Source organism: Drosophila eugracilis, unplaced genomic scaffold, assembly GCF_018153835.1.
Source record: "Drosophila eugracilis isolate 14026-0451.02 unplaced genomic scaffold, ASM1815383v1 contig_974, whole genome shotgun sequence".
Lineage (NCBI taxonomy): Eukaryota > Metazoa > Arthropoda > Insecta > Diptera > Drosophilidae > Drosophila > Drosophila eugracilis.
In genome coordinates this window covers 237,567-381,745 of record NW_024573893.1, presented here as the reverse complement: position 1 = coordinate 381,745, position 144,179 = coordinate 237,567, and the positions used below count along the sequence as shown (strand labels likewise).

At 40.7% G+C, this 144,179-nt stretch overlaps 8 protein-coding genes and 2 pseudogenes across 8 annotated transcripts; 4 read left to right on the top strand and 6 right to left on the bottom strand.

Moving 5' to 3' along the window:
* Positions 1-2,503: 2,503 nt before the first annotated feature.
* LOC108115071 (T-cell leukemia homeobox protein 3) lies at positions 2,504-15,414 on the bottom strand. The gene is made up of 4 exons (XM_017226320.2): positions 14,942-15,414; positions 12,739-13,154; positions 8,205-8,433; positions 2,504-3,285 (listed from the first exon to the last, which is right to left on the bottom strand). The coding sequence occupies exons 1-4, from the start codon at positions 15,112-15,114 to the stop codon at positions 3,084-3,086; spliced, it is 1,020 nt and encodes a 339-aa protein (XP_017081809.1). The 5' UTR covers positions 15,115-15,414; the 3' UTR covers positions 2,504-3,083.
* Positions 15,325-15,861, bottom strand: LOC108115072 (annotated as a pseudogene).
* Positions 15,862-27,796: 11,935 nt separating this feature from the next.
* Positions 27,797-32,804, bottom strand: LOC108115178. Its single transcript, XM_017226502.2, is given in 7 exon segments — positions 27,797-28,297; positions 28,354-28,565; positions 28,629-29,717; positions 29,719-30,378; positions 30,380-31,222; positions 31,397-32,608; positions 32,671-32,804. Coding segments are annotated over 7 exon segments (4,395 nt in total). The 5' UTR covers positions 32,746-32,804; the 3' UTR covers positions 27,797-27,993.
* A 39,189-nt stretch (positions 32,805-71,993) lies between these two features.
* On the top strand, positions 71,994-76,870 carry LOC108115085 (homeotic protein empty spiracles). The gene is given in 4 exon segments (XM_017226333.2): positions 71,994-73,087; positions 73,184-73,260; positions 73,262-73,298; positions 76,051-76,870. Coding segments are annotated over 4 exon segments (1,419 nt in total). The 5' UTR covers positions 71,994-72,213; the 3' UTR covers positions 76,482-76,870.
* Positions 76,871-84,926: 8,056 nt separating this feature from the next.
* LOC108115065 (homeobox protein Hox-C9) lies at positions 84,927-110,100 on the top strand. Its single transcript, XM_017226313.2, is given in 5 exon segments — positions 84,927-85,761; positions 109,018-109,196; positions 109,421-109,503; positions 109,556-109,763; positions 109,765-110,100. Coding segments are annotated over 5 exon segments (1,239 nt in total). The 5' UTR covers positions 84,927-85,049; the 3' UTR covers positions 109,822-110,100.
* A 1,119-nt stretch (positions 110,101-111,219) lies between these two features.
* Positions 111,220-112,146, top strand: LOC108115098 (annotated as a pseudogene).
* Positions 112,147-112,850: 704 nt separating this feature from the next.
* On the bottom strand, positions 112,851-115,228 carry LOC108115059 (nuclear cap-binding protein subunit 1). The gene is made up of 3 exons (XM_017226305.2): positions 113,820-115,228; positions 113,452-113,761; positions 112,851-113,384 (listed from the first exon to the last, which is right to left on the bottom strand). Exons 1-3 carry the CDS (start codon positions 115,226-115,228, stop codon positions 112,851-112,853), a joined length of 2,253 nt encoding a protein of 750 aa, XP_017081794.2.
* A 4,439-nt stretch (positions 115,229-119,667) lies between these two features.
* Positions 119,668-121,612, top strand: LOC108115073 (UDP-glycosyltransferase UGT5). Its single transcript, XM_017226321.2, has 4 exons — positions 119,668-119,704; positions 119,787-120,018; positions 120,072-120,737; positions 120,851-121,612. The coding sequence occupies exons 1-4, from the start codon at positions 119,702-119,704 to the stop codon at positions 121,522-121,524; spliced, it is 1,575 nt and encodes a 524-aa protein (XP_017081810.2). The 5' UTR covers positions 119,668-119,701; the 3' UTR covers positions 121,525-121,612.
* An 8,458-nt stretch (positions 121,613-130,070) lies between these two features.
* Positions 130,071-131,569, bottom strand: LOC108115070 (homeobox protein bagpipe). Its single transcript, XM_017226319.2, has 2 exons — positions 131,029-131,569; positions 130,071-130,910 (listed from the first exon to the last, which is right to left on the bottom strand). Exons 1-2 carry the CDS (start codon positions 131,471-131,473, stop codon positions 130,213-130,215), a joined length of 1,143 nt encoding a protein of 380 aa, XP_017081808.1. The 5' UTR covers positions 131,474-131,569; the 3' UTR covers positions 130,071-130,212.
* An 8,460-nt stretch (positions 131,570-140,029) lies between these two features.
* LOC108115076 (muscle-specific homeobox protein tinman) lies at positions 140,030-142,979 on the bottom strand. Its single transcript, XM_017226325.2, has 3 exons — positions 142,522-142,979; positions 140,802-141,430; positions 140,030-140,635 (listed from the first exon to the last, which is right to left on the bottom strand). Exons 1-3 carry the CDS (start codon positions 142,704-142,706, stop codon positions 140,172-140,174), a joined length of 1,278 nt encoding a protein of 425 aa, XP_017081814.1. The 5' UTR covers positions 142,707-142,979; the 3' UTR covers positions 140,030-140,171.
* Between the last annotated feature and the right edge of the window lie 1,200 nt (positions 142,980-144,179).

Here is a 144,179-nt window from a genome sequence, read left to right as displayed (position 1 = left end):
CAGTTGGCCGCCTTTGTTTGCCCACCAGAACAATGGCCGCCCTGTTTGTTTTTTTTTTATTTATTTATTTTGTTTTTTATAACCGCACTCATATTGCGGGGAAACAAGCTCGTACGTTAGGTGAAATTGTTTTCTTTATGACGTTTTTACGACTGGCTGTTCCGACAGGGGATCGCCATAATTAGAGAACCCCCGTAGCAGCCATATGCACATTCACTAATACAGAACACAGCCGTGTGTAGAGCGATAGCGACTCATATTTAATTTAAATGTCCCCCGATGCCCGCTAATTATTCGCTGTCAACTGTGCACAGTGCATCCGCATCAGGGCAGCTGAATAGCCCAACTGCCTGACTGACTGACAGCAAACTGTCCAACTTGTTGTCAACTCTTTTGTGGCCTTAGCCGAACTGATGAAAAACTAATTTGAAAAATGTGCTTAGCTTTGTGGCTCCGCTTGGCTCCAGCTTCAGCTTCAGTTCCAGTTCTAGTTCGAGATACAGATACATATCCAGGATCCATAATGTCTGCCAGCGACCGCCATCTGTATGCTTAAATCCTTTTCAATCTTGCCATAATCCAAATTGACACGTACATGTGCAGCTGCTGGACGTGGACGAAGAGTCCTGGCTCCGTCGATCCGTATCCGTAGTATCTGTATCCGTATCTGGCGCCTGTCTTGTTGACCAACCGCATTCTGTTCGGCCTGTTCGTTTGTATTTTTCATACTCGCATCCACTTTTTTGACTGACACACGCCCATTCGCCCCCTGGTCACTTCCAATTTGCCTTTTCTTTTTCGGTTTTTCGGGGGATTTCCGTTCGCAAGGCCGAAAACTTTGGCTGCACTTTGGCCAGTGTCCGGTTGTTATCCTCTTATCCGAGACTCGACCCCATTTCTGCCGTAGTCCCGAAGTCGTTTCATGTTGTATTACACTAAGTGGACACAAATAGATTGGTGTTTCTTCTCCGTCCAACTGCCTGTCCACAAGTTTGCTCAATAATCAATCAAACCTGGAACTTGAAAACCGATTTCGGGATCCCGGGGGCAGCAGCAACGGCAGCCAATTAGGGGCAACCCCACATGCAATGCCACATTCGTTGGGGGCAAGGATTCAAACGAATCGGGATGCCGTCCTCATTACATACAAAATTTGAACTTGCCGTTGGCCACAAAGAAATAAACCCCAGATTGTCCAATTAAACGCAATTTATGCGGATTTCCAAGTAGCCCAGTCTCTGCCCCATATTGAGACCACACACTTGAAGAAAATAAATATCTTAATTTAAACAGTACAGGTTTCGGGAAGCTATTACCTTTGTGTTTATAACTAGGCCACGATTGATTTTGGAGAAAGGCTTGATTAAATTACTAGGCAGAGAAATCGTTGTTTTGTAAGAAATTAATAATACTTTATATTTATAAATATATTAATAAGATATACTTAGAAGAGGGTTTGCTATATTTTCAATCTTTAAGCTCTAATATTTTTATTATCATGCCTTTAAGATACTTTAAGTTTTTCAGTTTAAGATAATCCTTTTTCCCAGTGCATCTTCATCCACAAGCCCGGCAGCGGCAAATGGCAAATTAAAAAGGTGTCTCTGCTGAAGCTCAAATAAACAGCATTTGATCGGCCGGCGTCTGCAACTTTGTTACGGGCGCCGTCTTTCAACTCCTTTGGTCCGAAAATCGTTTACTTCCGCACAGGCCAGGCCATCGACCACCGGCGGCCAACTTGTAGGATTGTAGGAGTCGTGGTCCGGTTGGATTAGGGACCGACCTCAGCGCTAATGTGACAGCGGCAACACTTTAGAGGCGGAAGGTCCAAAAGGATGATGGATCGGAGTATAGGGGCTACCTGTTCAGCGGCGCCTGTTTGTTTTGCTTTCAACGCAAAAAACACGTAATATATTTATAATGAACGGCCTCGGGATATTCGCTCGCTAATTGTTGTTAGTTTTTCGTGGGCTTGAGCATATGGCTGATTCTTTTCATAGGTATCCCAATCATTAGCACGTCGAAAGGTATCCGGTTAAGCCGCAGGTTCCTATCAAAATTGGTCTACACAATGCCCTGTCAATAAATATCCATAAATCATCTTCAATAGATTGTTTCTAGTAGTTAAGGGTTGGAACTCTAGCGTTTAACTACCGAACTCAACCGAAAAGGCTATAATTCCTCCCTTCACTTCTGATTTTGTTTGTTTTTGGGGGAGTTTTAATGTAATTTTCTATCCATTTGTTACCAAAACAAACAAACTATTGTTAAAAGAAATGAATTTGTTCTCTCAACAAGAAATGCTCACGCAATTTGTTGAAGTTTAGCTAATACTGAATATATCCTTTGTAAATCGTAATGAGATTTATTAAGGTCTCTAACTAGATGCCTCTATTGCCTAAATAATCCTCTAAAAAGTGAGTTTTTATTATAATTTCTTGACTTTAACCGCTTCCAATGTTTCACATTTTGGTATGATTTCCATAAAAAGATTTTCCTTATATTCTTTGATTCAATAATGTGTTTATTTTCATTGCTCATCTTGTTTACTTTGTCATAATCATACATGTATTTAGGGTTCATAATTTATAATACTAGGTAATGCCATTCGACTTAAGCCTAGAGACAGATGTTACAATTACAATACATTACAATCCGTATATAATTTTGTATATATATTTATATATTAAATATGCTATTACTAAACGTGGCTTCCAAGCTCACTGCGACGTTTTGAGATGCGGTTTGCTTCGGTTGAACTGTCGAACAATAACTAAGATTCTAAATGCACTAAAAGCTCTACGAAACACAAAACGGAAATTCGAGATTCTACACAAAACTTAAAGCGCTGGTCCAGGTGCATCCCCATCGTGGTATCGTCATCATCCCGGAATCGGTTAAGTAAGCGTCACTACAGAGTAAAGCTAGGTATTTACAGTGGGGCTTTGAGCCAACGCCCCCTTCTTCTCATATGTACAGTGCGAACTGTCCGTTCATCTCGAACTATGTACAAAGCGAAGTGTATCACAAATAAACCAGCTCCCGCCAAATTAGAGGGGCTCCGTCCACCGATGGCATGGCGATTAGCAGCCCGCCGCATGCGACGCCTCTGCCCATGGTTGTAGTCCATGCAGAGCTGCCAGGGGCGCCCCGTTCACACCCCCTTGCGAGCCCAAGGGCGCCGATGGAGGGGCGAATCCCTTGCTGATGGCTTCTGCCTGGAGGGAGAGCATCAGCCTATTCGCCGCCTGTCTCTCCGCCTCTCGCTCCTCGGCCGTCTGACGTCTGAAATTGGATTGGAAAATAGGAATATTGATTAGTAATTTGTTGAGTTTTAGTTTAAGGTATAAGGTATAAATTCCTAGTTGAGGAAAGGCTTTACTATACCTAATCAATATCTCAATATCTTAGTCTTCGTGCTCTCTTCTAAATATTTCTGTTTGCTATCCCTTGTCGTATAATCTTGGAAAGTTGCTCATTAGTTAGTTTATTATTTAATCATATATTGTCCATTTGCCTTTTAGAAACTAATATCCATTTAAAATACTCTCATTATATATAACATTATCAACGATTTTGGGTTTAGTATCGTTTGATTAATCGAAGAAGTCGTTCTTTAATCTATAGACTAGTATTATAATGTAAGATCTGTGCTGAGATTGCAGAAAGGCATCAAACTTATTTTAATTTCTTACCCAAATAGCACAAATTTTTAACAGAAAACTATATAATCTCATTGACCATAAGTTCTTAAATAAATTGGTAGAGTTGCAGCAAAAATGTCAGGGTCCAATCGATACCGATGATGACCGTGCACACACTTAACCTTATCTGCCAAATAGTATCGCTTAATGTACATATTCATTATGGAAAACCAATTTGCCGCAAACCAATTTCCGTCGCTCACAGTTGTCGAATTGGTCGAAGGGGGCGAAACAGGAGCTCATCAAGTCATTATGTGGGCGGCCTATTAAGACCATTTAAAACTAATCAAATCAAATATGCTGACTGCCGCACACAATGTACTCGTACACACAGCCATCGATTGTGCTTGTTTTTGTTGAAAATTAATTTCGTGCCGAGTTGGAGCTGCGTAAATTGCATTTTAAATGCTTTGCGCTTAAAAGGGATTTGGCCCCCACTCCCCCAGCTTGTGCCCTGCCAGATGATAAATAATTCAGGGCCAAATTGCACTGCAGATGCACCAACTCTGCCCCGCGTTTGCGCAGCATTTGTGCTCTAATTGTGGCCATGGTCCTGCCTGCACCACCATCGTAGAGCTACCCCCATTCCCCACTTCCTCTTCATTCACATCCACCCCCGCATAGCTAGGGGTTGTTTCTACGCCATCTTGAATATTTCATGAGCTAATGAAGTTCTTATGTTGCCGTCTAAAGAGAAGAGAAAAGGGAAGGGTTGCTCGAATTATAACCACAACTAGGCAAGGCCAACACACATTCCAGCCGTATATCATAATTATTGTTTAATATGCTTTCATTACGGGTTTCATCAGCATTGTCATCGTTCAAACTACGCTTTCATAACTTGCTAGTGAGCTTCATTAAAAATACATTAGCCTGGGTATTTAGTGCAAACTTTTGGGCCCACAAATGGGAATAACTAGCACATGTCTTTATGCCTCATTGGTGGTTAAGCCAAGGATGTACTGTAACTTAAATTGGTAGGCGATATTTACGGATATTCATTGATATATAATATATGGAGAGTTTCTATTAATTCAATTACTTAAATCAAGGCTTTCTACAGCAACTCCCCATTTACCAATTGCTGGCTTAACAATTCAATTGTCTGCTTGGCGGTGGAAGTGAGTTATTATGCAGCAGGCAGTTTGCTTTTACTTTTTCACCTTTTCGCCTTGAAGTTGGCTTTATCGGGGAACATTTTTAACAGCTACCGCATAAAAAATTCAACGAAAATTGATTAAAAACTCCAAAACGGCCAGGCAAACGAAAGTGGCGCTGTTTCGAGTTCCGAGTCTCGGATGTGTGTGTGTGCGGGTTTAATTCGCTCTTTTGGGGCCAAGACAGAGACACGATTGTAATTTATCTTCAGTCACGGAGCTGGGAAATGTAACAAACGCTTTACAAATGTTAAATGTTGGTCTCTTGGCGCCATCGCGTTGATGTGGAAAGTTTTTGTTGCCATCCGCGATAAGTAATGGCCAGGCATTAGCCTAAAATGTTTATTAAAGCCCGGCCCATAAATCTCCCAAGCTCCCCCGCGCCGAAGGCCCAAATTGTCGCCAACAGACAAAAAATGTGCTCGGCAGCTGCTGTTTAAGACCTTTCCGGCCATGTCCTGGTAATTAAAATCATTTCACACACTGCACGCAAACGACGTCGGCAAGTCGAGATAGAGCAGCATAGCAGCAGCCCCAAAAAGGTCCTGCGGTAATTATCCCTCAAGACATAACAATTTAGCCAGACCATCAATTGACTGGCCAAGGAGCTTTTCCCCTGGGGATCCCCAGGGAATTGGACCACCGCAAACTTGAAGATTCTCTCGCAGGACACGTGCCGAAAACAGGACCAAGCGGGATTCCAAGTTAATTTACAAATGGCTCTCGCCATTGTAATTAATTTTTTTTGATTTTTCGGCTCTGCCCGCAGAAACTTTGCTTTCAGTCAAATTGATTTTTGTTCTGCGGTCAAAGTTGTAGCTGTAGTTCCCTGGCATGTGTGTAAATTTTTAATCAGCCAGCTTTCAGCAGGAAAACTTCTGCATATGCTAGGCGGCAATTAATATTAAGTACTAGCTCTGCCAAGATTTCCTAAAAGAAAATATGTGAGTGAGGCGGTTTTTCGGGATGATGAACGAGCATGTAATTAAAAAGGGTTTAGCGGTAGCTTGATTTATGGCTCTAGGACTAATTGAATTATAGAGCAAGTAAGGAGAGGGAGAAAGAGCCAGACAGAAGTCAGAGTGTTCCAGTTGTTTTGGGGATTCAAAGGATACAGCGCCCGGAAGTGTGCTTCCATTTTTTGTTTCCCCATGGTTTCTGTATCTGTATGTATCTATCTGCTTTGTATCTGTATCTTCTCTGGCAGATTTTTTCTTTTTGTATTCTTTTTCCTAAACACATTGTCAGACAGTGACAGGCAACAAGAGTTCATTCATTTGGCCGCGCAATTTGTTATTCATTATTGATGCCAAGTTGTTGCTGTTCTTGTTGACTCGAACGAATCAGTCGATAGCACTCAATATACAGAGACAATGCTCGTAATGAGCCATTCGCCTTGTCTCAAACGAGTTGCTATTTATTAGGAATTGGGCAAGAAAGACAGCTATGCAATCTTTATACGTTGCCTAATGGGCACTAGGCACTAGGCACTAGGCACTTGGCACATAGCGCATACGCCACATTGGACAGGGCTAATTATTCAAATTACTGGAAAACTGGCAAATGCAGCGCAGTGTGCATTAAGGCAATTATGTGAGCACATTACACATACCCTGGATATTTACGAGTAGTGCCGCCTCGTAATCATGCTACGTATAATGTGCCATTGCCATTTCACTTAACCGCAAACGAGCCGTGGCCAAAGAAGCAGTTGCCATTGCCGTTGCCGTTAAAAAAATTGCGTTTTACATCATTAATTTTTACGAGCTGGAATAGGCCCAAAATGGCTGATAAGCCTGGTTAGGACTGGGCTCTAAAAATGCCGGCGCCTGTTAAGCGGCAATTAACGCGACTAAAGCGCCGTTCAGCCCTCTTTTCCTTCTACTTTTCCTTCCTGGGAAAGTGGGAAACTTTGTCCATTTAGCCGCCATTTGCCATCATCTTTATGACGGTCGGAATAATCGCATATGAATAGCCGCCAGACTATCCGAATTCATCCGCTCAAATTATTTCATATTCAAATACTGTTTGTTGGCAGTAATAAAATAGAAAACAATTAGCCGCACGCAATATCACGCATCAATGCTCGAGTAAATTGGTGACATTTCTTGTCTGACTAATTTTGGTTTCAAATAAACTATCATTTGCATGTTGAATGTGAGAACAATGTATCTACTTAATATGGGGGCTCATAAATCTGAAATACTTTTGGCATTTGACAGCTCAATTTTGTGTGTGCTAAGTTAGGAACCCAAGTAAAAGTTATATGGAAAACAATTTAATATAATGTTAATTATGGTTCTCAATTGATGGATAAATATGGACTTAAAAAATTGTTTTTAACTTAAAAGCAGTACTTAGCTAACACAATTTCTTATTAAAGTTTTCTATAAACTCTTTATAGAATTAATAAAATACTTAACTTCATTGCACTTATTTTAATGATAATATTCCATACAAGTTCTTTCAACACAAGAGCACTTTTAGTTTAGTTAAGTAAATTATAGCCCAATATAATATATCTATCTTTATGAGAGTCTAATCCATATATTTAGTTGGAAATTACAAACGCCATTAAAAAAGCCTTGCCAATTAGCTTGTTTAACAAGAGCGCTCTTTGTGGCTACAAAATGCAACTACCCCTCAGTTAGCCTCGTAAATATGCTCCCCCCTTTCCCTGGGGCTGAGTGTTGTTCATTTAATGTGCTCATGCATATTGTATGAGCCATTTACTCCCCGTTTATGCGCGTTGGGCTCTGATGCTCTGTAATCTAGTTGGGTTACATCAAGACAGGCATTAACTTGGTAACAACAAAGTTCTGGTATTGTTTTATGAGGGAGTTTTCCATGGAGAACAAGTTTTGGTGTATTAAGCTAGATTGACATATTATTCTTGTTGGCTATAAATATTAATATAATGATGCTATTTGGGAAACAACACCTCTTTTAGTAGTATTTAAAGACTTTTTAACATCTTCAACTGGGTAATTTTCATTCCTTTATCATATATATGAGTTATTTCCTCATAAAATTCAATTTTCATCAAAAATAATCCAAATCTTTCATTTTTAGAGCATTCCCCTTTCGGATATCTGCTCTCTAGCCTTCTTATTTTCGCTCTTTTTAACAAAAGCCTTTTGTGCATATTGTAGTTTAAACACGGCACGTAAAAAACACAGAGAAAAGCGGGGGGACATAGAAGAGGGTAAGTGTCAAGCTGTCAGCACTTCCAAGCCCTGAAAAATGGTAGCTGCGCTGCCACTGGGGTTGGGTATTGATTTTTTGCCTTCTAGCCCAGCGGTGGGCGAACAATGCATGGGGTAACTCTGGCGGTAACACTCACCTCCACTTGGTGCGTCGATTCTGGAACCACGTCTTCACCTGGGCATCGGTCATCTTCAGGCCACGGGCCAAGGCCGCCCGCTCCGCGGATGCCAGATACTTCTGCTTGTGGAACCGCTTCTCCAACTCGGCCACCTGGATGCGCGTGAAGGAGGTGCGTGGCTTTTTTCGCTTCGGCGGCGTGCGATTCTGGTAGGGATGTCCGATCCGTCGGGCAATGGGAAAGGCAGCTGTAATGAGAGGAATGTGTGAGTACTTAATAAGGCTTACTTAGGGGCAAGGCAATCGATTTTCCATTCTTTATACACCTGCGGCCAATGAAATAACTCAGGGTATGATGTTTAGAAAAAGTAATTACTAATCTCATAACTACTTTAGAAGAACTAAGACAACACTCTTCTTGTTCTTTGTTTAAAATATGAAAAGTTTCTGTAAACTTAAAACAAAATTCCCATATAAAAGCTGATAAGTTTTAAGTTATAGGAAATCTTTAAACATATTTATATCACATTTACTTAATATTTCAAAAACTATTACTGCGATCGCATCTCCGACTGTCTCCCCCTTCGTGCGGTGTGTGTCCTGGCGGGCAATTAGTAAACAATAAATTCCTAGATAACTGGTCATTTCCGAAAGCCGCTTCCGGAGTTGAGCGGCGGCACCTGTGCGCCTGCGAGTACTTAGCACTGCTGGCTACTCGATACCTGTTAGCCTGAGCTGTAGCTGTTACCTGGCTGCCTGCCTAAATGCCTAAATACGACCACTCCCGCTGTGAAATCAATTTGGAGGCCGCTGACTAGCTGCCTAGCTGCCTTGCTGCCTAATTGCCAAGGATTGAGGTTTCGGGCGGCGGTCTAGCAGGAGCCCTTATCGCCGCCTCTTGTAGACAAAGCACGCGACATCCATTCCATTTCCATTCGGGTTGAGGTTGAGTCATAAAGTCGCGCTCGTAGGACGCATAAGTGACCCAGTGTCCGGATCTCTGGTTTCTGAATTTCTGGATATGGGCGCGGAACGGTGGCTGAGCCTGTGCTGTGGCGCTGAACCTTTTAAAATTCCTGCCAGTCGCCGTTGTGTGTGCTTTGTTGTTTATTGGGTGCGATAAGGCGGGCACAGTGCGGCCCAGTCAGTGACAACAACACCACACCAGCGACAATTAGGAAACCGGCTTACAGACTGACTCCGCATCCGCAGATGAGGTCAAGTCAGCAGTCGGGGAGAAATTTTTTGGCCAGCAGTTGCTGAAAGTGATGGCCAATCACCTGCATCGCAGCCAAAACGAAACTTGAGCCAAAGGCAAGACAGACAAATTGATTGTTAAATTATTCAAAAATATTAACACACTTTAAGCAATGATCAAGTCAAAACCAAATTAATAATGTTTTATAAATAATCAAATTAGTCAACTGTCGTTTCAGTAAAAATACTTTGCTTTGTCTTTTCAAGCATTTGCAACGAAGACAAATGTTCAAGATAACAAAATTGCACTTTTTAATGAGGGCTGTCAATCAAATTAATGAAACAACATTATAGCTTCTACTCAAAATGATTAGGTGTACTTTGGTGAATAAATTAGGAACGCTTTTCATTTGAATGAGTTTCAAGTTTTATGTTTTTCATATCTAGAACACACCTAACTTAGTTACTAGAGCGTAAATGTTCTATGATTTGTAATGTAGAGTGGATTTCCCCCAATCCCATTACCCCCGAGAACTTTCTAAAGTATGAAAACCTTTCGAATGTGAATATAACTTATCGATTTCAGTCCCACCAACTCCCATTGAAATTGAGTTGTGTTTATGGTCGTTCAAGTTGGCGTTGGAAAATGGCGAGTGGCCTGTCAAAAGCCATCAAATGCCGGCGAATGTATGGTGGGTGTTAAGCTGACAAATCATGTTTCTTATTCCGACTTTTCTCGAGAACCCTTTCTCAGGCCAAAGGATAAACTTTCCCGCGTGCTTGGTATACATTTTGAAAAGGCTTTTGGTTCAAGGGTCGTGCGGGTTGCCGATCATTTGAATATTTCAGGCAATATCAATTTCAATAAAAAGCCATTTATCGCACCACATAAGCAGCAGCCTCGGGATTTTCCCCGAACCAAGATGTGTGTATCCTTTAAGGATATAAGGATGCCAGCTTAGAGGGAGGTTAAGTCGCATAAGCATAATTTTATAGCTTTACCAGCATTCCACCTCTACTTCCTGCTTATTTATGATGTTTTCTCACTGGCGCACATAAGTATCTTAAAGATACACATGACGGCGAGGGTGTATGTGTGTGCTTGCGGCCAAGAAGTCTCACCAGAAATACCTAAAATAATGCAAAAAGCTTTTAGCATGCATTATTAATGGCGGCCTGTGGCTCGGCCTGGTTTCCTCCCTCTCCGCTATTTTGGTTTGTTTCAGAAACTGCTACTCTTTGACCTTTGCTAGTGATTTGGATAAAAACTAGTCCCCCTCTACTTTCTCATAAAATATCAAAAATATTGTAAATTAAGAGTTAAATGTAACCAAATACTTTATAATAAGATTTATGATTTAACAGAACTAATTTGAAATTATAAGGCATTTGTTTAAAAAGGTTTTTCAAGCCCATAATCTTCTATATAGATCCTACCCTCCGCTCACTGCCAGCATTCGTGTGGGCAAGTGTCGTGACCAAAGCCCAACTCCCATTTGGATTATTATGGCCGTTATGAAACTGCATTAGGCTCTGCATGGCCGAAAAGTAATTGGCGCCTGCTGCGACGTTGTTTTCCGAAAAATAACGAAAATTAACATGCAATGGTTATTAATCATATGGCGCTAAGAGCCCTGGGAAGGGCGGGGAGCACTTTGCATGTGGAGAAGGGAAGGGATCGGATCGGATCGGATCCGAGCCCTGGACGCTCGTTTGTCTTGTTAATGAAAAAAGCCAAGGCGCCAGCTTATCAGCCACAAGGCAAGCGACACAATAAACACAACAAGACTCAGACGACAGAAGACAGAAGACGAAGATGTTGACAAAACGAAACGAAGCGACAGAAACTGGGATCACCCGGCGGCCTCATAAGTGTGCCTTTCCTCTCAGTTGGACTAGCCGAGTGGAACTGACTGATCCGATCCCATTCGGTCCGATCGGATGCCCCTCCTCCGCGGGGATATATACTCGTATATGTATATAAGTATGGATATGGATATGCAACCCTCGGATCGCTGGCATTCGACTGGCTAATTAAAAGCTGACCATGTCAGTTGGACTCAAATGTGAAGTGCGGTATGCGGCGATAAATAAGCCGGCGAAGACAGAAAACTCACTCGCTGAGCCCTGCGACCGCCCAATGCGTAATTAATTCCTTTTCGGGCTCAGCGCGAAATTAAAAAGTCATGTAAACCAGCTCATTAAAATAACTAAAAAGGCTAAAAAGAAACACACATGCTAACCAAAACCACTGGGCGGATGTTGGCCATAAAAGCCCATCAGATTGTCAGGCCAGCTACTAAGCAGCTTTTCCACATCACATGACCGAAAAAGACCCGAATATTATGAGTTATAGGACGAGGGATCGAAGGATCCCCATTCGATCCCCATTCAATCCCCATTCCGATGCCTCGGCTACCGAGGCGTAATAAAATCAACGCCGTCTCATTATTTCAAAGGGCTCGCGCTGTGCCCGTCGCTTGTAGCTACAAGTGAAGCTCATAATGTAAACAAATTAACAAAAAGGGAGCCAGAGGATCCAGCTGCACATGGAGATGCTGCTTCAGATGCCAACACAGATACAGATGCAGATCGAGGCGACCAGCGACCAGCGACAGATACAGATACAGATACAGATACAAATACATCTGCCCATGCGCATGCAAATAAGAGGGCGCATCTCATTCCTGCGTCGCTTCTGGGCGGTGGCTCAGCGTTAAGTTTTTAACTTAAGCTGCGATTGCGCATTTGAAGGCAAACATGTTTTTATACTTTAGCATCCTGAGCACTCGAGTGTGCGTTTACACTGCGGGAAAAGTAACACTCACTTTAATGTGGCACAGATTTAACTTTCCTAAAACTGCGTTCAGTTATATTTTCGAAAAAGTTCAATGATTGGAAAATAGTTGTTAGACAGTAAAAATATAAGACTATAAGCATATTTTATACCAATTTTGAAGTCTTTAGATATCTGATGCTATAACCTCATTATGAATGAATATAGTAAATATAATTATTAACCTAAGTTATCATTCACAAAGAAGAATAATTTCTCTATTTTTCCCTGCTTCCCAGCACACTTTCACTTTCATTCCCCTTGTTTAGATACAACTCTTCCGTTTTTTCCTCAGTGCATCAGTGTGTTGGCCAACAATGACATGCCGATAGGCTTGTTGCCTTAAAAGACTTCTCTGATCGCGTTTATTTGGGGAACAGTAGCAATTGCCACCGCGGGTCATTGGGGGATCGCTCCCCCTCAGAGATCTCGGCGAACATGGGCCACCGCGACATGGGGCCGCCGACTTGGTTTTACGTTACCCTGACTCCTTCACTTCAGTTCACTTCTTTTCACTCACCTGCCAGCCGATCCTTGACCGCCTGATGGGCCAACGCCGCATGATGCAATGGTGGCAGGGCCCAGGTTAGCGGCGTTCGCTGGGGCGGCACACGCAGCACATGACCGCCGGCGGCTGAGGGATAAAGATGCGGATACGAATAGAGGGCCGCGGCGCTTCCGTACGTTGAATTGGCGATGCTGGTGGCCAGCTTATAGGCGGCCAGGTCGTGATCTTCCTGCTGCAGTAGCTCCTTCTCCTCGCCCTTTTCGCCGCTGTTGTTGTTGTTGCTGCTGGAGCCGGGACTGCTGCTGATCAGGTGGTTGTTGTTGTTGTGGTGGTGGCTCGTCTCGAAGGGTTTGGATAGCAGGCGTGATATGCTGAAGGGCAGATTCTCGCTGGACGAGGAACGCGTCTGCTCCGACTGTAGGGATTCGCTGGATGAAAAGAAGAGAAGGCATAAGACATCAGAATCAGAATCGAAGGAAACGAAACCTTATAGAGGTGCGGGCTCATTAAAAAGTGTCGCCTGATAAGCGGAAAAGCCTGAGAACATTGACTATAATTAAGCCTGCTGCAGTATGGACCAGTCTCTTGAAGCCACTAACCAAAAGCCCACGCGAGCGGATAAGCCGCGGCGAACGCCGAACGACATGACATGCAGAACCCATGTGGCCAGCACTGCGTATACGCAATGCGGCTGGAAATTAAGTAATTATGCAAATGCTGACGGCCGTTAGAGGCATTTAATACGCGACCATAAATCATCGAATGCCATCAACTGACGCACAAAAAACAAGTCACGCACGGCATTTAATTTACAAATCCGAAAAAATAAAAACCCATTTGGAACAGGAATGGAATTGTATCGGAACAATAACCAAAATGCCATCAGGCAACTCACTCACACTTTCCAATATCAAAAGTTATGAGCATACACATATTTTTCTGTTGGCCAAAACTGGCGGCTAAGACTATCTGGTGCTCTACATTCGCTGGAACGCGATTTTTACGGCATTTTTATGACGATCTCTATTAAAATGTTAATCCGACAAACGATTTCGTCTTTGTCTGGCATTCAAGCCGAAGATCAAGCTCCAGATCGAGTCCCAAATGGACCCAAAAGTCTTATCACAACGCGTTTTTGGCGCCTTACTAATGTGCGTTTTATCGTCGACGTCCATTCGAAGCCCTTTCCCCATCCGTGGACTATGTAAATTCAGGGAGTTTCTTTGTGACTTTATGGGGCATTTTGGACTTGATTCTTTTGGTGGCTTTGTGGTCAATTCATTAGCGTTTAAGAGGTTTGTTCACACCGTTCTTCAATAAGCGAACAACAGCATCAATGGGAGCAGTTAGCACGGCCTGCTCGACATTCTGGCAGCTTGTTAGGCCCCTTTTGTCGGTGGAAAACGTTGCCTTTGTACGGCTGGACAATGGGTCTACGCATCCATCGCGTTTTAACGGCGTTAAGCCGAAGAAGTTGATTCGAAAAATAGGATTTGTGGGTATTGTCAGCGAAAAGGCCAAAGACTATAAAACAGTGGGAGTTGTGAACAAATAATAACAAATGTAAATAGCTTTTTTCTCTGCTTTAAGACTAGATTTGAGTTTTATGGAGGGAATAAAGAGAAATTCAAATCCCAGGTCGTGGAGATTTTCTAAGGCGATTGATACTTTTTATACCGTTTAAGTTAAAAGCTCTGTGTACCATTCAATATTTGTATATTTACAAAATAAATCGAACAAAATAAAACTTAACTAGCTATGACAAATTTAACAAATAATTAAACTGGATAAGTAGCCACGAAAATTGCTCCAATTGATCCGCTCTTTTTATCATTTCAGGTATTTTGGGAAACTTTCATAATAAATTGTTTCCGATCATTTATTTGTTGAGTGCAAAACAATATTAAAACCTATGGTAAAGCAATCGTAGCTCTATTAAAGTTCAGTAGGCTGAATGATTTAAAGAAGCAATTAAACCAAAAAATACTTTTAGAAAGTAAAGCTCTACCAAAAATACCTTTTCAGTAAGCTAATAGAGCATTACCTAAAACTCAAATGATCTGAAGACTATAGCTGCAGCCTCCTATTAATGATATTTTTGCCACCCTTAACTAGTTATATTCCAAATTTTGCCATTCCAAAGGTATTCCATAGTCACGGATACTTTCCCAGAAATGGTTTATCCATCCCAGACCCATTTAAATATTCCCCTCACCTCAAAGGAGTTTCAGACTCATCGTAGCAGCTGCCGCCGTCCATATCCACATCGGATCCGCTGCCACAAGACATCCGTGAATCTGAGTCCACGTCCACATGGATCTCCTGCTCCTCCACCTCGTCTCCGTGCTCGTTCTCGTGCTCGTGATCATCCTCCTCGTGGCTGGACATGATGACACTAAGTGGCGCCAATTTGGTACTCCCTCACTGCACTTTAATAACTTATTAGTGGCACTTTTATTTCAAATTGTTAAGTTTAGAATGTTTAAACCATAAAGCACACACACAAAATGTTTTATTAATTTCAGTTTAATTTCCGCTTTTAAGCACGACCCGTTGCGGGAAATTCCAGATGCGAACTGCGGGTTATGGATACACGGATTACGGACTACGGATTACGGATAGAGGATGGCAAATTGCGAGCTGGGAGCGGACGCGTGCTGGCGGGCGAAAACGCTTTTCATAAATGCAATCAAATTGTGCCGACGGTCGCTGCTCTGCTCTGCCCTCTGCCGACTTTGTGGACTCGGCCGTTTGTTGGTGGCTTTTGGGTGGTTGGAGTGAGCCGGAAACAAGTCAAACCAGTTGTCCGCCGCGACGCCGACGTCTCTGCCGACTTCCTTCCTATTTCGGTTAAAGAGCCAGTTTGCCACCTTGTTTGAACCTAACCTACCATAATACCAGCAACCTGCCTCTTCTGGTTGGTCCACCCTTGCGCATTCCGTCCCACTCTGATCGCACATGCGCCTCGTTGCCTCTCGCTCGTGGAAACAGGTTTCAATCTGCCTGCTTATGGGCAGCACTGGTCGGTAATTGTGGCCGGGGGCGTGGTCTCAGCGAACTGCCATTGGTCGGTGGCCAGAGTTTTCCCCCCTCACCATTTGAATCCCAACTTCCAGCTGGCATTTGCGACGACATTTTAAATGGAAAACGTTTTGCTTTTGGGGTTTTTTATTAGACGAGAGCATGAAGAGAATGTATTTTTATTTTGATTGTTTCTATTTTCGGGTTAGCCAAGCGTTTCCACTCTGCCATCTCACTCGCTCCATTACGAACGGCCATGGAAGTGCGAGCAAGCGAGCCAGCTAGAGGGAAAAAGAGATCGAAATCGCCTGCCGACTCTTTCCCGGAAAATGTGCAAATGTGGCAGATTAATAGCACAATTGGAAATAGCGTTCTGTCAGCTTGAGTTCACAAAGCAGCGGATTTCGCAGGGAGGGCCACTCTGGCTCCACTTCCTAATGTCCCCTACCTACTGACTACTCTACAGACTACAGACTACTGACTGCTGACTTCTGAGATCTTTATTAGCACCAAGTGTTCTACGCGCTATCGCTTGGCATTTGGCAGGCGGCGATTGCGATAAGGAGACTCGGGCTCAAACCACATGAATGCAATCCATTTGGCCGGGCCATGAGAATGCAAATTGCCCGGGATGCAGCGGTGGACGCAGCAGCAGCCGCTCTAACATTTTCCACAAGTTCACCCCACGGGTTAATTGACAGTTTTCCTTGGGCACGAGCCATGTTATTGCTTATTGCTGGCCGGGATCTCAGCCTCAGGTGTTGTTCCAGCTGGCCTGGCATCCAAATGCGAATGCCTGGGATGCGTGTGTGGGGCCAAAAGCGATTGCGTACTCATTCTTCATTAGCTGAGATACAGTCAAGATGCGGAATGTGCTATAAGCTAAACCTAAGATGAGGAAAGGTGCTCACTAAAGAAAGACTAGGTAGCTAGCAAAGACTGTCATAGGATTAGCCAACTCTGAAGTTTTACCTTTTAAAGAGATTAAATTACTTTTACAAAGTTTTCGTTGTGTCTGTAAATCGTATTTCTTTATATTTCCTCAGATCGAAATTATTCTCTACCAACATTTTTACATAGTTAGTAACCCGCTACAGACTTAAACTTTTTGTGGTATTTCAAAGATATTATTTCTACAATCAGTGATTATAGCAGATGGAATTTAACGCTCTTAACATTTCCTTAACATTTAAATCCAGAAAAAACAAAAGTTTATAAAGTTCAATATAATCTAACCTTTTATAAAATCCTTGTACTCATAGCTTAAGTAGCTTAACTTTAAGTCTGAGCAAATCAATTACTAAAATAAAAGTAAATTGCCCAAAAGCGGACCGCAATAACCCGCCGTTCACTTAGCATTTTAACCGAGTCCAATCCTAGGCATAACGGTTATAAATATTCATTTTTGCACTTAACTGGCCATGTTTCTGTGTCAGACACGAAAGAAATCATGGCCAAAAATGAAGAAAGGCAATTACTGCATATTCAATTGCCGAGGAACACACAAAAAACACACGCACAGTCAGCCCAGGGAGAAAAGGACTCTGGAAAAAGTCACGAGGCAAACTGCCATTTCTCCTCGTACCGCCATACAATGTCATTGTTGTTGTTGCTGTTGCTGCTGCTGCTGCTGCTGCTGGTAGGCCTTGTAGTCGGCTAATTGGATTTCATTTGAGCAACAACAACAACAACAGCAGCAGCAACGCAGAAAACAATTGCCATAATAAAAGCAACAACAGCGCCTCCATCCACGGCAATTGTAATGCAATTTTAATGCAAAACGAGAGGCGGCCAACATTTTTATTGCATTTTTACTTTTATTTCAGTTAATAGCAGCACAAAAACAACAAGGTAGTCGAGGCATTGGGGGTGGAGGAGATGGTGGTGGTGGTAGTTCTGAAACCAAGATGAGAATGGAGATGATGGTGGGCGGTGGCAGGGTGGTGGAAAATTAGTATGCAGCAGCGCACTGCAGTCGGATGGCAGACACAGCAGCAACAGCAGAGAAAACAGCAACAACCAGAACAGAACTTAACTTAAGTGTAGCTACAAAGGTGCACTGGGAGAAAAAGTTGAGAGTGTTGTTAGGGGAAAACTCTGCACATCAGTGGCTATATTTGAAATATAAGGTTTGCTTTTATATTTCTTTTATGTGTTTAGTTTTCTTACAATTTATTATTATACTTATACTTATTATACTATAATTTGTTTTTAAGTTAAACATATATCTGCTTTAAGTTTTCATTATTATACTGAAATGAAGAACCTTCCATCTTTAAACCTTATAGTATTTACAATTTGCTACAATTGCAGTTTCAGATTTATAAAAAGGCTTTGTTCCTTGCTTGAACATCAAACTCCTTTTAAATTAGGAATGATAAGAATGTACTGATGTTAGACGACATATCCAACCCCTATTATCTGTTGTCATTGCTGTCTTACTTAGCTATTGATATTTTAGCCAGGCAGAACCATTTGGGAATTAAAAGGTTACAGAGGTAAGGAAAACTATTTCAATTTGCCTTGGCTGTTTTCATTTTAATATGTACTTCTTAAAATGTTTAAATTCATTCCCAAAATTAAATCCACTGTAAAGTCTATTGGTTCTACACCAGAGTTATATACTCGTAAGTCCTATGTATAAATATGCTTTATGTTACTCGATTACTTAGCTTAATATGGATCCGGAACATGTTCTTAATAACTCTCTTTTCATTTCTAACAGTGTATGCACTGTAACTGGTGCAGCCTCAGTTTCAGTTGTTGCCAGGACTTGCCACTTGACTTTATTGGCAACTTCATGGAATATTCAGCAGCAAAGTTTTGCGCAAGTGCCTCCGAATAATACCGCCCCAGGAGCCGCTCCTGCTGCTGCTGTTCGAATTCCTGGCAGTGTTGCCAGCTTCATTTGGTATGCATTTTTATTTGGCTCATATACAAATGGCGGAGCATGGCGCGACTTCAGTTCGATGGCGGGGGGTTGGCGATGTGATCCACATTGGTGGGTTGACTGTGGAAGGCGGACGGGGCTGAGCAAGTGTCACTTAAAATGCCAATACTGATTATGGCCACCTCTGGCCCTCCCTTTCTGGCCTCGACCAGCTGTCTCACTTTCTCTCAGGACGGCGCAGCAAGGATTTTATGTGCGGTCAGGGCTTGGCTATTATTGGTGACAGTTTTACCTTTATGCGAATCCCTCTCAAATGCACACATGCCAGGGAATACTTGTGTGAATGCCGAAAATATCGCTAGACATGGTCAGAGATGAGCAAGAGCTACTGAATACCATATTTCTACTTTTATTTACTGTATAACAGAGTATTAAAATTGGATTCACCATAAGACTAAGATATTACAAATGTATATTTTGAAGAATATTCAATACTCTCAACAATTTTCAACCCTTTTAACACTTCTTACATTTCTAGAATAACAATAAACTCTCCTCGCCATCACTGTAACTACTTTCCCAGAATGTGAAGTTCATTTAAGTGATTTCCCTCAACACACACGGAGAGAGTGCTTCCCTCGGCGAAATCAAACTCAAGTTCCTTTCCTAGACCAAGGCCGTCGTGATGGCTCGATTCGACTGAATGCGTGTGTTTTTGTTTTAGCCAATTGGCCACACAATTTGCCAAGCGATAAATTAACGCATCAATAATTGATCAGACTTGTGGCCAAAAGTGTGTGTGTGTGCCTGGTGTAGATATTTTGGCCAATTTCGAGGCGAACGGAGAAAAAAGAACGGCGATTCACGTCTCAGTTAATTTGCCTCAAACTGGGGAACTGTGATTTCTTTCTTTGGATAGTTAAAAACTAAAATTTAAAAGTAGTTAAAATGAAATCTAAGGTTGCATTTAACTAAAGGAAATCCAGATTTTTACTTTTCTCAAACCTTTTTTTTTATCAAACAATACTAGCACGTACGTAGCAATTAAATTACTTTCACTTCCACAATCTGTTCATTCATTTCTAATAAGTTGGTTTTAATATCGTATGACCACTTATGTATAAAAAGGAAAAAAAACGCAAAGCCTTCAAGCTAACGAAACAAAGTTATGATTCCATAATAGAGTACTAAGCCAAATACTAAGCTATTTATTAAAAGTTAAATCAAATGTTATGTAAATACATCTTTACATTCTAATTTTTCCTTAATTTAAAAACTCACTTAAATTAACCCTGGCTATTAATGGAAAATCTCCATTTCCTGAATTTCCCCAAAGAAAACGACACGAGGGTTCTTAAGCAGACAACCATCTTACCTGGATATAACCATAAGGGTGCTTCTAATTAATTTCGCACCCACTCCCACGGCCTCGTTGGCCAAGAAGGAGCTACTGATTTTTATGCAACACACTGTGGCACTTATGTACGCTAATGTAACCATATACAAATGCCTGAGTTCATGTTTGTTGCATGTATATGGGCATTTTTAATAAGTAACTGATTTTTTCCACGCATTTCCTTAGCCGGCGCACTCGGCAAAGGACTTTCCCTCCATGTTCACCCCTGTGTTTCCCCCTTTTCACCCACTCCCGCCATCTCAGTATCCTGGCCAATTTGGTGGGTGCCGTTTTAGCTGTTTTATAAATTAAATATGCCCGCGCGCAATTCCAGTCGAGCAATTCGAGGCTTTGGGCCGCAAACGCAAATTTGGCACAATTTTCGGGGCCGGGTTAAATGGATTTTGTGCGGGGAAACTGCGGCAGAGGGGTTTTCGCTTTGGGGGAATTCTGATTGCGATTGTCTGAATGGGCGACACACCGTTAAGCAGTTCATTTGTACGCAATTTTCGTATGATTACGGACAATTTCCGCACTCTTCTCTGGGAGTGTGTGCGATTAGTCCCGAAATTTATGGATCACTCCTGCCTACTTTCCGCTGGGGGAGTCATGATTTTTATTGTTTCAAGTGGTCTTTTTGGTGTGAGATTGGAAATGCGGTGGGGGTTGGCTTTGCCAGAGGGTGTATGATATGTGGATCATAAATTCGACGAATGTGAGTCTGGTTCTATACCAAAAATTAATTAGTTAAGAGCAACAATGGTCGATATTAAGCCTCAGGTTTTTGTAGAAAAATATGTCCCAAAAAAATGAATGAGGGAAACACTTACTAGCAAAAGAAAACGTTGTAAGCCAGAAAAGATTTTTGAAATTTTTAATAATTTTAAAGACCAGACCTTGCTTTTCTCCCCCTTAACTCCTAAACATATTGGCCCATTGAACTAATTTTTATAACAGCTCTTTTAGCTTTATGCGAGTATTGAAGAAAATATTCAAGTTTTTACTATCTTTTTGCCACATAAAAATAATTAAACAAGACACGCTCATAAAAGCCGAACAAAACAACAACCCCACAAAGTCGAAGCTTTCGTTTAAGCCATTTTAGCTCGGGCCTCCATAAAATGACTAAACAAATGCCTCCGCCGACGACACAGATCTCGGACAGACATTAGATATTTTGAAAGCAAATTATAACATTTAAGTGGCATTAAAATGCGGATCGTAAAAGTGTCTTGGCATGCCATTCCTGACTTTGGTTTCCAATCGAAGTTTCTACAACCCGTTCGACTTCGATTTGCATATACAAATTGGCTAAATGCATTTTAATCGCTTCGATCGGGTTACAAATATTAAACCAACACCTCTCTCCAGTATATATTTGTATAATATATGGTTATCTCAACTACCCAAGTTAATTGCTTAATTTGTTGAGACAGACTGATCAGACTGCTCAGACCCTTAGAGCATTAGACGGGGAATTGAGAGTTTTTACGATTCCCGAACGACCTTTCTACCTGCCCTCGTGGACAGGCTACAGGGCATGAGTCATATTCGATCTTTCTGGGATGCAATTTGCTTATCGACACTCCGAAAACGACTCGAGAAATGCGTGTCTCCTGGCGGTGGCTTCAATAATTTTATTGGTATGGCCCACGTTGACGGCAACAGCGACGACGACGGCGACGTCGCTGCAATCAATTAGCATTGTGACCTGTTTCTCTACCGCTCCCACCTGCCTCCCAGCTCTCCTCGCCGCTTGCTGCTTACTCTCGCATTCTTATCACTTTGACGCGCTTGTTAATGAACGAGCTGGGGCTAAAATCGAAGTTACACTGGGAGAAAATATGTAAAAATGTCCTTTGGATATGTTATATAAGGAAAAAGTATAATAGCTAATACTAAATATTTTCCACCATTACATTTTAGATACTAATACTAATGAGGAATAAAGTGATAGAAATATTTTTGATTCTGTCGATGTATTTCAAGAAATAAAAGTAACTTTCTCTTATCAAACCTTATATAAAAGAGAATAATTCGAAAATGATTTATGAATAATAAAACTTTAAACTTTAAATTTGAAATGGTAGATAGAAGCTTATTATGCAATCTCAAGTATTAAATGTTTGCAAATTTATCCCCAAAAACAATAAAAAAGACGGTTAAATATATTAAAAACAATAAATTTTTTCTCTCAGTGCCCTATATTGAGCAACTTGAGGTCGAGATTCCCCTGGAGTGGCTTTCTGTTCCTCTCACCCCTCACCGATTCATATTTTGATGCATCGATCTGCTTGTGCTTTTGTTATGATTATTGTTATGGCGCCGTTTCTTAAAAGCTTTTTGCTTAAAACGCATTTTAAATGTTAATTAAAATGTGTTTATTTCTTCAAGCAAATCATTAACAAGTTTCTGGCCGAGGTGTTTAATATTTAATTTGGGAACTCAAGCCCAATACTCAGTCGCCTGGGACCGCGCTGAGAAATGAGACAATGTAAAATTATAAATGAGTTTGCAACTGACAATGAAACAAAAATCAAAAATCATTTTTCAAATGGCTATGCAAATTAGTGTTTTCCATTTATTTTTTCCAGCTTTTCTTTTTTCCTGTTCTCCGGGATATAACAAATGAAAAATTTCATCTTTGCTGGCCGTCTGTTCCCAAAACAATTAAAAATGGCAAAAAGGATGCCGGGATAGCCGAGGGATTGGGCTCGTTCATCATGTGAAATGCACTTCGGTGAAAATAGAAAAGCTCCGCCGGAAGCGGCTATGTCTGGAGAGAAAGCGGAAGGCGGAGAGAGAGGCCGTGAATCACAGTTCATTAATTTCAAATGGCCTCATGCCGGTGTCAGCCGGGAAGGAGGCTTCCCAGGCCTCGGTCCAGGTGTTTGGAAATGCATCCAGCGGTCTGGAGTTTGAGTCTGCAGCCAGAAAATCTCCTCGGCCAACTGACAAATGAAACTTGTTTGCTCCTCCGCCGAGTCCCAAAGCTCTGCCAAGTGGGAGTAACACGAACTGCGAGTGGGACTGCAGCTAATGGTGATAGAACCACCTTGGAGCTGTGCCAGCCTCTTGAATATTTCAAAATGGCCGCCCTGTCATTAGCCGAAGAATGATGAACATCGAATCGGAGGGTTCCCAAGTGGGTGTGGGAATGAGTTGGCCAGCGGAACTCCATTATGTGTCGAGTAACTGTATTTATTGTTGTTTTTAATATGGCGAGGTATAAATATCATTATAAAATGTTACTTCATAGATGATTTGGTATATTAATATTAACTAAAGGGACTAACTATTAATTTATATAACGTTTGCAAATTATTTGTACTTCTTAGACACTGTTTTAAAACCATTCAAGCCTCTCATTTTCAAAAAATAGTTACAATTACATTGAAAATTATTAAACATTTTATAAAAAATATTTCAATCGAGCTTACTGAAATCCATAAACCACCATTAGTTGCAATATAATCGTTCCACATCAACAACCGACTGACAAAGCTTCATGTATGTCTGTACAGGCGTAAGTTGTCATCGAACCCCTTCCATCAAAAATAGCCTCTTTCAGCCACCCCACTCTGCCATTTTGCGTGGCCAAGACACTCCGATTGGCCAGTTTCCATTACACCCACGCTCCATCCAAATCCGTTGTCACCGTCCTCCAATTGCCCACTTAATGGATCGCAAGCGCAGTTAATAACTCTCCAAGAGAAGGCAATAAAACTGTGCCAACTTGGTTGGTAACTCCAAATCGGATTCTCGAACCGAACACGGGGGCAATTAAAGACTCAACCGCAAAACCGTTGTTAATGACAGCCGGCGGGTGGGGGCTGCTGAGTCCTGTCCGGTCCATAGCTGACCACGTGTGACAAATTGACGCTTTTTAATTTCGCCTGCACCCACACCACACTTGGAACGAAAAGTGCCACACGGATCTGAGTTTCGAACTCGCAGCTCCGAGCCCCGGAGTCCCAAGTTTTTAGCTGATTGATGACATCGTTGCGGTTGTTCTTGTTATTCCGTGTGCTGGCGATGCCTTTAAAAAGGTGTTTTCATTTTGCATGCGAAAACAGCGACCTGATTAATTGCCTCACCCAATCGAGAGGGGTAAGAGGAGTCAACCTGTACAGTGACTTTGCACTGGGAAAAGCAATTCTTAACAGAAGAACGATCCTTGTTAAACTGAAACTGAACACTATCATAGGTCAATTTACAGATTTATTAATAATAATCTTCTTTTAGATACAACAAATTGCGGTAGGCTTACTGGATGGTCACTTTAAATATCGATATTATTTCGATAACCGATGTTAAGCTAAGATAAGATCGTTTGTAAGCAATTTGGTTGTATAAAAGTTAAATAAAAGAAACGTGCTATCATTCAAAAAACAACATTTTAAATAATAAACTTATAACATTTTTAGTAAAGGTTTTTTCATTACAAGTAAAAATACCTATTTTTCGCTCTGTAAATTTTATTTAACAAATGATGTGCATGTCTGGTTTGGCGATAAGTAGCCAGCGAAGGCAGTCGCGGAGCTCATAATAGAGTTGAAGTGGCGCTGGGACTGCGAGGCAACCAAATCAAAATGTTAATGACACTCTCAATACAGTTATCACGGCAAGGCTCCAGGAGGAGGATGAAGAGGAGGAGTTGGATGGAGATGGAGACCTGGCCACTTGACCGAGCCTTTTAACATTTTTGCCATACCCATCGCAGTCGTTGCTGTTAAGTTGTCATTTCCATTATGACCATGTCGCTTTAGCATTTAACAAATAGTTGAGACATTTACAAGCGGCGATAAGCGGGCATACAGATCGTATACGAATACGTATACGTTGCTGGACGGGATCGGTAACGGGCAGGGGCATAGGCATAGGCATGGGCACTCCAAATGCTCGACGATTTGTGTTAATGTATTTATGCCCGAGAGCTAATTGATGTCGCCTTTATATGGCGAGGCAGCAAAGTTTAGTATTCATTTGGCCAGCGTCTCCACTCTACGCCTGTCAGGCATTAATCAAAGACGGCGGCCATAAAGCCTCATAAATATATGTTACATCCAGTCGTGGCCCACACAAAGTCCAGTCCATAATTGCCTGGCGCTTTTGACAAGCAAACACGATAATATGACAAGAGCAGTCAACGGCGCATCAGAAAAGTTATCTGCTGGCCAGCGAAAGACACAAAGAACTTTGGACCGGATGTGGATGATGCGCTTGGTTGGCTATGGCCACGATTATTACGGAGCCTTCTCCGGCGCCCTCGGTCTCCGAGCAATTTGTGTGTGTTGACAAGCGACCAAGTGACCAAGCTCCGTGAATGAAAGCCAAGAAAAATTGTAAAACGATAAAGCCAGGCAACACACGGTCGTGAGTCAAACAAAGACAAAGAAACCTATCGAGAACATAAATATGCATATCGAAAATGGCTTAGACAATATCAATTTGTCAGGAGATATGATAGAGGTCTGGGAAGGGAGGGAAGCCGAGCTCGTTGGTGGGCGTTTCCATTGTGTTACCAAATAGCCAGCGGAGCAATTTGAAATCGATTTGTCATTGAAATGGAATTGAGCCAAATCAACCTTATGGCCTGCACAGAAACAAATTGATTCTGTTTTTTGGTAGATATTTTTGTAACTTAAAAGTTTTAAGTTAATTAAATCGGTGAAATAGTTCTTTAAAGTTCTTCTGTATTATGGAAAGCAAAAGAATATATTTAATTTCTGTTTGTAGTTTGTAATTTAAAAAAACAAGACAGGTATTTTCTCTAAGTGCAAGCTCTTCCTCTCCTCTTCATTATAAATCATTTGCAGTGATCATTTCCGTGAACCGACAGAGACCTTTTGAGGCAATGCCAATGGCAATCAGCGAAAACACTTCCGATGAGATCGGCTTCGATTGCAGACCATTTATTGCAGTTCTTAGGAGAGAGAAAGACTCGTCAGCAGCACGTCCGGCATACACCTTTGCGTAATTCCCGCAAAACGTTTTGTTTGAAATTGAAATTGGTTTTGTTTCGCAAGACAATTTAACCGCAAATCGAGTAAAACGATAGGCCCAGCCCCTTTTTGGGCCGATCGTTTATGACTGAGCTTCAGGGCCCAAAGTGAAACTCTGAGAACGGATTTGAGAGCGATTTAGCATACCCTACAAAAAGAACGAACTACAAAATTGGACACGGCGCATCAGGCAGGCACGTTTCGTATTAAGAAAATCGCCGGGGCCGTAAAGACTCCAGGGGATCGGGTTATATCCAGGTTGAACCTGCAATTGGCTTGGACTCGGCCATGATGGCTGTGATGGCTATGAAATGGCCAAGACTCGGACTGGCAATCGCATTCACAGCGAATCAATTTCAAATAGCCATCCATCGTTTTGATCATCAACAAGTCAACGTCATCATCATCGGGCCAGCGAATTGCTGATTGCCGCAAAATCATTTTTGCATTTCGACCGGCAACAAAAACTCTTTGAGCTGATGTTGATGAAAACGATTTTAAATTATTTTATTGCAATTGCAAAATTGTATTGCCCGACTGGTTTGCTTTCAGCTCCGTCTCCTGCCTCCATGGCAGACTGAGTTTGGCTTACGGCTGACGGCTTTCGGCTTACGGCTTATGGCCATGCCGCATGGCTATATCAATTTTTTGCGCTTTTTCTGTTTTATTGCTACTCCATTAAAATTGAATTGACTTTTTGTTGTTGCTGCTCGCCCATGTTGTTGCTTTTGCTGTTGTATCTGTGGAGCCTGTTATTGTTGAAAATATAATAATGGTTATTACGCTGAAACGATTGTGCGATTGTTGTTAAATTAAAAATTATTGATTATGCCGCATACAGCAATGCAAAAATGTTGGTAGAAAACGATTATCCCAAATTTGAATGTATAATTATGTATAGCTCTACTTATTATTTTATGGTTTTAATTTTTGTCTATGAAATGGTATTCAGAATACAAAATGCAGTCAAATTATTATCCGTTAATAAATAAGTAAAAATTGTTATGTAGGGCAACTTATTGTAGTTTAAAATAAAATGTTCCTCTAATTGGGCAAAAAGTGACAGAAAGTCCGTTAGAGACGCTCCAAGATGCTCCGCCCATTATGACATCACAATTCTAAGATTCATCTTAAAAAATATCTTTTTTTAAATCGCATCGAAAATGTATAACTTAATGAATTAAGAAAGCCAATAGTATATCGGCGGATAAATATTAAAAAAAACATCAACTGTTTAACATAAATTTATTATTTTCCATAAATTTTTGTTTTCAAAAAATCAATATATATTTATTAACGCATTTCCGGTTGAAAGAGTAAGAGGGAGAAAGTGCCATCTAGGGTTGACTATCTAAATACCCCTCCTAGATGGCGCTTAATAATAGTCCACTTCTCGTAAATCTTACACGTAATGTATTATACATATGTAGTTACAATGTCAGAAATGCCAATTGGTAAAGTTGTTAGGTTCGTGTATCGAATAAATCGAAGCAAGACGGCAGTTCCAGAAGTTTGCCAGTTTTGGGACAGTCTCATACGAAACATGGTAAAAGTTATGTGGTGGGAAATTGTAAAAAAGTAAAACTGCATGATCAACGAGAGAAAGGAAATTAAATTGTTAGGAGTGTTGAAATCGTTCTAAAATGATCGAACTGTAAAAAAGCTCGAATAATTAGGAACTTGAGGCACTCTAAAAAGCCAAGAAAATGTTCGCCGAATATTCCAATATTCTGAAATGCAGTATTTAAAGAATTAACGAGTCCTACGAATATTTTATTCACAAATATACATATATTTCCATCTGCTATCATAAATCAATTTGACTTCTAAAGATCTCTATCACATTTCGACATACAAATGTACACTTAATTAGTAACTTTAAATCAAACAAGATAAAATCGGAATAAATTTAACAAATTACAAAGGAATTAATACAATGGCATTGAGAAGTGACGCTACTCTTCATCGCTGGAAGTGCTTATGATCTGCAAACGTCTTCGTTTATTGGCAGGTTCTGGTATCAACTTGGCTAGCCGGCGCTGTTTCCGTCGCTCCTTTAGAATGCGTTCGGCTTTCTCAAGTGGACACTCGGAAACATCATGCCCCCTTTCAATCGTTGAACTTTCATCGTCAACAACAAAGGAACATTGCATGTACTGTGAGGAATCGTCCTCAAATGGTTGAGAGAATATGTGGGATTCGTCGCGATATACTCGAGGTGGCGGCATCTTAAATGCACCTGGCCTTTGAATGGGGCTCCTAAATAAAATATAATAGCAACTTAGTAGCTAATATAGTTAATGACTACTACATACTTCATTGCACGGAGGTAAATGGCATGTGTGTTTGTGTCGTTGTGGTCATCGTCATCGCTGGAAACTATCACAGAGTCCTTCAGATATGCACCAATAGTGGTTTCTCCTTCCTCTTCATGATCCGAACCGCTTTTATCTGCCTCATCCAAAATAAAGGAATTGAATTTACTCTGTTTTCGTCGGGGTCTCGGCGGAGGTGTGGGCGTATCAGGCTGGAAAATATATCAAAGTCTAAGCAATTTAATAAAACCTTAAACACTTTCTAAACTATTTACCATTTGAGTGTCGGCAATTAGGATGCAGTCACTCGTATCGAAGTCCACTTCGGTTTCTGGTATCTGCTGCTTCTCTTCGTCCTCCTCATCAGAGCTTATGACAATCTTGCGCTTTAAAGGACGACGTGGAATTGGCGAATCTTCTTCGTCCTTATGCAATGATATAGAGGTGTTTGTTGAAGTCAGACGATGCAGGTTTTCAGCAGCTTTGGCAAGACGCCCTCGACCTCGCATTCGATTCAAATATAGATAGAAGATACTCGGAGATTTGTCTTGAGTCATAGGATTTGTGCGGTTACGGCTTTCTGGCGAATTAAGGGTTACTGGATTTGAATTTGGAGGAGTTTTAGGCAAAGCCTTCGCTTCTGTCTTGGCTGCCAATTTTGAGGCCAGAGTTTTACCTTGTGGCTTCCAAGGTGACAATGAGTCACTGCCAAAGATATCTGGCGAAACAGTACGACAATTCTGTTCGGTTCGTGCTACGGACAGTTGGTTATTTTTGGTTTTTGCATTTGGTGACAACAACTGCTTCTTCTGTTGGCTCATTAGTTCTAATTCCTCTGACATTGGCTCTAGGAAATCCTTAAAATCATCCTGTGTTAGCTGATTAGTTAACTGAAGTTCCTCTGCCATCGGTTCAAGGAATTCATTGAAATCTACGGCCATTAGATCGAGATCATCCTGGCAAATATTTTCTTTTTTCGGACTTGCTACCGCCACTTCCTCTGACTCAGTATTCGTAATACTTTTTGATTCTTTTTCCTTTATCTCAGTATTCAGCTTGACTTCCTCGTCCATTGGCTCCAGAAAATCATCTAAGTCGATATCCAAATCATCTATAGTGGATTCTGCTTGCGTTTTCAAATCTGGAGTGGACCTAGCCTCCACCTTTGTCTCGTCCAAGTCCATTGGAAATATTTCACTTTCTTGTACAATAGAAATCTTATTAGCTTCCGGATTGGATTCTGGAATAGGCTCAGGGGTGGATATATCTAACGCTTCAGTCTTAAAAATTGATTCACTGGAGATCATTAATAAGTTCAACCGACCCAGGTTGTCACTCAAATCGCTGGCCTCTACCCGGGAGTTGGTAATCATCTTCCTTCTCCTCTTGCACAGGATCGAATTTGTGTCTGGTTTTGGGCTTCACCCTTATGGGCGTGGAGCTATGGGGCGCTGCATCTATCGCTGAAAAATTCAGTTGCTGGCTCAGGTACACGGACTCACTTTTCACCTCTTCCTCCCGTTCTTCAAACTCCTCCTCTGTCCAGGAAGCTTCAACATTACCAAGTTGCTCATTTACTGTGACTTCCAAATTTCGCAGTTCCAGTTTTTCAAGAAGTTCTTGCTTTAGCTCAAAATTATCAAAGTTTAGACCTTGCTCATCTAGACCCTCGAATATCTTATCACAGGTGGTAAGGAACTCTTTCTCCCTTTGCTTATCTATGGGATCCTTTAGATCTCTGAAGCTGAATTCTGCAAGATTATTTTCCTCCCGAAGGAGCTCTTCCAACTTTTCAGCTCCTTCGCAAATGTCGAGAAGAAGCTGATAATTATTTTTAGTACGCTGCTGTCGGCTATTAAGACGTTCATCGGCAATGTTCAACTCACGTTGGACCTGCATCTTTTCATGTATTTCCCTTATGAAATCCGTATTGCTCTTCAGCAAGTAGATCTTTAATGTTCTGGGTAACTGCTCATCCCGCAGATGACTTATAAGATCTTGGGTGTCCGCGGTCAATGCCTTCTTGTGACTGAATGATACGAGTAAGTTTTCGCAGGCGTTGAGCGTCTTCCTGGCTGTTAGTTATAGTTGCACTGGCTTGAGATTCTACTAAGAAATTCTTCAGATTAACACTGCGTCGCAGCACTTGCTGTTTGACCATTTGCTGGGATGCATCGCTCATTTGGTAGGGCCGCATTCCCTCAAGGATTCCCTGCTGACTCTCCGATGTGGTGCTTTCCTTGAAATATTTCCTGAGGCTGCCAGGCTTAACAACAGATTGCTTCAGTTTCTTGTTTTCCTTAGTCTTGGCAGATATCGAAGGCTTGGGTTTCTCCTCCGCAACAGGTTCCATGTGCTTCTCTTCGCACTTCGGTTGAAATTGTGAGGGCACCATTCGTGAACTATGTTGGTTTAGCGACAATTTGACGATCGATGAGTTCAATAGCTTTTTGTTAATCTGATCTTTGTTCGCCAGAACATCCCTAAGAACTTGTTGTTCTCGTCCTTCCGTAACCAGCATAACCACCTCCCCGTTCTTCTTTCTTCCAGTTCGCCCGATCCTTTGAACGAATCTCGTGGGATTAGAGCTGCAGATATCGAAGCATACTATCATCTCTACCTCGCCAACGTCTATGCCCTCCTCTCCGATCGACGTGGCCACCAATACATTGCTAACGCCTGATCGAAAGTCAGCCATGATCTGTATCTGCTGCTTCTGGGTAAGAGCACAGCTGGCTCCCACGGTGCTGCCCTGGCCAACAAAGCAGCGCGGTCGCAGTACCGGTCTGTGCTGAAGGAGTAGTCGGTGGATCAGCATGACGGACTCACGGTACTCGCAAAACACAATGGCGCGGGATTCGGAACTCGACTGTCAAAGATAAAAAAATTGCTTTGTTAGAATTTGATTATTGAATTTCTGCAAATTACATTTATCTAAACTAAACTAGTTGGTTCTTATCCAGAATCCTGTAATAGGTAAACCTCTTTTTTAAAGGGCATTTAAGATTTCAAGAAATCAACCAATACTTTTCTGTGCAGTTACCTTAAAGTGCTGCACCAACACCTCTCGCAACTTCTCATACTTGGCATGTCCAAAGTCCAGATTCGCGGGCAACGAAGGCACTTCTCCGTTCGTCATGGCATTTGTTGTGTAATCCAGTGGATTGGCACCCAGTCCCTGTCGCACTTCCTCCACCAAGTTCCTCAAATCACCATCTCTTGCTAGAACAAATTTCTCACGCCCGTCCTCGTCTGCATCAAAATTGTTGACAAAAACCCGCAGACCATGGCGCTCCATCAGTTCCAGCGAGTGATACATACTGATGCACATGGCAAAGTTTCCCATTATAATGCTGTGATCAGGATGTCGCTGCCCTTGCTTCGAGCGCTCAGTGAAGGATTTCTGTTCATAGAGCAAACTGTTTTTGCTCACGCTCCCCTTGTTGCCTCTAATAATTTCTGCTTCTATCAGCTGGCGTAGATAAGGTTCGATGATCTGCAGCAATCGTTCCCTCGGCTCCTTGATCCTTTCCTTCAGGGAGACTACTATAGTTCGAATGGTCCGTCTGTGTATGTAGGGCTGTACATCAATCGAGGTGTCCCAGCGAACCTGCAGATTCGAGATGTAAAGGTTTTGACACACTGTTGCCACATCCTCCATGGTTCTTCCCGGAGTGGCAGACAGAGCAAGCATTCGGAAGTTCCTGTTCCGCGCCATTTGACAGTCGGCCACTTGGGTGTACGCATAACGACCTTTGGCCCGGTGCGCCTCATCTACCACCATTAACTTTATGGACCCAAAGGGAAAGATGGGCACGCCATCCGCCTCCAGCATGTCGGAGTGCACCACCTGGGGCGTGGCAAAGAAGACGCGCTTGGTGGCCCATAGTTCAGCTCGTTTGGTTCTCGGAAGCTGGCCTGTAAGTTGCACAGTATCGGCCGAGGCGAATGGCATTATCTTCTGGGAGGCATGTATCTGCTGCGACACCAGAGGCCTGGTGGGTGCCATGAACACGATCTTTCCGTTGGGATACCACCTGTAGAAGTTGTACATCAGCACCGCCGCTATGAAGGTCTTTCCCAATCCTGTTGGAAGCACCACCAGGGTGTTTTTGAATAGCGCCGTCTGGACGATGTTTTGTTGATAGGATCTCAGGGGCAGATTGTTTGGGTAGATCCAGTTGTGCCCGGTGGCCATATCAAACCCTTCGCAGGCTTCATCTGACAGTGATTTTCCTTTCGATCTGTCATTCTCCTGAATATCACGGATAATAGAATCGATAAATTCCTATTTTATAGATTAATTCAAGTAAATACCTCGGTTTCCAGTTGTTCATGTTCTGCTAAAGCCGCCACCAGGTCATCATCATCATCTACCCAATCCACATCCATTATAAGACAAATCTTAAGATAACAAATCGGCGATCAACATTTTGTTTTGAACGATTTTGCGCACATAAATAATTTGTTGATAATGAATGGTTATTGTTTTTATTGCCGCCAATCGGTATCGGAAATGACAGATCGATAGGCTTTTGATAAGTGAGCAAGGCGGGAGAAAAAAGTATCGTTTAGATTTTAAAATTTATTTAAAAAAAAAAAATTTAAAAAAACATGTTATTTAAGAGTTAAATATTGAAAATCGAAGTAAATAAAATAGTCGATAAATTTCAGTTTTATTGAACTTATATGCTATAATTTTGTTTGCCCTAGCTTAAAATTATTTAATAGGTTCAGGGTCAAATCGATGTTTAACAATAAAACTCCCAAAACAATTTTTTATTTCTCAGAGCAAATATTTTGTCATTTAAATTAAAATGAATTTCCGTAAATTTTGGATAAATGTTTCATTTAAATCGAACTCTGAATCTGTTTTTCTGTTGTGCAGTGTTGCCAGACCACATGAATTAAATGTAAGGTACTGTGTTAAAACAGTGGCAGCGCTGGTCCAGATGGCGCCCCCTTTGCAACTGTAATAAAAATGTCATTGTTTGCCTAAATGTAAAATTTAAAATCATCTTTAAATTTAAGATGTTATTTTCATTATACAAAATATAAAATTGAAACGTTAAATTAATACGAAAATATGTAGTTTGTTTTATAGAGCTATATATTTTTAAAAATCAATGTCCCTGTTCTATAATGAGTTAAATTAACATCTTTAGAAAAGTTAGATCCTTGTTATTTAGATAAATATAACAAAACTCAGACCTCACAGTTTGCCCGGAAACGGATTTAAAGGAGCGTGGCCAACGTCAAGCCCCATTAAATGTCGCCAGTCCGTAATTGGGCGAGTACACTGCGTGTCTTTAGATTGCCCAAGAACTTTTTGCGATAATTCTGCCGTAGATGTTCTGATTGTCTTAAATTAGGCGCTTCCAACGAACGCTGATCCGTCCGTCCAAGTGTCTTGTATTTTGCCATTGAAAAGAGCTTGCGATGTGAAGGGAACAGAGAAGTTTGACAATATGAGTAATGTGTGTATTACGCCATTACTTGAAAAAAGTACAAAAGGTATTACGAAAGATTTGACAATAATATTTCCATTTTTTCATTTCAATATAATTTTAAAATAGATATAGATTGGTGTTGAGATTGGATGAATTAATATTTCACTGGAGGCATTCTCTGTGGTTAAGAAGTTTCGTGAATAGCTGCAACGCCATGGCAAACCCACCCTTGAACTTAGCTTTCGACCAATCCTTGCCCCGCTGGTGATAAGAGAAAATGATAATTAGCAGTCACACACACTGGGCCAAGTTTAATGGAAAAACGTACGTAAATAGTAGCAATCTCATTTAAAAATCTCCGACTAATGAGCGCTGACCGTGATTGGGGGGAAAACTGAGAGGAATTACCCCACACCCACGGAAAAGCGAAGAGCAAATGCACCAGGGAACTCTCCGAAATGTAATTATATCGCATTATTTGTCATTCCGAGCAAATGAATTGAAACAAATTTAGTGTGACAAATGAATTGTTCACTTACATGGGCGTACGTGTGTTTTCTGAAGGGTGAGAGGGGCGCTGTGGGCGGGGCACCCCGTGGTAGCCACCGTGAGTTGGGACAAAAATACACGGGCACACGGGTACACGGCACACATGAGACACACTCAATTTGCTGGCTCTCTAGTCAATTTCATTTCATTTGCATGAAGTTCTCCCTCAGTTAGGGCCTCTCTCTTTATATAGACAGTATATATATCTGGGTGTGCGTACGTACTATCTGTGGGATATCTGTGGACATTATGCCTTTTGCCTAATTCAGCTTTATGAGCCATGTCTAATTACCAAATGAATTGTGCAATTATTTATTTTTGTTTATTAATTGGCTGCCGCTCTAATGAGCCTAATGACCAGATATCTGAGAGTAGATACGTTCGTATATCCTATATATGCGTATGTGATGAGTCAGAGATTATTGCGATGGCCTGCCTTGCCCGTTTGCCCGACATGGCCAACATAAATGTCATGACTTATGTGGCTCTGATGCGATGCGGTTGCCATACCCTTTTCGACTTCTCGACTTATCTCTGACGACGCCAAGTCGCCAAGTTACGAGTATTTGCGGTTGGCAGCATAACGAGCACTTTCCATACAAAGTTGCCCAAGCGGAAGCAGTCACCATGGAAAACAAGGCCAGAAAGGGCGCAGACCCATTTATGCAAAGTGCTTTCGGTCGGAGATGGGGTGATATGAGGGCTCTTCGATGCGGCTAAAACAGTCACTAATAAAGTATATGACAAAAAACTTATTTAAATAATTATACTTTGACGTATTTAATGACATTTTACACTCATTAAAAATATTTGATCAAAGTAAATTATTATTTCAGGATCATTACTACTAAATTACGTTAATTAAATATATGTAATTTTTATACTGGGTATCATCGTCGTTCAGAGATTTTATTACGTCATGTTGTTATACAAAAAGTTTTAAAGTTTATGTAGATTACAAGTTAATATACATTTTATTTACAGTTCTTTATGTCAAATAAATTTCCTCCAGTGTCTCCCTACGATGCATTTTCTTTCTGCGGCTCTTGAAGGATGCATCTCCGGCTCATAAATGAGCAATGGCCCTGCGGCTTGTGCAACTCATTAGCACTTATTAAAACTAAGTGCTGGGGACCTCGGGCGGAAATGGGCCGGGATTTGCGGTGCCGGTTACGATGGGTTGGCGACAGCTGCGCCAGTTAGTAATCAACTTTTCAGCAATTGTCTGTCGCAGTTGCAGTTGCAGTTGCAATTGTAGTTGCAACACAAATTGGGGCTGCAGTGGCATTTCACCGGTTGCCAGGTCCCAGAACTCAGAACTCAGCGGCGCGTGTCGCCAACAGACAAACAAACAAATGAAGAAATAAATAAACAAAGGCAAATGCAGCTCAAAATGGCTGCCAATTATCTTGGCTGCCATATTTGTTTCCCCGGTTGTTGCCGGGCAATAAAACATTTCGTTTATTAGCCAAGCCACCACCCGAAGGTATTCTAAGTGGAAACTTGGCCACCACAGAAAGAAATATTAACGAAATGTAAAGATTAGCATTAAACATATATAGGTAATGTGTGATAGGCATAGACAAATATTGTCTTAATATTAATGTATCTAAATAACCTAAAATATATTTAAAAATGTACATTTTGTGGTTCTTATTTAGAAAATATCAATTTTTATGTTTTTCCAAAAAGTATCTATGTTTTTTGTAATGATCTTAGATAGTACATTAGCCAAGATTCTTAAAGTGGAAGAAGAATATAAATAACATGACCTGAGATTTCGTTCTTTAATTCTTCATTAATGTTTCTATTACCAGTCATTTTTCTCCGTGCACAGATTCAAAACTTTCATTAGCTGAAATTGCCAAAAATTGCTGGCAAACTTTTTGTTAGCTCGTGTCTGCGGGCAGTTTGTTGAATGTATTTGAACAGCACCTGCAGGATCAGATACACCGGAGGCCGCATTCATCAGGACACGCCCATGGCGAGCCACGAACACTTCACACTTTCACAGGACAGAACAAAAGGATGCGGCGATGTGAGTCAACGAAGTTAAATAACAAATTGGTCAACACAATTTCATTATAAAGGCAATAGCCATCTCCATCTCCGCGAGGAACCCATCAACCCTTCATCAGATTATAGGGCAGCTGCAGGCGCCGCTGCCCAGACGATGATCGAATCGATTAACCCTAACGCGACCAATCCTTTTGCATACGTGCCGCACCTGTTGTCATGGGTTAATCGGGCTGCTCTTCTAAGTGCTGACTGCCATGCGATCGGCTGGCTAAGGGATCGCCATCGCTTGATGGCTATCGACTCTAATGGCGTCCAGGGCATTAAATCGCCCGACAGCTTTAATGGCCCAAGAAAGGAAAGTCATTTGGCGTTATGTTTACCCTGGCAATTGGACACGGCCAACAGGATGTGCTTATGCGGGGAGAGCACGCATCCTCGATCCGGATCGCTGGTTGGTAGGTGTGAACTCCCAAAAACTGTGCCGTTGCATAATTATATGCAATTCGTACGCACTAAGGGTCCTTTGAGGTCCTTCCAAGAAGGTCAGGCTACCGAGTTACCTGCTGGGCTCGCTCTCCTTGACCAGAGCGATCAATGAATGGAAGCCGCCTATTTGTTCATATAAAGTGCGTGGGTGTGCCCGGGCTGGCAGCTGGCCAAAAAATACAAAAAATTAGGCCAAGTCGCACGAGTTACAAGTGCATTCATTGTCACTTTTCACATTAATTAAATGTTATATATTTTACGAAACTAATTTATGTAATTTTGAAGAGAAAAACTAAACAATTGTTTGATATTAGTTTATCATTTGAATATTAATAATTATTAATAAAATAAATTCCTTTTAGAGGCATTTTCCATTCTCCCTATTTATAATTTTATTTACAGATGGAAACTTTAGTAGAATTTATAAGATATATACAAGTTGGTTCCTTAAAAACGAGATTTAAAAACTTGTCAATTCTGATATTATAAGATCTTTTCGATTCATATTCTATCACAGTGTACATACATAAGAAAACTATAAAAAAAGAAAGAAGTGTATTATTTTAACAATTTATTATCTCTAAAATGTTCATAAAAATTTGAATAAAACCTGTAAATGTGCAAGCTAAGAAAATATATTAAAAATAATATTTTCCCATTAGGTACTAATTAGAAGCAAATTCATAGTGGCTTAATTATTAGAGGAAAGTAAATTTAAAACCACCAGAAGATAAAATTCAGAACGTTTTAAATCGCGCGCGTGCTCAAGTGCTACTAACTTGGCCATAACTTGCTTAATTAGCAGTCAATATCACGCACTTCATATCGTCCAATTAATTTAGCATATTACTACGGCTAACTATGAGTTACAATTTGCCGTGTGGCAATTACCTGGCTCGCAACATCGTTGCTCCGCAGTTGACGGCTTCGTTTGTTGCAGCAGCGCCAACTCCGTTGGAGCCGACATGCAAATCAGAAATCACCATATTGCATGTTGTCATACTCCCCCGAAGACCCTCCACCTTGGGTCGCAATGTCCTCCCTCCTAGTGAACCCCCCGATGCCTAATGATAGAGCTGACGGGCGGTGCAGTAAACGTCAAAACGTCAAGCGTCTATTAGCCTGATTTTTGCATGCGTCGGAGCTCCCGTCGTCTCCGTCTCCGCCTCTCGTCCTCCCTCCCTCTCTCTATCTACCAATGTGTTTTGGCCCTTTAGTTTACTAAATTGGCTGCGGGCTATACTGTTTTATAATCCTAGACACATATGCAAATAATAAAGCGCACTTGAAAAAATTACATTTACAAAAATCCAAAATTAGGTTTCTTTTTTTAGTAAATAATCCAAAGATATTATGATTAAATACTGCACTGATATAATTTAAAGTGGGATGTTAATGCACAAATCGTTACAAATTGAAAAGAATCGATTATGGTAATTACCAAATTCCCACAAATCCCCAATCTCTGCTCCAAAGATTTTCCCAGTGCATATTCCTTGCATGTTAGTAGCTATTTTAAATCGGCTAACAAAACCCTGATCGGTAACCCCTAATTCCTCCCCGTTATCCAGCGCCCAGCATCGACTTTGTTTGTTCGTTAACATTCTGGGCTTAAATGCCATAGTTGGGTGTTGCATGCAACGCGCTTACAATGTTGTCGTAGTTACAATATTTAGTAAATTTAGGCGTTTTTTCTGTTTTGTCAGGGTGTCTCCCGAATTCGTGTCATGTGCCCGTGCAATTTAGCGTTTAATGAGAAGGCGTTTGTTGGTCATTAAACTGCAGCCCCCTCGAATCGCCACCGCCATCGTCATCGCCATCGCCTTTGCTTTGGCCATAGCCAGCAGTCAGGCACGTAATTGTGACTTGGCTCTTTTTTGTTAAATTTTCGTATAGCTGCTTATTAATGCCGGTGCTCTAAGCAGCTCGTAAAGTCACTTGCGTGACACTTCAATGCTCCGGTTAGGCCACGATGTGCAAGCACTCGTAATTGCGGGTTAAGAGACGGACCTCCTTAGGAGCCTCACATTTTGGCTGCATTCAGCGCAAACAAGCCAGATCGATAAGTTCGCCTTGGCCATCAGAGTCATCATCGTTAGGGCCTGGTTGTCACAGCTAGTTGGAAAAAGAAACTCTTTTAGCGATTTAGAAAAAAAGTTTGTCTTGATTTTGAGGATTGAGGATTGTCTCGACTGAATATGATTAATATTCTGTTCAGAAACACTAAATTTTACAAGGGTTTCATAAACAAAACATTTTAAAACAAATTCATTGCAGTAAATATTAGTTTTAAAAAGTCCATTAATCACTCATTTACGTAATTTACGACCCATAAAATAGTTTGACTGATTTTAGCTAACGAAGAGGTTTTTTTAAGTTTTAGGAAACATAAATATTGCTCATTAGCTTCTAAAAATAAATTGGTAAAGGTGTCTTTGATATATTATTTGAATTAACTTTCAGAACATAAAAAACATATATTATAAAACATATTTTAGTTATTTATAGGCCTCTTGTTCGATTGTATAGACCACATTACCTACACTAGAACATCCCAACAGAACTCATATCCCAAAGCATTCATCCAAATAATTGCTATTCCCATAATATAGTCATTAAAACGAGAAATAATGGGATCTATTTACTAGATCAGGGATCCAAACACATATAGACAACGATTTCAAACGATTGCCATCAGTTGGCCAATGATTTTCTCTTAATTTCAGTTTATTTGGGGCTGAACATTGCTTTACAAAACGCGAAATGCGAGATGGTTGGCTAATGGCATTTTGAAAATCACATAAATAATAACCGCAATTAATTTTGATGCAAAATACCAAAGTGCCGAATGCAAGAGGCATGTGAAATGCAATTAATTCAAGAGCGCTAAAACCACAAAGGCCAGGCCAACACCCACACAACAACAGCAATGGCAACAAAGTGGTAACAATAATAAAAGATAAATATAATGACAGCGTTGACGCTGACGTTGCTGCGGCCATATTTGAAATTGTGCCAGCAAACGTTGCCGGTGGTTGGTGGTGGTGTTCCGACGATGTTGCAGTTGTATTCTCGAATTAATTATAGACTCGGCGAGTCACAAAAGTATCTCATTTTCCAAATTACACACGCTAAACAAAAAGCCCCAGCTCAGGTTCCATTCCCATTCCCATTCCCATTCCCATTTCCATTTCCAAACCCCCTCCCTGGTTTCAGTTCCAATTCCATTTTCATTTCCAATTCAGCCTCAACTGCCATTTAAGTTAAATATTTTGTCTGTTTGCTGCATTTAAATTGGCGCATTAGTTGGCTAAATGTATTTCTTGGCTTGCACTTAATGCGGCCGCAACTTGAACGAGACGAACGAACCACCATGACGGATGGCCGTCACTGGGAGAAAAGTTTTGAGTACTCTTAGGTAAGGTCAACTATGGTAAAAACTCATAAATATATCTATAAGAAAGATTTAGACTGCTGTTTCAAACTGGTTAAATTGGCTAATTCAGATTGGCCATGTTTTGACTGCCTTATCTTAATTGGGCCATAATGAACTGAATTAATTTGTATTATTTTACTTACTTTCCCCTTTTCGGGTTATTAATCGTTTATAGCTTCTAAAAGTTGTCCCAACAAGGTTAGGTTTGATAAAAATATAAACTATACTTAAGTCTGGAAGCTTAGCAGCAATATAATAACTTATCCTGAAGACTATTTTTGTCTCTTAACTAAATTTAGTCACTTATTTGTAAAATGTTTTAAATTCGAAGACATATTTCAGAGTCCCTACTATGTGAAACCAATTTTTGTTTAATAAGTAACGTAAACATTCGTAAATTAATTCTATTTTTAGTTTTAACAAATAAATACTTTTAAGATTCAGTATATGAATCCTAATCCTAATCCTATGAACCTAATTTTATCTTGTAAAATTGTTTGTTTTCTTCACTGGCTCAGTGTCACAATTGCATATTTTTCCCCCAGTGTACTGCTCTCCCACTGCAGGTCTTCCTGGCCTGGTCTGTAACTGTCGGCATGGGTATGCAGATGTAGTTGCCACGCCCTCTTGGGGCCATTTCGCCTGGTTGCCTGGTTATTTGTAATTCATAAGCTCGACGGCGGCTTTTTGATGTTTTCGCCCGTTTTGGCGCATGCATTTGTCATTTGGCGGCAAAAGTTTTCCTCCAATTACACGTTGCAACGATATAATAATGACATAATGTGTCAGGCCACGATATCCGCCGCGTCGTATGCAAATGCAAAATATTACCCAGAAACGCCACGAAACCCCAGCTCAGAGCACGAACACAAACATCACTCAAAAGTCCTGCCCCAGACCGGCAGTTCTCGGATTTCAGTTCCAGTTCGTAATCTCCCACTGCGGTGGAGCTGCACTGCAGATCCAGCAAGTTGGCCAAGTGCAAGTGGTAAATGGTAAACTGGAAACTGGACGCTTTGATTGGTCGGCCAGCTGGCCAGGCGGCCATTGCCATTGCTTTGGCTTAAAAGCACGCGGCCCGAAAGGCTTAGCTGGAAATTTGTTTATTGCCTCTTGCACCGGCCGCCATGTTTGGCAGCCCACTGTGATAAAATCTGGACAACTTAATGTGGCAGTAAAGCTGCAATAAAACGTTAAGATACACAAGCGAAAATCTTTAATAATAAAATAAGCGTTTTTGGTAAATAAATTGGTAAATTTGATTAGTTACTATATATTTTTATTTACCTTCATCGATTCTTAACGAAAGTCGCTTGGGAATGTCTTAATCTTACAAATCTAAGTATACGTATTATACTAAACACTTCAAGGCTGAAAAACTTAAGTGAGAGGGGAACAAAAAGTCAGCACTTCTATCTAAAACAAGTTCAGGTTAAGTACTATTATTCAGCCGAAGACCGGAACAAGCCAATAGATACCTATCTTCATCAAACAAATCATACGAGTTATGGTTTATTAGATCTATTCTGTAGTAAACAGATATCAAGGGTATTATTTGGTCTAAGCTACAACTTCCTTTATCACCGGAATGGCTAATTATAGACTCCAATCACATTTCTCCAAGTGTATCATTAGACCAACTACGAATGCCCGAGGCTCGATTCTAGACTTGATTGTCTTAATTGCATTTAGCTTCGTTCTGGAGCCATGTTAACGTAAAGCGAAACTAAATCAAAGTGCTAATTTGATCATGTGTATGACTACGTAAATGGGCCCTGGCCCTGTCATAATTATCAAGTGGGTTTGTCATGTGGCAGAGTCCAGTTTTGAACTTCCACATCCTAAAGCTTGTCGTAATGCTCGTGATCGTCTAGAAATTGGAGGGGAACTGAAAGTTGAGTCAGCTGCCTGATTTTAGGTGAAACGACCATTTTGTTGGGAAAGACAAACACGAAAATAAATCAATTAGATCGACTTTGTTTGGACTTGGCCATTCCATTGATTTGCTTTTGGTGTTACCCTAATGGCTGGCTGGCTAATTAGTCGGCGACTATTTCTGTGGCGACTGCGTAAATTAATTTGTTTAAAGTTTCACCAATTAGCACATTATGTTTATGATAATTTCGGCTTAGTATTTGCATTTGTATTAATAGTCGGCCAAAGGTATCGTCAAACCACACCGTATATGACTTTAATTCGCACTTTTCAAAAATATCACGTCGCCGTGGCCACAAAAAAGCCGCTAATCAGAATTAGTTAAAACCCACTTGAACCCATTTTAGCGTTGCGCAAATCACGCCCAAATCAGGCCCAGTCTCAGATCTTGAAAATATATATATATATATTTATTTATTATATATTGTATAGCAGACCGGGGCCTGAGATGGCATTCCTCAGAGACTCAATTAGAGGGCCCCCCAAAACAGCGAGTCACTTGTTTTTATGCTCTCATATGAGTTTCATTAGCAGCCCGGCCATAATCAAGCTAAACAATTAAGCCGAAACAATAGTCATACTTGAGCCATGGCAACAGACGGAACAAAAAGCCAGAGGAACAGTCTGTCAACGGCTGCCAATTAGCATTAATATTCATCAAACAATATTTGAGGTAACTAGAAATCATAACACACTGACTGGCGATATACTATTGGCGCCAACTGTACCCGTACAATGTGCTTGTCCCGGATTATTTATTTGAGTTTTATTCAAAATAATTGATGACTGCTTAATAAAACCCAACGTCTCGTATAATTCCTAAGAATTCGGCACTGGTGCGTGCAATGAGCAGACGGGGGCGTGACTTCCACAGGCTTTCTGCTTGGCTGGGGGCCTGGGAATCAGATTTGGATACGGATACGGGATCGGTAGGGTATAGCCCTGGATAGGAATCACCATCTCTGATCTGCTGCCAGCACTTAAAATTCATGAATAAATGTTCGCTTCTCCACTGCTGCTGCTTTGGGGTGCAATTTGTGACATCCGGCCCAGATATGGAAATGGATATGAGTATCCATATGGACGCGTCAGTTCCAAAAATGTGACTCTGCTAATTGGACTGTCAGTTTGGAGCTGCTTTTGTCTGCTTTTGTTTTTTTTTAACTGGCATAAATTTCACTTTGGTTAGCGTTGATCAAATATGGGAAGAAGCCGTTCGAGATGACTGGTGACTGTAGTGAATGAGAGGGAGGGGAATCTACCGAATTACACTGCCAGAAACTGGGAAGCAGCTAGAAGATTCCAGTTAGCCAGGGCTGTTAATTAGTGAGCACCAAGAACCTGTTTCGATTTAAGTGGGGAAGTGTTTGGGCTTGATAATTAATTATGTTAGTTGGTTAATGATAATTAAAGATTTAAAAATGTGACTAATTTAAGGGAACATCATCTAAGGTTCTCTGCAACAATCCCGTGATGAAAACATTGTTAGTAATAGCCAAAGAAAAGAACGAATTACTTTAAAAATAAGAACATTTAACCAATAATTTTCCCTGAATTTTATTGCCTGTCATAATTCAATTTTTCTTTCATCTCCCAAACTGCTTGAATAGTTTATAGTTTCCCTGAGCAGAATATGTAGTATGCATAGTATTCACATCCGAAAAAGCGCCTAACCCCACGCCTCAGTGCCGCGGCACAGTTGTTAATTAAGTGCCATTAACTGAAGGATATAAACGCAATTAGCGCCGAATGGATCTCAAGCAAATCGCCAGAGATACACCCCCTTGGTGAATAGTATATATATACAAATATCTGACAGATACTTTTGCATCCGAGATACTTGCACACCCCCGAAAAACACGGGCGGTGCTGTTGGTGATGTGGCATGGCCGCCGTTTTCCGAGTGCCGTCTGCTTAATTAGTCTGCAGCCCCAAGATGTCCCCCCAAAACCCCCTTAGGAGTCCCCATTCCTAGGGTCCCAACTCATTTAAGTCGCATTTAATAAAATCAAAATCCATTATGCGTAATTTTGATTAAAACATTGCCTTGCCGGGCTGCCAGAGGAGTGCTCATTAAATTGTCACGCATGTTGTGCGTTCATCCCGCCAGCCCGCAACTTGAGTCCTGCCGGAGATGGAGCAGAAGGAGGCGGGGGCGTGACCGCGGTGGCGGTGGCACTTTGAAGTGACACTTGCCTGACATGCCGGTTGACAGTTTGCATGGCGGCATGACACTCTTCACACGTTCCCTGATTTTTCATAATATTCCGACGCACCGAAAAAATCAACTCCCCCTTTCCTTTTTCCCGCCCGCCCGTTCTGATTGGTTTGTATTTTGCTGGCAACGTCACCTCAATCTATTTCCAACATCTGCCGGGGTGGCATTGAGGTGCCGTGAGCCGGGGGCAGGGCCTTCGCAAAAGCGATTTAATTTAATTTTTATTGTTGACATAAACGTAATTGTCAGACCATTTATCCGCATTAAGTGTTGTGATGCGTAAGGATAACAACAGCGCCCAGCAGCAACACCAACAATGACTATGACAATAATAAGAGCGGCAGCAGCAACAACAACAATGCCAACATGGCGCCGAAACAATCACAGTGGGGCCAGCTTATAAATTTCTGGGTAGAAAATGAAATCGTAGAGATATGTTCTGATATATGTTCATAGGTAAAAACTTTTGTAATCTTAAATTGAAAATAAATATAGGTCAAAGACAGTTTCATGCAATCACCATGGATCGAAATGTACTTTATTATTATTTTTCTCATTGCGGAATATATTATTTTAGGAGTTATTATAAGATCATTGGTTGTTACTCATTTGTTAGAAATGAATTTTGTTTAGTAGTAGTAGTATACAAATTATTTTTAAAACAATACCTTTTCTATTTCGTTGGCAATATAAAGTGTGAAAGTTCACTTAGGTGAAATCTGGTGAAAAATAGTTTAATATTTATTATAATTTTAGGAAAAATATTAAGACGTAAGACTTTTACATTCATTAAATTAACAAAACCTAACCATAGTATTTCAGTTTACTTGTTTTCATATGTTATGCTCTTACGTATTAGAAAGAATAATTAAATCTAAAAGGTAATTCCATCATGTTCCGGCATTTAAAAACTTTGTTTGCCTTAACCTGGTCAAATGTAACCCCCAAAAAACTTAAAAATAATTCTCCTAAAACACCCTTCAGACACCACTGTCTCGATTTGGGTTACGGGTAGCATCCCTTGATGGCAGCTCAACCACTGGACACGTTAACAGCGTGAACGTAAATATTTACAATTTCGCACACCGTAAAATGAGTTTAACTTTATCTGTCTTTGTGGTTGTTTACCAGATGCGGGATCCGAAAACATTTTCGTTTGCTATCGCTGGTTATTTATATGCAAGTCAGGTCCTGGTCGAACGTAATGGCGTCAGGAGCGATTCCCGGGGACCCATCATCACATCAATCGCCTGGCTGGTCACTAATGGAAAATCCAGTGACCAAACTGCCGAATGGCAGAAGAGCCAACCCCTTTATAGCTTGGACTGGTGGATGATTTAACATTCGGCAGTTAAAAAATGGCTTAAAGAGGCTTAAAGCAGCACTCACATATGCCCTAATATATTCGAGTTTATCGGGCATATTGATCGAATACAATCCAATCGAATCATTAAATTGGTTCATTTCGTTTTTGCCGCTGCTGACTTATTTGTTTTAATTTGCAATTTGCGGGCTGCCACATGCTGAGTCTTGAATTTCCGCTGGGAGCGGCACGTGGCTTTGTTTTCGATCCGGTGGAATGGGACTGACTCATGTTACACACATGGGGAGCTACATATTTGAGACCCTAAACGATTACCTCGCGTAATTGCTGGTATGCAAAGTTTCCTTGGCCTCTAATGATGATGTAATCGCATAGGCAACTCATTATGTAAAGATCATTTACTAGCGCCTTGCCGAAGTATATTAAAATCTAATTAAACGCAAATCGCTTTCGTTTGTCTAAGCACAGTACAATAGTTAGCCCTCAATGAAACCGCAAATAATGATTTTAATGAAGGGTCTTTTGGCTCTTTTGGGTAGGGGTATTGGGGTTCAATTTGGGGTGGCTTTAACATCTTACTTTACGGCCAGAATTTTCTTAGACAGAAATAGAAAACAGAAATGTAATAACCTTTTAAGAATACTTCGATGTATGTAATATAATCTTTTTATTAACAAAAATACCCACATTACATGCCGAAATTAGATTTGTTAAAATTATTAAAAAATAAATCATTTTTATTTGTGGCTTGAAACTTGATAGATAAAGAAAGTCTATGATATATCATTTAAATTATGCTATCATAACTCAAGCCTTAAAAGAAGATTGAATTAAAAATGTATCCTTTTTTAAGTACATTAAGCTCTCTAGGTTGATATTTAAAGTAAACAATTTTTCAAGCGCTCAAATTTGAAAAGCCCAATCTAACCTCTTGTAAGCCCCTCAGGCTGACCTGTAAAACAGCAAGTAAGCACTTAACTGAAACAAAATGGAAGCCAAATGAGGCCTGAACGTCGTTCTGTGTGGTCGCCCTTTATGCGTAGGGCGTTGCTGTAAGTTCGGCACAACGTGGCGTATAATTAATAAATTGTACACGCGCTGCGAACAAATGCTTTTCTCTATAAATCCATATTTCATTCCCTTCGGGTGCTGGCGTTAATTGCACAAATTCGTTTTTGAGCAGTCCATTGGTGGACTTTCTCAGGTCATCAGCCCACCAATTTGTTGGTTTTTGTTGGCTGTTTGGCTGTTTGGGGAGAGCGCGCGCGTCAAAAGCGGAAATTTGTTTATAATCGTTGTTGGCGTGTGGTAGGGCCAGAAGGAGAAAAAAACAAAAAACGAGAACGGCTATATTTAACCAAAGCCATATCAATTTCCTAAATGATTCCGTTACGAGCCCTAAGCGCACCAATCAAGCCCGAAACCAAATTGATACATTTCCCCCGTCGCAAGTCCATATTTCAATTTCTGGGGCTGGGTTCATTTTCTTCAACATCGGTTTGGGTTGTTGTTTTTTTGTGGGATGTGGAACTTACTTCTGGGTGTTCCATCGGCCATATGACATGCCACTTTCTTCGCTCCATTGTACGGCAGTGTTTTTAATTTGTGCGTTTCGTAATTTTCCCTGCCTTTCTTTAATAAATTTTTTATTGTTTGTTTGAGTGCCAGTGTCTGATGGCCATTGAGCACGCTTCGCTGGCATTGTAAAATGTATCTATTAGGCATTGTATCTATTAGCGGGCCCTTTCCATCTTCCTTTCTTTCCCATCTTGTCTATTTTCGGCTTCGGGCTTTGGGCAGCTAAGGAACACAGAAACCCTTTGTTACCCAGGCCATTGTTTTGATAAAGGATTTCATTGGTCTAATTGCCCGTGGCCGTTGCCGGGTAAATTGCCGCTCGAAAAAAACCGCAACGAAAATGCACGGCCGGGCCGGCATATGAGCGTCATTAGAAAATTGTTTTGCCAAATGGTTTTTAAATTGTTTATGCTCCTAATGCAGCCGCTTTCTATTTGGCCAACTGTTGTCTGCTAACCGCTCGGAATGAGTTAATCTTCGACTTGTGGTTCCGTCCCCAGCACAATTTTTTAGGCCAGTCGATCCAACAACTGTCGGATGGGATCTTACAATCGTGGTGTCTTTGATTGGCGTCAATTAAAAAGGGGCTGAAGTCCGGCAATTATCTATGTTTAGATCGACTGGTACCAGTTGAAGGATGTGCTAATCCGAAACGACGCGGCCGAACTTATCCAAAAGCCAGTCCAAAGCGTTCGTCATAGGCGCTAATCAATGGCTGCTTATATTCCGTTGAAATATCTGCCAACGGGTCATAAATATTTGTGAAATATGTTAAAAAGAAAGATCGCCCCTGAGCGGCTTTTCTTACTCATCAATCGGTCATAAAGACGGACTTTTCAGAAGTAATTCAATTAACTGAAAAAGCCGTCATTAAGGGCCTATAAAGTGCCCCCGAACCCACAGCGTTTATGCCCACTGTAAGTAGCCCGTTGGAGACCCCATAAAACCGCACAACAAAGTCACAGTCACACCTCAGGGCGGTGAGATAAATCAGATAGGGAGAATCCATCGTCTCCGCTAGAGATGGGTGCGTAATGGGACTTACTTGGGGGGTCTTCAAAACTTTTGGGAAAAACTTTGTTAGGTTTTAAGCCCTTGTTTAAAAATACTATTTTGTTCAAAACATATTCAATAGATGATAGAGTAGTCTTCTTTTCGATTCTACACATATTTAATAACTGTTTAAACTTAAATTCTTAATTTCTCACGCCCCCATTCCTATTTCGTATGTCTGCCTTTTTCGATCCAAGCTCACGGGCGGCCAATTTTAATTACCAAAATTATGACAAAGTTGTTTATGACATTTTAACGTGCGTTTTTGGGAACGCACTCTCCGAGGTAAAAATTTGACTGTAAATTTATTGATTTTTAAGAGTCTCTGACAGAGTTGGGGCAATTTATGCGCATGCAGATCCGCTTAGTCGTTGTGCCCATCAATAAACAGCATTTGGTGGCCATAAACGCGGAGCGGAAAACAAAAAGCGCTAAACTGTTGCGGCTGCCGTGGGTTTCGATTGGTTTTTTGGGTTTTTTCCCTCATTTTTGGCCTCCTCGGTGGTCGCCGAAGGCTTGTGGCCGGCGGCTACCGTTTTGTTTTGGTCAAGCACTAGGCTCCCAGCAATCGTAATTTTCATAATCTGAAGACGATTTCCCCCAAAACACCGAACAAGCGATTCAAAAACACACGAATTCATGATTCGGGAAACAAACGGAAAAAATCATGATCGAGAAGCGGCTACATAAAATCGATTTAATCCTTGCCAGCCAGCCGCGCACGCTCACCCAGATTAATTGCCCACAAGCAGATGAAGGATGGTTTGGGATGGGATGGGTATGCGATTGGGTAGGGAGCTAAGAACCGGGATGGATGAGAAATGGAGACCTACAGCAGCGCATCGAGGCATGCAGCACAGACACACACATGAGCGGCATGCTGAGGTATGCAAGCCTGGAGAATCCAATAAGGCCGAAATTATCAATTTATTTCACGCCTCGAAATCACAACAACCATCAAGGATCAGAGGCGGGGGCCGCAGGGCTGCGGGGCAAGAATGCTCAGCGGGTTCGGAAGGCACGGAGTTGGGCTTGGGTTTGGATTGGATTGGGCTGGAGATCGGCGATTGAAGGCAACGGCTTAATTACGGTTGGGGGTGTTGCCGACGTACTGTGTGGCGGTGGCGGCGACGGCGGCTGGCTGTGGGATCGGTAGGAAGTCGATGATGGTAATGAGTAATGCATATGGGAAAGGATTGGGCAGTTGGCTGAGTGGACCCCTAGGAGGTTCTCAAGATGGAGAAATCAAGTTGGCCAATCAGGGTTAAATGGTGCTGTAAGTGGACCTCTCCAAATACTATTTGGCTTAATATTTAAAAAATATTACTTATAAATGTCTTAAAAATGAAAACAAGCGTTTCTTTTAATGCTTAAAATAGTAAAATGAATCTAAGAGCTATTCATTTTGAAAATATAAAACAACCTCATAAGGTTTAGGAAGGGGTTTGCTGCTAACTCTTTATCCAATCTCTTTCCATTGATTACTTTACTGATTCACTCATCCATATATTTCCTAGACAACAGCTTAATGAAGACCTAGACAAATAAAAATAAATCCTAATTCCCCTACAATTCCCTTATATCAATTTTTCTGTACATTCATCCAATTCATCAATCCGGCCTAATGCTTTCCATCAATGACTTTGGAATGCTTTTTTGGCACAGTTCCCCTTTCAATTCACCGCAAAAGCGCAAGACAAACAATATGCCTGGTAGGTGTTAAGAAGGTGTTATCCTTTAGCGCCTTCGCTTTATCACTGACAAAGGCCCAGGATCGCCTCTTCCTTTTTACGGGAACATAATTGCAATTCGGGACCAGCAGATACAAAGGCGAATTTACAATGCCCGCAAGGATACAAAAACGGCAAGAACGAGGGCCTCCAGGGCCATTGTTGGCCGGGCCAAAGTGCCTCTTTGTGGCCCCATAATGAATGAATTCCATTAAAGATTTATGCCAGTTTGATGATGCCGCACAAGGATCGGCGAACAACGCCCCGACATTGGATCGGTGTGGTGTGGCGTGGTGTGGTGTGCGGTTGTCTTGATTGAAGGTTGATTTGTTGCATTTAGTGGCTTGGACTGGACTCTTAGGTACCTGGTACCTCTGGGGTCGGTTGTTTTGATGAGATTAGCACACGTGTTGAACACGCACGCCATTGTGGCACATTGTCCAACAAGCCGATCGCATTCGGTTCGATTCTATCCGATCCTGGGTGCGGTTTTAGTTAGCCCTACGGGGGCGTTTCGGCGGCAGCTTGAAAGGCCGTTAAATTTATTTTGACAAATGACATTTCAATCGCAGTTCTGTGCGCCCAGCATGTGGCCAGAGTTCCATTGCCATCGTATCGTAATTCAAAATTGAAACGGCGCAATTCATTTTGCCAAATCAAACAAATCGTAAAAGGCAAGCAGTGCGCGAAAAAAAGCAGCACCAAAACGTGATTGGAGCCACCTCAAGCTGACGCCAGCAGGTCGGCACTCCCCCATTCCCCGTCCTGATCCCCGCTGTATCCAACAATCTGCAGCCACCTTGTGGTCCGTTGGTTTATCAGTAGTGGCAGCTTTTCAGAGATTTTCTTGGATTTTTTTAACTAAACTCGAAATATTTTTATCTTTTAATATTTTTTGGAATTTATGTTTAGCATTACTTAATATAAAGTTAAAATACTAAATTATGAATATTAATTTTTTAGACATTCGAGCTACAGATCTTTTAACCAATTATCCTTGATCATAATAGCTAAGATTGTTAAGATCATATCCTTAAAGAAACTTAGAACAGCAAAGACTTTCTCAAAAGTATTTATTTTACTTTACTGTTCCAAGCCTTCTTTCAGGTACAATAAAGTAGTGGAAAGGTTTTCCTTTTTTTACTCTATTACCTAGCTATATTACAGCCCCAAAAAGAAGCCAGAAAAAAAGCTAACCTAACAACACTAATGTCCACCGCCGGCCTACCAAGCTGTGTGGCCACAAAGTGATTTGATCTTTGCACCAAAGTGGTAATCCGCATCTAATAATGTGAAGCGCTGCATTCGGCGCACGATCTCCACCAGGATGGAAACGGAGTGGCTTCGGGGCAGAGAAGAGACCTCCCAGTCTGGCGGATCCCAATCCCAGGCAAACGCCGTGTGCAGCCCGAAAGTTGATTGGAGTCAACGATGGAGTTATTTGTACGATTGCCATGGCCCCGGATCCCAGATCTCTGGACCCGCTCTCTGGTCTCTGGTCGCCGGTCTCGGGACTCTGGGCCATCTGCTATCTGCTGTTTTGTTGGCCGCGATCGATGCGCACGTTGATTGTGTGGCGCGAATAACAACAAATTATATGCGTTTCGCATAATTGAGAAATATTGAGACATTATGCCCAAAAGAAAGGCGAATGGGAGGAGGGGAGTACGAGGGGATGGAAGGTGTGGCAGCAATTACCCACGAATCTTGTCTTTGTTTCTAATTGCAACTGAAGCTGGAAATAAAGTTTGATGGTTCATCGCAATGCCAACTTTGTTCTTTGCTAAAGAAGAGGAAAATCGTTGGCTACACAGGAAAAAAATAAGATCTTAATAAATTTAATATCTTATTTCAAAATAATTTTTTAATATTTTGTTTATTTCTGTGTTTTCTTATAATTCCCAATCGCTTCTAACAGCTGTTATAAATTGTATCGGCGAAAACTAGATAGCTTTCCTATGTTATTTTAAGGATTTAAAATTTAATATAACTTTTTTAAGGTTGTTTGCCTTCCTCTTTCGAGAACCATTCTTATATACACATTATTTCTCCCAGTGTAAGAGCGAGAAAGCCGAAGAACGGTGATTTCGTTTCATAGATAAATCGCTTAAATTATGGCGCAGCAAGATCGACTCGGACTGAATGGCCCAGAGCGACCTACAGCAGCGATTGAACCGATCCAAAACGATATCGATGCCAACATCAATCAGCGAGTGAGTGAAAGAGAGTGAGTCAGGGGCAATGGAAGAGCATACTCCACATTATTGACTTTTTTCTCTCTTTCTTTCCTTATTTTTGCTTATAATGAAACTGAGAAAGTCTGTCATGCATATTTTACGTATATAAGCACGACAATGCCCGGCCATTTAGTGGAATTAAAAGCTGGGCCACACCCACAGCCATGGCCGCCCGCCCATGGAGAGAAGAGAGAGGAAGGGGGTGCTCCAAAAGCGAGAGATTGACAAATTGAAATGAATGTGTCCATTCACTTGGAAATGTTCATTAAGCGACACTCCCCCTTTTTGTAGGCAGAGGGGCGGGAGGCGGCATCATAAAACGGAGCAGGACACAGGAACATTATGACGCCTCACCTCAAATGACAGGCACATGATTGCCTAACTGGCAACTCGCACTTGACGAGAAACTCATCCACTCCCCGGACGATCCCAACCCCAGAGCCCCAGACCATCCTCTTGAAATTGAAAATTCCTCGTAGTCATCAAAGCCATGACGATGTGACATCGTGGCCAAGTTAATGCGATACCCTCTTCTTCCTGTGTGCTGGCATAAAAAGCGTGACGTATTTCCGCTTCCCATTTGCACCTGCATTCATTATCCTGCGGTGGTGGGCATGCGTAGCTAAACTTCAGCAGTTGTAAGTTTTTACGTCTTCTGCAGGGGGAGGAGGAGGAGCAGGAGGGTTGTCTGCCATATTACAAGGGCTGAATCCGGAATCTGGATTCTCGTCTCTAGACTTGGAGTACAAGTGCGCGTGGCCAATGCGATTTAATGCAGTCAAGTGACTTTATTTTTATTAGCACAACTTAATGAACCTGAAATTTTCAACATTTATTACCATGTACGGACATTTTTCTCCTTTACTGATTCGGTGAAATTAGAAAGTCAAGTGATTTATGAACGTGCCGTGACTAAAAATGAAGTATCGCACTGACAGGGAATTGGCTTGGATTAGACGGGCAGAGATTTAGCAAAAGGTCCTTGAGCTGTGCGGAAAATTGTTTACCATTTGAAAGTTTTTAAGTTTTTTTTGGGTATATTTATCAGGTTACCTTTAATTATTGGGAAATCATGTTATGTATTTATTTATTTATTTATTTATTGATCTAAGGCTAACAATTAGTTAAAACTAAGAGCTAAAATATGGCTAGGAGCAATAGCAGCTGAGGCCTTCAGATCGGCTAAAGTTGGAATATGGCTTGTATAGATTTAACCTATGTAAGTATATTAACAAAATATTACACGGTTTACTATTTACTTTATATTTAAGCTTGTTATGTATTCTATTTATCATGAAGAAGTTAAAAATTTGTAAGCTAGTCGTACAGGCTTGAGTACATCATTTGAAAAACTTAGATTTGGTTGAGGAACTTTAAAACTTATTCACAATATTACATTACGTAACGAAAGCAAGAAGTACTTACAGTTTATTCTTCATATAAAAAAAGTATTTAATTCCCTTCCAACCATCTTTAAGATCATATTAATGGCAATAGTTTACCTATCTTTCCACCCACAGACTAGCCTTTCCCATTAATTAAGCCCAACGACGCATAATATGGCAATGCAATCAGCAGACAAAATAGCGAGAAAGTTTAATTGCAGGCTTTTGGCTTGGAAAATGAGAGTAGTCCGTAATTATAGGCGAAGGAAGAGGGCAATGTCTTTGGCGGGACCAAAGGGTGAGGGTGAGGAGTGCATGACGCATGCGCGTAATTGCTGTGCACACGAAAATTGCAAGAGGCAAGAGCTGGAACGCAGTGCCCCTTTCCATGGGCTCCTATTCGCATGGCCAGCACTGTGGCTGGGCAAACAGCAATTGCATTCTCATTATAGAAAAGTTACACAGAGGAAAATATCGGAAAACTGATGTTTAGGGTATGAATTCATCCACAAAATATAATACTAATGGACGTGATTATAAAGAAAAAAAGGTTTTTAGAAGTGAAAAACTAGTCTGTTTAAGCACCTATTAGCTTGCTTAAGTAAAGTAGGAAATAATATAATTAAATTTATTTAAAATAATTATCGGAATTTCCTTGCTATAATATTTAAAGAATTTTCTGAAATAAAGTCATTAAAATTAGATTGAATTTATTTTGTGCAACAATTCGAGAATGATAATTCATAAGAAGTAATCACATAATTTTGAAAATTGAAAATGATAAGGATGCCAATTATTCTTGGATCTGTATTTTTCCCTGTGCAGGAGCAGCTCTTGGCTCTCAGTTGAGCTCAGATCCGGGACCCCATTAACGTCAGCCTCGCGTTAAAAATCGATAGATGGATTGGGCACCGGCAACTACCGACCGTCGTCGTCGTCGTCATCACTGTGGTCTCGGCGACTTCTCTGGAGATCGGCCTGGTGGACTTGGACTTGCCTTGGCCGCGGCGAAAGATCAAAGCTCGCGAAAAACCACCATCATCTTCTTAAAGGTGGTAATTATGCCTCACTTTGGACGTATATGGTCGCCTCGATGCGATGCGAGCCGAGATGCGTTCAGAACAGAGCTTTTAACGGTGAGGCGCGCGGGGTTCTTCAAGTTCTCCGAGTTCTCCTCGGGGTCCTCTCGTTGATAAAACTGGCCTTGTTGGGGATCTCGTTGTGCCGGTGAAAGCTTCGCAGCAAATTTATACGCACTTCCTCGGCAAAACATGGCCGCCGGCTGCAAACTCGTCGCACCGTAACCCAAAATTTGGCTTTAAGTAGCCCGATATCGGACTGGAATGAACTTAACTGAACTGAGCCGAACCGAACCCTTCATCATAACTCAGCTGTCAGCTGCATGTCACTTTTGTGGCTACCGATCGATGTCCGATCGACTCGGCAGCACTTTGAAATTGTAGACGCAATTAGTTTGAAATATTATTATCGACACGTACTCTTCTCCGCCAGAAGATCGGTATGAGATGTTAATGGGGTTCCGGAGGGGGGAAGTCTCTTGTGGTTGCTCTACAATTAGCCTTAATTGAGGAATTTCATTCGTGTTAAACTCTTTGACCGCATCTCTTTCTCTCCGGCAGACAGATTTCACCCAAAACCAAAACCAAAACCAGTAACCAGAACATAAGGCCCCCGAATCCAAGAAAACCCCGATCCATAAAAGCCGGAGGAGCGACTACTATATGCTCAATTGAAAAGCTGCTGACAAAAGCTGTCATTGATGATGTTGGCCGCAGCCCAGCCGCTATTTGAAAATCAAATTGCGCCATGAACTGGCGGCAATTAGTGGCCGAATCGAGCATCGCATATATAGACTCGGGTCTGTCAAACGGTAGTGGAACGTTACTTTTTCAATTATGAATAGAGAATGATTGTTTTGTGGGGAGACGGGTGATAAATGTGCCAATGCACTGTGAGAATAACCTCTAATTAAGGTTAAAAGCTGAATTATACATAAAAGGAATGAAAATCTAGAAAAGCTGCAAGTTTGAAAGCAAATAAGAACTGCCCATAATTTGCAGAAATTTTTAGACCAAAAGTTTCTTTTAATAACTTTTCATGTTCTTTAAATGACTAACTGCATAAATAATAAGTTTATTAATAGAAAAAACTTTAAAAAGTAAATAAAGTAGCCCTATTAAATGATCTAAAAAATAGGCTCTGTTCTTCATTTTGCCTTTCCTTTTTGTGATTCTATTAACTTATCAAGTTTAAGGCCTTATTTATGTTCAGTTTTCGTATATTTAATAATTTTACTATTGGTTACCTAATAATAGTTTTAAAGTATGCAAACACTTAATAGTTTATTTCCTTAAAGGTCAGCAAATTAATATTATTTTCCAAGAAAATAAAGACGAAACTTATTTTCCCACTGCAGCTCCGGATAATTTGAAAAGCCAAAAGGTCTTTTTCTATAGCCCCGCCATAAAGCTTAATGGATTACAATGTACTCATTCTCTGACGGTGTTAATTAATTTGTGACTGTCCGAGAGTCGGGCTAATTAATTAGACAATGGGCCTCGAATGGGGCCTCTCCACACGGCGAACTCGCTGATGGATTTGCTCGATCGGCTAAAAGCTGAAAGCTGAAAGCCAAATGCGCCATTATCGTTAATAATATGACATTATAAGTTGGGCTGAATTTATGTCTGGGCTACAGGTAATTTTTACCTTTACCAAATTATACCTTTGGACTCCACTCAGTGGTATTGATATTGAAATGAGGAAACGTCGACGAAATGTCACAATGACATTCGCCTCCCATGCGAACTCACTTCATTAATTTATTTATGAGTCCCGTCGACTGGCACATGGCAAGCAGCAAGCAGCAAAAAACAAACAACAAACAACAGAAAATTACACTGAAATTATAGCCACAATTATTTTAAAATTGAATTGCGTCCAATTACGAGCGAAATGAAATGCAGATGGCATCGAGATAGCCTTCTCATTCGCCATGATGGCCGCCACAATTTTGGGTTTTGGGATTTTGGGTTCGGAATGGCAACTGCAAGATGATGTGGAGGCGGTAGTGGGTACAACTACCCTAAAAAAGAAAAAAAAAGAGCAAAGACCGAAAGAAATCCAATTACGTGGATGCGAAGTGGTGGCTGGGCGGTGGCCGTGTCAGGACGTAAGTTATTATCCTGCAATTAATTTGGCTAAATGTTCGCGCTGCTCTCCTCTGTGTATCCACTTCTTCGTTTGCGCCGACTCTGTTTGGCCACTGCTGATTGGCTGTTTGCCTCAGTGACGTCACTGTTGCAAGTGGCATGTAAGACACGCCTGCAACACTTGGAAATCGAAGAGAAAGAGTGTGAGAGAGAGAGGGCGTCAGTAGAAAAAAGAGCAAGAACCTAAGGTTGCTGCTCACTTGCAACACGTTCGATGTTCGATGGTTGTGGGAGTTTGTTCTTAAGCAGGATTATCTCTATCTGATTTTGTAAATATTTATTGCACGCTCTGCCTTTGTATTAACTCAATTAGATATTGCTGCAAGGTGGTAATGTGTAAGATATAGGATTTATAGATATAACCTAAACCGCAAAAAAACAGTAAAATAAAGATCGGAAATTGGAAAAATAATAATACCAAAATTACCAAACAAATATTTCTTCTTTATAAATATTTTTTTGATAAAATAAAAGCTCTATTTCATAGTTTATATCTCTTATCTAATCTTGAAAGTATTTAAATCTAATGGTTGGAACAAAAAGAGCATATTTATTTTAAGAAACAACAACTTAAATTCTTGAAATATTTTTAAGTGTTTTTTAATGTTTTAATGTAAAAATATATATCTGTTTTTTAACCAGTTAGGAAGCTATACTAATATTAAAATATATCTCCAAAAAGCTGTAATAATGTGGACTTTATAATAACTTTACCTCACATCATGACTTAAAATTCATTAGATATTATTTTTAAATTAATTCATTTCTTTCAAAGTTAGTAATACCATATTATTCCTACAAAACAGATCCCCTTTGTCGTCCTAATTTCTACAACTTAATTAAAGATAATCCAAATGAAGTCTAAGGTTATTTTCCTCAAATTCCCGAAAGGCCTTCTAGTCCAACCTTTCACAGTTTCCCCAGGGGCCAAAAGACCAAATGAATTTGGACAATGGCCTAATTGGAAATCAAAGCCTGGCAGTCATTTAGTTATCTGAAATAGTAGCTGGCCAAGGTAGCGCCCACTTGAAGGCCCTCCAAACCGATTCGAATTGAGGCGAGTGGATCGAGTGGATCGCCACACGCATTTTCGGGAACTCACATTAAGCAAATTAATTTCTCCGATTGGTCGCCCATCACGCTTATCGAAAATGGCCGAAAGTGGAAACCTTTTAGGCCAGAGCTTCTTCTTGGGTGGCAAATTAAAATTCGATTTTTCAAAACATCAAACTCTGATGCACAAATTGAATGCCAGGCCACTTAATTCGATTTAGTTTAATTTACTTTTTCTTCTCGCCCAATGTTCTTTTTGTTATTTCATCGATTTGTTGATGTTACAAATGGTAAAATCCTGGATCAGGATTTCAGGTGTGAAGCTCCTTTGTCTGAAGAAGCGTAGCAAATGTCCTGGACAAAGGGATATGGAATTGGCACAGGTTTGCCGGCAGGTCTGGGGTCCTTACGTGGATTTCAGTGCAGGGAAAACTCATTACGGAGCGTGTGATAATCCACAGCTCGGCACAAAGGACTCGCATTAGACACACGTAGTTAGCGCAAGGACCTGAGTCCTTCTTCATCCTCGGCGTTGGTGGCTAATGGACTGCAGGGCCAAGCACTTTAGTTTTGGTCAATGCCTTTCACACCTACGATCCTGCGAGGAGCGTGGATAATCGTAAACGAGAGAGAGAGAGCGAGGAACATCGAGTTCCTTTCGATCCTTTATCTTTGATCAGTGCCGACTCACACAGGTGCCGCTTATCCCGCTTAGAGCCCGGCCACAATTAGGCATTAATACGCCGGAGAGAGATTTATAATTGTGTTAAAATCCCGCACTCAGATTTCATGAGAACGGTATCGATATCGATCGGATCCCAAGCCCATTTCCATTTTCATTCCCAATCCCAATCCGTGGGCGTTGCTATATTTGCTGTTAAAATTTTAGGCTAATTTACACATTTCCCAGCAACAATCGCCGAGCGGAGCGAAAAATGTGGCGTCACTGTGTTAATTGCTGCCCTTGCCCAGTCATTGCACCCAGATCTATCTGCTCCATCTGCCTCCTCCGGAATCACGCCCCAAAAATCAATCTCCATTAGCCAGGAACCCCAAAAGTAGCAGGCCATCCTGATCCTAAACGAAATAAAATCATTCAACTGCTTTCAACGCGGAAGCAATAAAATCTCAAATTACTTTTCGTTTACATCCTGTGCGGGATTTTCCCACTCTGTACTCTATCTCTCCAAAATGTTAAATGTTAATGACGGCAATTAATTTCCCAACACCCTCACAACCAAGCCAAGGGGAGACTCTCGGTCAAAGATAAACAAATCGGAAAACATATTTTTATTGTCGCCTCGCAAAAATGCCGCTGGGTGCCATTAATTACCGAAATCCCCCCGATAGAAACTGTGGCGAATTCTTATCCCTTTTCAATTTCGGCCAACTTTTCCCCGTATATATCAGTCTGGGTAGTCTGTGCTACGTCCACATAGAAGTGTCGTCGTGATTTATTGCCCGGGCCGTAATAAATTTCTTCACTCCAGGTGATAACACATAAATCAATCCATTAGTTTTTGCCCACTCGCATGTATCATCGACTTCTTCGATCTGTTGACTTCTGTCTGCGGACTTTTGTTTATTCACGGGGTTACTTGAGGGTGGCTTTTCGCCTTCTTTGGGCGGGGGCTTTCCTAGATTCGTTGCGCAGCTTTTTGGCTTTGACTCAAAGGGGAGGGAGGGAGTGACAATAAATTATTGGCATGATTAGTCTGAATTTGGCCCAAATGCGGAAACAGCGGGTTCCCACACATAGCTGAATGAAATAATGTCTAAACTTTCCCAAGATTTGCCAAATACCATTCCCAGGGCGAAAATTGAAAAGAAAACCCAGAGAGACCGAGAAAGAGATTAGCCAACATCGAGGTGACAAAGTGATGGGGCACAACCGTGTGGAACGCCCGAAGGTATGCTGCAATTTAGGGGCCACTCAACTCGGCACAACCACAACACAGGTGGCAATGTGGCCATTATGGCTAATGGGCAAAAGGCCCGCCGGCCAAATGAGTTAAGCCAACAAGAACAACCAAAGAGCGATGCGTTAAAGTAAGCCATAAAAAAGACAAAGCCGTCATTTTTCTAATGAACCAGCAGAGAAGCGCGTTGGATGCGGGATGCTGTATGCTGGATGCTGGATGCTGGATACTGGATACTGGCCAGCATAAACGACTTTGGCCAATCACGCAGCCGCGCCGAACTTCAAAGTCAGGCAGAAGATATGAGCCGCTTAACGCATCCAATGGATACCGTGCGAGCGAGAGGTCTTGGCCAGCTTTGATAAATGGCCAGACAGGCGTACAAAGTGGAGAATAACGAGCGAAAACAGGCCGAGACGTAAGGTAACGAGCTTGGAAGTGTGTGTATATATGTATGTATCTGAGAGAGTGTGTATCTTGTAGATTGTATGTATCTATGTATCGGTGGCTTAATCACATTGCCTGGCCATTGGCCAGTCGGCGGCATAAGATCAAAGATTAAAGCTGCGGCTTTGGCTGTTAGAAGCGGCTAGCTTGGTGGTCGCTCTGGGCTTTCTGTCCTCCAGTCCACCTCCAGTCTCCCAGTGCTCCTCGGCTAGAATAATTGGCAGGTAGCCGTGCGGCGGCATCCGACCAAATGACATGCCAATGCCAATGCCACTGCCAATGCCAATGCCACCAACAAACAAATAAAAGCCAGCAAAAAGCCCTCTTCCTGCGGCAGAGGCACAAGCACCACCACCACCGAATGTGATATTTTCACATTCCCATGACATTCTGCAAGATCGCTCAGCAAAACGCCAGCGGAAGTGGCAAAATGAGTGGCGTTTCAAGACGCCGCCACGATTTGGGTGGATCGCCTATATGTTTCGCTGGCGAAATGCGAAACAAAAGTGACATGCAAAACTCTGTCAAATTAAAGTCAGTCATTCGGGGCATTGGCTCCGATTCCGTGGACCCCCAAGTGTCATTAGCATAACTGTCAAAATCCTCCAGAAGAGGGGCCACATCAAAGGCGTCTGTTGCCCCGACACGCATCGCTGCCAACCAGACAAATATCAGCTAAATAAATTCGCGGTAAACATTAAAAAAAGAGGCGATCAGTTGTGGCTTAAGTGAGGGAGGAGTATGGGAAAAATAAGGGCTCTTCTATATGGATTATACCAGTCTTTGATATTAGGAAAGACAATGATAGTTTATAAAGTTTCAACGAAATTAAGGATTGATAGAAACGAGCTTTCGTATGCCTCTTAAGTATGTAACCCAGCAAGTCCCAGAACTAAGCTAACAACTAAGGAAATCCTTTAATTGATGATATTTTTTTTACAAAAGAGGAACTAAGAAACCCGATTCCCATTTCCCATCCTGCACTTCCTGACTTAAAAAGCAGCCGCCGCCTAGTGGCAAAAATAAGTAACATCCTGAAGGCTGACGGACGAGCAAGTGCCACCAAGGAAGCGTGTAGAATTCGATGGCAATTACAGTACAACACAATGTTGCACAATCAAAACACACTTGCAACGCCCTCGAGAGGCCTAAAACAACAAATAAAGCAATCAAAGGCGATCCAAAGAAGCGGACACATGTTCTTTCCCACAGCGGAAACCTTTCTCCATCGGCATTACGTCAGAGGGACGCGAAAGAACAACAAATTGTGGGATATTTATAAACGTCAAAATAGGCAAAAGTCAAGATCCCTTGAGATATTTTATGGCCACAAAAAATAAGAAGTCTTCCCACCGCCATGGAGCTCCTTGGCCAGAGTCCGGGGAATCATATTTGGGACTGGGCACTTGTCAAAGGCGTGTGAATAGAATCGTCAAACAGGAGAGATGGGATAGAGATGTGCCGGAGGAGAGCTCTCAGCAGAATCAAAGGGATTCACCCACGGATTGGGTATCGTAAAAACGCCGACGATTTCACACTCACCTCTTGGGGGCGTAATAAAAATTAAACGGTAGCTAGTTAGGAGGCATTCCTGGATCCGTATTGTTATGTTTGCATTGATTTCGGGGCGGCATCGTTCTCTATCCGTTTTATGTGCCATATTTTCATTAACAAACCGGAGTTTTCGTAGAAACACTATGGCCACTGCGTCGACGGCACTTTTGAAGCCAATTCTGACCTGGGCCTAGGCCTTCCCAGAAAGCGGATTGTCCCGCGTACCGGGTGCCCTGTTCTTCGTTCCCAGTTTCCAAGGCTTCTGCTAATTAAAGCACACAAAAATGTTAATTTGTGAATTTGTTCCGGGGCAGGCGTTGATGGGAATCAATCGCAATGCCACACACAAGCGCAAAAAGCTGCCACATCACGATCTCGATCATCGATTGTCCATTTGGAAGTATTGCCCAGATTATCGATAAGAACTGGCCCCTTGATTGATGGCTCTCGGATACGCAGCTGCTGTGGTAGAAACTGTGCCACACAGCACGACGATCATGCTGGTTGTACGCTGTTTTAGGGCCAGCAAATAAATTACAAGCTAATCACCAAAAATTAATCGCAAAAGCCACAGCTTGGCTGTAAATTAAAATGTTTACGCGGATAAATTATTGCGTTGATGGCAATGAATATTCATGACGCGCTGGCAAGCGGCATTCGAAATTAAATAAAAATAAATTAAGGCATCTTGCCTCTCACTAATCAAATTAATTAATTATTTACCTTTGAAAGACACCGAAACGCGGCCATAATAAATTCAACAAAAAGCCATAGAAATTAGTGGCATCAGAAGATTGCCTGACCATATGGAACTAATCATAGTTTATTAGCCCGGCCAAATCGACATCAAATTTGCATTAGCTGCTGCTGCTACTGACAACAAATAAATTTGCAATGAAATAACATAAATAAGTCATAAACTATATGTTGATTGAGAAAATTAAGCCATTTCGTTAGAGTACAGTGAAGGCAGATGGGGATTGATAATAAGTTATGGAAGAGATTATTGTCGTTTATTAGTTAGATATTAGAATTAAGACTTAATGATAAGAAAAACAAATATTGAATTGATGCAAATACATCCATATACTTTAAAATGTCTTAAAATCTTACAATTTTTTAACCTACAAGATAAATTTTGTCTATATACCAAATGAATTTTGTAGTCTTTCAAGATATCTGCTTCGATTAATACCTTGTAATATCATTAAATAAATCTTTTTGGTCGCTTATATAAAGTTTATTTATTAAAGATAAATATTTTTTGTTATTTAAATTTCATATTAAACATTTTCCTTCATAGCTAATCCTCCCTATACCAAACCCACACGCTAACCCAATGCCAAAAAATGTATTTTCACTCATATTTAATTGCCTGAAATAAGCGAATGGCACTAAATAAAAACGAAGATGAGATTTATGCTGCAATTTGCGTAAAATTATGTTAATTGCTGCAGGGTGGTTGCAAAGGGGGGTGGCTTTTCGACTGACAGACGGTGCAGTGGTGCGATAATGCGGTGGCGCAACTGCTTGCTGCCACAGCGGCAATGCCACTTCAGGTTTTTTCAGATTTTCATGCACTTGAGCGCGAAAATATCATTGATTTAAATTAATGGACATGTCAGGCAATTAATAAATGCAAAAAGCATGGAAACGGCGGCGGTCTAGGCGAAAATGTATTCAGCTGAGTTTTCTGAACATAAGTCTGGGTAGTCTGGCGTGTTTTCCCCTGGGGGAAGACAACGAAACAGTGCTATGAGCTGAGAAAACTGAAAATGTAAATGGGGGATAATTTGAGGAAAAGCGGAAAGGCTGGAAGTGGAAACGGTGTAAAAACTGTAAGTTTAAAGATTTAAACAAGCTATTAAAGAATCCTAAGAATGATTTATAATATTTTATATACTAAAAAAAAAGATTTAACTTCTGTCTTAAAGAAAGTTGATGCCATTTTAGGTTGTTAAATGGTTTAACTATGTAAAGTTGCTTAACAATTATTGAAATAAACATTCTTTTGATTAGATTCACCATTATTATTCAAATCATTACTGCAATTTCTTCAATAATCTTCGTAATTAAGTAATAAACATGTTTAAGTGGTTCAGTCGTATCTTTTCTGATGCGGAACTGCATTTTTGGACCGATCTATTATTTGTTAATTCATCAGAACTCCCCATTCTCATAAAGTCCTTTCGACACAGTGCCAATCAAAACCATGCAGAGTCCTTAATTTGGCAAAATCTCATAGGAAAAACTTACCCCGAGTGAAGTACTCACAGATTTAATAGAGTCATAAATATGAACTGCAAATTTCCATCGCCCAGCTGCATTTGCTGGCGATTTCACGCTGGCAATCAGTTTGCCTTTTGCCTTTCCCTGGCACATTGTCTCCTTAATATTTATTGAGTCCTTCCCGCAGAGCCCTCGAGGCTCTAATGAGTTTTCAATTAAGTGTGACACCGGCATTGTCTGTGCCGTGAATCGGGATGAGGATGTAGCCACCCTGTACGGCCCTTAATATCACGTATACGCCGCATTCGTCATGGCAGGGTGTTTCTCCCAACCCTTTAGTAGGCCTCTTCCACTCGAGTGGGATTTAATTTGTTTGCATTAAAATCACATAAATCCAAGTACAGCTCCCCAAAAAAAAGTGTCCACTCATCTCGCATGCGCCAAGTGGCAATGCCCAAAGAGGCAGCTTTAAAAAGAGAACCCTTTTCCGGTGGTAGATGCCAGATTCGTTAGTCAGCAGCCCTTTTCCAGTGTCGCGGCACTCGCCATTTTCACACTCATGCAGCTAATGAGCAATAGAATTAAATGAAAATGCCACAAGAGGAAAAGCCAACAAGAAAAGGCTGCGACAGCGACAGCGACAGAGACGGCGACGAGGCGGCCAAGAAATCGATTTGGTCAATTTGTTATTGTTGCACTCGCCTTCTGCTGGTTGCTTTGCACTCTTCTTAAGACTACACTGAGAGAAAGTCGAAAGGAATTATGTTGTAAAGGAACTTGTTGAGTAAAAATCTTTTTAAATTGAATATATTTTGAGAATAAGAGCTAAAAGTCCTTAAAACCAGAAACATCTTAACATCTTTATAACAATAAATATTTTTACCTATTTGTTAATTTTTACTCATGTTAAAAAAAATTCTAAAGTTGCTTTAGCTCCCCTTTCTCTCAGTGCATCTTGCCACAACCTTTTTGCCAGCCAAGAACGAAGCGCGCAAATCTGGAGTCGCCGCAGCTTTAGCGGCTAACTTGAAACGCGCCGGCATCCTTTGATCAGTTCATATTATAAAATACTATGGTCACGCCTTAAAGGCATTAAACGAGATGGCGCTCTGCTCCACACACACACTCTCACTCACTCACGTGTACGTATACAGTTGCGGATGCACCCATACAGATGGCCAGGAAGCTGCACAGAGTGGAGCAATAGATTCCCGCTTGCAAGTTCTTTGTTGCCGGTGCAACTTCTTCTTCTTCATCTCCTCTTCTTGGCCAGAACCAGAACCAACTCATCGTGATGAGGCCGAAACCTGAAGCGAGTTCAGATCGGTGGAGGGATTGGGAGGAATCGGAATCGCTGCTTCCACATATGGGTTAGCAAAAAGCCAAAAAAAAAAAACAGAGAAGAGGGGAAGAATATAAAGAAAAACCCTTCCTCGCTTCCTGCCAACGTCTCCCGATTGAGTTTGTGGCTCGAAGCCGATCTCCGGGGCAGCATCGCAAATGCAACGTCATCTCAAGAGGCGCACGGCAATCAAGAAATGTGGTCTTGGCCAGGTCTTAATGCTCTCGGGGCGTTCTGGACCACCAAACGAGCGAGTGCAGCTCAGAGGTGTTTGAAATGCGCTTTTTAACTGCAATGTAGTTGATTTGATATTCATACGTGCGCTGGCCATGGCCCTTACCCTGTCCCTGGCCCTGTACATGGCCCTCTCCCTGTCCCTGGCTCTTTCCGCGTCTTGGCTTTCGGTGTAATTGTGCCGGTCTGTCGGCCTTTTTAGCAACAATGCCAGTTAAATTAGGTAGTAAGTCAAAAGGGAATACCCTTTCTGTAGGGCATAGTGGTTGTCTGAATATTTATTACGGTTTTATATTGTTTATTAATGAGCTTTTATTAACAAGTTCCGTAATGTTAAACTTAATAATTAATTTTTTGGGTATTCTAAAATTGTATCATATTTACGACTATTATCGACTAAATATATTCGAAACATATTTCACTTTAACTTATATCTTATTACTAACTTATTTTTATTTCGAAATTATTTCTATATTGCATTAAGTTCTAGCTGAGAACTTTAGAAAATGAGTTCTTATATCATCACGAATATTGGTTTTTCCGTATTTCTAATCCTGTAAGGAAAGCGTTAAAACTATTTCACTTGAATGTTTAAAAAATGTACTTTTTAGTATAAAGGTTATCTATAGGTTCTCTATATATTTTTTTAAGAATTTTAAAATACTCTTATAACTAGAACTAAGCTGAAATATTAAGATTTGTGATTTTATTTAAAGTTAAGTTAATAAGACAATAACCTTAACTTTTAAGTACCTTAAAAATTTGAAATACCCTAAAGGAAAGTAAAAAGGAAAACCATCTTCAATGGTCAGCTGTGGCCATATAATTACTTCTTTTTTGTATGCAAATGTTGATTGCATTTGGCCCCCAAAAGGAGAAGAAACAGCGTAAAAAATAAAATAAAACATTGTTTCCTCTTGTCAGGCAGTCAGTCGGTAGGGGTGAGTCAGTTCCAGGCCCTGGATGTCGTTCGTTGTATGCGAGAGCTACTGTAATTTCCACTCGCATTAATTATGTTAAACACAAGTCTCAATATTTAAACAAGCGATCCCCCGAAAAAAGTGCAGTCCAAATGAACCACTGAACCGTTTGTTTGAGCACGGCCAACGCAAAAGTCAAAGACAAAGAGGCCGCCACCGCTGATGCCACCTTTTTCTTCTTTGGTTTTATTTTCTTTGGCTTCTTGTGGACCAGTCGGTAGCATCCACAGTATCCACTGCCGCATCGACAGCCTCATCAAAGCCGCCGCAGCTGGGGCAGCGCTGTAATTATCACACGTCGGTCAAAATCAACGCTGGCCACGCGCACTCTCTCGTCCAAGTCTATTAACTCAATTAAGAGGCCATCGCACAAATATTTGTGTGCGGCATTCAGTCGAAAAAGTATCCAAACAGTGTTCTCTATCGCATGTAAATACCAGAATTCCCCCAAGCCCTTACCACATCTACGTGGAGGTGCAAAGGAGATCCAATATTGACTTAGCATCGCTCGATGCGTATACGCCGTGTGGCACGTCGCTGGCTTGGGAATTTTGAAGGGCGGCAGAGCAAAAGAAAGAAAAGTATTTTGATTTAGGAATCTAAAGGAATTATTTTGAGTTATAATGTATATATTTTGTGTACTTAAAGTCTTTAAGGAAAAATACTTTAACTAAGACAATACACTTTCTAATCAAAGTTAAATTAAGGTAAGGTTTTAAATCCATTTTCTATGTGTCTAACATGTTTTGTCATTAAAAATGAAGTTAGAAAATAAGATTACTCTTACCAAAATCGTCCAAAATGAATTTACTTAGTTAACTATTCATATAAACTTAGGCTTAGGCCAGACCCTATCTGGTAATCTTAAGGACTAATATTTAGACATAAAATGTATATTTCTAAAGGTGACTAAGTAGAAACCACTTAATATTAATAAAATGCATTCTGTTAAGCTTGAAATGTAGTAGTATTTTTTCCAGTGTGTACCTGCTGGCCCGGATCGAACTGCTCTGCTGCGGATCATAGCCAGGCAAAGAAAAAGAGGCAACAGATTGAGACGAAAGCACAAGCCCCGAAAATAGAAACCAAGATGAAAAAGTTAAACATTTCAATTTGAGCATCGCTTTAATTAGCATGCGCTTGTTCATTGTTTTCCGTTTTTGTGCTTTCCATCGAGCGTTTGATTTGTGTCTCGCATTTGCTTTTTGGTTTTGGCTTTTAGCTGTTAGCTCTTAGCTCTCAGCTCTTAGCCATCCCCTCTTGATTAGCGTGCCCAACGGAGGCTGCCCAAGTTGGCCCAAAAGCGGTGTCTCTTGGCCTGGTCTTTGACTTTAAGTCCAAGTCTTTGTGGGTGGCCCCCTAAACGGCTTACTTCGCTCTGCTACTTTTTCCTCTGGGCCACCTTTTGTTCGGCCAGGGCTTTCTTGGCCATGGCGATGATTACTGTGAAATTGGCAATGTTTAATGGTCGCTACAGCTCAAGTGTCTTTTGTGTCTAACTACTTTTCTCTTTGATGAGTTTTCTTTTCTACCGTTTTTCCACTCTTTTTGCTTTATTTCGGTGCAAAACGGAGGACTTTCTCTTTGATTCTCGAGTCAAAGGCGGACATTTCTTGGAACTAAACAATAAACTAATGACCACAACTTGGCTAATCAAGATTTAAGCTAGAAATATGGCCAGTTGGTAGCTTATTTTGGTGGAAACTATGAGTTGTGGGAATATTTGTAGAATTTTTAGCCAAGCTTCAAGCTCTAAAATACCAATAACTTTTCATGTAATACCAGTAAAGAAACCACATTTATTTGCACTTAAACTAATTGGAAATAATGACTTACCAGCCGAGTCAAGCGTTAATCCAGCATAGCTAACTCCCAAGCATTTTCAATATTTTTGGGTCAATCGAACACACCCAAAGTCGAGCGCTCACAGTAAAGGCGGCTTAAATGCATAATTATTGTCTAGCCATCGGTAGTAATATAATTTTCGACATGCTACCAAACAGCCAGTCGATTCCAATCTATTATTTTGTTTTTGTATCTGCCGCACAGGCGCAACATCAAGTGGGAGTGACAGGCATGTGTCAATGCTGCGTGGGTCGCTGGTTGGCTGGAGATCGGAACCGAAAGTGACTCCGTGGCATATGCAAATCGCTGGAGGCTCAGGGCAAATACAAAAAAATTTACAAAAATAAATATGTTTATGGAAGCTGTGACTTCGGGCTGTGGCTGCCGTTGAAAGCTTGCTAATTGACAATTACAGACAAGTCGTTGTTATGGTAGTTGGTGGGCTTATGGCAAGGGAGGTAATACGATGTCCATACTATACATAAATTTAGTAAAGGGACTTCAAAAACTTCAAATGTTATTGTTAAACGTGACTTTCTCAAAGTATTTGGTTAGGGAGTTTATTCTTAATGGTTTTTCCATATCCAGCTTACGACTTTCAAAGGTATCAAATGGAATCCGGCAAAGAAAACCAAACTGAAAACTCCAAAACATTCAAAGATTCACTTTAAATCATATAGATATTTTTTAAATAAAAGAATTATTTTAGGCATATAAAATAGGGCAAAAGTTTTTCAAAATCTAGTTGTACACGTTCTGATATTGTTCATTTCATTACCCTAAATTACGAGATACATAAAACTAACTAATGCCATTCATTCTACATAAACCTCCAATCATTCCATATTTCCCACTTGAGTACCAACTCAAGCTTAATCAGTTGCCGAGGTAACACTTATGAGCCATTATCTATCTGATCATAGACAACGACAATCTAAATTATAGAAAATCTATCGTTTCCGGGCGAAGTAAGTGACTCAGCTGCACCGGCTGCTTTGTCCACCATTATCCGGCAGCTGCCGTCGAACCGATAAATCAAAGAAATCGTCGCCCCGCATTTGAATTTGAATATTAATGAACCCTTTCCCGGCACTTTCACCGCAGGAGTTTATCAGCGTGTGAATGAAGCCACACACACTGATGGAAACTCAAAGAGGGAGCAAGGGAGGAGCAAGCACAGGTGTAAATTGTCTTTCCCCGCGCAGGATTCAACGACTCAAGGACCTTGAATAATTAACACGGCGGCTTTCCCACGCAGTTCCTCTGTGCGTCTGTATCTAATAGATACACTAATAGCCGCCGAGAACAAAGGGGAAATGGGCAGAAGAAATTAGAATTATAAAAAATACAGAAGCGCTAAACGCGGGGAATCAAACGCGCCGCTCGCGGCGAGACTCAATCACAAACCGAATGCTCAAATATTTGTGTGATTAGTCCTTATCAACAGCCGGTCTCTCCCGCCGGGAGCCTCAGGTAGGAGATTCTAGCTCGGAAAAGGGTCCCGGATAAGGTCGGAGAACCATGGACCCACTGCGGCTAAAGTCGAGCGTTGAGCCTGCGGTGGTCGCCGGCGATTCCTTTCTCGTTTAGCATCCTGCTGCGACGGCAATTGGCTTCGATTTTCGATTCTTCGTTAATAGACCCCTGGCCCTTTGTCTTCAGACGCCTTGACGCCTTTGTGCTGCCGGCACTTCTGCCGCTTTCTGCTACTATTTATTTCCTCCTTTGTTCTCCCCTGTTTGTTGCAGCAATTCACATTTGTTTCAATTAAAAGGATTTGGAGTTGTTTGTTGGGCCCGTAGGTGTCAGCGTTTGCCTTCAACTTGGCTAAGACGTGTGGACAATTGCAAATTGGCTGGCATTACAGTTCGACTCAACTGTGGAGCGGCAGGAATTAAACACTTGCAGTTTAAAGTGCTCTAAAAGTTCAGCCTTTTTTCAAATCCATATTCATGATTTAAGGAAACAAACTAAACAGAAGAATAAATTTAGGTGTTAAGATGATAAAAACAATTTCAAAGATTCCAAAATAAAACTAAATTAACAAATTTTGTAGCATATAACGTTACTAGTGATAAATTATGGACATTTTTACATTATATTTCAAAATGAATCTGTGTCAGACAAAAAGCTAATCACCCAATAAACCTTCCAAGTCCTTTTTAAAATCGGATTTCTTAATATATATTTGTATGATCGTTAAAAAATATGTTTAAAACTAGCGTTAAACTTGACCTCTCTTAACAACTTTAATACGTATCAGGCAGTGTGAGTGACTAGAGTTTACAGTTTTTTAAAGTTAATAAAAGGTAAGAAATCCAAAGATAGACTTCAGCTATCCGAGAAATATCAATATTCATTTCAGAAATCTATACAAGTACACTATTTTCCAATAGGAAAAGCCGTCGGGACTAACAACCTAGAGTTCTTTGCCAAAAAATAGACAAGGCAAAGTAATTATATTATTCAGACACCAAATAAAACGAATGGCAGTGAAATAAGTAATCCAAGCAATTAGTTTCAATTAAACAAAAGGGGCTCCTAACCAATATCCGCTAAAAATAGAGAACATTCCCTTCCATTCAACAGAAACTGGCCCCATTTCCATTCTCAGACTCGAAATAATTTCCAAATGTCTTCAAATTTATGCGCATTTTTATTTCCCGCACTGTTTCCTATCTTTTTGTGTTTTTTTTACTCTTTTTTGTTTTCCTCCAAATTAATTGTTCGTTTTTCTTACAGCAAATTAATTGCAAACGCTTGACAATTAAACGCGGGCTGCCTTCGGGGGTCATCGTCATTAATGCTAACTGTGCGGGGGGTTAAGAAACTAAACGAACTATGTATATAGGTGCAGGGGGTGGCGGGAGTGCTGAGGGGGGTTTTTCAGGCCCCTCTGTCGCTGCCTGCGTTGCCGTCGACGCAATTTGGAGTTGTGAAAACTTTGCAGCGACTAAAATACTAAATACAGTCTCGTTACAATCTGAGGAGTTTCCATCTCGCTCGCGCTCTCTGGCCGCCGTCTCTTTCGCACACCAGTCGCATGATGAACGCCATAATTACCGTTACGTATACGCCACCATTGCTATTTTTTGTTGCTGTAGCCGATTGGTGCTGAGTGCCGAGAAGAGTGAGATGGCAAGCACAACAGGCTGTCTCACTCTCACGCAGAACGGGTTTTTTCCTCTCTCTCGCGGGAAGAGAGCACAGTTATGATTTGATTGAGAGAGCGAGAGCGAACGATACGCAGCCAGAGGGCGCGAAAGAGATGGGCGAGGAGAGTGAGAGAGCGAGAGGAGGCGGCAGAGAGCAGTGGCAGCAAAAGAACTGAAGAAATATCGACGTGTCTAGTTAGCAAACCAATCTTCAATCTAGTTTCGAACAGTTGACTGCGAAGCGTCGAGTTGAGAGGTCCTACGCCATTGGATCAGCGTCGTCGTGTCGAAGCATTAGTGTTCACTAATCAGAAGAAGAAAAATAACAAGATTCAAATAGAAGGCTAGTTCAGTAACCACTTGCCAAGTGAAGTGATAAGGCCGTCTTACAAATAAAAAATAAACAGTTCAGTGCTCCTTGAACCAAGCGAAACTCCCGAGAAAACCCCAAGTGTTGTAGCAAACCTAAATGCTCTGCCCTCCAACCATGCGTCCGGCCAGTCCCGCCGAATCCGAAATCTCCGTGGGTGGTGCGCCCAGTCCGCTGCCCACACAGCACCATCAGCACCCGCACTCGCATCCGCTGCAGCATCCGCGGGCCAGCACCATCGATCTGTTGCAGCAGCAACAGCTGCTGATGCAGCACCACGCCGCAGCGGCCGCAGCAGCCGCAGCAGCTGCTGCAGCAGCCTCCGGACTTAGCCGGAGTGCCGTCGGCAATCTGCCGGAGGACTATTTCCAGCCACTGAAGCGCCTACGCATGTCTTCGTCCTCCTCGGAACCACGTGATCACACGCCCAGTCCGCCGGCAGCAACGGTTCCGGAGCCTCAAACTAACCAGACCACTAAGTCGGCCATCGAAGGCGTCAAGAGCTTCTCCATTGCGGATATCTTGGGTCACTCCGAGAAGCAGCGGGAGGAGTCCGTTTCACCGCCTCCAAATTCCAATTTGTTGGCACCACCGGCCACCCGGCCCATTGCCTCTTCCGGTGGATTACTGCAGCCCCGGACGGAACCACTGGATGTCCACCCGGCTGCCGCTGCTGCCATGCTCTTGCCCGGCGGACAGATTGTCCGGCCATGGGACCACCTTCTGGGTCCGGCCATGCCCGTCCGCCCCTTCATTCCCTCCGCCCTGCTGCACTACGAGCAGCGTTTGGCCCTGGACTATCACCGCCAGCTGCAGGAGCACTTCAACGCCCAGGCCCAACTACTGCGCCACATGGGTATGGACATCATTCCTTCTGAGAGCGGCTCCGACCGCTCCAGTTCGGCAGCCAGCGATTGCTGTTCGCCTGAGATCGCCAGGGACTCGGCAGCTGCTGCTGCCGCCTCCGCTGCCAGTGTCCGCCGCAGCCACAGTCCACAGACGTCGGCTCAGGCTGGAACTAGTGGATCTAACAATGCGTCCAGTCCATCACAAGGAGCTGCCGGAGCAGGAGGAGCAGCCAGTAGTGCCAGCAATGCGGCCGCCGTTGCCAAGGCCAAGGCCAATGGTACTCCTCTGGATGCACTCTTTCCAGATGACAACCAAGGACTTTGACGAGTCACAAGGTAAGCATCTTAGATAGGGATGTGAAATATGACTCAAAGTTGAAAGGTTATGTTGAGTTTGAGGTCATTAAGTTTAATATAACTATTCTTTTTTTGGGTAATCAAAGTTAGAATCAATTTGAAGACATCATCTCATTCCATTTTAAATTTACCAAAATTTGACTTATTATTAGATTTGTTTTGAAGATATTTTCAAATATATATTTTCTGATCACTAACGATCAATATTGATTTGGCCCCACTGTTCTTCGATTGATAAATGTCTCAATTTCCGTAATGAATTTACCCGATTTCTTAATTAGAATAAAAGCTTCTAATTTGTTATCGTTTGGAAATTGGGAATTGGAAACGCAGAAGCTGAATATTTAGCTTATTATGATGTTTGCCATTTATCAATCAGCAAATTCGAATTTCGTTTAATTGAAATAAATGGTCTCGTTCCCCCGCAACTCCTCTTCCCCCATTTGAGATCTTTTGTTATGTAAATTCCTTAACCGATTCGATGTTTTCGGGGACTTTAATTAATTGGCAGCATGCGCCAGTGGCAGACAGCAACAAATGGAACAAGCTAACGATAGCAAGCAATTCACTTTCAAAGCAAAAATAACTTCAACATGGATATTTAGTATATATATGGATTAGGGTTAGCAGTTCAAAGCGATACTCATCCGAGGGCATTTGGTGGGCGTTTTAGTACTAGCGAACACCGCACTCCACCCTCAACTAAATAGTGATTTCATGGCAATTAATGGTTAATAGTCGCGCACTGTCCACATTAGTATATATATTTGTGAAGTCGTGTCGATTCTGCAGCGATTAGCAACAATTAGCCAGCCAGGCTAGTGCATTACCTAATCGAGTTTTGTTGCTGCGGCTCCTCGGAGCTCGGCGCTCGGCGGGGGAACAATTAACATGCCGTTTCCATTTGTTGCTACTCAAAACTAATGGTCGACCAACTCTAGCCCCGACTATATAGTGGCTATAGCTTCAGTCGTAAACATGTTTTAAAATACACTGAACGGGCGATTAGCGACGACACTCGGCCGTTGTATAATGCCCATATCGGCCGTCGAGTATTAAGTTGACAAAATATTACTGTTTATCATGGATTGTATAACCCATGGACGAAATATTTACGACAGATCTTCGGAGGCGTCGTTCGTCGTTTGTCTATCAGCGGCAGCCGTTCAGCAGGCGAGGAAGATAGGCAGCTGCGAGGATATGGGTCTCTCTTAATTTATGACAAGTGCCCATTAATATCACTCGCACTATGATGGTTTCGATGTTTTCGAATTGGAAAACATGCTATATATGAACTTATTCTTGCGGTTGTATTAACTGGTTTTTCTCTGTAAAACAAATGCCAGACGTTGTGTCGCCTTGGCTTGCCTGATCCTAATTGCAATTCCCAGTACTCGCGCCAAATTGAAACATAAAATCCCCCAGTGGCCAACTGTTGCTCTGCAGATTCCTCGAAAATCGATCAGGTTTCCCTGCTGGCATTTCCCAAACATATTGTACACGAAAGTCTGACAAATGCGACCAAAACAAAACTCCCCCTAACTTAGAGGCATATTTATGCCCTGTAAGTGGACACCTGAGAGGGTAAAAGGATACCCAAGTGGCCTGCTTTCCCGATTCCCTTTCTCCAGAGATAAGTCATGGAAATTACTTAATGAGGCAACGATAAAAACCCAGAGAAAGGCTAGGAGTAGAGAAAGGGAGGCGTGCAGTCAAGTGCCTAATGGGTTTTGGGTTACAAAACGTGCTCGAGATAACAAATGACCAAATTATGCATTTTGAATATATATACTCGGATATATATGTAAAACGGGTATACCCACACCCATACCCTATAGACTTTGTTTGCATTCGGTTGGAGGGCATTTAATTAGTTTTTAATGTCGATCTAGTTTGTTTGACAAGCAATCGGAATGGGTGTGAAGCCATCGGCTGGCCAAACCGGTTAACCAATATTCAATAAATAAATATTTATGCTGATGATCGGCGACAACGGATCGAAGATCACTGATCACCGCAGATCTCCTTCAATCGCTTTGATTGGCACCGCAGCTGGGACTTTTTCCCGCACCAGGAAACGTTATGCAAGCTCAATCAGAGCTTTAAGTACGGGTCAGTGGCTCATTAATCAAGCCATGTACCACTTAAAACTGATTTGTAGGTGTCAATAATTATTATAAATCACACTACAAACGAGACAAATGAGCAGTTGGCTTGCATAAGCCGCCAAGCCTGAGAAAACTCGGCTTTCGTCATTAGACCCACAAAGCCAATGAACGCCCACAATTCGCGCAATCAATCAACTCGAAATTATACACTTCAAGTCGCGAGCTGAAATCTCAAAGATCTCAGATCTCAGAATCGCAACTGCAATTGCGCTTGCAATCGCATTCATAAAATGTATCAATCACGGCATTTAAATCAACACGCGCCCAGTTTGGCTCAGCATTTAAAACCAAAGGCGAAGTCGCTCGTTAGTAACCGGTTCGCCAAATGCCATGCATCTTAGAATCAGAATTCCCCTTAGAACTGGCCAGACTTGGGGCAACTAACTCTAATTAATATCAGTTATTTGAGGAAATTATATTAGCAAAAATTTAAGAACATATATTAAGTTACTTCTAAGCTAAAAACCTACCATTAAACACCAAAGAAGGAAATTAAAGACACATTTATAAATCAAAAGTTAAACATTGTAACTAACCCATCTCTATTTCTTTTCCACTTTTAGATAAATCCCACTTGGACATCTTTTCGAACCGACCGCAGCCCAAGAAGAAGCGCAAATCTCGCACCGCCTTCACCAACCACCAGATCTTCGAGCTGGAGAAGCGTTTCCTCTACCAGAAGTACCTGTCGCCAGCGGATCGGGATGAGATCGCCGCCTCTTTGGGCTTGTCCAATGCCCAGGTGATCACCTGGTTCCAGAACCGCCGTGCCAAGCAGAAGCGTGACATCGAGGAACTGAAGAAGGACTTCGATAGCGTCAAGGTCTTCTCTGCCCACAAATCCTTCCTGGAGAACGTCAACGACCTCAGTATCCTGAAGAAGAAGCCCATGCATGAGGCTGATATGGTGGGATTGGCTGCTGCCGCTGCCGCTGCTGGAATGGTGGTGCCGGTGCCAGGATCCGTGCCAATGGGAGGAGCTCCGCCCAAATGAGGGCGTGGCCAGGTGCGCACCGAACCGCCAAGGCAACCTGATGATTGGTACAGAAAGTGAGCAACGAGGAGTCGAGTATTTTGTTTAATTTTGTGTCGAGTGCCGGGGAAGTTGGGCAGTTGATTTTCACCCAACGGACATCCCCAAGGTATTCGAAGGCCCAAGGAAGTGCCAGGACATCCTTAACAGCTTCCGAGGCCATAAAGCAGAGGGCAAAGGCAACACTCACAGCCAAGCCTTAAGATGGAGCATAACCAGCCAGGACCAAGGCCTTTTACATAGGCCAAAACAAGCCAGAAACAAGCCAGAACAATCATAACCGTAACCGGATGTGGACATATGGAACCAGCCAGAACCAAGATTCGGCGTTACAGCCAGGATCACATCGATTATATTCAACGCAATCGGCTCTTTTTAGAGCCACCAAGCAGATTCGCAAAGAGATTTTTAGATTTTCTTAACTTGAAGGTTCTAAAACAACGGTTTTGGTTACCAAAATTTTAAATAATGTTGATAGAGTTTTTAGTATTTTATATGCTACACTTTGAAATTTTAAAGGCTCTTAAACTTTAGCTTGAAATCAGATTACTAAAACCAAAACGAGGATGTAGAGTTTTCCATCTTGATCTTCTTCATTTTTTTTTCTATTTTCTTAACATTTTAAAGAAACTTTTCTTTTACAAAACATTTTTCTGAATTATCCCCATAAAATGATCAAGGTTTTATTACCTTTTCTTAATGCTTTTCAAATTACAGAAAACCCGTATTAACAAAGTTTAAAATACAGAACTCCCGTCTCGTATTCCCCAACCAATTAGCGTTAAAAAGCGAAATCTGTTTCACTCCAATTAATAATTTGAGGCGAACAAAGGGAGATACAAAAGACCGCAAATTGTTGTCAATAAATTTAAGCATATTTAAGCAAACAATGCTTCTTCCAGTTGGCCCGAGTCGGTGAGTTCAATTCGAATTTGTGTATCTGGAAGCCCGTTCTAATTTGAATATTCTTCTGGCTCTGACTCTGCCTCGGCCTCTACCCGATCGATCTTAATGATGTTGATACGTATTTTGTTGAGGCCTCGCTGAGTGGTCGCTGAGAGACTTAAAATAAAAGAAATCTTTTTTAATTTTTATTAATGATTATTTACAACCGTTATTCATAAATTCAAACTAATTAATTATTAATTTAATCACTTGCCACGACCAAAAACGAGTTGCCAGCCAAAAAAAAAACTTTTAAGTGTGCAAAGCCGAGCGATGATGTGACTGGTCGTTTGCAGATTTGTGCACGGCGCCAATTTGCATACGAAACTTAATCGAAATTATTTCGATATTTATTAATTTTCGTTGCGATCATTTTCATAAATTTCCAACTGGAAGCCGACTGCTCTCTGGCTACCGTTTGCGGCAAAGTTCAAAGGTGGCCCATCATCGCCAGCGGCGCACACACATTTTTCAAACCCAAGCTGGACGAAGCTGAGATGCTGTGAAGCCGAGAAGATGACCTGCGAGCACTCCGCGGCTGAAGTGCTCCATCAATCTCGGTCTCGATTTGGTTATTCTCTCTCAAGCGAACCCAACGAACTTGGCCAGAAGCCGATCGTTTGTTAATCATTTGAATAATCAAGCTATCAATTCCGCTGCTAATGATGTTCGATACCAATCCGATGCGACCCAGCCAACTGGTCCATCGAAAACCCACTCCATGGTGTCTCACAGTTCGTAAACTAGACGGGAAAAGCCTCGTGCATATGGATGAGATGCAGATCGTCGCTCCATATCCGAAACTCTAAGAAAACCAATTTATTTTCATTTCCAAACGTGTGACAATGCAACGCATGCGCCGCGATAAAGAAACTTTTAGTGGCACCGCAAAGCTTCTGATTACTGGCTTTTGGGGCGTTATTAATGCGCTTGGAAAGTGGCACGGCGAAAGTATCAACGAAGCACAGCATTTAATTGAAATTGAGTTGTAGTTCAAATTACTGTAGTGGCCATTACCGGTGGCATTTGTTTTATTAGCTGAGAAAAGATTTGCCGGGCAAATCGAGGTGCCTGGGCTCTAATTATGGGAAAATCTCTCTCCGGCCACTTCCGTGGAAAAACAAACAGAAATGCGTAAATGTCGAAACCCATTAATCGAATCAACTAAAAATGACTAATGAACCTACCGCACACACTAAGTGGAAGTGCCTTCATGAGCCTTTCAGCCCGGTTTAATGAGCCCAGATGTGAGTAAAATCGCTGTTAGCCATGATTACAACGTTGAGTAAGTTGGGAAATCGTTAGCCTGTTAATAGAATTAATAGTCGAGGAGAGATCATTATATCATTGCGGAAAGGGTAGATTTGTTGGGAGACTACTAGAAACATTAAGTTTTAAATTTTTAATATGTTTATACTTAGATATAGGTTTAAGAAATAAACTTGTTGCTTTGTCAAAGAAAGTCCCTTCTTATTCTTGTTTATTTAAACAAATTTGAGTAGAATATACTATAAATTCCTGATTAGATCTTGAAACGGAACTAATAAAACCATCAAAGCAGGTATAAGAACTTTATGTACTACAGAATCCTGCCAAAAACTGTTTTGGGGACCCCATCCTTCTTTCTTGGCTGCCCTGTCCGATCCTTGACTAAACGCGTTGTCTTCCCTGCTCAGCCATATTGTCAGCAATTACTCAACGTTTCCCCCTTGTCAGGTGATCAAGTGCCGGCACACACAGAAACACTCACAAGGGCCAACCCGAAGAGCGACCTACATCAAGTGCCAGTCTGGGCTGCATCTGCATCTGCATCTCGGAGAAGAAGTCGGACTTCCAGTTTAACTGGCGCCGCGTTGCCAAAAGATGAAAAGTTACCCTCGCGGCGGTTACAAACGACTTCGAGTGCTGATTATGATAAATGTAAACAATTCAGCTTGGCACACAAATGCAATCAAAGGACTGCAATTACAACTAAGTTGTGAGAGAGCGGGCCCAGAACCAGTTTGGAGAAACCCAACAGACGAGCATCGAGGAACCCCCAAGAGGCCAACTCCAAGTGCAAGTCCAACATCCGCATCTCTCTTCCTGCCCAGTGTGTGTGTGTGTGCGAGTATCTATGTGCCGCTTGTTGGGCATGTGTGCGTGTGCGATAGAGATATAAAAGCTAAATTGGTAACTCATACTTAATTTGTTGGCGGCACCTTTGAACACGCTTCCAATTAGCTTACAGCCGACACCTCGGGCCGGCGACTTGGCCACGTTTTGGGCCACAGGATAATGCCGCATGGGGCATGGAAATGATGCAGCACAAAAAGAAAAGAGGTCGGGGGGATACCAAAAAAAAACAACTGAGTACCAACTGATGGCAATTTGTTTCTGCTTTCTGAGTTTCTGATTTCTGTTTTAGTTTCTGGATTCATTCATCCCGGCATCTTGATCATGACGCGGCATATTCCGATCAAAGAATCAAGAAAAAAAAAATAAGGAAAAACCCACAATATACTAAACAATATTTTCCGATTCATGAATGAAATTTTATGATTCGTTGCGATCCTACAAAGCGTTAATGAAGTTGTAAATTGAGAAAAGCAACATTAGCATTTGCCCCAAACCAGATGAAAGGCCGTTGAAAACGAACATTTACTTTGTTCATGGCTTAAAGGGTTTTAATAAGAAGTAAATTATGTGTGTTGAAGGCAAAGTTACCCAACTACAATTATCACTAATTGAGATAGAAATCGAACAGTATTGATAGAATATTCCCCTTCAAATGATATTCTGATGGAAATTATTCTATTGTAAGTGTTAAGGCATAACTTTGCATGTGATTATCTTTGTCCTCTGATTTTCAACTTTATACTTCAATTATTAATCAAGTAAAATAGTATACAGGACTCTTTGGAATAATGTTTCTATATCAAAAATCATTCTCTCTTTAGATCACCTAAAAAGCTTATAAAAGTCTTACACTCGCACCCAAACCAGCTTTGGTGATCCCCCCAATCTGGTAGCGACTAATTTATATCACGATAAGATCACACGATCAGCGCCGCCATCTCCAATCACAGTCCCATCTTGGATCGGTCGGTCTCCCATCACAATCAGCCACTTAGCCCATCTCTCGCAGGGAACACACACGAAGGCGCCTCCAGCAGCAGCAGCAGAGGTTCTTAGGTGTCCGTCAACGGAGCTTGGAATTCGCCGGACACGTTCGGCGGACCAAGATCGATGCTGAGGGGTCCACTTAATTCGTTTGATGGCAATGAGGTGACGCCAGCTGTACCGCTATACAACGTTGATAAGGCGGCGGACAGATATATTTTGGGAAATCAAAAGATTCACAGCTCCTACATGCCGTGAGAGAAGTGTTAATGGATGTCACTTTAGTTTGATCCCCACCTCCTCCCCGCCAACAGCACTTTCATAGCCCCCTTTTTTTTTGCTTCGATCTACCTTTGGCTGACATTAAGCTTCATCAGACATTCAACCCGATGCTGAATTAGCATACAAATTACACACAGGCACTAGCACTCAGAAATGCTCTTCGGTATTCGGTATTCGAGTTTGGATTTTGGGGTTTTCGGATTTTTCGGTTTTTTCTGACCACAACAAAAAGCCGACTAATTTCGCCCCAAACGCTTCCAAGTGGCAAACGGCTACCGATTTTATTATTGATAATGTTTTGATTTATCACAAAGATATACAAATTGCCACTGCCCCAAAGTTCGGTTGAGGTCCATTCTGTATGCTGCCGCAGGGCGCGGCACTTTTGTATTTTGTGTATCTTGTGGATAAACGCTGGGGTATTTCATTCGAGACCATAATTTGTATGCGGTAGCTCGAAAGTCGCTTGTTGGTGTCATTTCGTGTTAAGTTCCATTGTTGGTGCACTGGGAGAAAATGTATAGGGATATGTATAGCGAATTTAAAGAGTTGGGTGTGCTTAGATATTTCAAACATGATTAAACTATCTTTGAATTCAATAAATGTGCACTTAATATAGTACATAGAAGCTTAGGGCTTTGTAATATGACTAAAAATAGGACTCAATTTTGGACTTTCATCAGCACTAAGATCTGTAAACTTTATATTTTGAATATTTGTATATCAAGACTAATATATCTTCAAGACTAATGGTCTTATACCATCTGTTTTTTCCTAATATTTTCCCTATTTCACAAATCAATTTAACAAAAATCAAAGCCATAACTAAAATAATTAAAAAGTCCATTTCCTCAAATATATCATTAAAATTATTAAAATTATATAAGCAATTAAGATATTAAAATACATATAAATTATTAAATTTATTTATGCCTCATATTTTCCCCCTGTGTGGTCCTTGTGGCTTCTCCGGACTACTTAACTTAAGCGATCTCCAGAGCTGGTCTTAATAGACGGATCCGATCCGCATTGACAAATGTTGTTCGTCGCGTTCAGTAAATTGTTTTCGACATTTTCGTGTCGCATTTGTGGTCGAAATCTGCATAATGAGTTGGCAAAACGCTGACAGCTGTCCCAAGTGTCGAAGATTACTCGATGATAAGGCGAGGATCGCTTTGGCCATAAGCGCATTCGTCACAGATTTCCTTCGGTTTCGGGGCGCAGCTGAAAGGTTGAGGTTGAAGTTGAGGATAGCTGTGAGCTGTGGCCATAATTGGCATGCAGTTTTTTGGGAGCGTTGATTGTTGATTGTTGACAACTGGCTGGCACAACTTCATCATCGTCAGCAGCAGGAAGGCAACTGGAACTCGAGCGGTTGAGCTGGAACTCTGGTGAGGATCGGTTCGGCAAAACAAAAGGCGACATTAATGCATTGCCAGCAGCCACACTCGTAGTCGTCGCCGAAGGGGCGTGACGAATTTGGACACAACGGCGATGACTTTATTACCAAGTGACTCCTGCTCCCTGCTCTGGCATCCCTGATCACCCCTCTGACATACCCGCGCACCCCCTGGCATTATGACAATATGACAATCTACACAAATACGAGGACCGTGTGGAAGAGATCTCTCCGGGGATTTGGGCTTGCCAGATGCGACAATAAACACTTTAGCTATTTATGAGGTTTTAATGAACACGGCTACGCCATCTTTGGCCGACTAATGAAAGGATATATACAGTCGATATGCATTTGGCTTATGAATTTGCAGAATTAGAGGCGTGTCGGATCGTTTGAGGGCCTATGAGTGCCAGTTTCGAGTGCCAGTTTCTAGGGGCGATGGCTAATTGTGATTGACAGGGCGTGTCGCTTCTATTGAGGCGCCCAATTAAGAGTCGTTTTATAATTGATTTTGAATACGAACGAAAACGATAGCGAATGCCTCACAGGGGAGGCCAATTTCCAATTTACAAGCCCAGGCGAAAGGAAAGGAAACTCTGGTCCGTCAAGTCAAGTCAGTCAAGTGCAGGCATTAATCAAACAACGCGGCCATCTTGCAACCAAAATAGCGGCAAGGGGGCAAGGGCTCTTATGCAAATGCCGACAACGACTGCAACAGCGTCATAAAAAGCGAAATAAACGGGGGTTAAAGGAGCCTACACCGAAACTGGAACACCCTTTCTGGGGTACTGCGATAAACTGGATTGCAAACTGGATTCGGTTAAAGGTATAATTATAACTTACTTACTTCTTTATAAACTGGTAATCGGCGGTAATACTTAGTTTGCTTACAATTTGGGTACTTTTTTTATTATTATGCAGTTAAAATGTAATTTTACTCCCAGAGAAATATTTATTAATGTGGAAAACAGTTTAAATGAATAAGTGGTTGATAAATATTACTAAATTCCCGGTAGTAAATATAAACTTAAAAATAATATAAATAAACGTACCTCAATCTTCCATTTTTGGGCAATCTTATACTCTAAAAGACTTTAAAAACAATCAATTATCCCCATTTTTTGTTTATAAGAAAAAGAGTGTGAGATAAAGTAGAACTCATTATCGATTACGACTAGGCAGTTACATCATTTCACTTAGCCAACTCTCCAGTCACATTCCCACCGGCAAAGGGCGCAATGCAGTTAAATAGACATTTGCATGCAAAATGCAAGAAAAAGCAAGAAATAAAAAGAAAACCAGGACAAACAGCGGAGCGAAATTGAATAAAAAACTGACACTGACAAACAAACGAAGCGCGGCGCATACAGGGCGCATACGTGATACAACCAAAGCAGACCAAAGTTGCAATCAATTTGGAAATGCATCGAGTTGGGTTTAGGGGAGTGGGAAACGATGGAAATGGCAAGACAAACGAATGTGTGCCAACTGAATGCACTAAGAGAAAATGTGTGAAAGAAATAATAATAAAATTTTATATTTCTAAATTAATATGATGGACGATTTCCCTTTCTTTCGTACAGTTATCTTACATCATGACCATTATTATAATAAAAACAGGTTAAAACATGACACAAAAATATTCGATTTGAAGTTACAAAAAGGTTCATTAATATAAATACCATTTTTAGTAATAAATTTAACTTTAAGGATATTCATTTACGTTCATGTTATGTTAATTTAAAATATAGTAAAATAATGAGATTAGCTTATAGTTATGGAATTTGATTAGTTATGGAATATCTACACATTTATTATTGCTGATTCTTGTTAACTAATATTTAAAATACTAATACTTTGTATTATTCATTTAGTGAAGCCATTAAGAAAACCTATAAGTTGAAAACTAATTGCCCCAGCATCTTCTAAATGAAATATTTTTCTTATTTTTAAAATCTATGCCTGCTTTAGTTAGTGAACATTATCTAAATTTAAACCTTTTAAGCTTTAAAAGAGTTAACCTCTTAATGAAGAAACTATATTTTTCCCTGTGCATTTGAGGTCTCGAAACACGGATTCAAAGGGGCTTGCTTTTTCAGCGGAAAATAGATGAGGAGCCGAAGCCAACGGTACAACGAGACATCATTATTGATGACAATTGAGTGGGCCAAAAGAGAGCTGCGAAAAAGCGGGAGAGCCAACAATTACGATAATTAACGCAGTCAGCCGCCTGGAAAGTGGAGAGAAAGAGTAGGAAGACCCTAAGGAGGGAGACAGAGAAAGGCGCAACGGGGAAGAAAAGAGAGCGCATGTCAAATTGTACAAATTGATGACGTTCGCATGTTGACAGCGACTTTTCAAGGGGGTTAAAGGGGCTTGAAATGATGTTGGCCAAACTGCCATTGGTCCATTGGCTGGCTCTCTCTCACTCTATGTCTCTCTCTTTCCTACTGCCCCGCCCCCTTTGGCCAGAGCGAGGCGGCACTTCCAATTAGACAAGCTGCGCAGCTGCGCGAGTCCGTGACGTCATGGGTGCCAACCAGTTTCGAAGAGCCCCAAAAACCAGTTGAGAGCATTCTGTTGGCCAAAAGAGAGAGAGAGCCAAAGAGAGAGCAGGAGAGAGAAGCGAACAGTATTAGCAACAAATTCCACGAGCCATTTTCGTTGTTGGTGTTTGTGTTGCACGTTGTGCCGACGTTTCTCGTGTGACAGCCGCGCGTTTTTGCCGACGCGTTTTAATCGTTTACGCTTAACCTATAGCCAGGATGTGCTAAGTGGCTGAGAACAAAATCCACCTGAAGATGCCGCAAAGAACACCCAGTCCCGCCAACTCCGAGATTTCGGTGGGCTCACCCAGTCCGCCGCCCATGAGATCCGTGAATATGAAGCGTTTGCGGCTGTTGAGGAGTCCTGTTAGCCTGGAAAATGAACGGCAAAAGTCATCACCTGTAAGGATCAAGAGCTTTTCTATAGCCGATATCCTGGGAAAAGGAAAAGACGAAGATGGTCGTGAGGAGAAGAAGCCAGAAAGGAATACAGTTCCTAATGTTTTGCCTGGAGTTCCTGCTCCTCTGATGCTAATCAACGAAAGATTACAAATGCCTCTCGTGCAGACTTGTCCCCCGCCAGCTGCACTGCATCCTTTTCTGTCGCCCGCTTTACTACATAGTTATGAGCAGCGCTTGGCCTGGGACTATCAGCGCCAGCTGCAGGAGCACTTTCAAGCCCAGGCGCATCTCCTCCGCCACATGACCTTGAATCCCGCGATCATCGCCTCCGAGGACGGCAGTTCAGAACGTTCCCAGCGATCCAGTAGTAGCAATGGCAGCACCGACTGCTGCAGTCCCAGACAGGTGGAAAAACTGGAAAAACTAACCACCACCCAAGAGGTTGGCGATGAAGCTCAGAAGAAGACGCCGGAGGAGCAGGCAACGGGGGCAGGAAAATCAAATGGAGACACTCCTCTAGATGCCCTCTTTCAGCTGTCTACCAAGAACTTTGACGAAGAACAAGGTGAGTACAGGGGTATTGCCGTAACTTTGTTTTTTAATTCTTAATGAACTTCAACTTTATGTGACTTACTTTTTGTTAAACTACACCAAAAATATACAACATTAATCTTCTGATTGAAAGAAACGATTTCTGGCAGTGTAATATATATCTTCCCTCTGAACTTGCCCAACAAAAGCCACTAGCTTTTGTAATCTTTTGATTCACTTACTCAACGCTCACCAGCACGACTTCACTTCACATTTTGCTCTGCTCACACAACCGCAATCAAATTACATTTTAATATAAACTGATTTCCCAACGAGACCCATCATAACCATTAGCCCGGCCAGCGATTGATCAATTGTTGTCATTACGCCTTGATGAGATTCTGCTTAAGGCGTAAAAACAGTAGTGAGGTCAGTCTGGTCGGCTGGCGAGGTGGCTAAATCAATTTCAGGCCGGCTGGCTGCTCTCGCTCGGCATCGCTTTTGATGGCAATTGCCTTTCCCAGACCCAGACCCAGACCCAGACTCAGCCAATACCCCAAGTCCGATGATATGATGGAGCTCCATAGCTCGGATTCAGACTTTATAGTCAGCCTGATGGCTCTGGCGCATGCGTATCGTTCGGCATAATTTGCTTAGCGGCGTTGATTTCTCGTTAAGTCGCAGACGCAAACCGATTCATCCCACACTCGAAACAAAAACGCAATCCGCTTGAATTAGAGGGAGAAGCTACTTAAGAGTTAAGTTTATGGTTATAAATATTTTACCTATATTTTTCTCTAAAAACTAAAGAAAAAGGAAACTTTAACTTTGCTCGACATATTACGATGTCTTTATTTTGAATATCCACAATTTTAAGACACAAAATAAAGAGGGAAATAAAAATCAAGTTGTATTAAGTTGTTATAGAAAAGGGAAAGCAGTACTAGTCTACATTTTTTTCAAGTGCACCAGCCGGCAATCCATCAGCGAACCCATGGTCTGCGCTTTGTTCATCAGCTACTGAAATTGAATTTACGCGGCGCACGTACAGCAGGCAATTGGTTCGTGCTCCACTCCGGATTGCCGTATTGCTGGATTGCAACATTGCCACAGAGCAGCAGAGCCATCTAATCAGCATCAGCTGATTTGATCGGTTGATCGGTTGATCAACTGCTACTGGCATTGAGTGCCGCCCGAGATGATTATGATTATCGCTGAGCTGCACTTAAGCGCCGCAGTTTTGCGAAAATTGTATTACATTTTCCCAAGACAGCATCCGGTGTTGTAGAGAGCAGAGAGAGGAGTTAAGGGGATTCACATGGACCCTTCCTGCTGGGCAATTTTCCTGACTGATCAAAAGCCATAACCGGCCAGTTAAGGGGGAAGAGATCTGAGGCACTTCCGCCTGGTAATTAGGAGCAGCGACAACTCCCATTGCAACACCATCGTACGTAGCTCCACTTTAGCCCATGCTCACCGCTCATGACGATTGCCAAGCTGATAAACCAAAGAGCCAGGCCATGAGGTATATACAAAATAATTACAATGAAAATGGCTGAAAAGTTGCAGCTATTTGAACAATGAACCTGTCGTTAGGTCTCGTCAATTAGGAGTACTAGGGCTTTGTCATCACCGAAATATAGTTACCCTTTTGATAAATTTTAAATTATGAAGATGAGGGTATATCAGGTAAATTAGCTTTCAATAAGTTAATGATAAGTGTAAGTCTAAGAACTTACTTGACTTGAGCTATAAATATTCCTTCTCTTTAGGGTTTTAAAATAGTTACTTCAATTTACTTTCTATCTTCTGAAGTTGCCCTTCCTATACAGATTTATTATTCATCCTAAACTAAAGACTTTTTGGATTTACCTTAAAATGCATTTATTCGTCTTTCCCACGTATTAAAAACGTGTTAAAGTTAATAAAGCGTTAATTAGCTATTCTTAAAATTAAATACCATAAATTTTAAGCACATAAAAGAAAAACGTTCTCAAGAAGAGATATAAAAGTGACTCACAACTCCCCATTTTACAGGGTATACCCCTAGCATTAGTGGCCGAACAAAGGGGAGGTGACTTGGTCACAAAGAAAGCCCTGTCGAGGGGTGATCAGCACGGGCTGTCGTTGGCTGCCGTTGAAATGCTGTTGGCTGGCTTGATGAAACGCCAAGACAATTGGCACAGACAGCCGCATTATTGAACGCACAAACGGCACAGCACTGAGCGGCGGATGCATCCCTAATTACAATTTAATTACTAAAACTTTTCCCACTTGACAAAAGGCGGCGGCAATGGCAGTTGTAGAGGCGCAGAAGACCAAACGACCGAAGACAGCGACCCAGCCGAGCATGAACCACAAAACGCACCGCAACCAGATACATTTACAGACCCCCTGAGATAGCCATACAAACTGAAACAAACTCAAATAAACTCAGACAAAACTCAGAATGATGATGGCACTTCGGGTTGACAGTTGATTTGACAGATAGCAGTGTAAACATTTTACAACATGCGGGCCGAAAAGGTCGCGGGGCGGAGCAAAGTAATAATGAAATTGCTCAGGGTGTGAGGTTTTTATTTTTGTTGTGCTGCTGCCCAAAGAGTCAAACCTAATTAGTTCAACTAGACGTATACTTAATTTTGAATGGGAGCAAAGTCGAAAAATGTAAATAAGTGGCGGATTGAGCATAAATTATAGTTATAATTGGAAATCGGCACAGGTCGTGTGCTAACTACCAAGCAAATGGATCCCAGCTAGCTGTTAGAAGGTAATTTTCAGTCACGTCAAATCAAACGATCCATAACCGGTCCAAAAAATATATATATATATATCCAATCATGGGTTGGGGTAATAGCATTTTCAGATTCTACATGGCGTGCCTTGGCTTATAACGCCCTCTATATAGGTATTATATATTATCAGCTGTTCTAGATAGATTCCCATCTTTCGCATTAGTGGCCACTTGCCCTGTAATTGCTGTTCAAATATTTGCCTCGAGATCGTCGTGTATAGTATTATTAAAATCTAGTCCGCTGATAAAACAAATGGAAGTGCTGCGTGCATCGAAGCCCATAAACAATTTAGCACACAGCCATTTGGATAATAACAAATGTTCGGTGTTAATTTATTGTTATATAAAGGAAGATTTTATATTGGTTTATTATAAACTAAACATCCATCGCGTATAAACACTTCAAACTAAAAACTTACAATTGCAATTTCATTCATTTTAAATGCTTCCCCAGAAACCCATTCAATAGCCTAAAACCTCTGGCAAAAGTCAACAAGCTGCGAGTTCAGACTACACATAAATCAAGCAAACAAAAAGAAATCCCGCCAAAGTCTAGAATATAAATTCATTTCAAATGATTAATAGCTGCACAGCGTTTTCAGCAAAATGTTCGTTAATGACATTAAAACACAGCCAGTGAGTAGTATATAGTATATTCACACATACTATATCTGTTTATTATTATTAAATGCTATAAGGCGAGAGACGACTCGTTTGCCTCAATAAAATCGAGAAAAATGACTGCGGGCGCAAAACTGTTCTAACGTCGCATAAAATATGCATGAAATATTGCAAAAATGCCTTCGGGTGGCCGAAAACAAGTTGACAAGTTGGCCGGCGCTCGGCATAAATTCTCTAATTAACGGTTGCGCCTCAAAAATCTTTTTATTCAAGAAATTATAATTCGCCAGTAGTAAAAGTGGCAGAGAAATATGAGTTTGCGTGCTGGATAACCATAAAGTATTAGCATTAATACCAGCTAGCCAGCAGCTAGACTTGCGTGGCGGGCTTTAAAAAAGTATATATGGTTAACTGGCTGATTTGCTTTCACTAACCTAAGGCCCTCAGGGATGGACACCTAGTCAGCAAGAAGCCGTGGTATTCCACATTATACCATACTAAGCGGTACCACTCGGGTGGTCCATCATCATCATGGGTCACCCCTCAAGCAAATTGCATACCTCGCTTGGTCCGGTTAGAGTCAAAGTCAGAGAAGTCGGGAGAAGGAACAGCAAGTGACGTCTGGCCAGGAGATATATCTGTGTAGCTAAAAGATACAAAGATACTCAGATACACCACTACCACTACAGATACTCAGATACCGAAGAGGTGTGCGAAAGCAACGCACTGAAGGTGTTACCTGCACGCTTTTGATGAGCACTAATTGAGCTCAAGTTGCATTTTTCTCCTCTGACCATTCCATTACCCGCGATCGGGCGGAAAGGGGTCCATCTCGGCGTCAAGATCAAAGCCGGCAGGCCGATCATAAAGACAAGCGAAAATCAAGCATCGACAGTTGCACAAGAGCCAGCAAATGAGAGAATTAGCCAAGCGACTTTTTAACTGGCAGAATGGAGCGATAGAGGTGAGAACGAGAACGAGAACGAGATCGAGAGTTGGCCAGGATAAGGAGCGGTACATTTCGGTAATAACTCTATCAGAGCCATATGGGAGGCCAAGGACCAACTGTTGCCAAATGCTAAAAGGGTTGCCTACAGGGAGAGAAATCAGGGAAAAGAAAGATGAAAATTAGAAAAACAAGTACAATAGTTTATTCATACTAAGCATGTTACCTAGTAGTATAAAAATATATTAATCATCTTTATAAACATTTATATTTGAAAACTTCTTAATAATATTTGGTAATTTATGTTTCATAAAATACCCTTTGCATATCTTATAAACTTTTCTATATATTTCCTTAAGAAATTCGCGAAATTTCCCATCTAAACCCCATTTTCACATATGCTATAATTTCAGTATTAATTTATTAATATACATCTAATTATTAACATCATTTAATATATAAATATATACTATATAATTTTACCTATAATTTCTCTCCGTGTAACAAATGAACCCTGAAAAGGGGCTGGAATGCGGCATTCAAGTCAGGACCTTGTCAAAGTTCTTAAAAACGCATTCACATTCGCGTTCCCACTGCGATTCGCATTCGCATTTTCGCGTTTTTGCCAAACATTAATCACTGGCCCGAGTGAAGAGCTGGGACCGCCCGAGCTGTGAATTTTCGGCATGTGTCGAACATCAAAAGCCCGCGCCACGCATAAAAAGCCATTTAAAAACGCATTTTCTGCCTGGCACATGGCCCCAAGGGGCAAATACTCCCCACTGACCCCGCGGAACCAACAACAACCGACTGCATTTGGCCAACAGTCCAGCAGTCCATGGTCTTGGCCAGGAAATGCAGAGCGCGAGATTGATGCGTTCACGGACAGCCCAACGAACTACTGCAGCAGGAATAATGGTATTCGAGGTGGGCTTTAAGAAGGCTCAGAGGGGAAAACGCATTTCCTTGCGGCTTTTCCAGCTGCACACTGCTTTAGTATGTGGGTCAATTGGCGCCTGGTCTGGCGAAACCAGTTTTCCATCCTAGGTGTTGGCCATTGTGCAGATCTAAGAAGACACTTAAAGAAAATATTGCTTAGGGAAAAGGGAAATTGTGTTTAAGCATCAGGGATTTATACTATTGAAAGTCAAATTCCCTAATATCAAGAAAACTACAAATATTTCACACCCTAAGATGATAATTTAACTGCATTAATTTAATTTTTTCCGATTATTTATTATGGTTTTTCCAAGTGAACTGTGGGTCTGGGGGACGCGGGAGTCTCTATGATAATCGTGAAAATGCACGGCGACAAATCATATTTATATGGCCGAGTCTTTGATGATAAATGTTGAAAAGCCAGCATAAATTAAAGCATTGAAATCATTAGCAGCGATGCCGAACAAACGAGAATATTTTCGAGGATAAGGCAGGGGGATCGGAGTTCCAAGGGGAGGATCTAGCCAAGCGGATGGGGAAATTATTCACAGCTACGGATCGGGCGACATTAATGCGAGGGAAATGCCCAGTTGCAGATGCCCAGGGTGGAACTCCACTTCCTCCCCAAGAATTCCGATCTCAGTTCCAGCCTGCAAGGTGTCTGCTCTTCTCGTCTTTTTTTTTTTTGACCATTCGCTGCGCCGACAGGTGCAGACGAATCATCCCGCTGCCATTCCGTCCATCTAGATGTCTGCACTTCAGTTTTGATGAGCCCCGAGTATCGTTTGATACATTGTAATATAACAGGATTCGTCAAGGCTAGCAGTCATAGGATCATCAAAGAACGTTTAAAAAGTGTAGCGTAGCGGATTTTTAATGTATATCGATAAAAAATATTACGTTTAAGTGCAAGCAATCTTGATGGGATGGTGCATAGGGGTGAAAATGTGTTATGAATATTTAAGGGTCCTTTTTAGAAAATGAAATTAAAGGTTAGGAATATCTAAAAGACCTTTAGTTAAATATGTTTAAAACTTTTATTAGTACTATTCTTTTTCGTAGCTCTTAACATATTAACATATCCATAAAAGTAAATACTTTTCCACTGAAAGGAAAATTGAATTAACAGGTTGGTCCGTTAAGAAACTTCAAAGTTAAATTTAAAATTTCCTCAAACAAATCTCAAAAATGTATTCATTTTTAAATTTGTCTATAGATAAATTGCTCTCTAAATGCATTCGTTTATCATCACCACGAATTCTCAATAATTCCAATAAAATCGGATGCATAAAATCATTTCCTTTCCGACGATTGACTTTCTCTAATTAGTGTATTAAGTCATTTTCACGCCTCCTCATTCCCCTTCCGCTGCCCGGCAAACACTTCCCCCGCCCGCATTGTCAGTACATCAAAGAACATATTCAGCCCTTCGCTGGAACATATTCGAAACTTCACCCAAAACAACAGAGACGAAGGGCATAACAAATTTCGGACCGAAAAGGAAAACTCAGTGATTTGGAAAAACAAGCAGAAGCAGAAGTAGCTTCTATGTGGATGTTGTTGTTGATGTTGGAGTTGCTATTTACACGCAACACGACTGAGAACCAACCACCAACAATCACCGCAATAAAGCAGCTCGCGAACGACAAACTTCACGCTAAAATCGAAGGAAGCTGTGAAAAATGTTTTCTTCCCCCGAATCGGTATACGCTATATATACATATAGTACTATGTGCTACTGTTGGCAATGTCAACAAAGCATTTAACACCTTCATCGAAACAACAACCCCAATGTGCTGGTGGGTATTTGTGTAATCGTTTATTAAAGTGTGAAGAAAATGAATTTGACTATCCGAGATGTTTGCCGCTGTTTCTATGGCAAATGACTTGCAATCGTTGACAAGATTAATTAATCCCCCTTGTACAGCTGCGGGGGGAAATCGGGGAGGAAAACGAAAATGTTCGCCTTAATTGATTTTCTTTAGCATGGCATTTCGTTTTCGTTTTCGATTTCATTTGTATTTTTGTTTTGCAGTGCAGAATTGTTATGACACGTCTCGTTATGCCAACGAAAGGCGTTGTATTTCTTGGGTTTTGGTTATTTGCAGATGAGTGTGGTACACGGTGAAAAATATTGTCATTTCATTCAATCATTAATCCAGTTCTTCTAATAATAATATTTTAAAGGAATTCATTTTAATTGATTGAATTATTTATATTGAAATTTTCACCCAATGTATGATTTAAGAAGCTTTTGATCTTGAAAACTTATAATTCCCAACAGGTTTCATGGGAAATACCTATTTTCCCCTTTCAGCTGAGAAAGAATCATCGTTTCAATTCGTAAAACATTATTGAAACTTCTAATAAACCTCATTATTTTTATATTTCATATATAAGTTTAACTTAATTTCTCTCCGTGTACCTACATGCTTAGTTGCCGTGGCTGTTTCATGTCCGCCGACATTGCAACGCCCCCCTTCCCCTTTCGGGCTTTAACTTTAACTCCAGCTCGTGTATGCACTTTTGACAAGTAATTTAATAAAGCCAGCGACATGACGCGTTGTTGTTGCCAAAAGGTGTTGCAGTTGCTGCTTAAACATGCATACATAAGCCACGTTAAGAGTGAAGGGGAAGGAACCACCGCCGTTGGCTCGAGTGCCAGTGCCAGTGCCAGTCAGTTAGTCACTCAGTCGAAGAGCCAAAGCCGAGAACTGAGCCAACCTTTAGTTTATTTTCGTTGCTGTTTGATTGCAGCTTGTAATCACAATTAAAGTGTTAAACATAAATGCCAGGGGCCAATGGGCAACTAACGAATGTAAAAGAGACACTCAATGAACAACAACAACAAAAACAACAACAAAATGAAGAAAAAGGAGGCGCACAAGGGTTGCTCATTTTGCTTATTGCCAAAGTGGCTAAAAGTCTGGGGATCGGCCGACGGTTTTCTGGGCTTGGGAGTTTATCATTTCACGGACATGTCTACGGGCTGACAGCTTTGGAATTTCGGCAGTTTTTCGATTAATTAATTGACTGCCAGCCACCAGACAGCCAACCAGCCAGCCAGCCATCTAGCCATCCAGCCAGTCAAGTTCAAATGCATTTAAATGCTAAGTTTAATTTGTCATAACAGCGGAGCGGGTGAGCAGAACTAATCGAATGGGGGTTGCCCTCAATGGTTTTGTTTTTCTAAATACATAAACTGTTTTGACTTCAAATGGTGCTGACTACTTAAACTAGAAACTGGAGGATTAGTACACAGAACAAAATTTTACTTAACTTAAGTAATTCAAGGTTCAGGCATAGAAATTAGCCAACTGTTTACATCACTCAAAGTTAATACAATGTTTATCGAACTTAAAACTAATACAGAATAGTAGTTAATAAGGCCAATTTACTTTCTAACCCCTACTCTTCCAGTATATAATCATTTACAATGCAAAACTGGCCGTAATGAAGCGCTTAGACCACAGATCGCGTTGGGCCAACACCTTTACAAATTACTAGTCAGCATTTAAATGGCCATAAAGTTTTATGACACGGCGTCTACCAAATAATCAACTGGCGATCAAACAAAACGGGCTCATTAAGATGCCAGCCGGAGATCTGTGCCAGTTACAGTTCCAGTCTCAGTTCGTGGCCCACAGAAACCCAGAACCACGTCCATCAAAGATCGGGCCAGTTAATTGATTTTAATGTGCCAATATCCAATATCCTGACTGGGTCGTCGGACACAAAACATGTGCTGGCGATATGGATCGCCACTTTTCATTAATCGGTTTGGTGTTAATTTATGGCGTATCTTTATGGCCCAGACTCCAGAATCCAATCCAATTGCTTCCGTCTTCTGTCGGCCATCATTGGGAAAACACACACCCGGCAGACGTCACTTCAGAATGCACTTGAATCTCTTTCCAGCTCCCAGTTCTCGCTAATTACGGCAATTAAAAACCACTAAATGTAAGAAAGAAACAAAATTTTCTTTGGCCGATACGCTTCGTCGTCGTCGTCGCCGTCAAGTGTCTTTTTACCCCAAACCCAGTCCAGCCATCCAGTTGAGTTCAAGTGGGTCGGATTCCCGAGTCCCTGTTCCCGATTCCAGTAATGAAAATTGCATCTTAATAAAGCATAATTACCAGCTCCCAAATGGAAGGCCCGAGTGTTTTGTCAAGTAGGAGAGAGCAGCCGTCGGCGGTATCCTTTGGTGTCCAGGATATTAGTCAGATATTGCCGCTGATTAGCCGATTAGCCAAGTGCAGGATAGCATGAGGTATACATGCCCCTCCATTAGCAGTCCCAGTTGCATTACATTATTGAACATGAGCTACAGCAACAGCAACAACAACTGCAAGTCATAAACAATTTCAATTGCCGTTGCACATTCGCAACACTCAATTAACGCTTTTCAACAAAGGCCCAGCCAGCCACACTACTACAGTATGCACAGCTCTATACAATGTACAGCAGGCAGGCACAATAACAATAATAATAATGCATTCATCACTTTATGACGGCACCACATACTCGTACAAACTTGGCCTAGACAATAGTGTCAACCATAAAGAGATTGCAAAGCCCCAGCCGAGAGCGGCGTATCTATTAAATTATGCTTAACTATGTGCTTTTGTTGGCCCAGTCAGCGGTTGTTGTAGATGTTGTTAAGGCCACTTAAGACTGTGGAAGGCAGAAGGCTAAAGAGCAGCAGCGCGTTAACAAAGGAGCTCTTCATTCGATTGCCTCTTCTTCAGCATTAACTACTACCTTTTAGCCCTAAGAAAGTCTTCTTAAAATAAAAACACTTCAACTATCGATGTCACTAACAAGATTGGTAACCCAATTCGTGGTCGCCGTTCCCTTTCAATTTGGCCAAAAATAAACGGCCCACGTAACAAGTTTTGTCAGACACAAAAGCACCAATTATATGTGCGAGTGTATCGAATCGACTTGTGCGAGCTCTGATGTGAAATACGTAGGAAATAACACGAATTTTTCATAAATTCTCCTTTGGCAAGAAAGCGTGGGACTCACGCGCTCACTGAAAATCCAAAAGCAGAAAACATTCCCGGAATAAACTACACCGCAGAAAATATCTTGGTAAAATCTAATAGGTTGAGATTTTAGCCGACAATGTTTGATTGAATTTACCAAACAGTATCAATAGTTAGAGTTTTTCTTTACACTACTTATTATGAGTGGTGTCTTAGAAAAAATAAAGCCAAGAAGTGACAGTACGAAAAGGTCTTCTTTAGCTTTAAACGGTTTTATTTTAAAAACGAAAACAGTGGTTTACTAACTTAAGACAAAACTTTATGGCAAGATGTTCCTATCCATAATGATATATTTTATCTTTAATAATCTTAAAACGGATTGTATTATTTAAGATAAAAAAATAAACTTTAAAGAATGTTTAACTAAAATTAAGGTTACAAATTTGAGAATAACCCACCATAAACTTTATAAATTTTCTATGTATTAAATAATTTTATAAGCCAACATTTTTTTATTTTCAAGAATCAAATTTAACGTAGGAACTACAAATTTTTTATACTCGTATGTATCCTTTATTAAATAATATATATTTTTAAGTAATGTTTTTTATATTAATACCTATAAAAGCTAAAGTTTGGTTTTCAATAATGTCTGAAAGTTTTCTTAACCCTTAGATTATCTTGCCACTGAACCAGCCTAAACATAAGTATATCTTAATGACCTTCCTGGCATCCGCTGGTTAAAACTAGACCCATTTGGCCAAGAGAGACGCCATCAAAGCCTGTTCTCATCCTACTCGGATACCAAATTAACTGCATTTTTATGTCACTTCGATTGACAATGACCGCTGTATTTCCCCCGGGCAAATACGCACATTTGTAAACGCCAACGAAACCGTCATTGAGCCATAATTTCTAGCCGCGTTTTCTTAGCCGCAATACGCTGCGTATACGTAATGGCCGCTTAAGCGACTGCAACTGCAACTTCGCCTGCGGCTGCCGCTGGTGCTGAGCCAAGGCATAAACTGTTGAATTTATGCACATTTGGCCGATTCGAGGAGCTGAGAGCCAAGTTGGCTGCCAACGGGGCGTAGATTTAATTAAATAAATTCCAAGAGCGACGCATTCAACTTCGTTGCATTTTTTCTTCTTATTATTTTTTCTTTTTGCATATTTGTGCGTAAATTTGTATTATAACTGTGCTGCTGTGTGCGTGGATGTGCGCGTCAACTGTAATTAAATAAATCTTGGCATTGTTTTCAGTGCCGTTAACGCAGCAAACCATAAATGGGACAGCCTAACTCGCAGCTGCAGACTACAAACTCGCCTTTGGAGATTTCATAATGGCCTTAATATACGATAGACTCCCAGTTAAAATCAGCATAAAATAAATAATAAAACAATTTTCTAATGCTTAGTTCACAGTCAAAGTGAAAGCTTTTGCATAATGTTTTCTTGAGGAAATGTTTTTACAGCATTTAAAAGTATTTTCTCAACTCTTCCTTAAAATTAATTAATTTTAAACAAGAAAAATATCTTGTTTTAGCACATTAATATGAAAACTAATTTATAAGTTATCCTAGGGATAGGTAAAATACATGCTGTATTCAGTGTTTTTGTTACTTAATAAATAAATACACCTTTCCTTAGCCGGCAAAACTGAGAAGAAAAGTTAGTTTCCCCTCTCACAGTGTAGACAATGATGTGTACAAAAAAATACAGAGTATTTGCACAATATTCATTGTTAATTTATTTAGCTTGTCATCCGGCGAGCCTTGCAATTACGAAGGCAAAATGTGTGCCACGCCCACTGCAGCCCGAATGTCGGGTCTACTCCTATATATAAAAGGCACGCACTCGGTAGGGAATCGGGCATATTTCAGGCATATATCAACGGCTTAACAATTGGCTCAGACTTGTCGTCAGGTGGCCATTGCCGTTAAGCCTCAACCGCTCGCTCTCTCTCTCTCCCCCGCTTGTCGTCCTGCCAATTTCCATTTTCAATCCCGTTCTTGACGCCTTGCGTGTGCCCCACCCCGCCGCCCACTTCCTCACGCATTCTGATACTTTAATTTATGGTCTCGCTCGCAGTTTATTTGTCATGCCAACATGCTGTCGCCGTAATTATACACATAACCGTAACTAGTTTTTCTCATTTTTTTTTCCATTTTTTGGTGCAACATGCAAAACACATTTTTTACGGCCCTCGTAACACGAACGCACATCAAAAGCGCCATGCAAATGGTCGCTTGTTATGGCTAATGGCTCGGATCGGTCATAAAGAGAACTCGTTCTACAGGCCAGTCAATAGAGGATCCGAAAACGGTTATCGGATGCCAAGATCTGGCTATTTGAGCTCGAATTAATATTGACCAGGCTGGGTAATTAGTATACTTCTCACTTCATAGGAATGTCTTTATTTTCGTGGTTTCAAGTTGGATGATTTTTGACCAGAATTATGGTATTTAAAAGTTAATCCTTAGAAAAAATCCAGAAATTCAATTTGTAAACGGCAAACTTTTTGTGTGGGTAAAAATCATCATTGCAATTTATCAGAATTTTTTAGTGATCTTTTTATTTCTTTTTACAGTAAAATTTAGACTTGGATTTCAAGATTCAGTGAAATCTTCGAGTAAAACTAACTAGTACTGATTTCTTTGATAAAATTTTCAGGATATCGAATTCTGACAAAAAATTGCAACACTCTTTGGAGATCTTGTGGCTCTAACCTGGTCAAAACCAGACCCACAACTGATCGAATGAGGGTTTTGTGCAGCTAACCGAAACCACCTTTATATAACTTCCTAACCAATTTTTGAATTAAAGAAATGTCTATAGCGCTTGGAAAGACTGCAGAATTAATGATTTTATATATCCTGTATAACACGTTAACATTAAGACCACTTTTTCTGAAACTACCTACCACCATCAAAGCCAAACTCTATTTAAAGTCAAATAGCTTTTGGTGCCTCTCAGCTGGTAGCCAAGTGACATTTTTCCACCTTCTTAAAAGCAACGGCAGTCGGCAGTGAACTTTCATTTTATGGGGACCACTAAAAACAAAACCTACGAGCCCGGCCCACTGCTCCTGCTTAAAGCCGCTTATCTGGCCGGCTATATCGATAAACATAAATTAGCCGATATTGTCGTTGTCGCCCCAAACTGGCGACTACAAGCTGAAAACTGCCAACTGCCAACTGCCAACTGCAAGCGGGCCAACGCCTTTATTTTTTTTCTTCTCTTTTTGTGCTGTTGTTGTTGTCGAAAACGGGCAGTCAACATGCAGGCGCACATAAAAATTCACCATAATGATAACGATAATGATAACGATGCGCAGCGGTTTGTTGTTTTACAAGAAAATTATGTATTATTAGCGCGCAGGCGCACACTGCGATGAGAGATGCACTTGTTAGTCGTCCTGCTGTGCGATCGCCGTGTTATAAAGATGCCTGCTTTATCACTGGAGGTTTCGGGATCGGCGGGATCGAAGATCAAGGAGATCAGGAGTAGGTATAGGTAGGCTAGGTACATATGATTCCTTGGCAAAATTAACTTGTTCCTGAGTTGCGAGTTCTGCTCGTGCCGCAATCTGTGGACCAGGCTCATGGATATTAAACGGAAATTTATCATAAATTCCAATACCTTACTACTAATGGGCGTTGATTAGCTAATTTGCTGCGCTCGTTTCATTTCCCCAGCCATGCCCGGCCAAGTCATTTCAAATACTTAATGCTCGTTGGCTGCTTTTCGTCGTCATTGCCGTTCGATCAAAAACCGTCCGCAGCATGTTTGCCAAGTTAGCACTGAGGGAAATGTTTACCTTTTCATACCTAATAGGAATTAATCAAATCACTTCGAAAATATTATATAGTATATTATAAAATAATAGAATATTTTTAATTTAAAATAAGAAGAAATCAGACATTTTTAGAAACTTTTGAAATTTTCCCTAAAATGGGTGGAACTCTTTCTTTCAGTGTAAAAATGACTATTAAAAAGGTAGTTTCCTCAGCCACCATTCATAGATCACTAAAATCTTCCATTAAACAAATCTGGCTATAATTCCCAAGTCGTTATTTTCACAGTTGACTGATTACTTCCTTTAAGCCAAAGGGACTTCGATTCACAAGTTCATATTTTTGTATTAATCAATTATTTTCTTTTAATCTGACTCGAAGGCATTCTTTCTTTAATTAAATTGTGTTAAATAAGAAGAAGAATATTTTAATCAAAAACCCACTAGAATTCCCCAAGTGTATTGGCTTATCAGTCTCCTGTTGGCCGTATCAACCGGCGGCTTGTTTGCTTTGATCTCCGCTTAGGAGCTACAAAATCATTGCTCGCAACGATATAATGAATGAAATCGAATCGGAGCCAAATACCGAGCTAAAAACAAATTAAATGCCGTTTTGGCTTTGTGCGTTAACAGAGTCTGGTTAGGCAACCGACGGATTAGCATAGCGTGTTCTTACTGTATCATTTTTTGGCACGCATGTGCACCGGCACTAGTCCCTCTCTCTCTCTAACCCCATACGCTCTCCCTTTCTCTCTTTATGGAGGGGAGAGGGAAACCAACAATGAGAAGATTAATTTATGTTATTAAGTCGGCACCGCCGTCTTTGATCTTCGCTTCTGCGAGGTGTAAGGTAGGCAAGTCAATGGCGGTGGCAATGCCGGCACCTGAAGAAACCCAAGACCCCCGCCCAGAAACCCAGAACCAAAGAACCACAAAGCCACGGACAATCGATGGGCATCGGGATCGGATCCAGGCCCAGATCGAGATCTACACGATCCGATCCGATCCATCGATCGATCGCACGACCCTGTTGGTCCCAAGTTGAGGAAGTCATTCGGAGATTCTGGTTCCGTCTCCTAACTCTCTTTCTTTTCTCTCTCTCTTCGATGCCTGCGCATCATTACATTAATTTGTAATTTATGACAGCTTGTCATAATATCAACGATATTGGGCTTGAAATCCTTAATTTGGTAGTGCACTGAGAATAATTTAATTGTTATTTTAAAAGGTGTTTAGAAAAGTAATTGGCTGCTAATCCAATTTATTATAAAAAGTAAAAGTTAGGTAAAAAATCGCTGAACTAGGCTTAAGATAAGAAATCTATTTATTATGACTTTCTTGTTTGCTATTTGCTATCAGTTATCCATTTCTCTCAGTGCATAAGTTATTCACATTTAATCAAATTTAAAATTGATTCCCAACCTATGCTTTCTTGTTGGTGTCCGCTCATTAATAAGACCCTCGATGGATTTTCTTCTTGTTTGCCGCCGCTTCGGTTTCGCTGAGTTGTCAAAACTATCGTACAATGTCTTTGGGGCAAGTTTAGCGGCTCAGCGATCACGATGGTATGGTTATGGTTATGGTGATCATCATCAGCAGCGTGGAGCAGCTGGGGATGGGTATCCATTCATCTAGTGGCTGCTTGGGGCATTGTTGGCTTTACATGCCGTTGTCAACGCTTATTGTTGTGCCACCAATAGAGCGGCGGCACCTTTGATCCGTCGGCCAGTTCAAAGCCCCCAACGAACTTCTAACTCAATTAGTGTGTAGTTTTTTAAACGGTTTTGATTACAGCGCATATTTCTTGGCATCCCTCTTCTCGAACAACATAGACTACATGCTACTTATAAAGACATTAAGCCAGCGAGCCCATGCTCTCTGGCCCACATTCAAGTCGTGTGTGCTGAGGAGGATGGTCCAGAAGTCGGAGTTGGGGAAGGTCACTCAATCAGGGCGCAGGATCCCATCCAACCGCCGCCTTCCTTTGATCGCATTTTAATGATGATGACCATTGTTAGCTGATGTTAGCGATTGCAAGCCCAGATTTTCACTTAACATCCAGCCGCCAAATGCCGCCGCCGCCCCAGATCGGGAGGGCTTAAAGGGCATGCAAACATAAAAATGATGTAGTAGGATGCATGATGGAAAGGGGAGAGGTGTCAGGGGTGGCTGTTCTGCGTCCAAATTGCAATGCTACGTAATTTTTATTGTCTCGCACCGACCAACCGAAGCTCACACAGTGGTATAAAATCCGTTACGGTTAGTCATAAAGTTTATATTTTAGGAACTTGAAGGATTATTAGATTACTATTGGAGATCATGAATGCAGGAGAGGCTGATTCAATATTTTGAAATCTAATTAAGTTTATGATAAAACACCGAGCCATATTAAGCAGAATAGATGAAAAATATATATTTTCGTAAAGTTAATATCAATTTTAGTTTAGAATAAAAGTATCCTCATAACTGGTAGGTTTCTCTTTAGTTTTATTTTTTATAGCCTTAAAGTTCAACTTAATAAACTTATAGATTTGTATATAGTTTAATTAATTAATAATAATATTAGTATTAATACAACTTAACGAACTTTCTACTTGCACATTCAAAGTAATTTTTAAGCCTAAACCTGCCTGATCTTAATTAACTCATTACTCTTAATGCTTCTACAAACTCTGGAAAATAAAATCCACCATAACTCCCATGGGACATAACTTTTTAACACTATCTCTTAAAAGTATTGGTTTATATCGACGTATTTATGGTTTTGACCCACTGTCTACTACAACTGCAACCCACTGCGCCTCGGGAGGCGTCGAAACATGGTTCTTGCAGACAACACCGTCGTCTACCGCCTGGGATCCATCGACTGGCTCCGTATCCCCTCCATCTCCAACTCCATCTCCATCTCCAGCTTCGTCCCCTTCCCGCTGATCTCGATTCCCAGTCTGCAGCTTCGTGTTCGACCGACTCTCGACTCTTACACTGACTGACTTCATTGCTCTTTACGTTACGTTAAGTTTAAGTATACGTTTGCCCACTGCCCGAGCGCCATCTCGTTTAATCTGCCTTTTAGAGGGCGTGGCCATAGTATTTTATATGTGCTGATCAAAGAGAGCCGACACTTTGTCCCGGAGCCGACGCGTTGCGCTCCCCTTCCCCTCCGCCACGCTCCTTCCCAAAACTTTTGCGTAGCGCATGCGCAACGGTCCGATCGTGAATCATGTAGCCGTTGCTAAGGATGGGGATCGGGATTGGGATGGATGGTTGGCTGGATGGCTGGATGGATGGGTGTCCAGAGGAGGCGAATCGGTGTGTGGCCATGGATGGCATTCTGTGGGACTCCAATCGTCTGGGCTTTACGTATTCATTATTGAATTAAGGATGACCACGTTTTCGGCGCTTTGTTTCGCTGCGTCGGAGTTGCAATTGATTTGCCATCCATTAAAATCAATCAAAATATAAAGTCGAGGGTCGACCGAAGAGTTCACTGGCAATTACAAGTGAAAGTTGTTAGATCTTTAGTGGCCTGTAATTGATTTAATTAGCAGTATTAGCTACTTCATAGCTTCATAACGATAAAGAATTTTTACTGATTTATTCTTTCCTTCCAACTTTTTCATCTTTTATCATATTTTTTTATGATACCAACTTAATTTTGAAGCCCTGTAAAGTGAGTGAACATCGTGCGCAAACGGTTTGTTGGTTTACCAGTTTATGTTTACGTTTATATTGAAGTGCAAGTCCCGGGGGTTCGTTGAAAAGAAAGTGGCCGAAACTCCGATCGTTCGATACATGTATAAAGAAATTAACCCTCGAAAAAGTCTGATTACTGCCCCCAGGTACCGTTGACATGTTCTTCCACTCCGCAAATTGCCGGTGCACTCGGAAATTATTGGCCATGTTAATGTTTACAAGATGTAATATCGCAATCAAAATAGCTGCGGGCCAACATGAACATGAAATCTTTACGCTGGGCCCATACGCTTTGCCTTAATGAACGAAAATTTCAATTTAAGTGAAGGGGCAGTAGGGGAAAACCCCAGAGAAAGTCCTTTATGCTCAAAGGTAATCAGTAATTTCAAATAGCCTGAAGATCTTCGGATTTTATGGGGGGGCGACCTCTCTATAAGTATAACATTTTTAGGGAGTTTTAAGTTACTGAAAAATGTATTTAAATCATTTTTTCAACTTCAAACACATAGAAATTATATCGAAGAGCAAAAACCATATAAAAAATAGTATTTAATTTAATATTGGTTTCTTTTTGGTTGATTTTTAAGAGCGCCACCGCTCAAGATTGACATTTCCAAAAACATCCTAAGCTTAAACTTTTAAATATATTATGAAATATTATCTGAGAGGGATGGCTATCTTATCTGTTTGATCTTCTTGATGCCACTTAGACTTAAATCCCTTCTAGCAGACCCATCAGCACCTCTCCCAAAACGTCCATTTTGGACTTAAAATAACTCCGGTTACCTGAAAAAAAAATCCAGTCAGTTCCAAGTTCTCAGGGGCGGTACAAATGACAACAAAATACAAAAAGTTATTGGACGCATTACGATGGTGTAAACAAGCGGCCAACAATGACAGTTTTCGAGTTCAGGGCTCGAAGAGACCCCACCAGTCGACAAGTCGCCGGCCAGCTTGAATATACATTTATCGAAAAGAAAATACCAAAATTTATAACTTTCTCGTTATGGAGAGCTGCGCCCTGCGCCCCTCCGCGCTCCCCTTCGATCCGTAATGATAATGGGAATCTCCGTGGCCAGCTCACTTTGTCGGCGGCTAAATTTGTCTCATCTTCTTATATTAATTTGTGTTATTGTGTTTCGGCCTTTCGTAGGTCCACCAACAGCAACAGCAACAGCAACAGCAATAATAATAATAAAAGAGCCAGCAAACAAAGGTAGCCAAAAGGTATCGGGTTTTATAACCTGCTCGAACTCATCAATTTCATTGCTAACAACACGCAGACACGCCAAAGTGAGAAAAATATGCAGGGCCCGCCATCGACTTTGATCCGGTCTGAATCATCATTGGGATCTCGGATTCCAGTTGCCAGATTCTGCGGTTATATATATGTATATATATTCCTATTGGAAAGGCAGAATGAGAGACGCCGGCAACGTCATAAGTAAATTTCTCGTGTTGTTTCGGGGATCTCAGAAAGCCATTTAGAATAAATTAACCGGGACCTACCGCTAAAAAGATCTCTGATCCGATCGGATCACAAAGAGGCCTCTCCTCATCTTTCGGGTTTCTCAGTGTTTCTTTTTGGGATTTGGTTTTAGAGTGGAAGCAATGCGGGAGTGAACCCCAAACAGGATTAAAATTAGTTTTTGATTACGCTTTCGAGCTTCTGGACAACGCAATTTGTGGTCTGCCGCTCTCAAGCTCCGTCTTCTTTTCCTCTGGCCATAATTAGCGCTTTTAGCCCAACTCTTTTGCATTCGAAAAGGAACCGAAGGTCGCCTTTGTCCTTTGCCGGTTTTTGTCATAACTCTGCGGTGGCGGCAATCTTATAAAGCTATTGGCAGGTATTTAGTGAGACGAGTCCAAAGTGGACCCCTGGAAGAATGTGAAATTCCTTGCGGTCGTAAATCCCCCGAAAAGTCCAAGCTTCTAATTGAGTCTTCCGCTGGGCAGCCCGAATCGCATTCCTCATGTCATGCTTCTGGCCTGGTTCTCTCCTCCGAGCCAAATCAAATCCAGGCGAGCCTGGCTACCTACCTCCTACCTACCTACCAACTCAGCTCAACTCATCTTTCAAAGGGTCCGCTGCTATTCGAGGCATTTGAAGAGCGTGTGAACAGCAGGCACCTTGTGGCTCAGCATTGAAGCCAGCATATTCCCTGGGCATTAGCATTAGCCTTATCCGATATGATGCGATACGCATCTTGGTAGCACCGATCGAGAGCCAAAGTATCTCAAGATTGTGATCTCGACGGCCTTTTATTATGATGTTCGCCTTTATGCGTGCATCCCCTGGAGATTACCATTACCACCACATATTCGGCCTCTGGCTGATCTCGGCTGATTGATTTGGAGCTGGCTTTAATTGAATCGTTCCTCGCCCTCGGACTTAATCAACATAATTGCCCTGGCACTTTGAGCCTTATTCTGGCTTCGACTTGGGCAGCAGCTCATTTTCCAAAAGAATTCCAATGGCTGCGCGGAGCGGAAGAGCTGGCCGTGATCTGGATTTAAGCAGCGAGCATTTAATTAATTGCTGTTAATTTATGTGCCTCCCAGTAGCAGAGTCCAGCTAATTTGCCTAATTACCAGCCACACCATCAACCATGCGCACCAGGTCTGTGCCTCAGATTGGCCCCTGATAAGGCACGCCATCTCGAATCGCTTTGAGCTAATGCACTTGAAGAAATTTCAGTGGTTAGAAAGGTGTCACAATCGACTCATTTGTCAGTCAAGAGAAGATGTTTATCATTAGTGCTAGATGGCCAGAAGAATAGTTTAATAGTTATTAAATTGTAATTTTAAGAATCTTATTAACTAACATAAAAAGGCGACCCTTATTTGATATCTCAAATCTACAACTTAAATAGTTATTAAATATAAGTGATGGCGAGCAACCTTTTACCTTCATGCAACTACAAGAATTGAAGAAGAAATGGATTAACGAAGGCCTACAATTACCTCATTCAGAAGATCTCAAAAAGACATAGAAATGTCTATGTTTCGCCTCCCATTTCCAAAAATATATATTTACTCATTTAGGAAAAATAAATCTGTGATCACCTCATATAATAGACTATATATAAGTTAAAATTATTCCTTTAAATTTACTTTATAACTGAAAATCATTTGGAACCATAAGCAGCAGATTCTTAGCTTTTAAATCCTATCAGCTATTCCGATTCATGGAAGATTAAGCTGTTTTGTTTGCCAGTTCAAAGTACTAAGAAAATGTTATTCGTTAATAACCTAGAATGTATGAAAAGATCCTTTTAAAATACCTTCTTTTAACTCTAAAAGGCACATCATAATCTTCAAAGACTGACTTTCGGCGAGTGTAGCTATTCCCGGTATTAGAAGGCGACCCAACCCACTTGCGTAAGGACAATGCGTCATTTTGTTTGTGTCTCAATTAGCAACGCTGCCGGGCGGCATAAGTTATGCTTACTTTCCAGACAACAGCAGGAGCAGCAGCTCCTTGGCCTGGTGGTTCGGTGTCACCGACAACTCTCCGCCGGCTGTCACAATGATTAGTTATGCTGATGACATTGTTTGTTGGACACCACGACACGTCGAGGTGGCGGTGTGGGTGGGTGACCAGGTCGTAATTCTTTCGGCAAATAGCCGTGCACTTTAACACCGTCTGGGTGGTTGTTAGTCCCGCAACTGACATACGCTCTGCATGTGGGTTAAGCCATTAACCAGGCTCCGACTTGGTCCAGCCCCCCGAACTGGAGTCTTTGCTTAATTAATAAAGCTCAACAAATGGCCAAAAACACACCCACAACACATCGCTGGCTCCAACCAGTTTTTGGCCAGGAGAAGGCTTGCCATGGCTTTTAATTAGAGGCGTGGCTAGGACGTGGTATTGATGGCAAGTGGTGGCCAAATTAAACTTGGCTAATGAAGAAAATTGAGCTGGCTAATGAAGCGGGCGCTGCAGGTACATTTAACGGTGGATTCTAGATAAGTTAGACTGATCATTAAATTTTTATTAATAAAATAAACTTTATAAACCTAATAACAATTTGTTTAAATAACTGTTTAAACATCAAAGTTCATAAAAAATAAGTGAAACTAAAGAGACTTCACTCCTTAGTCTGGTTAAATTCATTATCATAAAGATACCCAGTAATTATATAGCAAACTAATCTAAAGCCTCGCATTAAGCAAATTTGTTTAACGTATTAGCAAAACCCCTTCGATGACACTGCTCACGCACATTTTGAATGCCTTGAGGGCATACCAACCATTTACCTTTAATTAACTCTTCATGTTCCTGCTCCTGTTTATGGAAAATGCTTCCTGCCGCCAAATATCCTTTCAACCCCTGAGTATTTGTGGCAAAGGGCGTTCACAAAACGGTAGATTATCTAACCTCACAATAAACACGCCGGGATAGTGTCAAAATGGCTTTGGACCCGAACTTCGACTTTAACCGCAAGGACACAGGAATGTATAATAATGAAGAGGGAAGGAATCTACCCCGTCATCCTTACACTGCATTTCAAGGACCAAATTCGGGTGTCTTAATTGTTATTTGTCGGACATGTTTAGCAACATTGAAATTGCCCCGACAGGCTTTCCAATGCGCAGCTGCCATCTTCGTACTTCCTGAGACCCATCCCTCCCTATATCCCTATATATCTTTCTCTCCCCAAAAATTCAACCCCATAAACAAACCGAGCAACAGCCATTTCCGCTGATACTTTGCCTGAGCACTCCATTCTACTCATTCACCGCGATCATTCCGCTGGCGCATAAATATCGGACATTAATAAACACACTCAGCCGAAAGGCGCAAAAATTGAATTGCCCGCGATAAATAAACAATACCTAATGGGGTTGGGCTGGCATCTAATGGGTACAACTGGGCTGAAAGCCATTTCCGCCAACAAATACTTTCGTAAAATCAAAAAAAAAAAAAAGGAACAGAAGAAACGACCAGTAAAAACATCAATCAGCCGCCGTATTACCTTTAAACATGCCAAAAACAAATACCGGCAATCAAAATCAAAATCCCAATCCAAATCAAATCAAATCCCCAGCAAATCGCTTAAGAAAACAACACAGGGGAAATCATTCAACGCGTTGTGGCCAATAAAAAGCGAGGGCATAAATCGAAGAAGCTAGAGAATCCCCTGCCTTTATGGCCAGCGATTTGTTGGTGTCGATTGTCTATTATGAATTCCATCGAATTGTGTGTTTGAAATGGTTTTAACCACGAGCATTTCACTGATTGAATCGAAAGTGCCAGTGGATGCGTAGAGATCGGTCATAAATGCGGTCATTAAAGCATCCTCCCAACGATCGCTGGGGAAAGGTCAAAACCTGGTACTCTCCTACTAGGCCAAAAGCCCCATAAACTTTTCCGTTTTACGACCATACGTGTGAGGCATATAAAAAGTTGACTGATCGCTCAATAATTTACGATACCATGAAAATCACACCTAACTGAATCGATGCCTTTGCTGATACCGTCTTTAATGTTTAATCTTGTTGCATTGCAGATCCCGCCACGCTGAACATATTTGCCACGCGATCCAATCCAAAGAAGAAACGCAAGTCCCGCACAGCATTCTCCAATCAGCAGATCTTCGAGCTGGAGAAGCGCTTCCTATACCAAAAATATCTATCGCCAGCGGATCGCGATGAAATAGCCGGCGGCTTGGGCCTGTCCAATGCTCAGGTGAGTATTGTAATGTCTGTAGGTGGTTAGCTTAGGGGGAAAATACGATTGCAAGTCAAGAATACTACTTAAATTAAATACTACTAAATGATATCTATGTTTGTGGAAATATGCCTCATTATTGGGAATTTTGGGTAATAAGTAATACATCCTTGACTTTCAAACGTATTATCCTCTCTGGGAAGCTTAAATTAGTATCTTACATATTCACTTTCTCAAAACAGGTCATCACTTGGTTCCAAAACCGACGGGCCAAACTCAAGAGAGACATGGAGGAGCTGAAGAAGGACGTGCAGTGCGAGAAAATGTCAGCGAACCAAAGCTTTTTAAAGAACGTTAATGACTTGAGTATTTTAAAGACCCGACCAGTCAGCAGATCCCAATCGCTCGCAGCTCCACCACCATCAGCATCACCACCACCCATCACTGCACATGCAGAGCTTAGGATTGGATAAGGATAAGGATCGGGATCGGGATCGAGATCGGGATCGAGATCGGGAGAAGGATAAAGACAAGGAGGAGCTGCGCATGCTGAAGCTAATGACCCTGATGCGCTACTCGGATGGCAAAGTTGCTATACACGCAACCATCGGCATCTTATTTGCCCCCACAGGCTAAACAGTGATTAGCTTAAAATGTAAACTACTAAGAATAAACGCTTTTATTCGTTTCTAATTTGCCAAAAAAAAAAACAATATATAAAGAACCGCCCAGTGTCCGAAGGAATTGCAAATTTCTTTAATTTTATTTCATTAATAAAAGTATTACAAAATCTATTTTAACTATATTTAAAGGCACTGTGCATGTACTTAAAATAATAAATATTTAATGAATTTATGCTATATTATAAAACGCAATCACATTTTGCTTGTGCTAAGCTTAATTCAATTATTTTTAACTGTATATTCCAAAAGTAAAGTTGTGAAGTCGAAGATCGATTCGATATCAGTTGTATTCTTCTTGTTGTTTTTTTTTAAATTAAAAATTAAAGTCATGTGGGTGGTTTTAGTATGAGAAGGTTATTGTGGTTCAGGACCAAAAAGTTCTTTGATATATAATTCTAAATATGCCCTAAACTAACTCCAAAATTTGCTGGTCAGTAAACACATTTATAAAACATGTAAGGCCTTTAAAAGTTGTTTATTTGTATTTAAACATTAAGAACTCTACCCGTTAAAACTTTATTTTTTTTTTGTTTGTTTTTAAATTTGTTTGAGAAAATTTAAAGAAATGAAAATAAGTTTAATTGATTTCACTTAGACATTCCTGAATATGTTTCTTATACACGTATTACACTTGTTAGACGTTTAACTTCAGTTTATTCGGGTTTTCGTTTTCAATTTTGAGGCACACTATAAATTTCAAGTATTTTAAGAAGAATGGGTTCCACAACGAGGATGAACTCACTCCTTTAAGATTTCCGAGCACTCCAAATATACTAATACATTATATACATATGCGATATATTATGTATATTCTAGTCCAAAAAGTTTATTTTCGATAAAATATTTTTAAATGCATCATGTAAATGTGTCATTAATAAGTGTAAAATATTTTGGAGTAAGTCAAATTTATAAATCTTTTCCATTGCAGGAAAAGGACTCTGTAGGAGTCTGAAGTTATTTTTGATCCAAAATAAGTTATCCACGCATTTCCATTACACCATTTGGCTAATAATTCGCAAAATATTAATAATATTTTAGAAACAAACTGTATTACTTTTGGGCTATGAAAAAACCATTGAAATGAAAAATTGAAACGATGATGACGTAAGACAAGGACAATCCTGATTATATCCCAAACATCGAACATAAAATGATAAATAAATCTGTTTATTGGCACGCGAAAATGTTGTTGATATCTTTCAGATAATATATTAGGAACGTTTAACTTGTAGAACACAAAATATCTGTTGATCAAAATACATCTCGTATCTCCTTAATTTGTGAGCGTGACTTAAATAGATTAAAAACAGGAGCGTGAAAATATGAAATATTAATTTTGTAAATTTATATAACATTTAAAATGGTGTCTTATAAAAGGTAAGGATCCCCAAAAAGGAATGCATTCCGAAAAAGTTAAATATGGGGCGAGAACTGTCTTCGTTAAGCAAGATCTTGATCCTGCTGCAAATTGTAGGCCTTTCCATCGAACTGAATCGCAATTTTCTGCCCGAATCAGTGGAGTTGTTTAGCGAGTGCAAGGATAAACCAGAATTCGAATACATAGAAATAATTTCGTGGACTTTTCCGCCCTTAGCCGCAAAAAGGGTAAAAATGGTGCTGTTGATATTTCAGGAAACATGACTATGCTCTGGAAAGTCGATCAATCGGATACCGTAGAGGTGAGTTCAAAATAACTTAAATTTTCAAAAATTTCATTTGCAATTCAACAAATTTCAGCTTGAAGTTGCCGTTTATAAGTATGAAGGAGGTTCTTGGACTCCGACTGTTTTAAAAGGGAATATTAAGGATTTTTGCAAGTCCTTTTACGACAAGAGTACCATTTATTATCCCTACTCAACCCAACACGTGATTAACAAACAACAAGTAAAGGACAAATGCATTACCGATGGAGTAAGGAGCCTATGAAAGTTCTGTTCTTTAATCTATTTTAATTTAACTATTTGATTTTTTATAGACAACATTAGTATTGGAGCCCTATGCCCTTAAAATAACATTCAGCATGGCAGTGCCTCTAAATCCAGGTCGGCACAAGGCGGTGATAACGTATACCGCCTATGACAAGGACGGTGTTAAACGTCCTAACGCCGTTTGCCTGGAAATGATTGGCAATATCGTGAATGGCTAAGCTCCCTCAAGCGCAATGGCTAATCGCGCAATACCAGCTTATTAATATTATTATGCAAATATTTTGGTGGAGGGTGCTATGTATCTATATATATTCTTGTAAAAAATATCTAATAAAGCACAACTTTGTGGCAGCGAAATTTCTGGTAGACTTAATTTATATAAAAATAGTAAATAGTAAAATGTATGAATTACTTGTGTTACAAACATAGAAGGGTATTGTGAAAATATTTAAGATTATGACATCTTTTTATGTAAACTGCTCAATATGAGCATGTAGAGAGGAAACCTGAAATGCGTAAGGACTTGCCGGATAAGAAATCTCGGAAAAAGGCTGCTTGACACAAAAGTTATTTTTTTAGCAAATACACACACCATGCTTAAAAAGTAAGAAATAATATAAAGATTTAAGTTCGAAAGTTTCGAATCGAAACCTAAAAAATTTAACAAAAAGGAGAATTTCATATACAAAAAATCTATAAAAGAAGACTTCTTATTTAAATTTATAACTTATAATTAAATATTTGATTTGATGATATTTTTGCAGACTGTCTCGGATAAAAGCTGCTCGGCCGAAAACTGCTAGCAAGAACATGAACCATACAACTGGTTTGTAAATAAATAATGCAGAAGAATATCACAGCCAGGTGGCGTGCTTGCAACTTATCGAATGGTAAGTGTCTCGGGTTGCAATCGATAATGTTATTCAAGACGTTTAAATTTCAACTTCTTTTATTGAAAAATACAAGGTAAGTATTCGAAGAAATTAAGGAACTTGTAAGTTTCTATGAGAGTTCATGTTAAAAAAGTAATGTAAGCTAAGTAATGTCCCCATAAAAAATATTTACATATCCAAGGCAAGAAAGGCATAAACGGTTTTTAAGATTTCACTCTTAAGGTCCGACTCCTTCAAGATCTTGATTAGCTTGTCAGACATTTTCTTGAAGTCATCCGCATAGATGAAGAGAGTCTCCTCCAGCCGGCCGAGAACCCAGCTAAACCAGTAGTTCTCAGTGGATCCCTCACCTATCGCGCGAGCAGAAAGGACCTTTAGGAAGCGATGTACAATGTCCAGTAGCAAAGTCCTAACCGCATTATTCTTTCCATCTGGCGAATCCAAGTCGTCAGGTGCCTTATTTTTCTGGACGCGCTTCACATGGCGCACAGTGGAGTGTAGCATCTCCCAAATGTACATCTTGGTGAGTTTCTCGTGGTTCTGGGGGCCAAAAAGCCAGGATACTAAGAACAACGGCTCGATCAATTCCATCTTTAGGAGCTTTTCGGCGACCACAAATTGAAAGTGCTCGTTGTCGTTCCACACTTCCGAGACTCCGTCCAAAATCGTATGTTGCTGATCTGAATTGCCAGCAGACAATTCCTAAAATGAAAAATAAACAAATATTTTAGAAATATAAAAGCGTTTTGAAAAAATTGGGCAAACTTACCTTAAAAACCGATTCGTATTTGCTGAGAATTGCGAAAGTGTGGCTAAAGGACTTGGACTTCAGGTGGAGACAGTTCTGGGTAAATACCCCTATCTTGAGCATCGGGCCGATATCCGTAGCGCCACTTATGATAGTGGATATCATTTTGGGGCACGATTGCGGGTTACGCATCGCTGCTAGGAGATTCTCGGACAAAGTCGCACCCGGGTGCGACTGGTCGACGAACTTGAGGTGCGGCAGGCAAACCGGCGGAAGCAAGCGGGCCATTATACCCGGAATAATTCCGACTATTTTCTGGTGATACGAAAGTCTGCAGAGAGTACATAAATAAGTTAAAAGATATCTTCGAGTACGTAGGTAACTCCCACCTGAGACACTTCTTTAGCAATTCCCTTAAGAAGACCACTTTCGGCTCAATATTAGTTTGAATAGAATCCATTGATGCTGGGAGACTCTGACACCACCTATTCCATTGCCAAGTGTATCCGAAGTTGCTTAGATGGTGCGACAACCAGTTAACCAACCGATCGAAGCAGGCCACTTTCATGGAGTCCAAGCGATTGAAGAGAATGTCCGTGGCCTGCTCTATAATTTGGGGCACCTGGTCCGGTTGGCCCTTGCACAGAGCCACCAGAATACCACCGTAGTTGATAGTGATCCATTGGGATTTGGGCAGCTGTAGCATCTCGCCCAGAATCACCTCCACGATGCAGTGATAAACAGTCAGCTGGGGCTTTGAGACAGCGTAGGCCAAAAGGCTGGCGGCACATTTCCTCACATCCAGGTGAGAGGAGTGCAACATATCACGGACCTGGACCTCCAAAAAATGTCGCTCTATGCGCATTGGATAGGGTACTTGGTATTCCTCGCCACTAGCGTCATAGGAGAAGAGGCGAAAGGATACACGCGGAGGGGGATAACGGCATCCCGGCTCATGGGGAGCCACCTGAAAGGAGGGCAAAACATGCTGCTGAGCTCGGCTCAAGGTGTCGATGAAGGCCAGATAGGGTCTGGAAATCAATTGGTGCTCCGGCTCGGTCCACTGAACCTGCCTCATATCGTCCACTTGCTGCCACAGCAACTCCAAGCAGTCCAGCTGCTTGAAATCCCTCCAAATACTCAATGTGGCAGTATGCGCTGCATATCGCTTCTTGATGTAAATCTGCAGTGTGAGCATTAGATCATCGAATCCATTCACCTGCTCCATTTCACCGCCAAACAAGGGCAAGGCAGATAGCACGCAGTAGGCCAGCCAATCACGACGTCCCCTATCCACCACATCTTCAGGGTCTCTCTGGTTCTCACACTCCTTAATGAAATTCTTGAGGAATTTCAGCAAGGAGTCCGCGGTGACCATTTTGCAATTATATAGGTCCACCAAGAAGTGCACTGTTCCCACGCACTTGGACCACTCGCCAGTGCACATGCTTTCGTAGAGGTTCTGCATCATGACCTTTACACATTCCGCGGCAAACTCGTAGTCCAGTAAGTTCATCAGACCCACAAATGTGGCATAGGCACTGGCCTGGCCGGGATGCTCGCCCACACAGGTTACCAGCAGGGTAAGGATGTGGCCCTTTAGCTCGGCGGTGATGTTGTTTCTCAGCAGGTACCATAGGTTCTCCAGCTTCAGCTCGATGGAACTACTGCTCTGGAAACTTAGCCCCACCATTAACCTGTCCACCGTGACCAACCTAATTTCGGCGGTTCTCTTACGGCGATAATCTGCAAACTCATCATCACTACAATCATCACGTTTGCGACGACCCCATTCCATTTTTTCTGAACAATTTCTGAAAATCGAGAACATAAAATGAAAGTTTTTAATATTTTTTTCGTTATAAATAATCGTTATAATAATAATATAAATATTTGCTAATTAAATAAATTTCTACCTTCTTATTTTCCTGATTTAAAAAGTTGAAAAAATAGTCCTCTTTTTACGATTTTTACAATTATCTGTAATATTTCCCGCACCTCTGGACTCGATTCGATAATTCGTAATGAAAAATTAACTTATTCTTAACTGACATTTGAACTTTCACCGCCTGCTTTATCAAATCATTTTCAAATTTATAAAAATGTATTTAATTAATAAATAAGGAACAGTTAAGGCTGTGACTACCGAAAAATTAGTTGCTTTTTTATCTATCTTATTTTATTTTTTAATTTTCAAATAACTTAAACACTTTTAATTGCCTATTAATAAGCTGATATTTAAAAAGAAAAGTCATGCAAAAATATAATAGTTTTAAAATCAGAAAATAAAGAAAAGTCTTAATGAGATAAATAAATCGATTTTCATTAATTATAATGTTAAAATATAAAAATCGAATTATTTGATTTGACTCTTATAAAATATTTCATATAATATCTTGGCCATACTCGTTGATAAATTAAAATTGTATTTGCTAGGATTTAAAACTACAGCAGTTTGGGGTCATAAGAGATCTTCGAGGTCAACAAACTACCGAAAAAGCCATCCCATCTCCATTGGAGTTCAATGGGTACTTGAGCACCCGACTTGAGTGGCTTCACCCTTTCCCACACGCAGATAGCGCTTCATTATGGCTCAATTATGTCAAATAATTTGGCGGCCACTTCAGCTATACAGCTACAGCTGCTCCATGACCCTCGATTCCGACACTTGCAAGTGGCCGCTTTCGCTGGAAATCAATTCAATTATGACTCAATTTAATTCTCACAGGGATTACCCGCAGGGATAGCCACCCACCACATCCTGCTGCATCTCCAAACACAATGCTCTGATTAGTTCCACACGAACAACTCCGAAGAGCCGCTGATGATTAGCACACGGCGAGGGAGCTGCCATCCCCATTCCGGGCATTCAGTAGTACCAGTACCATACATCATATCCAGCGACTGCATAAAATCCGGAGATCGAAAGGCCCAAGGTGGGACCACCCACATGGCCGTCTGTGCTTTTATTGCTCACAAAGTAGCATAAACAAATTGCGCTTCTAACGGCGGCGGCCGTGGAACATTCACATTCACATCCACATCCCAGAAAGCCAACGCCACCACACACCTGATGGCCCTGATGGATCATATGGATGGACGGATGGATGGATGGATAGATGGCTGCATAGACAGGGCTGGGGATGAATGAATGGAGCCGAGCTGAGGAGTTCCACTAGTAAATTAAATGCTGTGGGGAATGCATTTAATGTACTAGTGGAATAGCGAAACACACTGAAAAGAAAGATGAGGTAATAAATAACTACAAAAGGGTTTAAAGATATTTTTTATCACATTGACAAATATTGTTTTAAAGTTTTTATGGTATTGTAAAAGAAAAAGTAATAGAAACCAATGATGATCAGAAATAAAAATTGACTTCCTAAAACAATTTTTAATCATTTTTTATAATTTCGCTTAGTAAAATAGATCATCATATAAAAACAAGTTAGAGTAAAGGAAAGTAAGACAAAGACTAAACCATAACTAACTGCCTTCGAAAAATAATAAGTACATATTTCGAATATAATTTACATTTTATTAAAACTTGTTACCATGAGATTTAAGTCATCATAAATCATATTAAAAGTTCAGCACTTTTTAACCAAATTTGATTTAGTTTTCATCAAACTCTCCTCTCTGTGCAACACTGTTTGTTGTTGCATCGCAACATTGCTTATTTGGAGTACGGTTTTGGGTTATTTGCGTCTGTTGTGTGGTCCGTTCCCTTCCAGTTTTCCGCCTTGGCGCTGCCTTTCCGACATTTATTTCCAAACAGTGGTCAACTAATCTGTCCCAAATGTCCCGCGGGGCGACAATCAAAACACGCCACTTGGCCCAGGACCACCGCAGAACAGCTGTCTAGACGGACTTCGAGTGGCGATCCCAATTAGCCACCTTGACCGAGACTCCCAGAAACCACTGGCCACTTGAGTAGCCAGCAGATCCGGATCCTGGAGAAACCAGGCACTGGCGTTCACACATATTTCACCCCTCCTGCCGACATGCTCAAGTGTGTCCTGTCCTGTCTGGTCGGGAGCGGCGACAAGGCGTGATTTGTAAACAATGCCACACGCATGATTACATGATCATGGAGCCGGTGCATCAGCATGTAGGGGAAACCGACTGACTGACGGCCCCGACGGTTTCCAATTGCATATTAGCGTCGCCGCAAAAGGAAGGAAGGCAACGCAGTGTGGCAACGTATGATTGGAAAACTATGGTTTAGGCATTAGTTTACCCGTTAGTGGTAGATTAAAAAGGTGTACTGAATTCGTTGATAAGTATGTAACACTATGTAGGAAGCAATAATAAATTTGGTTATATTTTCCGATAAGATACTTTGCCCTGGCCTGGTCATAAGGTCTCTTTGCTGTCATTCATAAGACTATCTGATTCCAGGGTGCCCTTCCAGAAGGAAATAAACAAATGTGTTCAATATAGGTTTCCCTCGCCTTTGCTCGACCTTTGTCATTGGTGGCATTGGGATTATATATCAACCAGTAAGAACGTTGTAGGAAGTGTCTGCTAGGTCTTACTGTTCCCGACATCTCAGGGATAAAAATGACTTCTCATCAAGAATATATATTTATAGGGTCGAAAAAGTTTCCCTCTAACTGTTAGATACTTTTCAACAAATACAATATACCCTTGAAATCAATCAGTAATATGTACTATAAGTTATGCCCCGTGCAGATACAAAGATAGATTCAGAATCGCACACACAGTCAGATTCAGATACAGATGCAGTGAGGCAAGATGCGCACTTTTAAGCTCTTAAGTACGGACGATTCACTTTGGCCAAATGTGCGCTTTTCAATTCCATTTCTGTTTCGTTTTCCATATTGGAAATAGCTGATTTTTCAATTACGATTGGGGTTGGCCGAAGACAAGTACGCGTATTATTAATGTAATAGCGGCTAATTGTATATTCGCTGCAAAGGCAAATTAGAACGCAAACGAAACACTTCAGGCGGCGGCTTAAAAGCTTTGATTTTGATGGAACACTTGGCCATCGGAGGCGGAATTTATGGCCGCATTTGGCCGTTTGAGATCATTGTGATCAGTGAGATTGCCAACGATGGGGCATTATCCAAAGATTAGAGAATTTGCAATAACTTCATCCACTTGAGTCTCCTTCGAAGACCCCCACTCCGCCCAGAGAACACACATGACCGATCAAGGTTTATGGCCAAATCATTGGAAAAGCACCCGCCAAATGCCAATCGATAATCGGCAATCGGCAATCGGCGATCGGCGAATGCCAAATTTACCACAGAAAAGTCGTTGCATTTATTTGGCCTGGCCGAGACAATAAACAAAGTATCACTGCTGCTGGCATGCAGCAACAAATAGAGGCAATCTAAATACGAGTACGAATGCGGCCCGCAGAACAATAAAAACACATTGGCAAAATATGACAAAGTAAACAATAATAAGTCCGCCTCGAATGGCTGCCAAATTGAATGATCGATGCGGTGCTGCTGATCCGAATCACAATCACAATCAGAATCAGAATAAGAATCAGAATCAAAGTCCATATAGAAGACCACGCCGGACGTCACACAATCCCACGAAATTCCAGTTCAAACATTAAATTTAATTGCCTACAAATTGGCGAGATGAGTTTTATGGCAATTTAACCATTTATATGTATGAATGGGTGAAAATACATCCACCATTTTACATGGCAAGCTGTTCAGTTTAGGACCTTAATTTACCACACCATATGGATGGATGGATAGTGGGTGGCAACCGGGAAGCAAATATTTAATTTAGTCTATGATTTATTTACTATTTCCGATTGTTTAATTTGATCGTTTTGGGAAGTACAACATAAAACTGGGGAGGAAAGATTTTGAATTAACAAGAGATGGAAAACATTTTATTATAGGATAACTTATAGTTTTATCTTTTAACATTTCCTTGAAGAAGATCTCAGTTTCCCGTTCTACAAGGTTAGCTACCGATAAACAATCGTCAGACACGGTTATTACCAATCAAAGACAGCAGATAATCTGCCAGAGGCGTAAACTTGTTTTCATTGTGTCAAATTCCTTCTGCTCATCGACCTCCTAAGATAAAAATCTCTTATCATTACAGACTACCTGAGTTTATTGCCCACAAGATATGAAAATGAAAATTTGGTTTCATCGGTATCTTGAACTGAAGCCAGATATGTCTATCTACCTTTGAGCATATAAAACCTCTGCTAAGACTCTTTCTAGGTTAGTATAGCCGTGACTGCCCAGTGCCAAAGATATAAGATAAAATGGTTGGTTTTTGTGTTTAAAAGATAAGAAATTAAACGAAATTTCAGTAATTTAAACACATTTTTATCTATTTAATAAACACAGATACTCAAGTTGCTAATTTTATGCCTTCTGGCGCTTGGAGATGGAGCTAGAATTTTGGCACCTTTCTTTCTGCCAGTTCGAAGTCACTTTATGATGACAAATGCCATTATAAGGGAATTGGTGAAACGTGGTCACGAGGTCACCTTCATCACCCCCTTATCGTTGGCCAAAGAAAACCTGGGCCCAAACTACAAGGAAATTCTTTTGCCCCATTACGACACATGGGCAGATAGTAAGTCGAATTCTTTGGTTGCCAAAATCATATTATAAAGTCTTATTTTATAGTATCTCAGATTATGAAGACCAAATCGGCGCTGGATATGGTGGACATGCCCAAGCTGACACACATGCGGTTGGCCCAGCACATTGGTGTTAAGTCCACGGACTTCGCTCTGGCCCATTCGGAAGTTCAGGAGTTAATCCATGCCAAGAATAAGACAGGAAAATTCGATCTGCTGTTGGTGGAGCAGTTCTACAATGAAGGAGCCCTAATGCTGGGCCATCTCTATCAAATTCCAGTCATTACCTTATCAACTTTTGCCTATGCCAACTATTTCAGCCAAATCTTTGGCTTCATTAATCCGCTATCGTACGTCCCGAATGTTTTCCTGTCTTGCACGGATAGAATGACATTATGGGAACGATTGGAAAACGTTGTGGTCACCGCTTCCGAGGATATTGTTAGGGAAGTATCTTACTACCCAGCTCAGGATGCCGTTATCAGAAAGCATTTTGCGAATGTGATACCTGAAGTGCCGACTGTTAAGGAATTGGAACGAAACATTTCGCTTATTCTTTTGAATAGCTACATGCCACTCACCACCCCAAGGCCCATGTCCTTGAACATGATTTCGGTGGGAGGACTGCACATTCTGCCACCCAAACCCCTGCCAGAACACATCAAAAACTTCCTAGATGAAGCGGAGCACGGGGCAATCTACTTCAGTTTGGGTAAGTTTAGCAAATACTTCTATAATAAATATATTAACAGAATGAAAAACGTTTCCCGATCCCTCTAAGACCTTATTTTACATCAATCTAAAGTTTATCTTCTCTACTTTCAGGTTCCCAGGTCCGCAGTGCGGATATGCCACCCGAAAAGCTGAAGATTTTCCTTGAAGTCTTCGCCAGCTTAAAACAACGAGTCCTTTGGAAATTCGAAAACGACCAGCTGCCGAATCTTCCAGACAATGTCAAAGTGGAGAAGTGGTTACCCCAGTCCGATATATTAGCCCATCCGAAGATAAAAGTATTCTTCGCCCATGGTGGACTCTTTGGAATGCAGGAGGCAGTTTATCACGCGGTTCCTGTGCTCGGCATGCCCTTTTATTTCGATCAGAATGTCAATATAAAAGAGGGCGAAGCTGCAGGATATGCTATTGGGTTGGACTATCGGACTATTTCTAAGGATCTACTGAAGTCAGCACTCATTGAGCTGCTTACGAATTCCAAGTATAAGGCCAACATGGACAAAGCTTCGCGCATTTTCCGGGATCGTCCACTTGGTGCTATGGACACGGCTATTTACTGGATTGATTACGTCGTAGAGCATCGAGGAGCACCTCATATGGTGGCAGCAGGAGTCCATCTACCCTGGTACAAGTTTTATCTGCTGGATGTCGTTGCCATTCTACTGGCTATGGCCCTATGCCCTCTTTTGACTTTTTATGTGATATACAGAAAGACAAAATCCGTATTTTGGGTTGAAAAGAATGAGAAAAAGTCGAAATCCGAATAAGCAATCAGTTAAAGGTCTCAAAAACTTGTTAATAATAATTTGATCTTAGTAAATATTTTCTCTTGAATAAAAAATCAGCACAGCCTCACATGTCTGGGTTCCCAAAAAATATTTTATTGACCTGCACTTTGTGGCTTTTCATATATATATTTTTGCAATAATAACCCAGACACTTAAGCTTTGGCACTTGAGCTTCTTCTTAAGTATTTAATGAATTCAAATTGGAATGGCCCTACAATATTCTACTTAAGGCGCCTGAGTGCCCATCCAAGTGTTCTTTACGAATCAAGCAGAAATGCAAAAGTTTTAAGGAATAAAAAAAACTCATCGTAGATTTAATGGGATTTCAACATCATCATTATGTTGCCTTGGATTTGGATTGCCCAATTGATGATGCCATGTCTTCTAAAGTACGAACTTACCAAATCATCAAGAATCAATATACGTTGAGAGAAAGCATAAAAATATCAGTGTTACTTTTGCCTGGAAAGGCTCAATAATAATTTCAATTTGGGGCTTAAGAAACGCTAAAGTTGCATATGTCTGATGAAGAAATAAAGAATTAGAATTTAGAATTTAATTATGGACAATTTTAGAATATACTTGAGTATACTTGCAGCTTTCTAAGTACGCACATGATTATCCCAAACCTGCAAGTTTTATTTCTATCCAATACCAAAAATCTCATAAACAAAGTGACCCCAAAGACAGTTGCTTCCTGCAATGGCAGCGCCAGTTCGAGCGCCATTTGGACACAGAAATCGGGATGTTTACACGACTCCCGGAATGAGAGACTAGCTCTCCGGCAAGTGCACTTGAGGCCAGAGTGCGGAGACAAGATCCGTGGAAGTTCTACGGGCTCATTATGCATTCATGGACTGACATTGAAGTGGGTGCGACGCCCCATGCTGGATTTTGCTATTGCTATAGGGTTACATGGCCCATGGGCTTTATTATTGGTATTTGTAACACATGATTACGCTTTATTGTAAACAAAAGCATCGATAAACAGGCAAACAGCACACACGCACGCACTAATGATATGTTAATGCAGATGGCGCACAGGGCGTATGAGTGCTGCCTCTCCGTATTTGAGAATGGGCAACGGAAAGGGGTGAACCGAAGCTGTTTGTCTGTCAACGGCTTAGGCAAATAAACTTAAAACCATCCATCCTCCGGCCCTGGAATGTGCTTATGCGATAGCTGAAGACAGGTTAACGAGGAGGGTCTCTGGAAGAAATTGTTAATTGACCGGCAATTTGAATGGTCACCTTTGAATGCGGCCCAATCAAAGTTGGCCAGCCCAAAGGGAAAGTGAACTTGTAATGAGAATGCAGAAGATTTGATACTCTGTATATAAAAAAGAGGACATCAAATACAGTTTATGTTTATGTTTATGTATATACATTTTATAAGCAAAAACTCGTTTAAAGATAAAAAAATATATTTTAAACTTTTTGAAAAATATTTTAAAATAATCAGCTAGCTTGTACCGATTTAGCTTTACAGTCATGTATATGGGATTTGGTATTACCCTAAGACATGTGTGCCTAACATGCGACTTAATGTTTTATTAATCTTTCGAGATCAAATAACTATATCTCCTTATAGCATCACAAAGATCAGATCAATATTACTATACCTTCAGCAAGTTCATAAAGGCCTGACCATCTGCAGAAGCTGAAGCTGTCGACACGCCGCAGCGTTTAAGTGTAATTTTCTTCTTATTCTATTGAAGCATGTCCTTTGGCAGCAGGATAACTCTCTAACTCACTGCAACGCACTGAGCAAGTTCTCGGGTCTTCCCAGCTCGTTAAAAATTCACTTCAGCCCTCGCTTTCACTTCGGATAAACATAATGGCCGTTCATTTGCGCCCGTCTGGGCTCTACATTCTCTCTCGGCCCACCACCCACTCAGCCATCCAGCCAGCCAAAAGAAAAGCAGAAATTGCAAGAAAATGTTCTTTTCGAATCGAAGTCGAGCGCTCAGAGGACAATTGCGTACGTGTGCTGTTCTCCAGAGCCAGGACCAGGGCCAGGACAGAGCTGAAAAAGGGCGAGGGGGAAATGCCATCCAGCAAAAAAAAAGGAAAACTAACCAAGGCAAGAAAAGCAAAAGAAAAGTGAATGTCTCATCTTGTGCGCCATGTAATTTGCTCTCTTGCCATGTGCTTCATCAGAAAATTGAAAATTGCTGCTAATAGCTGCCGACATTGGAGTGGGTGTGGCCGATAGGCGTTTGGGTGGCAGAACGTTCCGAATTCTTTGTATAATGATTATGAAAAAATAAAAGAGAGGAAAAAAGAGAAAAGCCACTAAGGAAAAGTAGGTGGAATTCATTTGAAACCGAAATTGCTCAGCTTAGTGACGAAAGTTAACGAGGCATTAAACTGGCTCTTCTTTGGCAATTTTCGTTGTTGATTTATGCATTTGCGGGAAATTCAAGGTAATTTATGTGATGGAAAGCCAATTAGTTGAACTCCTTAGAATTATGATGAATTCTTATTAAATTTACTTTCTAATAATACATATATTTCTTTCTCTTCTATCTTAGAAGTTTATGGGTGGCATATCATAGGTACTAAGTTGGTAGTATGTAGGCAAACTCTTAGTAATTTAGCATGTAAAATCTTTTTATTTTAAATTTAGCATGTAAAATCTTTTTATTTTAAGAAATGATAATGAAATGTGATTGTAAATATTTTGTTGATGGCTGAAATACGTTGTTTTCATATTATTTGGGTTATTAGGCTTACGTTCTTATGTTCTTGAACCTAATATATGTTTCTCAAAGATCACCTAATCAACTGCAAATTCCTGAAGCACCTACCTACACCTTCTGGTGACTCATCCCTAAACATCCAATACAAAAACTGTTTACACTAGCCAATGGGCACTTAAACAGGCTTTAAGCGTTTTTATGTTGTTTGAAATAAATAAAGGAAAACAAAACTTTTAACGAGCGAGTAAGTTGCAGGTGCTTCCCAGGCAAAAGATTCCGATGCTGAAAACTTTTCCACCCAGGAAACTGATTCATTGAAGTGTTTACCATACCAAAACGACAAACCATTTTCGTTTGTTTTCCCATCTCGATCCATCTAAACACTTTTCGGTGCCAAATGGTGCAGAGTGAAAAACACATCCCACCCGGTTCACATACCAAGTGACTGTTTATCAATGGATCTTCAAGTGTATGTTTTCCGCCTGGTAGTCTATTGAGTAGCGCTCAGGCAGCTGATAAGGCCTCCATGCCATTGGGCAATGAGGAACATCACATCTCACCCACTCAGATGCTGGCCCCACTGGGGCTAATCTAACGCCTGAATCGATCGGCGGCCCCAAACCAAATGTCTATTGCGACTTTAATTGTCGGACATTACGAGTCGGCAGGTCCATTAAAAACGTTAATTAAGTTGCCCCAATGGAACTTGGACACATGTGCGTATCTCGTAGCTAATTTTCTCTCCCTCTCTATCTCTATCTCTCAGTCTGCCACACCACAAGATTTTCATCTAAACAGCTCGCGAAAAAAACAAACCATCCATCTAGTGCTAGTTGGACTTCAACTCAGCATTCGCCAATTGGAATGGCTGTCTATAAAACCCGATAAAGTAAAAGAGAGAAAAAATGGGAAAACCGTTTTATGCATGCGGTGAAAATTTGAAATTTTTTAGCCGAAATTTGAACAATAAACAAAATCACAAAAGCCAAAACATTTATCATTCAATTTGATGCTATGGGTGGTGCTATGGGTGGTGCTATGGCCGCCGTTCTCGAAATCATTTAAATGCTTTTTTATTTGAAGCCAAATAAGCAAAGGAGTGGCCACCGAGAGCGGGGCGGTTGGACTCGGATTCGGATTTGGATTTTGATTTGGATTTAGATTTGGATTTGGCATTGCGCAAAGATTTTCCCTCAACAGCTGCCGGACGGAAGATTGAGTTGGAAATTGAATTTCAAATTGAAATTGAGGTGGGTGGCCATTTTGGTTGGCTGCACAACAACTTGCGCAAATAGCCACCATCATCAACAATTGCTGCGAGTCTAGAGTATAGTGTCTATCATCTGAATGTTGTTGGTTTTTGGGTTTGGTGGGTGGGAGGTGGGTGCTGTGGGCTGGATTCACGGGAATTCTCTGGGACCGCACACAGTTTGGTTGGCTAATGAAAAGCTGAAAAACAATTAACTATAAATTAAACGCACAATTTTCAAAACAAAATAAACATAAATAGGCCGGGGCATCATTTGTACTTTGCCTTCCGTGTTTTGTTTACAGAGCAATCGTGTTCCGTGGGTGTGAGTGGGTTAATCAGTTTTTTTTTGGGGGAAACGACAACGAATCATTTACCTAGTCCATTCCATTCTCCTCCCATCCCAGTGGCAAACCCCATCGCCCGCCCGGCAGCAAAGCAATTAGGCAATGTCGCTGGCTCCAATCCCTTCTCGGATTCCCCCTCTTAGGGGCACCAGGTCCATCCCATAAAACAAAGAGCACAACTTCAATAGCAAAATCAAGTTGGGAATGGTGTAGGAGACAGGAGCATGACGGTTTTTAAATGCTCTTCAAAAGTGTTTAATACTAAAGATGATTGCTTTTATTTTAAGTGAATGATAAACTATAAATTATCTTAAGGTGGGAAAATAGGTTGTAATGAAGTAAGTCTAAAGAAACTACTTTCTAATTTAATTTTCAATTACAACTAGAGTCTGCTTAGAATCCTTTAACTATCTCAAAGATTTATTATTTTTAAATAGGAATACGAAACTTTTTCAAAAACTGTACTTATATTGAAAGAAGAATGTTTTGTTTAACTTTAGAAAACAAATTAAAAAATGTTAGTTACCAAGATGTATATTGTATTTAAAATGCTATTTAAGAAAAGATATTAAACCTAAGATCTGTATTCCTGAAAAGTAAAAATATTTCAGAAAAAGAAAACATCCATAACTAAGGGACTCCTCTTAGTCATAGAGTATGTTGTATGCCCTACAGTTTAGAGTTTAGTTGATGAATTTGTTGTGAAGTTATTCCTACCAAGAACTGTTAGTAGCAGGGATGTTGCATAAACAAACGCATCGGCAGAGCAACACGTGCAACAACAGCAACAACAACAACAACAACAGCAATAGCAATAGCCTGCAAATCGAAGTGTCAGTCGCAGTCGAAAATCTCCTCAGCCTCCTTTTATGGCACACATGTGTGCAGCAGACGATCGGATCCAGAGATCGAGAGAGATTTGGGAGTGGGGATCTTTCGAAGATCGGTTTCGGGCGGCATAATGAACAGGAGAATGTGGGAAGACAACGGCTGAAACGCTAAAGCAAAGTGCATCGAAATGGGCCAAAGCTAGAAGGCGGTGCATTTTTAATAAGTGAACATTTCGGGCACTTTTTCTGTTTACACTTTAAGCTGTCCGGGCAACGTTTTTGGCATTTTCTTTTGAATTTTCGCATCTTGCCATTAAATGCACTCTCTGTACTTAAGAATGCAGGCCTCTGCGTTGCTTTAAATGTTTAAACAAATAGCGAATATCGCTCGAAATTGTTTACCCTACTACGAGGACGTCCGGTGACAGGCGACTACGCTAATTGCAGTTCAAAGATTGCGCATACGCCACTTGGGCCCCGACCCTTGGCCCCCATGACTAATTTCCATATTAATTACAAGTCAAATATCAGGCGGCCCGGTTTAAAAGGATTGCCGTCAAGTAGCTGACAACTCGTAGGATGAAAAATACCCATGTGTGTCATAAAAAAGGTTGCATAAACAAATCCGGAGGCGGCGCAGTATAAACAAATTAGTAGCCAAGCCGCCGGCAGCAGGACGAACGGATTTCACTCCAAGACCACATGCATCGTGTTTTTTCAACCCTTCAGCGTGGCAATACGAAATCCGAAGCGTGCTATAAAACTGAAACTCAGAGTCGGAGGGTATATAAATTAATAGGATGAGAAATGGATATGGGGTGGAGAAATGGGAAAGGTCTCAGAAAAGGCACTCATACTCGAAAACCCACTCAATATAGGTTTGTACTCATGGCATATCCTTATTGGCAGGAGGATTATTGAGAGTATATTGTTCAAAGAATTCCATTTGTGTTCCCATTTACATTCCCATAATTATGTTCACATCATTGACGTTGCGCATGAATAGCTTAGTTCATACCAATAATGGATTTATTTATTAAGTTTTAAGTTTCCGTAATGTTTAAAAATATTTCGGAATAATTAAATCATATATTTAAAGTTTGATACGTCATATAATTATTATTTATTATATATATTAAGCCTAAGACCAAATTCGTTATGGCTCTTATCCCTACGATAGCTCTTAGTTTGGAAATAAGTGTAAGCGTCAAATAAATAAATAATTTAAATATTAAAAACGTATGGCCAATGTCTTTTGGTTAAAGAGCAATCTATTATATACAAATTATTTAAAAAAATAATAATAAATATTAATATTACTAATACATGTTCATATGATTAGAGATATGCCTGAAAATGTTTAGAAATAAATTTCGTAGAGAAATTTGAAAGACATTTAACTTTAGATATTATATAAAATGATATTAAACTCCATTAAAACAATAAATATCACCTAATTTATCATTCACAAACGTAGTCTTTAAGAAGTCTTTCTTCAGAAGTAAATTATGACAGATTTCAGGAACCGAGTGGCAAAAAGATACTTGCTGTAGCTGCTGAAACTCTTATTGACTCAAGTAATTACAACTGTCAATCGATTTTAGTGTCCCAAATTTGTCAAATGCCTGCGGGCTTTTAGTCTAAGAATGCGCCCAAGAGCAGTATAACATATGTACTTATAGATCGCTCATATCAAAGTTGTTTTTTCAGTTGGCAGTCACCAAAGCAGCACGTTCAATGTTCCACTTCCGAAAGCACTGAGGAAAATACTCTTAAAAATATTTCATAGTTTCATATATCAAGTTCAGTTTAAATAATTTACATTATTATTCATTCCTTTCTTTACATATTTTTACAAATAATTTTTTTTTAGAGAACATTTTTCCTAAATATAATTTTGTACAATTTTCCAGCCAAAGCAGATGATTTTCTCTAAGTGAACGAAAGGGTTGGAACGCTGCGGTTGGGAATTTAAAAATGTTTTACAAGAAATATCGAGCAACATTGTTGCTAACCGCCGCTGATCCTGATCTGAAGTGGATGTTTAGCAGTGATCAGACGATTATCTTTTCCACTGGTCACATGTCCTTTTTCCGGATCCTGGGCGTCAGCTTGTGATTCTATTTGTTTGTTTGTTTATAAACATAGCCGAGGCGAGGCCGTTACAATTGTCGCCGACGCGGCACTTGAGGCGTGTCCTTGTTGTCGTCAGCCACCAACTGTGCTGCTAAGGACATGTCTATGTTCTCGATCCTGATCCCTAGCCGGTTCCCACTCCTCCCCCTGCCCTCCTGCCATGATGATCTTGTGCAAAAGCACTGGGTAGAATCGTATGTAAGTCAGTGGTTTGTGGGTCACAGACGTCCGGCCCGACCCTTCTGACACATTGAAGCACTTCTATGTCGACATTGAGTGGGCTCGTCATAGTGGGTCATCATCGGCGGCTTTCGGTTTTCGCAAGGCTCCGGCCACACGCATTGCCCACTTCAATGGAACGCATCTCGAGGCCCTCATCCGCCCGATCGCTGTCAGTCTTGAAGGGTCTGAGAGGCCAAAGAAGCGCCTCCCGCCTGTTGATGCAAATTGAGGTCATGTGGTATCATTTATATAACAATCGAATAAGAATTTCTAAAATTCTTTGATTGAAATTTATTTTGATTATATTTAAAAAAATTAAATTAATTTTGAAATACATTTCCTTTTTTTTATGGCATTAGTTTTAGGTAAGTCCCGATATCCTTTTGAATTTGGCACATATAAAACTTTTAAAATATTTTCCAAAGTTGGTGGTTTTAAAAAATTAACTCCTAAATTCTTCAAAATTCCTCTGTCATTTTCCCCATGTCTCGTACTGATATTGTATCTTTTTCTAGGCCCCTTTATACTGTAAAATTAGAAAATAATCTATATAAATGTAATTCGTTTATTTCAAATATTTTTAAAATTCTCTGATCTTGCTTTCTGATTTAAGAACATCCAAATGTATTTCAATAAATTTAAGTTATGATTTTAGTCCCATATACCACCATTTAAAAAAGTAATAAAAATAATATTACCAGTGAGTTTGAGTCCGCTTAATTTTCTAAGGGCATTGGTTGGACTCTTCCAAGTCTTATGGTATTAAAGTTATTTCTAAATTTTCAACTGATAAAACATATTTAATAGTAACCACATTCAAACCAATTATTTTATGATATTATATTAACAGACAACCAATGGCATGCTTCGAACCCCTATTAGTGATATGCAGACAGACTGGTTTTTTAATATTGAGTGAAAAACAAAAGTTCTAAAAGCTAATGATTTGATTAACTATCCAAAATCATTAAAACCCAAATTGTTTTCATAATTTTAAGTAAAACAAGAAGAAGTTTCTTTTCATTTATGATTTTATTTAGCTCTCGGGTAGATACAACTAAAACTTAAGGCTACTAAAGCTATGGGACATCTATTGGTTACACATAGAGACTAAAACACAATTTCTACGGCTATCACAAAAACGTAATCCCTCTTCTCCACCGGGATAGTGCCTCCTCCAATCTAGTCGATTTCCACATTCTCATCGCCCTCTTCCGCTGCCGAATGAATGCTCTCGGCTCCGCTCTCCACGCTCATAATCTGGTTATTGGGACTGGGACAAGGTGTACGCTGAGGACGCACTGCTCCCGGGATGGGAACTGGTGAGGAGGATGCCGAAGATGCGTTCACAAAACTGGAGGACTGAGAGGGGGGCGGAATGGGTTGCGGCACCTTGTGTTGCGGGTAGAAATACGGAAACGGCATCTGCATTTGGGGCAGCGGAAGACCTCCGTAGGCCAACTGCAGCTGATGGCGATAGATGTTGATCAGGGCAGGGTCCAGACCGTGACCGGCGCCGGGAGCAGCCATGTGAGCATAGGTAGTGCTGCCATCCTCCCGCACCAAGACCTGGACGGGAACCCTCTTGCTGGCACCCAGAAGAGCCGCCTCGTGCTGCTGGATCTGCTTGCGTTTGGTCTTGTAGCGACGGTTCTGGAACCAGATCTTCACCTGGGTCTCCGTCAGTCGCAAACTCTTGGCCATCTCGCTGCGCTCCGGACCGGATAAATACCTTTGTTGGGCAAAGCGACGTTCCAATTCAAAGACCTGGGCATGGCTAAAAGCGGCACGCGACCGCTTCTTGCGGCTCAGACCACTGCCGTCATGGGAGAGTGGTGATTCGGAGGGCGAACTGCTCAATGGCGGCGGTGAATCGCAATCTGTAAGCGAAAAATTACGGAAAATTAGCACAACAAACAAAAGGCAATACAATCGATGGGGTTTTCCAAAAGTCCATTAGCTGCGAATGGCTTTAAACTTTTCTTTTTAATAACTTACCGGAATCGTTGCTGGTGCAGCGTCTCATGTCCAAAGGAGCGGCGAGGGTGGATCCAAAATAGGCCAATTTACGCTGCATATAGTCCGCGGCACTGGAGTTCGATGTGGCTGTTGCCTGGTGATGATGGTTATTATTGTCCATTGCCGCCGCATAATACTGCAGATAGTTGGGGCTTGGCCTGGGACTGGGCTGCATCTCCTTGGCCTGGGCCAGTTTGTAAAGACTGAGATCTCGGCAGCAGAGTGGTGGCGGAGACTTTGAGACCGATCTCTCGCGTTCGGAGGGCTTAAACTTTTCCGGTTCGGGTTCGGAGTCCACGCTGGACATACGACGCGTTTCCGGATTGCTGCGCGTTAGGATGTCGTTGATGGAGAAGGGCGTTGTGAGCGATTTGCTCAGACCGGCCATAGCAGCTCCCACACCCGCACTTTCCATATTCAGCATTTTTTGAATATTTTAAATATCTTTCTCTAAGGGCTTTTCCAACACACTTGTTCACTCCGGTTTTCTTTTCTCTATTTTCCGATCTTTACGGCTCGAGGGATGTGCAACGAATGTGCTTGAGCTGGACGCTCCGGGCCGTCTTTAAATAGCGGCCGAGATCCCCGGCGAGAATCACTCGGTTTCACGGAGTGGAAATGTGCGCCGTACTCAAGTGGCTCGTCGGCATCTGGTGGTGGATATTGCCTTTCGATTCCTCCCATTGGTGGATCCAAAACCTGCCTGGAGAGCCTTCGAGTTTCCTCTCAAGTGTGTAAACAAATTGTTGTCGTAAAATGGTTACGGGTTGGCTCTACTTACAGAGTGCGCCTTACTTTTCCGGGGAGTGCAAGCTTCCTGTTTATTGTTTATAACCCTGCTAACTGCTTAAATTTTACTTTTTGGGTACAGTCCCCCGACTTGGGGTCTTTATATATATACCACTACCATTTGAATTTGTTTAGACTAACGTTTTGTTTAGAATCTAAATCATTCGGAAAGAATCCTAAAAGGTATCCGTAAACTCGCACTCTTTCTTCTAAGTAGGTTAGTTGGGTAATGGATTTCTGTTTCGAATTGAAACTAAAAACTAAACAGTTTAATGGGTTGAATAATTATGTTTCTCAGTAACTTATTGTTTACTTTTCAACTTCGTTTTAGTAAAATAATATTTGGTTTTTTATTAACAACTAATTTATTTTCTTAAATAAGGTTGAAAATAACTTTGAATTTCTTTATGAATTTGCTTTGACTTTTTAAAAGTCTGTTTTAAAAAAGATTTAAGAAGACTAACTTAATATGACTAAATAATAATTTTGAATAAGGGTTGTCAGAAACCGTAAGAAAATTTTAACTTAAGGTAAATAAATAAACATTTTGACCAACCTTTCCTTTTAATATGTTTCCAATTTTTAAAGTCTTGTTACAAATAAGTATTCGCCTAAAATAGGGTGTAAAGTTTTGTCAAAAAACGAAATATTATTATTATTATTATTATTGACCTCATGTTTTATAAATCATTTAAATATATACTGAATTATGGATTGGTGGGAAGTTTCTTAAGAAAAATAGTCAATATTGTAAAAATAAATAAAAAATAAAAAGAATTTTATAAAATGAAAATGTTAATATTTTAAATACAATTTAAGAACAATTGCCTATTAAACATTTGTTAACTTTGCATAAATATAATTATTTTAAGGAAAACGAATAACTGTACGAAATATAATAATTTTACAGTCACATAATTCTTTCCGGAAGAAATCAAAACCCAAAGACAGAAAGCCCTCAATCCTGAAATAATCGTGGGAGTTCTTCAAGAAAAAGTACTCGCCATTGGCTGACCTATGAAGGAAAGACCATTCTCCCTCGCTGATTGGATGCCCCAAAGAGATGGCAACATGGCTGCGCACTCAGCCGTGGAAAGGCACTCAAACAGACAGACGAACTCACTCGAATCGAGTGAGATGCTGGAAGCAAGTCCCAGAGAAACCAACACATGTTCTGAACGCCTCACCGTTGGGGGTGACTTTTGTGCCCTTTTTTTGTGTGCGCTGCTCAGCCGGTGATTCTGGCTCGATGCGACGATTCCCTTGGCCTTCACTACACTTCACACCTTCAGGCTATAATCTTTTTATTGCCAATTCAGTGGCTCTTAATGCCGCGGGCGCCGGAAAGTCAAGCCAACAATAGAAGGCCAGCTCTAAGTAGAGGGAGGTCTCGATGTTTTGTGGTCAGATTTGAGTAACCAATTCAGGACCAAGTGCGGTGTGCGATTGGAATGGATCGCGGGGCAGGAACTGCTACTCGTTATTCCTTTTCGATTGAATGACTTTCGATAATACTCGAGTAATTAGTATATAATGATGCTTGTGGCAGGCGCACGCGCCCAAAAGATTGTGTTGTCGCTAATTTTGTTAGCTTCTTTCGCTGATGCGATTACCCTTGAATGGTAGCAGGTATTCGATTACATAAGACGAGGGTGGAGGTTTCCCACTATGATTACCCAGCCCTCCCTCCCCCCAATGATGAATTGGCGTTTTCAATTAAACTCGACAGTTTCTTGTTTGATTTCGAAATCCCTACCACCCCAAAATCTTACGGTCTTGTTGTCCTTGCGGTATTGAGTTTTATTTAATGGTTTATCAAAAGCCACTTCAAATGTTTGTGTTTCCCTGTTTTTTCATTGTCATTCATGGCTTTGGCCCAGAAATTTGATCCATCTGCGACACTTTAACGTTGAGCAGAGACAAGTGCTCCTCGATTTCGCTAAGTTTGCATTGATTTCGAGGTCCACACTTTCTGGTTAAAGTTTTTCTTTTACTAAAGAGTACTTAAATGGGTCACTTAAATAAATTAAAAAAATAGGTCACTCATAGATGGGCCGATAAAGTTGTCGATTTAGTTTATGGCACTTTTTTTTAATTTTCGGTTAATTAAAGAAGTTTACTATGAAGGCTGACTGACGACCTTAAAATAAATTGTATTTAATAATAACGTTCGTTATTAATGCCACCTACCCTACTAAGACTAGATCATTATAAGAGAAGGGAAACAGGTATTTAATTTTTAGGAAGCCGTCTATTTGATGTTAGGTTAATCTTAATATTTATCTAAGTCTAAAGCTTCTAAACGAACAGCTTACGTAGGGTTAACAGTCATAGCAGCCTAAGCCTTCGGCTCGTCCACATTTTAGTAAAATGATTTTTTCTCTTACATTCAATTACTTTTTGCTTACACGTAAACGATTATTGAACATACATAATTTGAGTTTATTCGACAATCAACTTTTAGATTGACGAATCATGAAACTGTTGTCAACTTTTGTGCTGGAAAACTGACTAAATTCTACATTAAGAGCGTAAGGTTAATATTATTATTTATTTTAATTATTTTAAATATTTCAATTATATTAATCATTCTCTTTCTCTTTCTTTAATTTATTTAATTTATTTAATTTATTTAATTTATTTAATTTATTTAATTTATTTAATTTATTTATTTATTTTAATTATTTTAATTTTATTTTATTTAATTTAATTATTTTATTTATTTTATTTCTTTTATTTTTTTCATTTCTTTCATTTCTTTTATTTATTTATTTTATTTATTTTATCTATTTTTTTATTTATTTTATTTATTTTATTATTTTTTTTATTTTATTATTTTTCTTTTATTTTATTATTATTTTATTTAATTTAATTATTTTATTTATTTTATTATTTTCATTTCTTTCATTTCTTTTATTTATTTATTTTATTTGTTTTATTTATTTTATCTATTTTTTTTATTTATTTTATTTATTTTATTTATTTTATTTATTTCATATATTTAATATATTTAATATTAACTAAATTAAACTAAGTTAAAATACACTCGTATAATAATTAATTGGGAACGAAAAAACATTAGGTACTATGGCATTCGAATCTAACTTATATTCATATTTGTTTTTGAAAACATTTAGAAAAAATTGTTGCAGTTATTATACAAATCGGATTTTTCAAAAATTGTGCGCCAAAACTTGAACTAGTATAAATTCGTCGCGGTCAGCAAAAACGAATTCAAGAAAAGAAGGCATAAGCGGCCAAACTTAGAAGCTGTTTAGCCAATACACAAGCCATGTGTATAATGTTCCAATATAAGCCCCTAGAGGGCGAACAATCAGGTTTTGTTGGCGTCTCCCAGAATCGACGAGAACGAGTTCGCTGACAATAACCAACATAAACAACGGGTTACTGCGAATAGTAAGAAACGTTTTCTGACAAATTAAGTAAGACAGTGTCAGGCCTACGCAAAGTGGAATAACCACCATAAGTTAGCAGGACAATCCAGTTATAATAAGTCTAAGTTATACGTGGCGAAAAGCGAATTCGTCGCAACACTTAGTCTGTTCTCGAACCATTTATCTCTTTAGTTTGTAATAAAACATCCGCTAGATGGCTTTTTACAAGATTGAATTTGCAGTATTTTTTTATAACATCTGTTATATAGACCACGTAATGGAAGTTGCAGCACGTAATGCGCATTTCGCCTCTTAATCTCTGGCTTGAGCAGATGGCGCTAGTGATCGCCTGGATCCTGGTGAAGAAGGAACTGGAACTTGTTCTTTTTTAGAGAACCAAAAAATGTGAGTAAGTAATAAGGTTACCGGAGACTCAATGGATCTTAGTTTCATGATAAAAAAAAAAGGTTCTCATTTGGGCAACAACAATTAGGGGCATATGCATGGTGGTATTGTTGTCGACGATTGAATACAAATTTAATATGCATTTTAATGTTGCTTAAGAATTCCAGTAAACTCTGCAAGAATATGCTATGTTAATATTATATTATAAAATGTTAATTTTAAAGTCTTTGAACTTATAATTCCATTGAATACCACAAAATATTTATTTTATTTATTTATTGATCTAAGGCTAACAATTAGTTAAAACTAAGACCTAAAGTATAGATTTAATCTAAGTATATAAACAAAATATGTGATTAATTAAATTTGGGAGTTGATATGGGATATGTCTAGGAACTTAAGAATGTTTATGGATACAACAAAATATAATTTTGACAATTATTCCAATGTAAAAAGGAAACAATTTTAATATTTTATATTTTTTATTGTAAGAAATATTATTAGAAATAATATAAAGAAAATTTAACATTCAAGATTGCATGGTAAACCTTTATCAAAAGAAAGGTACCACCCTCCTCAATGACATTGAATTTGTCTTTGGGTTTTGAAAAACGACCCTTGCCTATTTTGTTATAAACTATTAATTAGACTTCGGTAGGTGATATTAACAGGTATAGCTTAGTGAACTTCGAGTTTTAGTTGTTAAAATGAAAAAAATATTAAGTTGGTAGTTTAATACTTAAAGTTAATACTTTAAAAAGATTTAAAAACTGAAAAATGAATTATAGGATAAGCAAGGAAAGTGCACTAGTAAATCTTTTAAAAACCAAGCATGAGGCCGTATTTTGCAGCTATGATCAGGGCAACTCCCCTTCCTTACTGGCACTAATAAAAAGTAAGACAAATAACTAGCCAATTATATATCTTAATATCAACTAAATAAAATATAACTTTCTTCTATCAAAAGGTTATACCTAACAAATATGAATACGCCAGGTTAAGTATAGAATTCTATCGGTTCCCAAGATTGTTTACAGGTGCCCTAAGTAGATTAGGATGCTGGGTTGCCGGCGGAAGGAACTTGAATTTCATTGACTTGAAGCGTTTTTCAGTGGACCGACTTGGATGCGATATCAACGCCATGGGATTATTGGCTTATTTGGATTTAATTTCTTGAGTGCCAGTTTCCACACGCCGTAAATCAAATACTCCAAGCTGCCGCCGCTCGGATTCCGAATGCAATTACTCAATTAATTTGAATATAATTGTCACAATTTTCCACTTGAAAGCCACACAAAGCCATAAACCGATGGATATAAAACAGAGACACCCAGAACATGGACGCGTTGGTGGGGCGAATGTAAAAGGAGATCGCAATTTTATGCGCACATCAAATGGAAATGTATACAGCGACTCGATGGATTTTCCGATAAAATGTCAAAGGCTTTAATGGAGGAACCCAGCCCCGAGTCACTCCGCCGCCATCCACTTGACAGCATTGGATCTCTGGATCTGAATCTCAATCTGGAGCAGTGACAGCGAGAGTGAAAGGCGAAAAGGCAAAGTGAAAATGTGCATACAGTGGAGAGTCGCCTTTGAGATACCTATTATGGGAAAAATATTGTCACTTTGATTAAGTAATGAAGATAAAAATTTATTAAGGATAATATTGATATATGACAAATTAAGAAGTTAAGTTAAGTTACAAAATGTTTTCCAGTTTCCAAGTTTTCAAATTTCACGATTTAAAAAGTACGTGGCTATTGGACTCTACCCTTTTTCTTACTCAGCATTATTATAAATAAAAAATATTTAAAATCTTGAAATGTTAAAACAACATTTCTAAGTGCAGGAATGATTATTTATACTTAAAAAGAAATGAAGCCGTTTTTATAGATTTAAACTTTTGCTAGGCTAGACAGGGGTTTTCTAATATAAAATCTGTTTTTGTTGCTCTTAAATGATCCTTCTTTTGAAGGTTTGATTTAACTATATATTTTTTTCTAAATTATTATGTTCTTTTTATATTCCTTTCAAACCATATAACTAGTTATTCATACCCAAGTATCTAGAACAATTCCAGGATATAATCACGTAATTGATCTGGCGGCAATATTCAAAGCCTGCGGAAATGGGAAACTGTTTCGGGGCCAAAACCACCGATTGTACTGTTACTATTGTTGCCTTTTCATATTGTTTATTTATTGTTGTTAATAAATCTTAATTTGCTTACCTTACGCTTGCTTTGGCGGTGCGGTGCATTGAGGAAATGCAAATGAGAGCAGTGAAAGGAATTTGTGGGAGAAATGGAGAAAGTAATGCTGGCTATGGAGCAGGGTGGAGGAGGAGGGGTACAGCTGCGACAGCGGCTCCAGAAGCCTTTGATCCTCTAACGGAACATGAATTAAACGGCGCTACAGGGCGAACTCTATCCTGGCTTATCGCCAACTCCCCGATCCTTCGTGTGATATATGGGAATGACAAATTTCCCCACTTGAGAGTTGCGTCGGTCTAGACTCTAGACTATAGTCTCTAGACCATAGATTCTAGATTCTGTGGGCTTGGATTCTTGATGGAGGGGCACACGTCGCCGCAACATTGCCGCCGACATTGAAAGACGAGACCGTAATTGTTTATGGGTCACAGATTCATATTCCGCCCTAGCGACGGGGGCGTGTCTGGTCAGTGTGGTCCATTAGGTCATGTTTAGTGCCACTTGACATGCATTATCCTGTACCGACGCCTGCGAGGGCGTTTTGTTTGCCACTCCAAGGACAACTCCTTTGGGACACAGGGAGCCAGGACGCCAACTTTTAGCATGATACCAAAGGAATTTTTGTAACAAATTGGAAACTTTATATATGTATTATATTTCACTTATAATAAATTATTCATTTTACAAATTAGTTTAAAGTTATAGTTGAGTTATCAAACGTCTTTCATTTTAATAATTTAAACTTTCTTAACATATTCATTATATATTGCTAAATTGAATGATTTCGAATTTTACAAACCAAAGTAGAGTTGCATTCTTACTCTCCTTAGTCACTTTTGATTATTTGGATTCCAAGAATCTCTTTTCGGTTGACATTTGGTTAGACAAGATTTTAGTGTCATCTTTAAACATTCCTCTTATATTTACGTTTTAAATAAAAGTATATTATGTTACATTTTAGACCTTTTGGCTATACATTTATTAATATTAATGAATTTTTAATAACGTGGTTTCTTAGTAGGCAAATTTCCAATGTTTAATAACTTTTCTATCTATTTTTTAAAGATTTTGCTTAATTGCTTAACCAACTGTCAGTTAACTAAAGTATGTTAACTTATTTAAAAATACATTTTCTATACCTCAAACGATTTTATTAACACTTTGTCTGTGTGTTTAAGCTATTCCATGATCCCCGTGACTGACACTTAACCCAAGGGAACGGACCCGGAATCTTTACCCGACGGCTAACCCCAGAAGCTTCTCCGGCTGTCAGAAATGTGGAATCTCAAAGCGAAAGTGTGATCAGCTGCACTTGTTGGTCTGTGGCTGCAACCTCCCTTCACCCGATGACCCCTGCCATGTGTTTGTGGAGTAATTGATATGCCACTGCCACAACACCACTGGAATCAGCCCCCAATGAAATATTAGCCTTTGGCCCGATGGCTGTCATAAAATGCCAAAGAGGAGGAGGCTGATGTTGTGCCCTGCATTTCGTATATCTCAACGAGAGTATCTGTATCTGGCGGAGGCAGGAAAACATTTTACAGTTGCATTGATGCCACTTAAACGTTTCATAAATGCAACCTTTGTAATGTCTGCCGGCAAGGCACTTCCCCTTTCCCTTTCCTGGCTTCCCAATCCCTGCGAAAAGCAGAAAAAAGGGAAAACATTTCCAGCACTAAAACGGAAATTGTTGTGTTTTCATTCGTTTTCGAATTCAGTTTTTCATAAAACTGATCGCTCGCTCCGATAAAATTGATTTATGCGGCGATCCGTGGCAATTATACGCAGATGCGGTGCCTAATGGATCGGTTGGCGATCGAAAGCTGTTCATAAAGATATAAATACGAGTGCGGCACAGCCAGGAGTCATCACTGTTCCATCGTGTAAGTTCTTATGACAAAGGTTGAACGAAGCCAAAAAGCTGATTGATCTCAAGGAAAAATAAGATGTATTGGGTGTTGATTCTTGAAGGGGCATAAAGAACCTCAAATGGTTAACTAAGAAGGAAATATTCGTGTAAAAAATTGGCATTAATGTATATATTTATATTTTCAAACTACAAGGGATCATAGATCTTATTGAACTGAAAGAAACTTCTTGAATTCTTAAAACAAGGCCTTGTAATTTCCACTTTTATATAAAAAACCTTAACCGACACATTTTCTCAAATTAGTTTGTCCTAAACTTTATTTATTGTCCAATATATACATAAAACAAGGTACTAAAGCTATGAGGCGTTTGGCTTAGACTACAACATAAATTCTCCTTGAAACTGCAATAAATTAGAGACTCGAATCCTTCGTCCTGCCACCGAACTACTGCATCTGATGGATCTGCTGCTGCTGTGAATGTTGCTGCTGCTGCTGCTGCTGGGATTGCTGAATGGCTGGAGGCCACATCACATGATTGGGAATCGGCGGTGGCAGCGATGTGGGCGACAGCAATGGCTCCGACTTCATCTTCAGATGTTTGGCAATGCCCTCGCAGTCGATATCGCCCCGTTTCGATTTATATCTGCGATTTTGGAACCAGATCTTGACCTGCGTGGCCGACAGGTTCAGCTTCTGGGCAATTATCTCGCGCTCTGCACCGGTCAGATACTTTTTCAGGCGAAAGCGACACTCTAGTTCCAGGACCTGAGCCTGGGAAAAGAGAACCCGCGGCTTCCGTTTCATCCTTGGCTTGGAGGAGCCATTGTTGCTCACATGGCCATTACTGTTGCCATTGATGCTGCTCTTCCGCAGCTCGGAACGTGATGAGGTCACCTGGCTGTTGTCCTCTGAAATATTGCAAAAAAATAAGGGATTAGTAAAAGATAAATCTAAAATATCTCCTAATAAATATTATAAATGATTAACTTTTATATGAAAAATGTTAACTTTTCTTTTCTAAAACTCTTCCTTGACCTAATTCTAACTCTTAAATTGTAGTATATACTCAATATCTTCTCTTAGCGCCCTCCTCCGAATTATGAATGCCCCTCAGCGAGGCCGAGTTGCTGGCTGTCTCCATGAGACGCTGGGTCAATGGATTCCCGCACAGTTTCTGCGCCGGTGTCTGCAGGCTGTCCACCTCCGTGGAGCTGTTGAGGTCCAAAGTAGGCGAGGGCGTTACATACGGGGTGGGTATATACTCGCTCTTGATCCCCACCGCCGAGGGCGTGGTTCCGGCGTACACCTCCCCAGTTCCGGTGTAGTTGTAGTTGTAGGTGGCGGGACTTTGGTAGGCTGTTGCCGAGGCTCCGGCGTAAAATTGCGAGGCGGACATGTTGTAGGCCGAGGCGGAGTGCTGGAAACTCTGATGGGGATGTCCATGATGATGCTGGAACATGTGGGCGGGCATTCCATAGTCCTGGTATCCACCGTAGAGCTGGTGTGGCGGGGGTGGCAAAAGCGGCGACAGGGAGGACGAAGTGGTGGTGCCATCGTCCAATTGCTGAGAATGCAATTGCTGCTGCTGCGTAACCGCCAACTCGGATTGCTGGTGCTGCTGGTGATTGTGGTACTGATGCGGATGCTGGTGAAGATGCTGCTGGTAGTCACCGGCGCCATAGAGCGCCGAGGCAGCCGTCGCACTGCGGGAAAAGAGGGAAATAGGAAAAGCGAAAGGTTAAACACGGGCCAACACAAATGTATATGGCCGCCATATGTTGCATCACACCGGACACAGCGGCTCCCCGGACCGTAGACTTTTTCTTGGCCACTTCCTGCTGGCGCGACAGGATCCTTGGTGACATCATTTCATGGCTCATCAGGAAATTAAGGACGCCCCCGGTGCGACTAACTCAACTCACATGCGAATCACACATGTTGGCCAGCCCGAAAAGAAGCGAGCGTCCGCCGGTTCGCAGGATCGACCACCTCTAACTCCCGACTGCCTGCCTCGGCCCATGTTGTTCTTATTGTTAACACTGTGTCTTCTCATCTTTGTCTTCGGCCTCTTGTACAAATAACGATGATTTGTCAAAGCCTCGAAGTCGAGGTTCCCTCTCTGGGTCCCTAGTCCCAGATCCTATTTGCAATTCATGCTTTATGTGTGTTTTCATAGGATTTCTTCTGCTACGTCTCGACGGAAGGTTATCAAAATATTATTTTTCGTTGGAAAATTGGTAGAAATTAATTTTCCTATGGAGCCCTATTAAATATAAATAAATAATATATGCGTCTTGGAATGGGTAGTGCGCTGTCTTCGGGAAGAACCCACTGACAGGTAGAAGTGGAAAGTATCTTTAAGAAGATGCTGGGTAATAAGTAAATATCAGTTAAACAACAGTTGGCCCAGGACTATTATTTGGTTTTTAAATTCTTAGATAAGGTTTTAAATCGATGTTAGTTTGGTAATCAAATAAAAATATGTAATTTTTTGAAATAAAATACATTTTTGAATAAAGAATAGGTTAGTTTGATATGAAGAAATCGACATCTTTTCCAATTTATTATTTGAAAAATCATCATCTAATAATTTATAGATACGGCATTCTTAAGAGTTTTATTGTTTTATTAAAGGAATATGGCCCCTTAAACTCCATAATATAGTAACTACTTCTTACTGGTTGGCTGTATCAAACCTAAACTTAATAACTGTGATCCGTGTTCTCAAAAAATACGTCTATACTTCATAGTATTAGTAATATCCCCTAAATAACTTCAAATCCTAAGAGCTTACCTATCGAGATGGCCGTAGGCGCCTTCGTAGGCCTCCGTTTGATTGACCATGTTCAGTATATCCTTGACTGAGAATGGCGTGGTGTTCAGGGAATCCGCATTTGTCAAACTTCCAGGACTGGGTGACTGATTATAGTGATCGTAATAGCCAGCCGATTGAGCCTGCTGCTGATGGTGCTGCAACATCCTCGCGAAGCGATCACTTGGCCACTTGAGAAGCACTTAAAATTTAAATAAATACACGACAATTTGCCAAATCGCACTTGAACTTGCGACACTTGAAGGGGTAACTCGGTAGTTGGGCAATCAAGTAGCTGCTGAAGTGCACTAACCACGCAATCGTAAGTAAATTGTATAGCAGTAACCCGTTACTCGTAAGCCGTATAGCGTATTGCTTATAGCGTAACCGTATCCGAGCCCAAAAGTCACGTTCCGATGCGCACTCGACCGTGTCTGCAATTTGTCAGCTCGATTTTGGTACTGAACGAGTACTTCTTTCACCCCAGATCGTCTTATGGTCATGTGTCCATGGGTGTGTGCAAGTGTGCTACACACACGAGTACCGTTAACTGGAAAATGGCCGCCATGAAGCCAATCACAGCACAGCATCGGCATGCAGACTCCCCTCTCTCTCTCGCTTTTTGGTTTTTGCTTTCTCATATGAGATAGAGATGTGAGCGTTTGAGAACCCATTTAATAACAAAATTATAACATGTTTAACAGATAATTAAAGAAAACATCCTTTATCAAAGATTTCTTTGATAAGTTGCTTTGCTAAGTACAGATACTTAAGGCACCGTTTTGCTTTAAGTTAACTTGTTATTTTACAACTGAATTTAACTTAATAGGACATTGTGAAAAGGTTACTAGTTTATATAAATATATAAAAAAAGAATAAATTTATAACTATTAAACTAATAATATATGATTTTTAAATAAAACACAAGAAAGAAACGATATACTTGAGATAAGTGAATATATATATAAGTATTAAAGCCTGGCGTGAAAGAAACATTTTTCAAGTGACCATCTCTAAGACCAGCCTTCCTATAAGGCAGTAACATATTTATGTATGTGGTGTAAATATATACATATGTGTATATTGTACCTGACTGTCAGAATCTATAGCTGGCCCCTCTGCCTTCACTTGCAACGTCACGAATTCCTTTGGCTGCTCCATGTTATTATTAGTTGTTTGTTCACAGCCACTTTATGCAGATTTTGTTTCGCTACTTGAGCTTGAGTATCAGTATTTATTATTGTAAAGTCCTTAAGTTTTATCGTCCCTATATTCGTTGGTTCGTGCGTATTTTATATTAACTGGGTGTCAAGTGGCACTCAAGTGCAGATATTCGCACACTTGATTTTATGAGTGTACTAAGCCAACAAATCAGAGGATCAAATCGAGAACTGGAGTATTCATATTAAGTAGGTTCGCACTTTTCAAACAAATGTTGACCAATCGCAATAGATATCATGTCTCAAAATAGAAAATAGTATAGAAATAGTATATACGGCTTTGCCGCTAATTATTCATGCACAATTTTTTTCTTCTTTTTTTTATTTATCTGAATGACATGCTTATACTTTGTTTTTCTCAGTACTATCGTGAAAATGTTAATTGCAAGCGAAACCTCGAACTAATGTAATTTCCCGCCA

Coding starts and splice junctions, on each gene's coding strand:
- LOC108115071 (XM_017226320.2), bottom strand. CDS start 15,114: ATGTCCAGCCACGAGGAGGATGATCACGAGCACGAGAACGAGCACGGA. Junction 13,155..14,941: donor GAGTCTGAAACTCCTTTGAG/GTGAGGGGAATA, acceptor CTTTTCATCCAG/CGAATCCCTACAGTCGGAGC. Junction 3,286..8,204: donor AATCGACGCACCAAGTGGAG/GTGAGTGTTACC, acceptor ATCCAATTTCAG/ACGTCAGACGGCCGAGGAGC.
- LOC108115059 (XM_017226305.2), bottom strand. CDS start 115,228: ATGGAATGGGGTCGTCGCAAACGTGATGATTGTAGTGATGATGAGTTT. Junction 113,762..113,819: donor TTGCTAAAGAAGTGTCTCAG/GTGGGAGTTACC, acceptor TACTCTCTGCAG/ACTTTCGTATCACCAGAAAA. Junction 113,385..113,451: donor AATACGAATCGGTTTTTAAG/GTAAGTTTGCCC, acceptor TTTTCATTTTAG/GAATTGTCTGCTGGCAATTC.
- LOC108115073 (XM_017226321.2), top strand. Junction 120,019..120,071: donor TTACGACACATGGGCAGATA/GTAAGTCGAATT, acceptor CTTATTTTATAG/TATCTCAGATTATGAAGACC. Junction 120,738..120,850: donor GGCAATCTACTTCAGTTTGG/GTAAGTTTAGCA, acceptor CTCTACTTTCAG/GTTCCCAGGTCCGCAGTGCG.
- LOC108115070 (XM_017226319.2), bottom strand. CDS start 131,473: ATGCTGAATATGGAAAGTGCGGGTGTGGGAGCTGCTATGGCCGGTCTG. Junction 130,911..131,028: donor CTGCACCAGCAACGATTCCG/GTAAGTTATTAA, acceptor TTTCGCTTACAG/ATTGCGATTCACCGCCGCCA.
- LOC108115076 (XM_017226325.2), bottom strand. CDS start 142,706: ATGTTGCAGCACCATCAGCAGCAGGCTCAATCGGCTGGCTATTACGAT. Junction 141,431..142,521: donor GCCTACGGCCATCTCGATAG/GTAAGCTCTTAG, acceptor CTTTTCCCGCAG/TGCGACGGCTGCCTCGGCGC. Junction 140,636..140,801: donor GGAGGAGGGCGCTAAGAGAA/GATATTGAGTAT, acceptor GCAATATTTCAG/AGGACAACAGCCAGGTGACC.